The sequence below is a fragment of the Pelobates fuscus genome, chromosome 4 (genome assembly GCF_036172605.1).
Source record: "Pelobates fuscus isolate aPelFus1 chromosome 4, aPelFus1.pri, whole genome shotgun sequence".
In the NCBI taxonomy this organism is placed as follows: Eukaryota; Metazoa; Chordata; class Amphibia; order Anura; family Pelobatidae; genus Pelobates; species Pelobates fuscus.
The window spans coordinates 34,313,929-34,458,107 of NC_086320.1; positions in this window are offsets into that span (position 1 = coordinate 34,313,929).

Below are 144,179 nucleotides of genomic sequence, written 5' to 3' on the forward strand. Positions count from 1 at the left end.
CTAGATAACCCCCTTGACCCTACTAACACCTACTCTAACCGCAATCCCTGAACATTCTAAGTGGTCGGCTGGGTGGCCACCATTCGTATGGACGAACACGAGGTGGTGGCCATCTTGCTTTGATGAACGCTTCCAGCGGGGTTTGGTCGTCAAGTGCATGGAGCTATTATCGGACACTCGATGGCCCGAACACCGCCGAGACTTCCATCCCCACTTATGTTCGTTCCTATTCATCAGACGAAAGCGGCGAGGGATACACAACTACCCTGCTCACGAACGGTCCCTTTCGGTATTTCGTTATGTTTGGAGTTCCCAAACAAGACCGACCGCACAGCCTGAATCTCTGGAACTATTTTGGGCAGGAGCCTCATGTGCAGATCGGTCAGAAACAAGACTTCCATAAAACGTTTAAACCCCTGAACTGATCTGGGTGATATTTAAATATGTTGTTCCCCCAGATCAAGGCTATCAGGGGATATAGCTTGTGTGGGGGTTATGTGAGTTTTTTGGGTACTTTCGGGTTACCTGAAAATGTTGTTCTTTTTCACCTAGAGTTAATTGAGTTAGTACAGTATCTGGCTCAATTATCTCTCAGGCAGAAGGGAGGGATTGCATGATTGTAATGGGAGTGTCATGCATTTAAACATCGTTGTCATTGGTCTATGACTTTATCTTATAAGTTCCCCCACAAGGTCCATGTGGTAGTACCCCTTGCATGGGGAATTGCAGAAAAGGCCAGTGTGGCTACTAATAAATCATTCCTTGCTTACCCTCATCATCACAGAGTCTCATCTCATGATTGCAGGGACCAGCTATACATGTTATAATCACCCAGCTCTTGTAAGAGCTACACTATCCTGGGAAATAGCAAAGCATCACTCTGAACAGGGGGAAAAGAACGGTTCAGGTGGCGAAATCCCTCATCCTCTCGGGGTATCCGACACATAAAGGTCCACTGCACCAAGACAGCTTCATTAAAATGTTCTGGGTGCCTTTAACCCCTTAAGGACACATGACATGTGTGACATGTCATGATTCCCTTTTATTCCAGAAGTTTGGTCCTTAAGGGGTTAAAGGTCCTTTAATCTTAGTGCAGCACTGGGACATGCATGTCTTCTTCAAACTATACCTGGGGAGACAGAATTGCCCTGTTTCTCTCCCCTCATCACTTTCTCTGCCCTAGTAATACGTTAGTAAATCAGTCAGTAACATGTAAATACAATACTGTAAGGGCTTGTGTGAATTCACACTGATAATACACACAGGGTTAATTCAAATGAAATGCAATGTGAATTTCACATTTAATTCCAAAATTGCTGAATTGTAAGCATTCTCTAAGTTCTATTCTGTAAGTCATTTGTGCTTCTAGTTCAGTTACTTTGGCATAAGTTGAAATGAATTCTGAATTAAATAACTGTGTCGGTATTACCAGTAGTACTTTTAAAATGTTTATATCTTTTCTTACTAAAATGTAAGTATTATTAAATTACATTATGTGCATTTGTGTTCATACTTTTTTACAGTTACAACAAATTTAAAATATATTTTTTTCTGTCATTCATTATTATAATGTTTGCATTTTGTCGCCACTTTGACATACTTCCCATACGTCTACATTTGAAATGGTTCACAGAGTTTTCACATGCTTTATTCAGTAAAACTGCGGAGTTAAATGTATCTGCTTTTCTATTGAGTTTTCTAGGGACTTAGGATAGCAGCAAGTCCCAATCATTGGCAGCATACATTCATAATTAGGATAGTAGCACACTTTTTTGACAGGTGCTCTTCTGTTTAATTCTGCTGCCCCACTCTCGTATAGCATTAACAAAACACAATCCTATCTTTGTATTCACATTTCTGTGCATATCCGAACACAGCTGTTGAGGGTAACTTCCCCCATGGAAGTGCAACATTTTTTTCTGGCAGAATTAAACCTTTTTATCATTACGGCTATTGTTCTCCTGTCAAAATACTAAAGCCCTTATCCCTTTTCTTAATTCTTAACTAGGCCTACAGGGTTCAGTGCTACACATAGTCCACATACAAGTCTATTTGGAAGCTGAATCATGCTTGCATTAGGTAATGAATTTTTTTTGGGCGCCTTAAACCTGTTTCATCCTTCTGCAATATTTACTATGTTTAATATTACTTGCCCTGAAGCTGCTCTATTATTACAGATTACAGATCAAGATCGGACAAGAAAACAACTCCCACCCTATCCAATAAAAATGTGAAACAGATTTTCAGAAATCTCTGGTGTATTTAATACATTTGCATGATGCAAAGGTATATTAAAGGGTGGATCTCAGCTTGCTAGTGTTAACTTGTATCGATCCAGCAGAAAAAAAAAAAATTAAAAGCAGTTAAAAGAATGCTGTGGTTGTATAGTACATATTGACATTAATGACTAGTATACAGAATTCTAAATGAAAAAAATCCCAGGTACTCACTATGATTTCTTCCAGGCAGTTTATTGCAACGTTTCAACCTGAAACCAGGTCTTGATCAAGCTTGATAAAGACCTGGTTTCAGGTAGAAACAATGCAATAAACTGCGTGGAAGAAATCACAGTGAGTGCCTGAGATTTTTTTCATTTATACAGATTGTATGGTGTTTGCTGACCCATGCTCAGTGCACCCTGTGTTAAACTCTGTGATTGAGTGCAACCCTCCTTTTCCTCTTATAGAATAAAGAATTAGACCAATTAACACACAAGAAGTAGGTTTTTGCTAACTAGAATGATGGGGCACTTGCCCACGTTTGCGGTTTTTACAGCAGTGATTTTAGAAATCCTCTGATGTGAAGTTAACGGTTTCACAGACATCAATGCTTCAACAGCTCTCACGTTTCTGCAATAATGCTTGTGGTCTCATTGGGTGGTTTTACTGCTTCATCTATTGTTGGACTACCATGCCCACAATCGTTTACAAGCCTGAGATTGACTAAAGGTGGAGCTCCACCATTGACCTTTGTCCAACCCCAACAGCTCTTGGATTCAGGCATAGTCTTGTCTCGCGGGATCCTCCATAGACCTACGTGTTGAACTCACATGTGCAAGAGTACAGCACTGACTTGGCTTCTGGTAGGTGAAAAGGGAGTATGAAGATTGCATTGGAGGCAACAGGATGCTTTAGGTTAGTGAACCTACGTTTTACCGCACTTCACGGACACCGGACCTCACCTAACCAGAAATGTCACAAAACCGGGAAAATGTTCTACTCAAATTCTATTCACCACCCTCATTTTACTGTCATTATTTATGTGCATTGATGCCTCTAGGTACTCATTCAATTGTTGTGCCATTACTATTGTTGCGTTGTGTTATATACATATAAAGTTGGAAATTATTTCTATATTTATTGGGATTTAAGCACATAAACACCTTATCACAAAATAATTATACATAATGTAAAAAATAACTAATAGTTTAATTTTGTGTGGCTTAAAAACACAGCAAAATAAAAACGCAATAAACAATGTAAAACACAGTGAAGTTTATTCAACAAGATAATCAATTACTGTCATCTTTACAGGCAGAGGCCCAGTTAGAAGAATGGGCTCCCTATTCTACTGCTCTAGGCTTACCGTGCCTCAATGGTGTGCGCACTCTGGCAGTATTCATTGTTAGTGGCATTCTTCATTGGTATATTTCATTGTGTCACTTGTTGTTTGATGGAATATTTGCTCTGGTTCAGCCTCGTCTCGTATTACTGTATGAACCCAGATAAAAACATGTTGAACCCAATAGACATTTTATAATGACCTGCTTCCATGGGATATAAAAGAAAAGAGCAAGGTAACAAGGAGATTCGTCGGTATCATTCATCATCACGTTTAGATACAGAGAACAATCGGACAGTGCAAGCAGAGGGCCATTAATCTTGCTGACGACCGTATATTCCTCAAAGTGCCAATCTTCCACTTTCCTTTGCAGTTTTATTGGAGGTGCAAGTGGGTTATATAGCAAAGTACAATAAAAAATCCCAAAGTTTCTCTTTGAATGCTGGGTCATTGGCTACTACAGTATTAGACATCTTAGTAGACGATTTACAAGTAGAATATTTTTTTTTTTCTGCAACATCAGAAAAAATACGCCAGCCTTCAAAAGCAAATGGCAGGATTTTATAATTCCAAGCACAGCGCTGTCAGAGAGACAGGACTTTATTTCTGACTTCTGTTAAAGAGATAGTCATGCCCGGTTTTATGGATGCAGGATATGAAACCTTTGATTATGGTACGTTTTTGGTGTGCTCTGGGATATGTTGGGAAAAAGTCCTCAAATAATACACGATTTCATGGCTGATGTGATTTGATACCATACACTCTCTAAGCTAGCAGTTCCAGAAAATGATGACCGTGTTTTGCACATGTATCCAGCTAACTTGCATGCATGCATGCGCATGTCAGATTTTTCTATGGTGCCAGATTCATTAAACGAAGCACCGATGTCGAGGGAGCATTGAGAGTACAGTACAGAGAAGTTAACAGTTGCAAGTATTCCAAATAAGTTTGCTAATAGTAAGTTACACAGAAGTACGTTGGGGCTCTGCCAGGATTGCAAGTGTTAGCAGACTGTGAGGTTTACAGTGTGTTTAATGGTATTACGTGCAAATGAGAATATACATTGACGGTTTCTTCACAACCTGCTCAATTCTGTTGCTTTCATACACCTTTTTCCATCATCCACAATAATATTGCACAACTCCTTTTCATTCAGTGGCTTCCTGGCTAATACCCTAATAATTAATATTAACCAATGGCAGATTAACAATTTAATATGAATGCAACTTGTTGTGCTTGCTGCCAAAGTGCATATCTTGATACCGCTTCTATGTGAAAATTTCACATAGGAAAAATGTCGGAGTCACTGGACATGACAAACTGTGATTTGCCCAGTATATCTTAGGGCATGTAACATGTGTTTTGCAATTTAGAAATTACAAGAAAACACAACAGCACTTGCAGGTGAGACAGCCCTGATTGACTCCAGAAATCATCTTTCAGTCAGATAAACAGCTCTTCACGGTTTCAAGTACAAGATCTATAAATACATTATAATGATAAGAATCCATGTGCGAGAATTTGCAGGATTTTTCTTTTCTAACTCTACGGCGTTATCTTTGAAACGCCTGCCAGACTTTTATTTATAGTCAAATATTTAACACTTTGAGCGTGAAAGGCTTGAAATATCCATTTAAATTTCTTCATAGATTGCACATTACCTTACCCTATCAAAGAGAACCTTCTGAAGGAAGACTAAACCAGTAATACACAGAATGAATGATGCAATATTTGGGATGTTCGGGGTTTGAAAACAGATTCTCCCCATCAAGTGCATAGGCAGCCCCACAAACCTGTATCAAGATCCACTGCACTCTACATGCTAAGACCCCAGTGTGTCCTGACAGCGGGTGAGAAGATGGTTTAGAAAGTAGGGAAGTTGTAATGTCTTCTTCTGTGGCAAAACAGTCATCTGTGTGGGGAATTTTAGACACGTCACTTCTCATTTCCAGTATCAGAGTATTACAATAACGGCTTATAAATGTTATAAAAGCAACTGCTTAATTTTAAAATCTTAGTTATTAATCTGTTTAAAAATTTGATACCATTGCATTAAACATTAAGAATAACCTATCATTTTTGGTTCATGTGAGGCCCCATTGTCTTTTAAATTTATATTGAAGAGTTAGCAGTTGTCATCATAATGCACTTGAATCCTGGCACAACCAAGGCATATATTGCATGTCCACCACCACATACTTCGCTCAAACGCAGAAAAAGATAGAAGAGAGATAGAGAGAGATGGAGGCACACAGTTCCATGGAAGAAGTAAGTACATCAGTGTTGGTTTTTCCATTTAATTCTATTCTCAGACCTTACAAACGCATATGTGTGAAATAAAGGGGATACATAAGTATAATATAAAAAATTCTAATGGTTCCATCATTAAGAAATTATGGTCATCCTTTAACATCCCGTATGGCTTCCATCTTTTTGTGATGACCTTAAATCTTTTTGAATTCCTTTGTTGCTGGGCTCTAGCTTTATCAAAATAATTATGTAGAATAAAGGCTTTTTAGCGTTCTTTTTTCAGACAGGAAGGCAAGGTAAAATCCCTGTTTGTGTTCATCAACATTGCCCACCACTAGTTGGACACCTGTGGTCAGTACGTTTAAACTGGATCTTAACATTCAGAACCACACATGTCCTACAGTGTATAGACAATAAAATGTTAGTGGATTTATTGCTTGGTTCCTTAGCACTACAGCATATTGAAAGAACTTCAATTTATTTTAAATGGAATGCATTCAGTGTTCTAGAGAACAGTTGTACTTTTTGTCCTAAAGGTTAGTTGGTAGAATAGGCAATGATAGGGTTCTCAAGAGTTTTTGTTTGTTTTCCACCCAGTTTGTATAACTGTTGGTGTCCTTTTCATTGCGTCATGAATTTTATATCCTATTTCCTCTGTGTCGAGCTGCATAGTAGTTTACTTTATGCTGTGATTTGTTTCTTTAGTTGTTGAGAACAGTGTTGACTGTGACCCGTGGTATAATTTTTTTGGACCAGTTCCATATATCTTTTCAGCTGATCTGCAAGCTCAACACAGCCACTGATTCGGAAATAAGTGAATGTAATCTCAGCCAATATCAAAGCTCCATATTGGATTACAATAAACTTCATGGGAGAATGGATTTCTAAAAATTAAACTACAGTACAAACAGGCACACATTTACTATAATCCCCTGAATGGATGGTTAGAAAGCCAATACTTTTGGGTTCAGACAAACGCAAAAAGACTCTCTTGCCTTAGTGTAGTTCCATGATTGTTATTTGTTAATTGCCGTAGTATTGTTAGGACTTAATTAGTATTAGTTATTATTATTGGTTTTATCATGCCGAGAAATTGTGTAGTTCATAAATTACATCAAAGAGGACATAAATTACATCAAATAAATGACAAACCAATTTTTGAATAGGGTCCTGCAGGCAAAGAGTTCCCAATCTAGAGGTGCCCGAGGGGAAGAGAGATCACCAAGTAGGACACAGGTATCTAATTAGACTTATGTAAGAAATGTGTGCAGGAAAGGTGTAAAGTTGAAGGTTAGAGAGTGACTATAGATCTACAAGGATAGTGCACAGACTTTTAAACAGAGGATAGACCTACAAGGATGAAACATTTTCATAAAAAATGCATTTTGATGGATTTCATAATCCCTGATAATGTCTGATAGGTTGCGGTAGAACATCTCATAAGAATGATGCTGCTAATGAGAAATAGTGCACGTAAGAATCGGTGTTGTGGTTGCTGACAGAGAACAGCTAAAGGTCGCTGTCGGAGCAGTGTATACCTGTGAATTAGAGATTAAAGTTAATAATGGGTGGAGGTGCTTGAAGCTTTGTAGGTTAGTGTTAAAAAAAAATATTGGCGAGACGGGAGAGCAATGACCGGTAGAGATGATAATCGTGGCGCCAGCATTTATTATGGATTGTTGGACAATATCCTAGAAGACTGATAAGAGGTGAATTGCTCTAATAATAATAACAACAACAATAATAATAATATTAACGGCAATGATCAAAAGGTTCCCTTTTTCCATTTAAAATGCTTACAGTGCGTTATGGGCTGGTTAATGAGTGGGTTATTTTCCTGCAGGAGAAAAATTAGCAAACAGTCAACTTTTAGGTGACATCAAAAGGCGTATGTTTTTAAAGTTCTTTTCAATTTTTTTTGTATTTTGATAATCACTGGTTAATAATTAATCATTTTTTAAATTTTTTATTCTTTAAGTGCCATAAGCATGAGCTATAGTCTTAAACCCCTAGCACCTACACATCTGAAAGTCCTCAGGTAGAATGACTCATAGGGAAAAGTTTCTAGGTACAGATATTAAACTATCACACGTTACTGCGTAAAGCTTAGTTCAGTCTCCATATCAACGGGATTATTTATGATTTAAATGTCATACATTCTTTCTTAAACATTCTCTCATAATTGCTGTCATTACACTCGATTTCCGAAAGCCATTGAACTTCATTCCTGCTATAGCAGTGCATTGCTTGATTAGTGTGCATGAAGTACCAGTGATTACATTTCAAAGGCTGACACCTCTGGGTCTTTTCATTGACCCCTTTCAAGCTGGTGAGAAGACAGGCTGATGGAGTGGTGACAGGTGTCAATGTTTAAAGTGTTATATTTTCATTTGTTATCCTAAGGCAATGTGTCAAATAGGGAAAGAATACAAGCCTATTGAAACAATCCGTGTGAATTTCTCTGTCTCGTGTACGATCAGTTCTCTGTAGTATTGGCTTTTTAACTTTTTTTAAACCGATTTTCACCAATCTATTGATTTGCTAGTGAGTGTAATAACAAATTGCAAAGCATTCAGGTTTTTTTTTTTTTAGTTTCTAAAAAAAACAACCTAATATTGAAATGTATAAAATACTATTATTTCGAAGACTATTAACAAAATTATTGATCATATTTTCATTATGAAGGATTCTGGAGACAATATAATAAACCTTGAGAATGAATTGGTTATTAATGTCCCATAATACAACCTTCAAAACATTGTTTTTTAATTGGGACTAGTTCTATGGTTAGGACTAAGTATAGTTTTAAAGGGTTATTCCAAGCATCATGACCACTTTTAGTGATTTGAAGTGGTTATGGTGCCTGAAATGCATCGCAATAGAGAGATTAACCCTTAGCTGTGGGCCCAGAACAAAGTTCCAGTTAGCTAATATCATGACAGGTGTATAGTCGCCATTTGGGCAGTCGGAATCCAGGACAAACCACCCCCATAACCTAACCCAATAACACACGGACACTAAGTATTATGGGGAAATTTGTCCACAGCTTTATTAACCAATAATTATAATAATAATGATAATAATAATAATAATAATAACAACAATAATAAATTAACATATTAAACATGGGTCATTGCCCCCCATACTCCGCCCCCTCGCATCCTGTTCCTTCGGCTACCATACAAAAGGCAATGACCCCCATATAATAACACCTATACATATTTATAACATATTTATAACATACACCAACATTCCAAAGTGCCAACCAACCATTAACCACGGCAGGGGTATACCCGGATACCCCTGCCCCACCAGGTTCTGAGTCACCTCCAGGACTCGAAACCTCTCAACCACCGATGACCACAATCTGTTATTCCACCTCACGTTCATCCAGGGGAGCCTATTTCCTCTCCTTCGGCTCCCCGTCCCGCCGCTGTGAAAGAAACGGGTTAAACAAACACATAACAAAATAAAGGGAGGGTGGGTGGGACAAACTCAACCGGGTAGAAAGTTAGAATGACTCACCTAAAATGGCTGCTCATTTAAATAGCCAATCCTACTTACCCATAATCCAACCCTTGCTTACTTCCTCCTAAGCCCGCCTCCTAACCCCTGTCAAGGCCTTTTTCCGCTTAGCTGCGCTCTAGCTACATGGGGCTACATGACAGGTGTATAGTCGCCATTTGGGCAGTCGGAATCCAGGACAAACCACCCCCATAACCTAACCCAATAACACACGGACACTAAGTATTATGGGGAAATTTGTCCACAGCTTTATTAACCAATAATTATAATAATAATGATAATAATAATAATAATAATAACAATAATAAATTAACATATTAAACATGGGTCATTGCCCCCCATACTCCGCCCCCTCGCATCCTGTTCCTTCGGCTACCATACAAAAGGCAATGACCCCCATATAATAACACCTATACATATTTATAACATATTTATAACATACACCAACATTCCAAAGTGCCAACCAACCATTAACCACGGCAGGGGTATACCCGGATACCCCTGCCCCACCAGGTTCTGAGTCACCTCCAGGACTCGAAACCTCTCAACCACCGATGACCACAATCTGTTATTCCACCTCACGTTCATCCAGGGGAGCCTATTTCCTCTCCTTCGGCTCCCCGTCCCGCCACAAGCTCAGACCTTGACCCCTTAAGCTGTCTGAGCTCCGCCACCCCGAAGAAACAGAGCCATCCGGATACCATCCTGCCAACCCAAGTTGAGCAGGTCCAAACCCACCTCCGAGAGGTGAACACCATCCGAGCGGTAGTATCCTGGCAACCCTTCCTCCAGCTCAAGGTGCCTTACTACCACACCCCCAACCTTCCGCACAAAGCTTGCCATCAAGCTATTTACCTTCTTCCTGCACCTATCCATAGCTACCGGATCCCGAGCGTGCCGCCACCGGCGCCTCGGGACAATCTCCGACCACACCAACATGACCCCCGGAAGCAGGCCCCTCAACTTATTGATGTCCTGCTTCATCCACTTCACCAGCCGTCGTTGCGGCGTAAGGCCCAGGTCATTACCCCCAATATGCAGGACCAGTAAGTCCGGCGTGTATCCCGCCGCCAGCATCCCAAACAGTTTACCACAAACATCCCCCCAGCAGAAACCCCGATACCCAAACCAGCGAACTGCCAACTGGCCCCTCGGAAAACCCAGCTGCTGGCCTTGCGCTCGAGCTGCGGCCCTCCTCTCGGCCCAGAAGACAAACGAATGGCCCACGATCCATGCCTCACGCCCTGGGGGGAAAAACAAATGATGAGGGAAGTCCGACAGAGACCCCCACCCCAGCCCAAATAACACAGAGAACCGTTACAGTACAGACAGTTACAAGTCGCTCATCCCCAGCATATATCCAGTTTTTTTTTTTTTTTTGCCTAAAACGGTCCCCAAACTCATTATTCCAACAGACCCAATCGGACATAGGAACGGAATCTTACTGATTCCCACCTCCCGATCCGTTTCACCACCTCGTCCCCCAATCCCAACCGAGCCTCCTCCGTGGCAGCCCCAATACGGAACGAGTGTGTTCCAAATCGTTCAGCATGAAGCCCTAACTTGCCCAAGCCCAACCGAAAAACTTTCGTGAACTGAAACCGAGAGAGGGAGGATCCGTCGGCATGCACCAACAAGGAACCCCCCATCACTGGCCTCCGTGCCAGGTACTCTGCCGTAGCAGCCAACGGGCACAAAGCCGAGCCCGGCAAGGCCCCCAGTGCCACGTCCCGACCCACGCTGCGGACATCCGTTTTGGAGCTGCCAAGGTGCACCACCACCTTCCCATCCAAGACACGAACCCCCGAAAATTGCAAGCCCCCTTGCACCATCTTATTAGCGCTCCCCAATTCCCCAATTCGGAATGCCCCAAAAAACGCCAAAATAAACGCCACCTTGAACAGAGAAGCCTCGAACCCATCGAAACAGATTTCAGGCAACAAACCCACCAAATCCCCCAGTAGTCGAACCGACACCGGGCGCCTGGTATCCGGCGACCTGCGTCCCTTGAGATAGCCCTTCAGGGCCTGCCTGATAATGAAGGTCTTAGTAAAGTCCTCCTTCCCATGCCATCTGAACCAAAACGCCATCGCCGCCATGGACCTGTCCACCATGGCAGGCGACGCCCTTTTTGCCAGCAACTGACAAGTGTACCACAGGAAAGCATCCCGCAGGGCCTCCCCGCTGTCCATGGCCAGCCCGTCCAGCGACCGCTCCCACAGGCCCCAAACCTTACTGTACGAGGCCCAAGTGGCCGGTGCCAGAGAAGCCTTCACAAGTCCTCCAAGCAGGATGTTCCCAGCTGCCAAATCTCGTCCGGGCAAGCCTGCCCATCCTTCGAAGCCCCCGGCGCCACCAGCCAGAATCGGGACCACTGAAAACGAGACAGAGCATCAGCCACCTCATTCAAATAACCGGGAACATGCCGCGCGCGAAAAACAACGTTCCGAGACATACCGAGAAAAACATACGTTCTGAGATCAGGGTGGTGCAGTAGACATTGCTTACCTCGATTTCAGTAAGGCTTTTGACACTGTTGCACATAGAAGGCTTATCAACAAACTACAATCTTTGAGTTTGGATTCCAATATTGTTGAATGGGTAAGGCAGTGGTTGAGTGACAGGCAACAGAGGGTTGTAGTCAATGGAGTATATTCGAAGCTTGGGCTTGTCACCAGTGGGGTACCTCAGGGATCTGTACTTGGACCCATTCTCTTTAATATTTTTATTAGTGATATTGCAGAAGGTCTTGATGGTAAGGTGTGTCTTTTTGCGGATGATACTAAGATATGTAACAGGGTTGATGTTCCAGGAGGGATAAGCCAAATGGAAAAGGATTTAGGTAAACTAGAAAAATGGTCAGAGTTGTGGCAACTGACATTTAATGTGGATAAGTGCAAGATAATGCATCTTGGACGTAAAAACCCAAGGGCAGAGTACAGAATATTTGATAGAGTCCTAACCTCAACATCTGAGGAAAGGGATTTAGGGGTGATTATTTCTGATGACTTAAAGGTAGGCAGACAATGTAATAGAGCAGCAGGAAATGCTAGCAGAATGCTTGGTTGTATAGGGAGAGGTATTAGCAGTAGAAAGAGGGAAGTGCTCATGCCATTGTACAGAACACTGGTGAGACCTCACTTGGAGTACTGTACACAGTACTGGAGACCCTATCTTCAGAAGGATATTGATACCTTAGAGAGAGTTCAAAGAAGGGCTACTAAACTGGTTCATGGATTGCAGGATAAAACTTACCAGGAAAGGTTAAAGGATCTTAACATGTATAGCATGGAGGAAAGACGAGACAGGGGGGATATGATAGAAACATTTAAATACATAAAGGGAATCAACACAGTAAAGGAGGAGACTATATTTAAAAGAAGAAAAACTACCACAACAAGAGGACATAGTCTTAAATTAGAGGGACAAAGGTTTAAAAATAATATCAGGAAGTATTACTTTACTGAGAGGGTAGTGGATGCATGGAATAGCCTTCCAGCTGAAGTGGTAGAGGTTAACACAGTAAAGGAGTTTAAGCATGCGTGGGATAGGCATAAGGCTATCCTAACTATAAGATAAGGCCAGGGACTAATGAAAGTATTTAGAAAACTGGGCAGACTAGATGGGCCGAATGGTTCTTATCTGCCGTCACATTCTATGTTTCTATGTTTCTATGTTTCTATACACAGCAATACCAATCGCCTAAGCAGCCTAACCACCGGCCTTGAGGCCGCAGACTGACGATTCACCGCGTGAACCACCGCCATGTTACCGAGAAAAAGACCACTTTCCGATTACGCAGCCTGTCGCCCCATAGTGCCATCGCAACCACTAACGGGAATAACTCAAGGAAAGCCAAGTTGCGCATAAGAGGGCTCGAACCCCAAGAGTCCGGCCACCTCTCCGCACACCAACAGCCACCAAAGTAGGCCCCAAAACCCACACTGCCCGAAGCATCCGTGAAAAGCTCAAGCTCGGCCGATGACTGGCCCTCCTGCCTGAACAACACTGTCCCATTAAAATCCCGCAAGAAGGCATCCCAAATGCCCAAGTCCTCCTTCATGGCCGCCGACACCCGGATGAAATGGTGCGGAGACCGAACCCCCGCAGTAGCAGCCGATAGGCTGCGACTGAAAACCCTTCCCATCGGAATGACCCGACACGCAAAATTGAGCAGCCCAATCAAAGACTGGAGCTGCCGCAGAGTAACCTTGCTCGCCCCCGCCACAGCGGCCACCGCCCCTCGAAGCCTGTCCAGCTTATCCCGAGGCAGCCTGCATTCACCCAACCCAGAGTCAATCTCCAGACCCAGGAAACTCAGACACGTGGTCGGGCCTTCAGTTTTGTCCGCCGCCAGCGGAACCCCGAAGTGGCCCGCCACCCACTCAACCGTCCGCAGCAGGCGCAGGCATTCCAAGGAATCAGCCGGCCCCACGCACAGAAAATCATCTAAATAATGTACAATAAAACGATTCCCTGCTTCCACCCGTACCACCCATTCGAGAAAAGTGCTAAATTTCTCAAAATAGGAGCACGAGATGGAACAACCCATGGGCAGGCACAAGTCCACGAAGTAGTCCCCTTCGAAGAAACACCCCAGCAGGTGATGACAGTCCCGGTGGACCGGCAGCAGCCGAAACGCGGCCTCAATATCCACCTTCGCCATCAGAGCCCCACGCCCGGCCCGCCGGACCAAATCGACCGCCCGGTCGAAAGACGCATAAGACACCGAGCACAAGTCCTTATGAATACCGTCATTCACCGACTCTCCCTTCGGGTACGAGAGATGATGAATGAGCCTAAATTTACCCGGCTCCTTTTTGGGAACCACCCCGAGTGGGGAAATCCGCAGGCCGTCCAGCGGAGGCACTGTGAATGGGCCCGCCATGCGGCCTAGCCCGACTTCCTTGCCCAGCTTCTCCCTAACCACGTCCGGGAAGTCAGCCACAGACTTCAGGTTGCGCAGCCTTCCCGATCCCCCCTCCCGCTCCTGAAACGGAATGAAAAACCCCTTCTCAAAACCCGCCCGGAGCACAGCGGCATCCGCCCTGTTATCGTAGCGGCTTAGCCATGGCTCCATCGCGCTTAGCCTCACTGGGCTCCCCCTCCACCGGCCGCGGCCGCAGCACCGGCGCCACCGGACTTCCCTTTCTTGAAGCAGCGGTTGAGCCCATGAGCGCCTCCGCAGCCGGAGCACTCGTGCTTGAAGCGACAGGTGGTCCCCCATTTGCATTGGCCCTCATTATAGAGCCAACATAAGCCCTTTGGTAAGGCGGCCGACGAGGCGGACTGCCCCCTAGCGCCGGCCGAGTTCTGAAAGGGCTGCGCCTTTTGCGCCATCATTAACTTCATCCAGAGCGGCAGGTCCATTTGGTCCCACCGCATACCCGGGTTAGCCGCCAGCCGCTGCCTAAACTGCTCATCGTACCGCCACCACGCCAACTCTCCGTAAGTCCGATACGCTTCCCAAATGCCATCCAAATAACAAAACAGCGAGGAGCATAACCCCGGCGATTTCTCGCCGAGCACGCTCGCCAGCACGCAAAAGGCCCTCAGCCAATTCCCGAAGGATTTCGGAATCTTGCGATACCGCTTCCTCTTCTCCTCCTCCTCCTTCTTCTCGTCCTTCTTATCCTCCTCCTTGAGGTCTATAAAGTCCTCCAAGGGGAGGAGGGAGAAGATCTCACAAAACTCCCCCTTCCATATCTTATCCTTCACTTCCTGCTTCAAATGGACCCCCAACGGGCCCGCAAACGACACATACGCGTGCTGTCTAGCCGCGTCGGGAATGCCCCCTGTCAACTCAGCCCTCTCGCTCCCAATCTCCCCTACGTCCTGCGGCAACACCATATCCCCGCCCGAACTAGGCCCTGTGGAGTTCCCAACCCGAGAGCCCGTAGCCCCAACGCCCGGAGCCCACACCTGACCAATGCCGCTAGTGTCACCCCCCGCCCCCAATGAGTGGAGTAGTGCCTGAAGTGTGGTAATTAAAGCGTTAGAGTGTAGTGACCCACTGGACTCACCGGCCAAGCCCCCCGAAACCGGGACGGCGGGGGCTGCAGTGCGGATCGCCCGACATCCAGGAAGAGGAACTTCCGCTGCTGGCTCGCCGACCGGGGAGCCCACCCGGTGACCAGCCTGCGAGGAGGCGGAACGGCTCCGAGACCTAGGACAAGGAGAAGAAGTCCTGGGTAGGGTGTAACGGACATCAATACCCCTCCCGTCACGACCCCGGGAGCGCCTGCTCTGTACCGAAGCCTCCCGCTGACCTCTACCACCACGTGGCACCCTGGAACCCCTGGGGCTACGACTCCTCCCATCTCTACTAGTAGGCCGCCCCTGCCGACCATACCTAGGGGCTGCCGCACATTCCCCTGCCGAGCTGTCCGAGGGGGAGCAGTGCCGACCCGACCTCCCCCGCGCCTCCCGGGACCCCTGCGACCTAACGGGTGATGGACTATCGCTACCACTCTCAGAATCCGGGCCCCCCCGCCGCCCGACCACTACCGAGGATCCCGGTCCCCGACCTCCTGCATTCTTCCGACTGACCGCTTCCGTAACCCCTTTTCCTGCGCCTATCCCCACCGCCCCTTTACCCTTACCCCCCTTCTGACTAGACCCCGACAGCCCGGACCCACCCACCACCCCTACGGGGGACCCGCTTTCCGACCTGGCCACCTCATGAGACCTCCCCCGCCCCTGGAACTCACCCCTTTCGATCTACGTTTACGCTTAGGGGCCCCGGGACCCTCCCCCCTTAGGACTAAGGCCTGGGCACCCCCCACTGGCCTACTCCCGCCTCTCTCCGTGGCAGAGCTCCCCTTAACAACCTTCCCGCCAAGAGGGCCCCGGCCGGAGCCCCCTGCACTTGCCTGCTGCCTCCCAGGCCGGCCATGCGGTCTCCCGGATCCGGCCTCGTCATCCTCGGTACTCTCCGATGGGGGGGAAGCCCGCCCAGACCTCCCCTCCGTGGGTCTTGCAACGCCAGGGGGCCGCCCGGCCACTTCCGACCCGACAGCAGCAGCGCCCCCGTCCACGACATCCTTCTGCCTCCGAGTGCTCGTCCGAGGCTCCGTCCGCACGCGGGGAGGCAAGGCCTCGACCACGCGGCTCCCGGGCCTGCTGCCGGTCGCAACCGGAACCCCACTGCTTCCGGGGACAACTTCACCGGGCCCCGTGCCCGGGCTCAGCCTCCTCGGGGGCCTCCGGGCCCTGATCGGTCTCCCGCCATCGCCGTCCCGATCCGCCGCCTCCGCCAGGGCAGGGCCGAGCTGTGCCCGTAGCCAGTCCACACCCTGATGCCGTGCTGCCGACCTGATCCCCTCCAGCAATCGCTCCACGTCGTCCATTGGTCCTGCAGAGGAGACAAAGAAAATCCAACCGAGCAAAGTCCGCGCACACCGAGGTGAACACAAACTCAACCGGGTAGAAAGTTAGAATGACTCACCTAAAATGGCTGCTCATTTAAATAGCCAATCCTACTTACCCATAATCCAACCCTTGCTTACTTCCTCCTAAGCCCGCCTCCTAACCCCTGTCAAGGCCTTTTTCCGCTTAGCTGCGCTCTAGCTACATGGGGCTACAATTCTGTGCTAAATTGGCATCTGATGCCAGCAGGCACAGCATGCTGGTTCTAGACAACCAATGGTGGTACAGTCCACCCCTCAGTGATGTCCCTGTTCTCCTCTCAGTATACCCTCCCTCTGGTGAGGGGGAAATTATGTCAGATTAGGAAGATCGGGCTGAGGAAGAACTTGGCCTTGGCAATTTGTACCATAATATGAAGTGAAGGCACTCAAAGGGTCAGCGATGATTGAGCACTTCCTGATCGAGAGTGGTTGGAGTTACACTTCTGGGAAACAGCAATTACAAGGCAGCTGTCCTTCATCCAAACTCTTCGTTTTATCAACATGGCAGGAGAGGAGAATTGTACTGTCTATATCTCTGCTCCTCTACAATAAACACCCTATCATCAGCATCTATAGCCATTTCAAAAATAGAATTTTTCTCAACACACATTTATTACACTTATAGTCCATACAGCAACAATGTATTTATTTAATTTTGCAACAAAAACTAAGGGGGATTCTGCCCTACTTGCCCATATGGACCCGCTACTGCTGCATATCAGCAGGGGAAAAAGAGTTGAATTAATAGTCACAGAGGTGCACTTCATATTCATTTTGGGCAGGTCATAATATAGGTCCTCGCACTGCACAGAGGTCATTGGATACTGTGATATGGATGTTTTTGTACAGTGTGCATTTATTAAAGGTTTGACGGCTTGATATGTATATTCATGGTGATGTAGATAGATAGATAGATAGATAGACGGACAGACATAGAGACAGATAGAGAGAGAGAGAGAGAGAGAGAGAGGTAGACAGATAGATAGATACATAGATAGATGATAGATAGATAGACAGACAGAGAGACAGATAGAGAGGGAGAGACAGATAGATCAATAGATAGATAGATAGATTGATAGATAGATAGATAGATGATAGATACAGATAGATAGATACATAAATAAAAGAGAGAGAGAGAGAGAGAGTGCGAGAGAAGGAGATAGATACATGGATACATAGAGACACAAGGCTTGGTTTTATATTTATTTATTTTTAAATTATTATTTTATATTATATTATTTTATTTATATTTTTGAAGATATTCTTATGAATGTTATCGCATGTAGAAAACTCTGCTTCCTTATCTTTCGTTTCTTTGTGCATTGAACTTTGTGGTTTAAGGTGATTAAATGTAGTCCTGTTTTATTTATTGTAAACTGAATTTGGCAGAGGTTCAATAATCAGTCAGCGCTGCTAGTTTTTTTTTTCTGTGTCCTAAAATGCTCTGTCACCTTGCTTCTCAAAGCGTTCATTAACAGGGCCCTGCGAATCTCACTGTAAAACAGAGGTGGGAATACATGTGTCTGTTGATAAAATTGTTAAAAACTAATACAAGATACAAATGTAAAACAAACAAAAAAAAGCATGAATGTGACGTTGGGTCATCTTCGTGTAACTGCAGAGATGGGATGGATTTTTATAAATTATTCTATTAGTGCATACAAAGGTATTTTCAATAAACAGTGAATTGCGGTGAATTGAAAGTCACCTTTGAAATATCTGAATATAAGAATATAATAAGTTACAAAGTAAGTAAATCAATCAATAAATAAATAATAAGTAAGACAAAGCCAAGTGCAAATATCATTCTTTTGAAGCCAGAAAGGGTTATAACAAATATAAAGGAGGTGATTTATCAAGGCAAAATATGTGCTATTTTGGGTGCAAAATGTAGAGAAACATTATATTGGTTTCCATGGCGATTGCTCGTTTTGAGGACTTTGCTTTAAAATAGCACTTGTTTAAAATAGCGCCTGTTTAAATCTCCTCTCCCCCCTAGCCGTGCCATTTTGAGGTCAAGGCTTTACTAGACTAAAACTCTCATAAAAAAGATATAAAAAGATAAAGATAAAAAATGGAAATAAAACTCTCATAAACCCAGAGAAACACTAAAATATATGGCATCCACTGTATCTACGCAGCTGTCAGTTGAAAAACATGTTGGCGATACCTACAAAGCGATAATGACTACAGTTTGTTTTCCTCCAGTGTGCTTTATTAAATGATGGTACAGCCCAGTCATGGACCTCATCTCCACCAATTTCATTCAGTTTAAACAGCACTCCATTCTGAGCTCATATCAAAGGTCCATCTGTCCTTTCAATGTTAACATGAATGAATGCTGGTAGTTCCTTGAATTGTGTGTCTACATGTATCCTGTGTGCTAGCACAGACCATGATCCTATGCTGTAACTTTCCCTTTCAGCATGCTGTGCAGTGCTGTCTAGAATGAGGAACCGCCCAAGACTACATCGGGATTTATGTCACCAAGACCAGGAAGTGACACTCATGATTCTACTCATTTAGAGGATTGAAAGGTTGGATATACATAGCATAGCTATCACTGTCATCACATTCATCTTCATCGTGGAAGTGAGCAGCACGTTAGGGTGTGAAAAATACCATCTAAACGTTACTTAAAAATTACCAATATAAAACAATTACATAAAGAATACAAATTTTGCATTAGTGATCAGATATATACAGAGATAGCCATGATTGTTCATCCGACCTTCAAAAACATAGCAAGCTAACTTGGACTCAGACAAGAGAAACCTGAACAAAGAGAGGAGGACAATTTGGTCCTGCTCTATATTTCCCCGCACACATCAGGCACATCCCTTGCCTTCACCAATCTTCATCATGATTTTCTCTTCTCTTTCTGTCTATTTATTGATGTTGCTGAACAACCATCAGATTAATCAGTGGTTCTGGAGCCCATTGTCTACCCTACCTACAAACACACTTGGCTCCATGTATAAGGACTTCATAGGTAAATCCCAGATGAATACTCAATTTATTCTTATGCTCCTCAACATGAGATCATGATCATGATATTAAACATTGTGTCCAACTATAAAAATAGTGTATGTATCTTTTACCTAGTATATATCATTGCCAAGCAGGCTCGTGGCTTCCTCTTACTAATTAGCTGCTACTTTGTATTTAAAAAAAAAAAAAAGTTTAACAAGTGTACAGACCCAGCATGTGTTTTCTGAACACCAGCCCCTGACAGCAAATCCTTATAGCAGATCCCAGTATTTATCACAGTCAAAAAAGAAAGGCTCTCATTGGGTGACAATGATAAATAAAATGTAATGTGTCTTTAAAAACATGAAGTTCTTCCCAAACCTAGTTCATTTTTAAAATCCAACTATTTCTATAACTATGCCCTTCTCTGCATTTTTTATGTTTACTTGCGCCCTATAGTAGACATATTTGTGTTTATGCGGTCTAAAAAAATACAAAAAAATTAAATGGAGAAATTCACACAATTGCATTAATCTCTATTCTGGAACTGAATGCATCGATCTTGATACTTTTTAAACCATCGTTACAGGCTATGCCTTTTATATGATACAAAGATGAGCCTTCACACCTGTCAATAATCAATGGTCAGTGTGCGTTGGCTGTTCCAAAACTGAACTGGATTATGATGTCAGGTATAAAATAAAATGGGCCATCATATGGGAGAAATGTTGGTATAAGTTATAGGTGATTTTCAGTGGAACAGATAACTGGTGGCGACCCTTTAAAGAAGCAAAAGTTTAAAATCACTTTACTGCCACTTTGCAGAAAAACAAAACAAAACAAAACATGTACTGTACAGTTTAGTTGGTATTTGTAAAAATATCCCATTGATCGGATTAGAAAAAAAATTCAATTGCTTAGGGCTGAATTTAAACTAGTTAAGTTAATTTTCTCTTGAATTCTAAAATAATCAATTAACCAACTATTACTGTCTAGATCTTAAGCCTATATAATCCGTAACATCTATTAGGAAAGATGACTTCATATGGTTGCCAGTTCTTGAAAACACTCATTGTAACACACAATATGTTTAAAACACTCCCAGGGGGAACAATAATTACTGGATGTACCAAGGTGCAATTTACAAGCACAACAATAACTAATCCAGGGACCAGTCCATTGTGCTTTTCAGTAAAACTCATTGTAGAGTGTATTTACCAAACACAAATTAATTTAAAGCCATATTGCAAAATTCAGTCTATAATAACCGAGCAATTGACTTTTCCAAACCGGACTTCATAGTAAATAAACTCTGCTACCTTCTAGGTTTTTTTTTTTAAAGTTACCCTCCAAGAATCTCACTATGGCATGCTATAGTAATTAAGGTGCTAGGATGACTAGTAGATTTTTTGTAAATGGTTTGGCTACTTATTAAAAATTGTAATACAGGTGAAAAACATATATAACATAGTTGAGCACTTTAGAACCATACAAATAAAATAATCTTACAATTGTGTCCTATTAAAGACCACGCAAAGCTATAGTTGGTGCAGTCTACGCCAGTCTATTCACCAGTATGACATAAACAATACAAGCAGAGAAAAATTGATAGTGCAGATGGTATTTGTAGGACTGATGTCTATGAAGTGATATTGAAAAAACAGTCGGAGTCTGAAATTACGTCTCAATTAGTTGCATGGTTGTGCTCTTCAGGTAGAACCACACCTTAAATCTAAGGGATTCAGATCTCAAACAGATAAAGAGATAAAAACACCAATCATGTAATATGTACAAATGTATCACATTTAATTGGCTTATATCATTAAGCTCACCTTGGACAGCACCATTTAAATATCCGGTTCTCTGAGGTTGAGAGGCTTAGTGTTAATTTATGGGATGTCACCTCCCCTTAGGCAGGTTCCAGGAACTTGAAATCAATGTGGAGACCAAAACTGCTAGATGAACAATTATTTAACATTGTATAGTTGTAAAACAATAACTGATTAAAAGATATTGCACTAAGCAAGCTGTCCCAATTGGTAATATATGCCAAGATGTGTTTGGCTGTTTGTAGCTTCCTCAATCGGCAGTAGTTATACTAATTAAATTGGAAGGATGCCATGACACTCAGGGTAATGTAACCACTACAGCCCTGTGTATCTAGGCTACCAGGCTATCTATCTATCTATCTCTATCTGCCTATTTTTTTTCTGGACCATGAATCATGATTCATTTATGTTACTCCATGTAAGACATATGGGATAAAGATAATGGGAATTGAAGACCAACAACAGCGCTGAGTCACTGGATGTAAAGGAAATTCTACCACTAAAAACTGCATAATTGTGAGCGGTCTGTGCCCTTCTAAAGACCCGCAGTACTGAAATTTAATATTACAACCTGAACCTCATATAATCATACACATAAATAAGGAAATGAGGAACGCCTGTTGCCTGTAAATGAATCCATTGAATTGGTTACCAAAATCGAAGTTATTTTTCCCTATGGAATTTGAGAAAGCCCCTGGCTATTAATGCTTGCTTTGATCTGCCCTGGAGGTGCGTGTTTTCAGTGGGATTATTGGCAGTCATATACTCTTTGTGGACCCCTTATGTTTCGCGTAAAGGCAATGATACTGTGTTAGCCAGTAGAATTGGCGACAGTTGGTTAATAATATAGAAACTAACATCTAAGAAGCTAGTAAAAGTATTAATCGATAACACTAATGTCCAAGCTTCATATATGCAAGAGAATGGCGATTGGGATCTCTAAACTTCACATGATATCTCCTTGGTGCAGCTCTATGGCAGTCTATGCGTATTAGTCTCTCTAAGTAAATGAACAACATGAATTATTATAAAATTGAAAAGAACATACGTAGGAGGCACATGTCTTGAGGAATTTTGCTTTCTATATGACTGTTTTTTGATATTTTGTTGCTATTACCATGCTAAAGAAGAGCAAGATTTAAAGTAAGGATTCAAAAAAGAGATAAGTAATTTGTGGAGGTAGGTTGGCCATCTTGTTTATACAAACAAGTAGAGTTTACTGATCAATGTTTACAGAAGGAAGTAAGGCATTATTTGAGAGGTATTCCTTAACAGAAAGAGATAACGAGATCTGAGCTTACAAACAATGTTCAACATTCAAAAATCTATTTTATCACACCTTAATGTATATTTAATGATCATCATAATCACTAGAATAAAGCAACCAACTCCCAGGACACAGCCATCAGGTAGACCTGAGTCTTTCCTTCTCCCAACTCCCTTTCAAGCACCTTCATCACTCTCACCCAACATGGAAGGCAAGGCCCAGTTCCAGATACCAAGGTGCAAAGTTCTACTTTCCTTGCAGGTTATATGGGGTTCCAAGGTTACTGATGGCTGTTTCCTGTATACAGAAGCCCCATCTGGCATAACACAAGATAGTGGCCACAGTTCGAGAGAAGGCCATCTCTATGTCTTCTATAGGATACAGCTTTCCAAATATGATGAAATGATCTATCAATCTATCTATCTTTCCATCAGTCTGTCTGTTTGTCATTTTTCTACCAACCTGCGTGTCTCTATGTATATGTATCTAATCTGTCCATCTCACTAGACTTTAGAAATGGTTCCAGCTCTGCTAGGCGGCCAAACATTAGTCTTTACGATGAAGGAACATTAAACAGAAATAATGTCTGCTAATAAAGAACCTTTTAAAGAGTGTTGCTCAGACCTGAACCCTAACAAAATTAGCATTCCTAATATATTACTAAAAAATGAAGACTGTGGTTTAATAAAAATGCAGTGGAGAACGATTCCGGGTACTGAATGTGAGTCATTAGGAGAACTGAGACGACAGCTGGCCATTAAAAGCAGTAGTAACTTTAAAGGCTTCTTCAGTTTGCTGGAATGTATTTTAATGATTATGTGCTAAAAGATTACAGTCGCAAAATTGGATTGAAAGGAAACGGCATTGTTTGCATGGTTCAGTATTTTCTATATTGGACATTTACACACACAGATGTGACATGCTCGAGACAACTGGATCCTATTATTTGAACAGAAAATTTCCAATATTAACAGTCAATGGTAAAACAATAGAGATAAACATTTAACATATTATTTTATTGATTCCTAACCTTTATAACATGTTTTATTGTAGCCTACAATCCATGTAGACCAGTTAAATCCCATTCAAAAGGTTTAATAGTATAAATATTTATAAAAAGCCTGTATCATAAAATATATCTATAATCTTTAAACTGGTCCGAAAACATGATCTATCTATCTATCTATCTATATGTCTATCTGTCTATCTATTCATCCATGCAGAATAGATAATGTATGAAATTGAATCATCCAAAAAAAAAAAAATTAAATATATTATGATGATGGTTCCCTAGTCAGTGTATAGAAAGCCTGATGGATTTATGGTAGGGTGTAAATATAATGGATTTAGTACAATTATACAGTTTTATTTAATTTGTTAAGCAGTATAAATAATCATAATACATGAAAAACATCAATGTTTAAGGTCTTTGACTGAAAAGAGTCGGAGTCATGGACTGAAACAATGTAATTTGTTATGTAAGACCACTAAACACGCTTCTTCAGATATTCTATGTGTATGTGTGTGTATGTGTATGTGTGTGTATGTGTATGTATGTTTTTTATAATTTTATTTATTTATTAATTTTTTTAGGTGCAGCAGGGGGGAGCTAGCACACAGGGATGTGAGCTGTAGTCTTATAACACCACCATTCGTCTACTGATTTAACGGGAGCTATGTAGCTATGTTATGTAGCTATATTGTTGTCAATATGCTGAAGGAGTGAGGTAGCTCACAGAAATAGCGCATTGTGGGGCTTTGTCCTCTATACTGGATTAGTTCCTGGATGTCTGCAGTAGCAGAGGCCTCCAGTTAGCCTGCCAGACTAAGAGTAGTAGGTGTGGTGTTCCTGGGGTGTTTGCGAGTGACAGTAGGGTGAGACTGAGAACATTCAAGGTTTCATCAGACATGCAAGTTGTTACGGTGGCAATGGAGTCATGAAAAACAATATCGTTATCTCTTAAATGGACACTGTCATAATTTTATTTCATATCTTAGTGTGATCTTTAGGTTATGGTCATATAATATAACAACTGATTAATTTTTTTCAGCTTGCAGTATTTTCTGTAAGGCGATTTAAAAAAGACATTGCAAAATAGTGAGCACAGGGGCCATATAACTTTCAATCTGTCCGAAGGTGTATAACGAAAGAGGCAGTGGGAAATGGAGGAAAGTGATTTCTTCAACATATGCAAATTTTAGAATACAATAATGAGAAGGTATAACATAAATATTTTAAATCAATGATGGTGTGTAGCCCAGACCAATAGAAATTGAGATATATGAAATCTCTTCTCGCAGTGGCATACACACAACCCATGGTGCCCCGGTGCGAAAACTGATCGTGCCCCCCCCCCACGCACTTACTCTGCACGGGCCGGGGGCCGCAACACATGGCGGCGGGCACCTGGTCGCAGAGGTCGCAGGGCTGCAACCCCTGCGACTGCGGTATGTACGCCAGTGCATGCAGATACACATACACTTAAAGGACCACTAAAGACACCCAGATCACATCAGCTCAATGAAGTGGTAATGGTACCTGGTCCCTCTAGTTTTAACCCTCTAGCTGAAATGATGTTTCACTGAGGGTTAATCCAGCCTCTAGTGGCTGTCTCATTGACAGCTGCTAGAGGAGCTTCCGCTATTCTCACTGTGAAAATCACAGAGAGAAGGCGCTGAACGTCCATAGGAAATGCTTTCCTATGGGCGGTTTGAATGCCCGCGCGGCTCTTGCCGCGCATGCGCATTTGGAGCTGAGAGGCGGATCGGGGCGGAGGGATCCCCAGCGCCAAGGAAGTCCGGCGCTGGAGAAAGGTAAGTGCTGAAGACACACACACACTCACACGAACAGAGGCATACACACTAGCTAACAGACAGACACACACACTCATGAACAGACGCATACACACTAGCTAACAGACACACACATTTACGGACAGACATACACTCAGTGACAGACATACATACACACTCACTGACAGACAGACACATACACACTCACTTACAAAACACACACTCACTAACAGACACCAAACAGACTCACTAGCAGACGCACACAAACTAACACACTCAGTAACACACACACACAGTAACACACTCACTGACACACACAAACTAACAAACACACTGACACAAAAACTAACACACACACAGACACAAAAATCAACATCAACACACACACTCCAACACTAACACACACTGACACAAAAACTAACACTAACACACACACTCTAACACACACGTTTTTTTAAAAAAAAATTAATCCCCCCCAGCCTCCTTACCTTTGGGAGTGCTGAGGGGATTCCCTGGGGTCCGTTGTTGTCACCCGGTGGACGCTGGTGGGCGCGCGAGGGCGCACTCTCCCCTGAGAGTGACATTATCTTCCGGCTCCGATATCAGTGCAGCGCGCGAGGGACCTGAAGAGGGAGCACACATGGACAGTGCTCCATCGCGTGCCCATCAGCCCGTATGCCGGGTGACACCAGGGCCAGCCGGGTGACATACCAGGTCGCAGGGCGGCCGGGCCACCTCATGGGCCGGGGCCTGTCGCAGCCCCGACCCCGGTATGTACGCCACTGTCTTCTCGCTAATCTAGGAGTGTCCGTTTGACAGACCCAGATATTGCTTAGACAATGTGACCTTTGTATGTAAAAATGCACATTTGTCTCTTCTCCCCCTAAGCCAAATATGGCCAGGCCTTCCCTGATGATAAGTTGTTCAATGTTGTACAATTCTTACCCTCCTTCTCCTATTCCTCATGTTTGGGGATGAAGGAGTCCTGATTGGACGACATAATCATTACTCAAGTGCTTAAAATATATATATTTATTTCAATTACAGCACAGCTAGCACGTCTTCGTATTCACAGCCACAAAATGATTTACATTGGCTATTTTAACAGAATTCTGAAGGAACAATACACACACATAAACATATTCAGCTTGCTGTGTGTAAAGTGTGTGCCCTCTTTTTTATTTTACAAATAATGATGATTTAAATAGAAATTGCCACTTCTATAAATTAACCTTGTTACACCCCCTTTGCTTTCAATCAGATAACTAGTCCTGTTACTTCCTGGTTTGATTAGTTCAGTGAAACTAACTCAAGAGCAGGCAATTGCCCCGAAAAACTACCTTGCAAAGACTTCTCTTTGAGCTGCATTGGGACATCTGTGATTGGACAGCCACAGAACGGCTAGGCGGGGTTAGAAGGGGAGGGCTTGCAAAGACAAGAGATCTACAGCTTTTGCAAATTTGTTTATAGATATACCCCCAGTGAGAAAAAATGCATAGTTAAATTAATTCTCTTTAATTGTTTCATTCATTTAAAAATACTTTATTTTAAGGTAAATTATTATTATTATTATTATTATTACTATTATTATTATTATTATAAGATGATGCAATATCCTCTGCTTGCAAGGTTCAGTATAATTTGTGCAGAAGGAAAGCTATCATTTAGGAGCATAATACAGATGTGACACTATAAGTGTAAACATTTTTGCTTATACACCTTGTTATATTTTTGTAATATTTGTAAGTATTCTGTTCCTATTTTTGAAAATGTAGATTTCCAAAATGTCAGAACAATATGTAATGTGTCTGCGTATCACAATAATGCCACATACAGCAAATACCATCATTCTGTAAACAAATCTGTATTACATCACATTATGGGCTGTCCACTGTTCCGTATGCTCACACACAAATAGATTCCAGGGCTGGCAGATATGGAAAATTAATTAATTTGGTGAATATTGCTGCAAAATACATATTTCAAATTAAAATTAAACACGTACACAAGTATTAAGAGGCCTCCTAAATTGAGATAATACATTTATGTCAAGCATATTATGGTATAAACATAATTTCCTTATTTACTAGGATTTGCCACCAGCTGACCGCTCAGTCATACTGAATGAAGGTTAATAAATAGAGTAATAGGTCCCCCAGTTCAGGAGTAGATAGGATGGATGGCATGAACAAGTAGCTGTGGCTAAGGGATGGAAAAGGAGTGGGGACAATAAAAAAAGCGGCATGAGATTGAACAATGGTGATCCTGGTGATCCTGGTGATCCTGGTACAGTTAACCGGACACTATAGTCACCAAAACATCTTTAGCTTAATTAAGCAGTTTTGGTATATCGCTCATGACCCTGCAGTCTTACTGCTTAATTTACTGCCATTTAGGAGTTAAATCACTTTTAAGCAGCCCTGGACATGCCTTCCTGCATGTGACTTGCACGGCCTTCCTAAACACTTCCTGTAAATAGTCATCTAATGTTTCCACTTCTTTTTGCACACACTGTTTAATTTAGAATTTCTTATCCCCTGCTCTGTTAATAGCTTGCTAGACCTTACGATTACCTTGTGATTAAAGCAGTAGACCTTGTGATTAAAGTTCAATTTACAGAGCAGGAGATAAAAAAAAATAAGTTAACATCTGATTAAAAATTAAACCATTTTTCATGCAGGCTGTTTGAGTCAAGCCAGTGGAGGTGTGGTTATGGAGACAGAAACGACAGTTATTAAACTCCTAAATACCTACACCAAAACTGCTTCATTAAGCTAAAGTTGTTTTGGTGACTATAGTGTCCATTTAATTAGTATTCCAGAAGGGCAATACAACTGAAATAAACACTCTTTAAATTAATGTTTATGGACATCTTTGAATAAATAATTTGCAGGCTCTTTCCACTCCCCTTTTCTGACATCCATCATTATGTACATTTGGTCAGATTGTTAGTTATCTGACCCAATGCTCACTGTTTTCTTAATGTCCCTGCCTTGGTGAGCTCATGCTACCAGCAGCCTTTACTATGAGGTCATTTTCAAAAGTAACGGACAGTTGTAAAATAGTGAGCATTGGCTGAGATAAGGGACAATCCTACAGTAGGCGTATACAGATGGCTGTCAGAAAGGGGAGGGTAGAAGGTAAGCAAAAGATTTTGAAAAAATTCTAAATAAAAAAGAAGCAGAAGGATACTATTACACAAAGATAATATTGTGATTTTAAAAAGTTTGATGACAGCGGTCCTTCAACATTACCACACATAACCTCTCATGCGTTGCACCCCACACACTTAAAGGACCACTATAGTGCCAGGAAAACAAACTCGTTTTCCTGGCACTATAGTGCCCTGAGGGTGCCCCCACCCTCAGGGTCCCACTCCCGCCGGGCTGAATGGAGAGTAAGGGGGTTAAAAACTCACCTTTCTCTAGTGCTGGGCTCCCTCGGTGCTGGGGACTTTCCTCCTCTTTTGTCCGTCATCGGCTGAATGCACATGCGCGGCAAGAGCCGCGCGCGCATTCAGCCAGTCCATAGGAAAGCATGCTTTCCTATGGACGCTCCCGTCTTTACTGTGAAAATCACAGTGAGAAGCGCGGAAGTGCCTCTAGCGGCTGTCAATGAGACAGCCACTAGAGGCTGGATTAACCCATTTGTAAACATAGCAGTTTCTCTGAAACTGCTATGTTTACAGCAGGCAGGGTTAATCCAAGAGGGACCTGGCACCCTGACCACTTCATTAAGCTGAAGTGGTCTGGGTGCCTATAGTGGTCCTTTAATAACAACATTTCCCATGATGCTCGGCAAACTTTTAGATTAGATATTGGGGATTAGGAAAGTTTACAATCTAGAAAGAAAACTCAGCATTTCATATAAATCCTACCAATGACTTCTACATTGGAATGGGATGGAAATGGTTGATAGGAACCTTAGTGCTTTGGAACACTGATATCACAGAAAGGAACTTTCAAGCGTTATTACATAATGTTTTGTTAAAAAAATATAAAAATGACACTTGCAGTTGGTGCCACCCGTCAAACACAAGAACAATCCGTGGCTATTTCTAAGAAATGGATCTCCACTTTGAAGCTTTGTGTGGGATACAGAAATCTCAGTGTCTAAAGCTGACAGATATGACATATTTCACATGGTTAGCCCCGAAGGGAATATTATATTTCAAGACTCGTCACAGATAAACTTAAAAAACCTTCGCCATCATAAACTCACAAACCCTCAATTAAATCGCTGTTATTTATTGCCCTTCAGAAATATTCAGCATTGCCCAAAATTTTACACGTTGACTTTTTTAGCACAAGGGGAAAAAAAAAAATATATGATCACTGCTAGAATAACTATATTTATAGCAATTATAGATCATTAAAATTATTTAAAAAAAATCTAGTTTGGATTGCAATCTTTGTCACTTTTTTATTTCTGCATTAAATAATTGCATTCTTTCTATCTCTCCTTGTTCCCTATATATTTATCATAGATAGATATTTATTAACTAAAAGGCGACTTTACACTCAGATCCAACAGTAGTCCCACTCACTCTGAGATTGTGAATGGCTGAATTTAATAAGAAAAACAGCTGTGTGTGCAAATAAATATCAAAAACCTTAATAAGGGACATGTTATCCATAAAAAAACAATGAAGTTGCGGCCTTAGGTGACCTTAATCATTTATACAAAACAAGGGAATACATTTAAATACCTTAGGTGTCTCACGTTTGCTCCCCTTACGTCGTGTTTTATAGGAAACATAAATAAGGTTAAGGTTTGCTATAAATGATCAGTTAGCCAGGATCAATCAGTATTTACATTGCGAAATCTGCTTATAAAATAATCGTGTTGGATTTTTTTTCTGGTGGTTTAAATGTGTAACTGCACCTCTAAACTCAAAAGCAGATTAGCAAAGGTTGGTCTGTTTCTCACAACTTGTGCCAGGTTTAATGAAACAATATAAGAGAAAAAAAAAAAGTCAAGAATCCCAAAGAAAGATTTCAAATAGCATATATAATTTTAAATAAATGAATGAATAAAATTAACTCACCCAAATGTACAAATAAATAATTACAACAGGTCTTGATCTACCCCTTCAGGTACAACATAGAACATCCAACAAATTGTCTTTATTGTCATCAAAGTTCTGCTGTCCGCTAAGCGTATACCACTAGCTTTATTTAAAACATGTTGCAATATCTTAAATGTCACGCCAAAGTTGTGTACGATTCGTTTTAGATTCTATTTTATCTACAGCACAGATTATTTTCAATTTCTTCCTTGTACCTTCCTTGTATTGATCAACCAAGATACAAACTACTTACAAAAATAAAAACCTTATTGCAGTTTTTTCATTAGTGAAGAGCTTAAATAAATTGTGTAAATCCCACACACACTATCTTCTAGCTCAGAGCTGCACAGCTGTAACATTTCTCAGCTGTGTTTTTTTTTTGTCACAATTTACAATCCAAAGCAAATTTATGTTCATTCTTACTGTCTTTGCAAATTACACTGCGCAGCATTTTATTTGCTAAAATCCTTCCATCGCAACCTTAATTGTGCCGTAATACTTACTGCGTTTACAAATTACACTAGGCAGCATTTTATTTGACCTCTTTGTTTGCAAGAGAATGCCTACCATATACTATTGCGGCGTGTGTCATTACTTACTGTTAACATTAAAATGTTCCCTCTTAATGCCTGTAAAAATGGCACTAGGTAGCATTGGATCTGACTAAGTTTGCCGAAACCAAGACATATATTAAAGCTGGCAAAGTCAAGCACATTGAGAGCAAAACTGCTCAAAGCCAAAATACACAGATTGTTTATTGTGAAGATATAGGTACAGCCAGATAATTGCATTGAGCAAGAAAAACAGTGGAGTCAATTAAATAAAAAAAAACTTAATTTATGTGCTAATCTGAGTAGCATGTAAAGTCTGCTATAGAGTCGCACGCAACTCAAAAGCAGGGAAAATGCAATTTAGACATTTTCAGAGCTCAGTCAGCTCTAGGTTGGGCTGAATGTTTGTCACTTGTGAGTTTACATCATATAACACAACATAAAAAAAGTGCTTGCACAGCACACCTGCTCATTGGAACTGCTGAAATATTCAGGATTTGTGTACATGCGCTTCAGTGAATGTGCTGCTGTACCTCTCTGCAGAGACCGAGTAATACATTGTCATAACTTTATAACGATAACCAATTTAGCCAACTAGCTAAATAAAATTATTATTAAAGAATTTCTGTTAGTCTAACAAAAGAAAGATATTAAAAGACAATGCCATATTTCACTATTTTGCTTTTAAATAAAGAATTGAGAACTGAATGAATAGTGTGTTTATGTTGCATGGTAGCGCAATTATTTATCTGGAACATTTTCTTAACCCATACATTACCAGGGCTGTGTAAATCCTGGCCTTTTGTGGATATTATGACGTGTAATTGGTCCTGAAGTGATTTATAAGTCATCCTCAGTTATGGTTCTAATGACACCAGGCACAGATATACTGTTACCAATAACCATGTGCTGAATGTCACAGAGAGTTTGTGTGTTGATTTATCTACGGGCTTAATTCAATGAGCAGAGATACAGAGGGATTCAAATATTTCTATTTTATTGTGTGTCACATTATTTGTAGTCCAGGTAAAATGTAATCTATTATTTGATGTCTTGCTACAAGTGAAGACATAAGACATATGGTAAAATCACATCAGTTTAACATCCAGCAAAGTCATTTGTTAAAGGGAAACTATAGTGCTAGGAAAACAAAAAAACAAACTTGTTTTCCTGGCACTATAACTTCCCCCTTCGTCAAGTCCCCCTGCCCCATGGTGCAGAAGGGGTTAAAAAAACCTTATGTCACTTACCTGGGTCCAGCTCTGATAACCCTCAGCACCGGCTCAAATCCGCGTTCACTCCTCACCCGCCAAGTCAACTGGCAGGGGAGACCTAATGTACATGCACAGCAATGGCCATGCTTGCATTATGATTTCCTCAATGGAAAAGCATTATTCACTGCTTTCCTTTGTGGATTCCGGTGACACTGGAAGATTTCATGCATAGCGTGAGGACATCCAGCGTCATTTAGGCGACCAAAAGTCTGGTAGACAGCCACTAGAGCCTCCTAGCTAGTTACCTTAGCAGGTAATTATTGCAGTTTATTTAAAATCCAGAACACTTCAATGAGCTAAAGTGGTCTGGTTGCCTATACTGTCCCTTTAAACATGTAAAGGATGGGGCTTGCAAGTGAAATCTGAAAAAAACTTGAGGATTACTTTATAGGGAGATCCTGGGCATCAACACAGCATTACTGCATATGATAGATATTATTGGCCTCAGTTCATGCTGTATTGTATGGAAGCAAGCCTTCATCATTCTGAGAGGGAACTTATATAAACTAGGAAAGCTGATAACTGTTCATACTTCCTCAACCACACTTCCTCTTACTTCCTCAACCCTGTTTAAGAACGAGGGGTTCAGTATAAAGTTCCACATTTTAGTTTCTATGGAAATGGAAAGTAAATGGAGATTAGCAGTTGGCTGGAGAGTAGCACTGCCAAACGCCATTATTAACAAAGCACAACTGTAGATGTGCATACAAATTAGTTTCATTGTCAGAAATGTTCATCAGAATTATATTGTGATATGCTGGAGATGGGTTCTAAGGACAATCAGGGTGCAGGGATGAATGTTATATCTTGCAGACTAAAACATAATGATACCTAATGATATCTATTTTTTTTAAAGATGGGTATTGATTTTTGTTTTTGAAAATTTAACTTTTTTAACTTGGTTGAGCAGCCGTGTTGGATGAGACGCTACTGTTTTGTGACCAACTGCTGCTCAACGTAAATTGTCTACTGCTGCAATTTCACACAGAGCAATCGGGAAACCTATCAGTTCGCACATTAAATGACCTCATCCAATACAATCTTTCTCCCATCTACTGAGCTCCATCTTTCCAGTCAACCGATCCTCAGATATATTTAAATGATGTACCTTCTCGTGCCTTACTCTTTGGCACACATACTCATGAGCCATGAGCAGTGAATCACGGGACATGATTTTTTTTTTTTTTTTAAGATGGCACCATCTCCTTGTTTAACCCCTTAAGGACGCGTGACATGTGTGACATGTCATGATTTCCTTTTATTTCAGAAGTTTGGTCCTTAAGGGGTTAAAGGGACACTATAGCATTAGGAACACAAATGTGTTTTCCTAATGCTATAGTGTCCTGCAGCCACTTAGTTTACCTCTCCGTCCCAAGTTCATGAAGAGGTAATTAACCTACCCTTTCTCCTATGCTGCTTTACTCTCTCCGCCACAGTTCCCACTTCGGGATTGATGGTTTTAAGCAGTGGGAGGCCGGTGCTCATGTTTAGCAAATGATGGTCTTTATTATACTTACAGCGCCTCTAATCACTGTCAGATTAACACCCACTAAAAGCATTTGCATTTGCAGGGTTAAAACTACAGGGACATGGCACTTAAACCACTTCATTGAGATAAAGTGATTTGAATGCCTATAGAGTCCTTTTAATATTTTTGTTATTTTTGTTATCGACGCAAGGCTATTGTTTTTGATGTATATAAAGCAAAATAGCTCTTGTAACTTATTGGGTACACCTATGGTAAAAAAAATACTTTGCCGGTTATCTCATGGGAAATGATCATTTAATTGTCTTTCATGTGTTTTTATTCATAACTGTTGTGCTCTGTAAATGTGAAAAGTAATTTTTCAGACATCAATATCCTCTTTGTCTTGCAAGTTGCGTTGTTGCGCAATAAAGATCAGTGTTCTGTCAAAAACTACAGAGAACACTCAACCCATATGTCATGCAGGGGTTTTGGCACATTTTCACAATTCACAAAGTGTACAATCAAGTTACAACAAGAAATCATATTTTGTACCTCTCCACAGTCCTAATCCGAGCTTGAATTGTCAAACGTCACAGAAGAAGAAGAAGGAAATTCTGATTTGGCTGTCTTGGCAACATTAATGCAAAGAGTAATCACTTTATTGTTTACTGTCTAAGTCTATATTTTCTCAGGCATATTATGTTTTAATATTTATTTCATATATTTAAGGTTAGGTTTTGTTTCATTTCTTCCTGGGTTTATGGAAGAGAGAAATGAATAAAAGAAAGAAAAATATTTGAAGTTATTATAGCCAAGGAGGACATTTGTTGTTTATGTAATTTATAAAATATTTCTACAGTCATAAATTGACTCTAAATATGTGTCTGTACAAGTTATCATGAAAAATTGTGTAACTGATTAAAGGGAAAAATCCTTTGTGATACCAGTAACTATCCAAATCTTCATTACTTCTTCAATAAATCAAGTAGAATTGGGCTTACAAAGGGCAGTAAAATCTTTATCCCCTATGCGTTTCGTTCGCTGTACAACTTACACATCGAAAGACATGAGGTGAGATATCATTCATTCACATTCCTCTGTAACCAAAATAAATGGCTCAATTCTATAACCTGTTACTGTATTTGCTGTGAATTGACAAATTTAGAACAAACTGGAAGAGTTGAAATAGAGCTTTTTTTTTCCAATTTAGTTTTTTTACCTCTAAATTATGCAAGTTGGTTCTCCAGACACTAGCTGGCTATCAAGTGAAAAAATCCCTAAAGATTTCAATAGGTTTTTGTTTTATCAAAGTGAAGGAATGTCGCTGTGGCCAAAATGTTGTCATGGCACATTGCGGGTAGATACTGCACTTTTTTTTTTTTTTAAATGGACACTACACTCACCAAAACATATTTAGCCTAATGAAGCAGTTTTGGTATACAGATCATGTCTCTGCAGTCTCACTCTGGTATCCTGACTCGGCTTGTTTTCTTGTTTATCTGTTTTTTTGGTTCCCTGACTTGGCTATTCCTTATCGTTATCCTGATCTCTGGTTTTCCTTGACTTTGGCTATTCTTTGACTATTCTACCTACGTTAAACCCAGCCATTCTAAGGTCCGGTAATACGTTTTCTATTTGGGTTATATTCTGCATGCTTGGGTCACTTGTCGTGACAGAATCCATTTTGTTTTCATGCAGACTGTGTAAGTCACAGCCAGGGGAGGTGTGGCTAGAGCTGCATAAACAGAATCAAAAGTGATTTACCTCCTGAATGACAGAGAATTGAGCTGTGAAACTTCAGATGCATGATCTATACACAAAACCGCTTAATTGAGCTAAAGTTGTTTTGGTGACTATAGTGCTCCTTTAAATAGCTACTCTTAAATTGGGCAAGCTGAATACTCCTTGGGCATAAAATAGTCTAGGAATACACATGTAGTTGAATAGGTGGAATGTACTAACCTCTGGATACACTAATGAGGATCAGAAAGGTTGAAATAATTGTCTGGGTTGTTGTATCTGTTCTAAAGACTGGACCAGAGTATTTCACATATGCATTGCCCTTTTAAGTAGGAATCCTCCCTGTATACAAATTGTATATGTTTGTTCGGGATTGAAATAAGTAAGATAAAACTTGCTTAGACCTGAATGGGAAGGCAAAAACCAACAAATTATTAATAAAGAAAAAAAAAATGGCTGTTCAGTATACTAAGAACGTAAGTGATTATTTTTTCCCTGTTTGGAAGACGTTTGGAAGACGTTTAGGCCAAAATGGGCCAAATTAAATTAAACTACTGAAAAAAAAAAAAAAACAATTAGCAAAAAAAAAAAAATACATGAACAAAAACAAAAAACAATGCAACAAAAATAATCCAAGTTTTGCCCTGTGAAGGCTCCACAAGGAACGATGCTTCAAAGTGGCTTTTCAATGCATTGAAGTCTCATTAGAGCACTCTGATTAGATGGCTTGAATATGCACAGGTAATTCTTGAGAGAAGTTAGTCTTGCCTGTCAGAACACTCTTGTATTACAAAGAGGGCTTCATTATTGCAAAGTTCTAAGTTTTCAAAATTTGTATTGCTGGTACTGTTAATGTTAGTGTAGTCATGGAACTCAAAAACCATACACAAAAGTTTATATTTTTAAGAAGCAGATTCCAAGGCTAGCCTAAACCTAACAGGCAAACTTAGGTAAAGGACAGAGGACAGAAATCTACAATATCTGGAATGCTAAAGATTGCCTACCCCCGCACCCCCTCCTTATTAATGAACAGAAACCATGTATGGTAGGGGGGGAAGGGATGTACCTGGCATTAACAAATACACAAGCCTGTGTGTTGTACATATACCCATACATTAACATTATGGTTGTAGTGCAAAAAAGTATATACCAGCTTGATGAAAACAATCAAAGTAATTATATAAAATATCTGTAGTGTGCCAAGAAGCCCCAATCTACATTAAGTCAATTATCTTCAGTGTTGAAGAAAATGATCAATATGGACTCGATTGCTTTCCAGTCCTTTGAAAAGTTAGCTCATTTAACCTGATGTCTGTGAACATAGTTGGATAGAATTTGAACCTTTCTGCACCAGGTTGGAGTAATTATATATATAGAAAATTGTTCCATACTTACCGTGATTTTCTTTTCCTGGATATATCCAGGAAAGATTGGACCAGTCAGAGAAAATAGACCAAACCTAATAGTAGGACTTATTAGTGTAGGATCGTCTTGATTGCAGAAGAGTAGCTACAACAGCTGAAGAAAACCCTTGGCCTTCTAACACTTCCCACTCTGTCTCCATACAAAGAGATGATGGGTTTCTTTGTAATAGTGCAGGATTGGACTCTGAACCAGAAGATCCCGAATAGATGATAACCTCCATGGGGGAAAAATCGATAGTCTGTACATGAAACCATGGACTTCTGGGCCAAAAATAAATTATGGCTATTCTGCCTTTCTAGTGATTATCTTTTTAGGACTTGCCAAATCATGGAAATTGGAAGAAAAACTTAACTCAGGTTGAATATATATAGTTTGGAGGAAAGACGAGACACGGGGGATATGATAGAAACATTTAAATACATAAGTGGAATCAACACCGTAAAGGAGGAGACTATATTTAAAAGAAGAAAAACTACTACAACAAGAGGACATAGTCTTAAATTAGAGGAGCAAAGGTTTAAAAATAATATCAGGAAGTATTACTTTACTGAGAGGGTAGTGGATGCATGGAATAGCCTTTCAGCTAAAGTGGTAGAGGTTAACACAGTGATGGAGTTTAATCAAGCGTGGGATAGGCATTAGGCTATCCTAGACTTAGGATAAGGCCAGGGACTTATGAAAGTATTTAGAAAATTGGGCAGACTAGATTGGCCGAATGGTTCTTATCTGCCATCACATTCTATGTTTCTATGTTTCTATGAATCTCCACTTGCGAGAGAGTGCATTTGTGCCCACTGCTAGAGGGTAATATAGATGAGAGAGGAATGCTGAAACTTGGTGATTTAAAGCTGAGATCATCAGGTCCACATCCGTTCTCCACCACATTTTCACGATTCTCCTAAAAATGATGGGATTCAGCTGCCACTCAAATTTGTCCAGGTGATGGCAACTGAGAAAGTCTGCCCTGATCTTGTCTGGACCTCGACCATAGAGTGCAGAGAGACCCAAAAAATGTTTTTAAACCCACTCCATCATTGGAAAAAGCTCTTGAAACAGACACTGACGTCTGAGGTGAGCCTGATTGTTGACATACGAGACAGCTGTTTTGTTGTCCATCTTCAGTTTCACCCAATGTCCTGAAAATTGAAAATGGAAAAAAGCCAGGTATGCTGCTCTCAGTTCCAGAATATTCACTGGAGTTAAAGAAAAAGGTTTCTTCCAAGACCCTTGAACATTTCAATGTTCCAGATGTGCTCCCCAACCTCATTTGCTGGCATCTATGGTAACTATCAACCAAGTCACCTCTTCCAGAGGAAAACATTGTGATAGGTTCTGTTCTTCTGACCACCAGAGGAGGGCTTGTATCATCCTGAATGTGATGAGAATCTGTTTTTCCCCAATAATCAGTACCTGGCTGGAACTGGGACAGAAAGGCGCTGAGGCATTCTCATATGCCACTGGGCCAATTTCATCAGGCCAATGCTTGAGGACATTGATCCCAGCATACTGGCAAATTATCTTGCTGTAATGGAAACAGCTTCTTTGATGAATCTTTAGTAAGACTTTCCTTTCTTTCTCTTGACAAAAACACCATGCCCCTAACTATATTGAAATGGGCCGCTCGACAATTCATGCTCTGTGAGAGATGAGTTGACCAAAGGTTTGCAATGTTACAAAAACGGAGCTTATCTGGGTCTGAAGAGGAAGGATCAATTAGAAATATTTGTCCAGATAGTGGTGAACGCAGGTCTGCGATCAATGTAATCAGAACCTTTGTGAACGTACAGGTGGATGTGCTCAGACCAAAAGGCATTGCCCTGAACTGGAAATGGTCTTACAAGACAACAAAACAAATGACCTTCTGATGAAATGGTATTGTGGAGATAGGCATCCTGAAGATCTATTGATGGAAACGTACACGATTAAAGTCATTAATACCATGCCAAATTTTGAAACAAACTAATTTTTGTTCAGAGAATGCAGGTTTAAATTGGTCTCCAGTCTCCTGATGGGTTTGGAACCAGGAACAGAAAAATCTTTCTTGTGTAGGGACTAGCATCTGCTGTCAGAAGCTTGTTGATGTCCCTTAACAATGCCTCTTTTATTGATGCTGTTTTGGGTGTTTTTGATTTTACAAAGTGACTTTGAAGATTTTGAAATTCAAGTCTGTATCCCTCTTCTAAAATGGAGATAACCCAGCCATCTGATTTTATCTTTGCCCAGGTCCTCTAGAATTTGTGGAACCATCCACCTATTTTTTGGAACTTTTTGGAATCTTCAGAATGCATTACTTGAACAATTGAAGGCTCCTGATGAATTTTGCCTTCCTCCTCTGGAATATTTATCTTCCTTCTAATTGCTAGACCTTTTGTATTTTCTTCCTGATCTATATCCCCTAGAGTCCCAAAAGGAACCTCTATCTGGAAAGGAATGCTGTTCATTCCATGATTGAGAACCTTTACTTTCCCTTCATTCTTGTGGATGAAAGGCTTTCTTTTTAATGGTATCATCCAAGGCCTTTCCAGAAAGGAGATCATCTAGAAAGGACAGACCGCATCAATTGATTTTAGAGAATAAATTTGCTCCCCAGGACTTAAGCCAAAGGGCTCTGCAGGCAGTCACTGACTGGACCATGTTCCTGTTCAAAATTCTTACAAGGTCCAAAGAAGCCCCAGAAACAAAGTTTATAACCCACGTAACTTTAATAAGGGCGTACAAAACGGAGAACATGTCCATACAGCCAAAGGACAGGACAAAGACTGAGGATGTGCTGAACAAGTGGGCGTATTTAAAGCTTTTACTTCTTGTCCATAAAGGGACAATATAGAGACCCAGACTAAAGCTCATTGAAGTGGTCTGGGTGCAGTGTCCCAAGCCCCATTACCCTGCATTTGTAAATTTAGCAGTTTTTGATAAACTTCAATAATTGCCTTGGAGGGTTAACTCCACCTCTAGTGGCTGACTACTGAACAGCCTCTAGAGGGACTTCCAGATTGTTATTCCACTTTTGGTCACTTAACTGATGCTGGATGTCTTCAAGTGATTTGCATGATACAATGCTTTCCTATGGGTGAAGTCCTAATGTAAGCGCGGTGCTTTCCATGCATGCGCATCAGGTCCCCCCTGCCGTCAGACGTCAGCATAGGAGAAGAGGATGTGGAGCCTTGGCGTCGATGGGCATCAGTGCCAAAATCAGGTAAGTGATGAAGGTTTTTTTTTACCCCTTCAGCACCATGAGGAGGGTAGGGGGAGTACAAGGGTGGCAGGCACTATAGGTAGTAATAGTGCTAGGAAAACAATTTGTTTTCCTAGCACTATAGTTTCCCTTTAACAGCCAAATTGGCGGAGCTCAACCAATTGTAATGCTGCCTTATATTGTCCAGAAATAAAGGATGAGACGAACTTTGCTCTAGAAATATGAAACATTTTTCTTTCTTCTATTTTTTTTATTTTTTAATAATAATTGCTAGTGCTGTATTTTTGATGCTGAAATGTTAGTGTAATAGGTTTGCAGCTGAAAAGAGTTTTGATCATATTTGAATATAATGTTCAAGATGTTGAAGAGGCAGGGGATACGTTAGGGTTACGGAATTCTTTGTTTAATATTTTTTGTAAAAGCATATTTAACTTTGCGCTGATAATATCGCAATATTTTGGGTCAATATTTTATTTCTTTCCAACCTAGTAAACAAAGGATAATAATCTATCAAACTATCCAAGTACTTTGTACCAGCACCATTTCAATTATCTAACTTTTCTAAATATAACTACTGTTCAAAAACCCTTTTTCCAAAAATAATGCAAAAATATATAAAAACTAAACAGCGCACTTAAATTAATTAGAAATGGCCTATTTTTTGCATGTTTTGTACATTTTTGTACTTTTTTTATTTGCAATCAAGTATTTTAGCATTTCCTACTAGAACACCCTCACCTGTATTGATAATCGTATGACCTTTACATTTGTGCAATTTGATATATGAATTTAGCCCTTAAATAAATTCATTACTTTTGATCCATTTCACTAAAAAGTTGTTTAACCCCTTAAGGACCAAACTTCTGGAATAAAAGGGAATCATGACATGTCAGACATGTCATGTGTCCTTAAGGGGTTAAACTTTTCATTTTCTTTTTTTTTCTTTTTTCTTTCTTTTTTTATTTATTTTTACTTCTTGTGAATTTAATTTGTTAGCACATGGTGATAGTAACTTTCTACATTTTATGAACTTTTCTTAGAAGAATGACTTTTCAGAGTGTTTTTATCTGCCGTTTTAGGTGTGTGTGTGTTTTTTTTTTATCTGTGAGAGTGTGGGAGAGGGCAATGCACTGGATTGCAGAAAATGTTATTTTAATTTACATTTCCTAACTGTGAAGACAGTCACACGCGAAGCACTCTTTCAGATCATTCTTACTGATCCAGTAATCCCCGCAGACTTGCCTAATTAACGTAGCCTCCACCAGGCTCTCCCCCCCTTCCCAAATTGCAAATGTTCTTACAAATCATTCTTATTCAGAGATATTGCTTAACACTCTATGTACAGCTGTTCGCTAAGATGACATCACCATCAATATATCAAGGAGCTGTCCCTTTCCTAATGCCAAAATGAGAACAATGATTTTGTAGATCCACTCTTTAGTGCTAAAATATCACTGATGGACAGTAACTGCTGTAATGTTGATTGGCATGAGCAATGCTTCAATACAAAAATAATAACTATATGATTTAATACCCAATGTCCTTGGGCCTCAACTGGAAAGAATAGGGGCTGTTATGCTGATTAGTTGGCATTTGCATTCATGCAACAATAACTAGTTGATTGTTTTAAAGTAAGATGAAACTGTAATTCTCTAAAAATACATAAAAAAATACCCACACTGAGTGCAATGTATAATTTATAAAATAACAAAAATAATTGGAGATAAATACAATTTTGTATAACAAAATTTCCAGTGTGCTTTGCAAATTGTCAATTCATTCATGCAAAAAAATTCAAAAATTTATATTTTTCAAATTTCAAAAAAATCAGATTTGGAAAAAGTCAGAATACTTTGGAATACTACTGTGAAAATTCTTGTGATCAATGCCGTCATCGAGGGATACAGCCAGTAATCAACAATGGGTCCTGACTGAGCTTTGGGGAACACATGGGGGTGAATACACAGTCCACTAGTCATTGGACTCCTTGTGAGCCACCCTCCGGCTTCACAAAGGTAAGGATAAGGTGCTGCACTGGCAAAGTGTCAGAACAATCTCCCGCAAGCTGGAAGGGCCCATCGGGTGGCCAATGCATTTAGAGCCATCCTTATTCAGAGGCATGGTCAGCCACTGTGACCTTTCACAGCGTGACCAGGCCCCCTGGTCGGTGTGAAGTTGCAGGTTTGGGAGGAAGTGAGTATAGTATATATATATATAGTTATATCCTTTAGTGATAATGCTAAATATCCCTTTAAAAATATGGCTACGTCTTGCTACCCCAGATTGAGTAATTCTAATTCATAAACATGTATTTTATATATATACACAAAATAGTATCCTGGAGTTTATGTTTTAATTCTTGCAAAAATAAAGAAGATTATTTTAAACTGAAGACCGTGAGTGCTACCATTACTACTTCTTGTTATATATATATACAATACACAAGATCCAGCGCACTCACCTATCCAATAAACAGCAACTTCAATGCTGACAGATTGTATTAGGTTTTTTTTCAAAGATTAAAAAAAACGAAAAAAAAAAAACCTAATCTAGGCAAAAATAACACGGGTTTAGTTTAAAAAACAAAACAAATAAAATCTGTCAACATTGAAGTTGCTGTTTAGTGGATAGGTGAGTGTGCTGGATCTTGTGTATTGTATAATTTGGCCCCCAGCAGCACCCCATTTATGCATGTTCAGGTGAGTGCAGCCAGCTCCCTGTTTTTTTTTTTTTATATATATATATATATATAATAATAATAATAATTATTATTATTATTATTGTTTATATAGTGCCAACAAATTCTGCATACATCACATCTCCCACATCACATCTCCCATTTATAATCACATCTCCCATTCCTTGTTGTGGTTTCTTGGTAGCCCAATAGCGCGTTCCATTTGTTTAGTTGTTTGGCTCTTGACTGGCTCTTGTCTCTCGTTTATCCTGCTCTCTCTAATCCATTGACCTTGACTTGTTTCATCGTTATTCCTTACCTCTGTAATCCTTTGACCTCGGCTTGTATACTCACTCTGCTTATTTGTATAATCCGGACATTCTAAGGACCTGTATTACAAAAATTCTTGTTTGTGATTCTGTCTGTGTGTTCAGGTTCCAGGAATCCTGACAGTGGAGACAGGGGAGGACAATTAAGAGGAGGGAGACAGGTCCAGAGGAAGGATAGTCCTGGACCAGACTCCCATTAGAACCAGCCAGATGCCATTGGACCCCAGGGAGCCCCCCCCCCACGCACCAAAAAGGTATGAAAGCAGGATGTGACTAAAAATATGTAAATTGTGATCTTTGTGTGTATATGTCTCTGTGTGTGTGTATATATGTGTATGCGTTTTCTGTGTGTGTATATCTGATATTTGTGTGTATATATCTGTGGTATATGTGTGTATATATTGATATTTGTGTGTATATGTGTTGTCTGTGTCTGTATCGGATGTGTTGTGTTATCTATGTGTGTATGTGTCTATGTTTGTATGTGTAATTTATACACATGAATTATCTGTGTGTGTCTGTGTGTATCTGTGTGTGTGTGTGTGTGTGTGCATGTGTTGTGTGTGTGTGTGAATGAGTCAGTGTGCATCTTTGTGAGTCAGGTGTGTTTGTATCTGTGTGTATGAGTCAGTGTGTAGCTGTGTGTATCTATGTGTGTATGTATCTATGTGTGTATGTGTCGGTGTGTATATGTGTGTGTATTTCTGTGTGTATGTGTCAGTCTGTGTATCTGTGTGTGTTTTAGTGTGTATGTGTGGGACAGTATATGTGCATACATCCAAACAATCAAACACCAACTCTACATACAAACACATTACAACACAAACTCTAGACACAAGTATACCACTGCTTTCAAATAGTACCAGTACATACAAACATACAACTGCATTCAAATGCCAACACAACACACAAACACATACATTCAAACACACAAAACATGCTTAAATTTGCCACCAGTTATTTTTTCCATTGTAATAAGTGTTTATTCATTAAAAAAAAATGAATGCTCTTTATTAACACATACTATAGTCTTTACATGTATTGAATTAGCGTTACGACCAGAGGGACAGGGTGAATGGTGGATGGGTGGTGGTACATGGGAGGGGCGCAAAAAAAGGTTTCTTCCCAGGGCGACCATAACTCTGGTTATGCCACTGTATGTAAGTGTGTGCTTGTGAGTGTGTGTTTGATGGTATGTGTTTGTTTTATAAAATTATTTTTAAGCTCTCCACATTTATTTTATTTATGAGTTATTAATGTAAACAGACAAACCTTCAAGCTTAGTGTTTGAATGAAGAAGTAAAATAAGAAATAAAATAAGACAACATGTAGAGTATAATAAAGATAAAATTAAATACAACTAAAAACAGAAGATAAACCGGTCTAAATAATATTTTGTAGGAATATTAAAGTGTGCGGCTTTTTAAAATTATTTACAGAAAAAATAAATTGCAATATACAATGTATTATAAGGTCAGCTCAGAATGCATTCTTGAAGTGGATCCATTTCCTTTATGATGACTATAGGAAAATAATTCATGATTGAAGCTGACTTAGAAAAAAAAAGCAACGTAGAAAAAAGCACCCTGATGTCATTGTTGATGCTGATCAAATGATGTCAGGGAAAAATTCCTAGTGGCAGGATGTCATGGCCCATAAATAAGTTCACTGACAAAGAAGTGACCAGTCATTTGGAGCTAATAGTGTCCCTACCAACCCACAACATGCAATGCCAGAGAGATACCCCACAACCGTGTCAAATTATTATTATTAGGTCACCAACATTTTCCACAGCTTATGGGATTTTCCCCTAAAATTTCAAGAAACACACATATAACATGCATGTCATACACAGCATAATCAAATACTCTTCTGCAACTGTCACTAGTCTAATACTATCCTTACCCTTTGTGTCATTTTACCCCACTCCCTCTAGCATGTAAGCTCATTGAGCAGGGCCCTCAACCCCTCTGTTCCTGTACGTCCAACTTGTCTGGTTACAACTACATGTCTGTTCGTCCACCCATTGAAAAGCGCTGCGGAATTTGACGGCGCTCTATAAATATCATAATAATAATAATAATACCAATTTATCAAAAACTTTCTGTTGCTTGTAGTCTTTATGTGTTTTTTTTTGTGGTTAGGCTGTGTGTCATATGTGGGCGTTAACTGTGTGTATGAGGGTGACTGCCTTCTGAGGGTGAGTGTGACAGGGTGAAGGTGGTGAGTGGGGCAGGGGAAGCCGAGGTGACTGTGGGAGAGTGTGGGGCTCATGGCTATATATATGGGAAATATGTGTAGGGTGTGTTTCTGTTTCCATCCACCGCAAACACTGTAATGTCCTTTTATTAAAAAATAAAAAAAATATTTTACATTTGCTCCCTGCGAAGGGAGGGGGGTAATACTTTATTCTTTAATGATCCAGTTTATTCCCTGTTGGTCCAGTGGGCTGTAAGGTAGGTCTGTACGTTTGCTGGGTGCAGCGAGGTCTGTGTTTGGGAGGGATCATTGGCAGAAACCTAGTCCCCATCGGAGGAGCAGTCCTGCAAAAAGAGCAGCTCAAAGCTGACCTCAAATTGAAAATTAAATTTGATTGCTTAACACAAATTTCTCTTGCATTGTTAAAAATCATGTATACACGAGTACACAAGTGAAGGGGATAAATAAAACTGCAATTATGTAATAGAAACTTGTTTCGTATTTCGTAAGATTCAGCATAGTCATTGATAACCATCTGTGTTCATATTTTCAAAAATTAGACATCCATAAAAATACATACATACATTACCTGTTGTAAGCTTCGATCTGTGATCTAGCCCGTACGACTTTCTTGATTGCAATCCTGGGCTGTGAGTGGTGGTTGAGTGAAGTAGAAGGTGCTACAATATAACCTATTTCCCAGCATTCCATATTATGAAAGAGAGACTCTTGCATTCTGGGAGGTATTCGTGGGGAGCAGGGCTATTCTGTGATATTTGTTTTTTTTCCTGACCTATTGGTAGCCATTTATGTATATTAAAATGTACATGACTTTTATTGTAGTTTACAGGCCCGTTGCCGTGAGTTATAATGCTGTGAAGACATTTTGTGAAGTTCCAACAGGCCAAAATTATGGAGATCCTAGAAAAGAGGGGCAGAGGGATTTGGGACCAAAATCAGCACTGTCAGCCTAAAGAATGGCAGGTGGGTGGTTTGATGCAATGTTTAGTCCTGTTCTACTCAATTTATGGTGCCAAATTGTGGAGGACGTTTGACTGTGCTGTACATGGTCCTTATCATATCTTTCCCAGCAGTATATCAGAAGAGAGTGGGGACCTTCGGTCATTGGAAAGGTATAACAACAGGAAGTTCAAGTTGAAGACCTGACTGTAGGGTCATCTAAACACATATGGTGTATCGAACTCACATTTTTATTGTATTACAGAAAACAAATGTTCTAGCAGAAACATAAATGGCATTGGTCATCCATGATTAATCATGTATTGTTTTTAACTGCTACTGTATTTGCACAATGGTCACTACAAATAAAAAAACCTATATTCTGTAAATATAGTACAATACAGATTAAAGTACTTTGCTCTATAGTTTGAGATAACAGTTTAGAATGTTGAACAAATTATATTCCAGTTTCACAACCAACCCCCTCAACAAACCACCAAATCAAAGTTATTCCTCTGCTGATGAACACATTTAGGTGTATAATATGTCCCTGTAAGCTGATAAATTGCTCATTTATATTTCTCCTTATAATACATTGAGTTGCTTTGAGCAGTTGGAAACATCCTACGACAGCACTTGCTTTAGGCTCTATGAGACGCATTAGCCATTTACGTTCAAGGTATTTCCATATCTTAGCATTCATACAGTGCTCCGTTGTATCCCAATTTTCACCGGCTCATTTAAACTCCCTCTAGTCACAGCTGGTAGCTAACGGCTGTTGCCTCTCCGCATGCTGTCACAGGACACATTCCAACCGAACCCAATACCATCCTTTGTTTTGCCTCTCAGTGCCTGCTAAGTCACAGTGTGTTTCCCACTGGGCTAGTTAGTCCCCAAGGGTACATCTGTTGCAAAGATCAGTTCACTTGCCCAAAGCAAACAGATGAACAGCAAAATGAACGCCTGCTGATTCTCTGTCTGTAGAACTGAGCAACTCCGTCCAGCAGTAAGAATCACAGAAGGTCTGTGTGAGGTGTGAATTATACCCAACCCTTATGTCTCAGGATGTTAGCCAGTTCTCAACATAATAAAAAAAATAACTCATCTTGATATATGTGCTAAGGATGTCTATGTGAGAGGAAGAGATGAAATGATAATATCCAACGCATGACTTATTTATGTAATGCCTGTTCTTTATTTAGAGAAGTAAGGAATGTTCGAATGTTCTAAATTCTGCATTCTCTTCCATGTGAAAATTCACAGTTATCTCCTATTCTGTTATATGTAAGTGGAGAGAATCCCATAGGAAACATAACCAGCATTTTAAATAAAAGAGAAAGTTATAGTATTCGTTTTTCTATATGTCTTTCGGTTAGTTGTAGAAATGTATGAACTATGTGGGAAAAAGAAGAACTATTGATACCCCAAATGTCAGCTCTCGTTATAACTAGGATGTGTTTCAATATCATATAGAGCTGGCAAAAGTCAATAATCCTTAAGAAATCACTAAATGATTGTGTATTTAACCTTCTACATTGTCTTAGTGACAATTATTTAAACAAGAAGAAACTATATCCTCTATGATTAAAGTGATAGATTGGGTGTATGTAGTACTTTCTAGAATATAGATCACAATAAGTATGCTATGAAATATTTTAGTATATTTTAACAAAGTTTATTGCAAGAGCCTGTTCAATATACTTTAGTGAATGTGACTTCTCACATCTGACAAGTTGAAAAGGTTTAAACGACCGATATACTTCCATCCATCCATCCATCCATTCATTTATTTATCCATTTATCATTGCATATGTAAGAATCGAACTGTGGTTCTCTATTTCAATACTTTTTCACACTAGACAACCAAATGTTATTTAAATAACTCCATTTCACTTTCTTCTTTTTAACCCCTTAAGGGCCAAACTTCTGGAATAAAAGGGAATCATGACATGTCACACATGTCATGTGTCCTTAAGGTGTTAAACTGTTACTTATGATTAACAAGAACATGCAAGCAGATGCCAGTCTATGTTGAATTATTCAAATACACCCTAATTTGGGCACGTCACACACTTCACTCTGAACCTCTCAGTGTTCATCCACAACTAACATATATGCGGTCCAGATATTTAATAGAACCTCTAAGTTCTTTTTCAGGGCTGCACCATGGATGTATTCAGTTGGACACAATAGCAGCAAAATTGTCTCTTGGATGCAATGCTGAACTTGCCACCGCAGTGGCAAGCTGATGATCTAGCTGGCATGAGGACTTGGAGGTGTGATGATAATAATAATAAAAAATAATTTAACCAGGAAAGGTACATTCAGATTACTCTGGTTTTCATGTACGTCCTTGGGATGTTACCTTAGCCCAACATCCAACAGTTGTTACTATTACCCAATTTAATGGTACTGATGAGGTGGTGACTCATCCAATGCATTTTCCATTTGAACATACCACCAATTTCCTTCAATCAACAGACAAATCACAAATGATCTGACATATATATCAAGCCCCCCCCCCCCCCCCCAAAATAAAACAATGATAAACTATTTGTTCTAAGTGATGAACCAAAACAGGATTGATCCAATGCGTAGAGGATGCAGGAACCGAAAAAAACGGATTGATCCAGTGAATAGAGGATGCAGGAACAGAAGGCACAATAACACAAATGGAAGAAGAATTAATTGTACACAGATCACAGGTGAATGTGGAGGAACTTGTTAAGTGGAATTAGGTGGATTGTGCAGAGAAATTGTGTAAATCTGAAGTGTGTCGACATAAGGTTACACCATTTTCCATACCTAACCAATTACAAATATTCTTTTTTATTCAGTAAAGGAAATTACACTCGTATTCGAATTGTGCAAGTGTTTAATTCCAATAACAATTAGTGAGTGTGATGTTCTGCAAACATGGGTTCTAATTTCTAAATTAAAACTATGAGAGTCCATGGATTGGTTGGGGGATCTCAAACAATTCCTGGTTTCATTGTGACAGGGGAAGGGTGGCCACGAAAAATGTACAGAAGAGGGACATTTGGAGTTAACCTTTTTTTATTTTGTATATTGCTAAATTTATTCTTCATATAACATGTAAAAATGTAGCAGCAGCAGCAGTCTGTTTAATTCTCTTTGGTCTTATGTAATCGAATTGAAACAACTTCTACAACTGATACTACGTTCGGTTTCTTGTCAGGACAGCCCAAAAACTCCTGTTTTATGATAAGCAGCTGAGATTTGGGAGGCTCTATGCTAACATATTTACATGGATTTCCTTCCAAGGTGTACATTCCAGGGAAACATTATTATTATATCAGAATTCTGGTTTGGTTGGTTAAGTTATACACTCATGGTGCTTGCCAAACGGCTAGGAAACGTATATATTGGATCACGTGCGTTATTTAAATATTTAATTAACTTATCTTGTGGCAATTCCTGTCGCATGTCGTATGAGAGAGTGTGATGGGGGAGGGAGTTATGAACTGAACTTAGAATTGCCAAAAACTGTACAGATTTTTTTTTAACTTTAGAGAAATTATACAAAACTTCTCGTTTTAATATGTACTCATTTAATAGTCATTCAAATATTTAGCAATTCGGCTGCCAAAGAATTCATCTAGCACGTTTTATTTAAGGCAGTAAACAAAATAAATGACATTGCAGTGGGAGGTAGGCCAGATTAGATATTTAGATTAATATATAATAAGATCCGGATAGTGATCAAATTATTGCAGAAACACACAAAGTGACTAAAACAACAGTGTGGATGATTAGCACCTTAAAGGATCACTATAGGGTCAGGAACACAAACAGAATTCCTGACCCTATAGTGCTAAACCCATCATTTTAGGTGACTTGCCCCCCCCCCCTTAACCCACCCTATAAAAGTTTAAAACTCACCTTATTTGCAGCACCGCGCGGGTCCGCCGGGCTGGCTCCGCCCCCTTTGTGACATCATCAAAATGACGGATTTTTTTTTGCTAATCCAATGCTTTCCCACAGGGAAGCTGTAGTTGTTCTGGTGACTATAGTGTCGCTTTAATCACCACATATACATAACCAATATGTAGAGTGTATTTATGTAGCTTATTAAACAATTGTTATGTTTCCCCTACATCCAGGGTGATTAACAGCCATGTAATAATTAATAATTATAGTTTATTATTATAGTTTAATTATAGTACATTAGGATTAGACAATTATAAATGGTGAAATACAGTGAATGACATTCAAAGAACAACAAAGGTTACATATTACACATTCTAGAATAAGAATAAGAATTCCATTGAACAAAATTATATTTTCTATGTGTACTTGTAGAACCATAGGGTTACAGCTAGGTAAGGTGGTGATCAGGATAATAAACTTGCTCCCTCCATTGCTGTAAAATGAATGTCTTACCTACATAAAGCATTACAAATGGGGTAAAACCCTGCATACTGTCCATCTTTAATACTTCCAAGAATATAGTAAATATTATATGTAAATATAAAGATTTTTTTTTCACTTCCACACATCGGAAGAAGAAGAGGGGCTGTTTGGTTTGTCCATGACCCCATTTACTTTTTTGTGAAGTACTATTTGTCAAATACTCAGATTTTGGGACCTCCTTGTTTCATTATTCAGTGGGTTCCCATTGTAGTTCCCTTGGTGTAATACCAAGGTCTAACAAATAACCAATAATAACGACTAATAATTCATGATGGTTTGAATAATTATCAAGTTTAGTGGCACTGAATTGAGACATATTCTTTTTGGTGTTTTGATAATTTTTATCAACTGACGTTTCTCTAGTGGCATGCTTTGAGCAGAATGTTCCCTTTTATCTTTAGATTGTAAGCTCATGGGCTGTCTTACTAAGCACTTTGTATAAAAGAGCTTCAGTGGCTAGATCTCAGCTTATGGCAAGGGCTCTCTTTACCTTTTGTATTGGTCTGTGTTTATTGTACATTCTCCCCTAATTATACAGCGCTGCACAATAGGTTGTCGCTTTATAAATGCCATTTCAAATAATCTTACATAGGATTTTATGGAATAAAAAGGCAGTGGATACTGGAAACTTTATACGCATTTTAAGACACTCTAATGGGTGTAACGGAATATGGAATCAAGGGCAGATAGGACATTTTAACTTTATAGCAGTTTGAATAATAAAGGCCTCTGCTAGAAGGCTAGCCTATGAATCCACTATCGTTGGTTTAGAGCAGGCAGTGCACTGTCTATCTCTATTATCTATCACCAGACTTAATGTATTATCTTTGACAAGAGAGCTTTTTTTCCACTGCTGAAATGTGCTAAATTTGTTCACAAACAAAGGAAGTCCAACACTGAAAATTTGGGAAAGATTTCCTCTAGCACTTATGAAAAGTTGACAGAAAGCTTCATTCTCAAGTAGGAAGTGTCGATAAAAAGGAAGAAAAAAACTATTAAAATAAGAACAAATGTCAAAAAAGTAATAGATGCATAGCTCCACAGGCCCATTCCATCTTGCCATTATTCTATTTATAGAGCTTATGATTATATTTCCATCCAGATAGAACTCTCCGTATTTTTACAGACATTTATTTCCAATCTGGACGGAAATAAGGAGCTGATAATTAATTAATTTTAATAACCCTTTGTAGCGGAGAGCAATGGTAGCAGGGCTTATTCTCCGCTGGTCACTCCAACAGCTACTCAGGAACATGCAGGTTACTTCAGGACAGCAGGCAGAAATACAAGAGGTTATACGAATATCCCATCACCCTTCCCAATAACTGGACAACACTCAGTATTAGGAGCAGAACTGATCCTTTAATGGCCAGGCTGGCCTTTTATGCAAGTTTTGCCCCAAAGGTTACCACCCAGGTGGACCTTGTGGGGCACCGATAAAAATATGCAACAACCAGTAAAAACATAGTTCAGTTACAAGAAACTCCCATATACTGTATACAATCCCTCCCCTCTGCTTAGGGGATAATTGAGTTAATTACTGTATCAACTCAATTATCCCAAACCAGAAAAATCATACTTTTCTGAAAACACCACAAAAATATATCATACAGTCATAATAACCTCCCCTGATAGCCCTGATCTGGGGGAGCAACATACTGAAAAATCACCCAGATCGGTTCAGGTGTTCAAAAGTTTTATGCAGGTTTTAGTTTTACCGACCGCACACGAGATGTAAGCCGAGGATAGTTCCATGCGTTTTGGCCGTGCGGTCGGTCTCCATTCGTGAGGTTGAAATGCACGAAAATGTAAACCATAATGGGTTGTGTCTTTGTTCGTATGATTCCCCTCATTAAGACTCTTTTCACAGAACGCCGCTCTGTTCCCTTGATTTCCCATGAACTTGTGTGAGGATGGAAGTCTCTGTGGTGTTTGTGCTGTTGAGTATCCGATTTGGGTTCCAGACACTTGACAACCAAACACCGCTGGTGCATTCGTATGTAAAGATGGCCACCGCCACGTTTTGGTATGTTGAACGTCAGCCACCCAGGGAATACCCAGTTAGTTTGTGCGGTTGGCAATTAAGTCAGCGTGAATAACGAAAGGAAGGTCAATTAGTGCCACGCTCCTCTCCTGGGTGGCCTGGTTGTTCGGTAGTTTGTTCGTTTGTCGAACAATATGGTTTAATATAGTGGGAATAGGATTCTTACTGAACAACCAGACGAATGATATAAAAGGACAGCTTGTTACTTGTTCCTATAAGTAATGAACAGTTGCAAATAATATAAAATAAAGCAACAAAAAAGCAAAACTCATTCCGCTACACCCTTTGAGAAGCTGAACTATAGTTTTTATGTAGGGGGGCTTCCCAATGCCCAACTCTTTTACAACGTCCTGCAGTGGAGTGTTTGTTTTGTCTCTAGTGTCCCCATAAGTGGGATACCAGAGAACACAATGGGACAGGACTGGGATGTGTTACCTTAAATGTTACCTAAAAAATTAGAAAATATTTTAGAGAATATGTTTTAAATTATATCATTTGATCTGCAAATGATGAGTGAAATATAGAATTACCTGCATCAAGGTAACACACATTAAGCAAATCTCGTTCCAAGTTCAATCAACAATGTTCTGTTTAATACCTTGTCCCTTCTGGATATTTAGATTGAAAATAGCATGACATCATTGAATAGGATTAACCATTTTCAGGAATGCAAATGGGTCTTAAAACGATTAAGTCTTCCTTTTCCTCTAATACTGTGTAGTTATTGTGATTACATAAGAACTGTGTGATTTAATTTCCTTCTTTGAAATAAATAGGAAAAAAAAAAATATATATATATTTTTTTTTATTTTTTTTAAAACCGGTATATAGGGTTTTATCAAAGTTTACAGAACTTATCTTTTTGTCCCAATGCCAAAAGACCACAGCAGACAGGATAACTTACCCGCAGTTCCGCTGATTTTTACTGGCTGAGTCACAGGACCTGATTTGCACTCTCTTCCTTTAACTCAATAGACGTTGAGAGAGAAGGAAATTAAAAGACTAAATATGGAACCTGTAGTTCATACATTTAAGCTTTCTAAGGACACAATAGGATATCATTTCCGTTTATAGAAGGTACTCGTGGATACATGTTTAAGATAATATTTGGAACCTCTGTTTAGGGCATGCTTATTTGTCTAGGGTTAGGAATAATTGAAAGGGAAAATAATATGGCTATATGTACCATATCATAAAATGGCATTTAATTTGGTATATATTCAAAAGTAGATCGTATATAACAATTGACCTTCAGGACTTCCTGGACTGTTAGACACAGCCAGGTACATGAAGTTTGAAGGCAGATGCATCTTATAGTGCATTTTCTTTAGAATTTTGTGAATTCATTGATGATATAATCACCTATTCTGCCAGAATGTAGCTTTGAGAATATAAACTGGTGCTAATGAGTAATTTACATGACCTCACTAGAAATGAACACAAAACAAAACATATACAAAAATTACATGTTATAAATAACTAAAAAAAATAAAAGACAATTTAATTAGTAATACTAATGATTATCACATATAAATGATTATCACATATATAGGTGTTTATGGTCATTTTAGTTCATTTTTATTTTACAGATTTACAGAAAAAAATAAAGAAAATAAAAATGTGGTCTAATACACAGATGTTCCTGTCTGTTTGACTCTCACTATGTCACTATGCTCTCAGCCTGACCTCAACTTCTACACCAGTACTGGTGCCATGCTGATGAGACCCACAAGAGGACAACTGAAATCCATGGTGGATTCTGGTCACTGATCCTTTTGGATCATAGCCCGTGCTTTGGTTTCAAAAATGCTGTGTATAGAACAGTGTCCATTGCTAACCTGCAGGAAGGCATTATGAAGTCTGAAACATGATGTCTGTCTGTGCTCATTTGCTTGTCAAGCTGAGAATTCTGGGATAGTTGTGAATACATGATTTTTCAGATGTACATGCCCCAAAAGGACTTCTCTGAGTAGCAATGCATAACAATATTTTTTGTATTTGTCCAATTTCCTGAAGTGTGGATATATGCTGGCAATTATAATAATAACAAGTAGGGATTCCCCAGTAGCTTGGACAAAACTTATTTGCACCCTAATAATGGGCCGATAGGGTTTTCCAAGAACCTAGACCGAAAATGACTTAGACCTAAAATATTACGACCAGATTTTATCCAATGCTTAGGATGGAACTTGTTCCTCTATCCAATGTAAAGATAAAAAGGATTACCTTGAACAAAGTATAGAAAATAGAAATTGTCCCTTTTTCTATGTTGGCCTCTATTTACAAAAACATAACAAAACACTAATATTTCCTCCTACCCACCTATTGTCTCTCTTATAATTACTACTATGAGGGCAGTAAGGCCTTCCACAATGTTTAAGAAATATAATACATCCTCTAAAATATTAGAGTAGGACACAGTAATCCTGATTACCCACTGAAGAAAACAATGTCAACAAGTCTTCATCTTAAGGTTTTCACGAGTTTGAAAGGTCATTGTCATTATTAGTTTTGTTTTGTTTTTTATTTTATTTTCATAGATAAAATATTAGAGTAGGACACAGTAATCCTGATTACCCACTGAAGAAAACAATGTCAACAAGTCTTCATCTTAAGGTTTTCACGATTTTGAAAGGTCATTGTCATTATTAGTTTTGTTTTTTTTTATTTTATTTTCATAGTCATTTTAGTACTTGTGCACTGATTTCTTGCCTTCGTTTCTGTTCGTTTCAGAATAGAGAGAGGGAAATGTGCGTTCAAATTACAGTATAGGGTGCATTAACACCCTATCTATTTGTGTCTCTTTTTTTATTTTTTTTATGATTTAACGATGCTTTTCGTAAACAGTTTTAGGCAATATGCAATATAAGTCGCTTAACATAAACTTGTCGTAACAGGTTAAGTGAGGGAGCTGTATGGCGTGTGCGACCCTTCCAGTATATGTGATTATGTAGTGGCTCGCCGGCGAAGCATTACAGGCCAGGGCTGGTATGTGAAGACCGGACCCAATCAACTCAAGCAGGCCTACCAGTAATATGTCTAGTGCTAGTAATGGTTTTATGGCAAAAATGCAGTAAATTCTTTATGGTTTGAGCAATCTGGCTTTCTGTCTCATAGTGTTACGGTTTGTATAATCTGCACTATAGTGTCTGAGGCACGGTATGTTATAAGGTCGCATTTATACAGCGCAGCGCGTGGATATGCTGTGCATTCAGGTTACCAGATAAGCTTGCACAAACAAAATTATAAACATATATCTATAAACATCAGAGGTTTTTCAGTATGACTCATTACACTAAGAAACATGGTACTTGCGGTGCAGGATATTAGGCATGCATAGTGTTTAGCTTAGTGTCCACTGGTTTGTCCAGTCACTCATTGAGTCCCGCAGCCTCTTTGTTATGGCTTGTAGGGGCTAGCATTAGGACTGTGTCCCATTGTGGTGAGTTCACTAGGCCTCCAGCAGGGTCTCCTTCACCCGACGCCCTTTTTGTTTAAGCGGTGTGTGTCCGGCACTGGATTTCTGCTTCCCGCTGCTGTGCGAGTGTCCGTGGGGGTGTCCCTCCATCCCCAGGCTGGCTTAGTGGCCTGCATCTTCTTTCCACAAACTCGGCTACCGCTAGGGTCTGGGTTTCCTCCACGTGTGGGAGTGATGGGGGAGCTGGTCTTTTCCTGTCACTTATGTGGCTTGTTCCCCCGCCAGTGTGGTCGATGCTAGCGGGCTCTCTGCCCTTTGGCCTACCGCCCGGGTGGGCTAGGTTGCGTGTGGGTGAGTAGTTGAGGCGACATTGTGTCCGAGGGTATTCCCACCACTTCCCGCCATCCGCGGGTCCGCTCTCCCAGTGTCGGTGGTGCAGGTGTCATGGTTCGGGCTGCTTGTTGCCGCTTCTTGAGTGTGTCCCAGAAGCGGTTCAGTATCGCCTCTAGACTCTGTAGGTGTGCTTTCCTCTGCGTTTGTGTCAACTGCGTGTTCGCCATGTGTGTTGCGTTACCGGCCGCCATTTTAGGTGCTCTCTGTAAGGGTCTGCAGCCTTGCAGTTCAGGGTCAGGCTTGTACTGCTTGCTATATGAGTCAAGTGAGGACCGGGATAACCCCCACCGGTCCAAAGGGGGGGGGAGGGGGAAGGAGGCGAGTGTGCAGAGGGGTCCATACTCGGCTTTACCATCCAAGAGAGCGGCCGCCCATCCCTGGCTCGGTTGCACATAGGCCCCATGTGCTTTGGTGGGGTTCCCAAGCAGTGTAAATCTCGCTTGTGGGTTCATTCAATGCCCCTTGGGTCCCCTGACTAGTCGTGTGCCCACCGGCTCAGAATCGTGTCTGTTTTCAGGGTATTTATCCCCAATATTGTCGCTTTGTGCAGGAGCTGATTCACAGCACGTCTGGCCTGCTTGGCAGTTAGGCTCCGCCCCCCCACAGAAGTAGTTTTTATACAATTTCATCATAGCAATCATAGCATCTTTCCACAGCAAGCCAACTTCATCCTTGGCTCTAAATTCAGATTCAGAGGGTCACTAAATCCTGAATTATAACTGTCAACATTTAAATGGGAAAATGTACACCGAAATAGTTAATACAGAAACATTCTCCAAGTGAATTCAGGTCTTGGTCTGGCTATTTTTAGCCTCAAATTTAAAATAAAACAATTTTTCAGAGCACCTTGCTGTAATAGCTAACGTCACACGCCATCTGAAAAAAACCAGACACGCGGTAGAATTATGGTATGAATGCATTATGATATTTTCACTAAGAATATTAATACGACTCGTGCACACGTTGATACACTAAGAATAGGGTTAAAGGTAACATTTGGGATTAATTTTTTGTTTGTTTCTTTTGGAAATCCTTATTGAGTGGCAGATGGATGATGCAATGCCTTCAAAGGGTTAAACCGCCAAGAAGAGGCATGGCAGAATGGCTTAAACTGGTCTGCTTGTTGATGACAGATGTAAATCTTGGCTTCTGCTTGGAATAAAGACGCATTAAAGAGCTTTTTCATTATATTTTTTGGCATATTAGGTGTAAGTGAAATTGGATCAAGCCAATGAACTATAGACTTTATCTAATTTACAAAGAAAATTATCTTTAGTCTTCATCAAAATATCACCTTACCTAACACTTGGCTTCAAACGTAAAAATCTTTCAAATAAAGGTTTATTTATTAGGACCATACAGAAAAAAACTATACCTCATTCGTTTTAAAAGTGAAGAATACTTTTTTTTTTTCTTATTTACTTTTGAATCTTATTGAAAATAAACGAGTACAGTAAATCCAGGTCATACATTTTAGGATTTGACATAATTGATTTGTTTCATGCCAACTGCCCCTTAAAAGCATATAAGATGCTATTCCCTTCTGGTTTAAATTTCACAGTCAGCTGGCAGACCTCTCATTACCATATGTCTTTGTCCTAGAGAACCGGTACTTTGTAAAACAATAGAGGTACTCCTGGGGTGATACAAATCTATTACAATCCTGCTGTGATAATTGACTGAAAAATCAGTTGGCTTGTTAACAGGGTAGTGATTAAATGAGATGCTGAGTTCTTGAATCTATTGATAGTTTGACTTTTTTTTTTCATTGTGACATACGAGAAAAAGCCCAAAAATAGGATTTTGAATTAGAGAAGTTGGAAAAAGAAGCTGACTTAAATAGATAATAATGTTTAAGCATATAATAGTCCATGTGGAGATATCAAACATGAATTTAATAGTTTCGTAACGTTGCCATTTTCTCCCCCCCCCCCACGTATCAATTATTTATTGAAGAATAAAGAAGAATGTATAAAGTACAAATAAACACAGTACAGCAAAGTCACTCTTTACTGTGTACTTATCGGAACTGTATGCATACAGTAGTTATTTAGTACAGGTGAGATGTGGGGGTGCCTAAGTATATGTTTCCTGGTGGTGAGTTAGGTGAATGGGCCTTTGTGAGGAGATGTGGAGGGTGGTAGTAGTAACCCATGCTTGCTATAGATGGGCGTGGGTTACCTGGAACCTCTAACACTACTTTCACCCTCCACATTTAGTTTGTTTTTTGTTATGAATTATGTGTCTTGACATGTTATTACTCACTTTATCTGAAATACAACGCATCTTTCTAATAAAGGAACATGGTCTAAGTATCCCAAAAAAAAGTCTTCATGTAAATCGTTGTATTCCTCTCCTTTTCAGGTAATTAACCTTATTCCATATTCCGTCTTTTCAACGGAAAAATTAAACCCGAGTGTCCACTGATGTACTACCACCCAGTCCTGAATCATAGGAGGACTATTGTAGCCACAGCAACGGCCATCTCTGCAGTTCAGTTTAACTTAGACAGGGGAGGTTGGTACTGTTTGAATATCCATATCCTTTTTAGTTTCATATCCTGGTAAAATAGTGACCCAAAGACTTGGTAGGCTGAAAGACATGGCAAGCCAGAGTGGACACAAACTGCTTGCTTCGTGAAGTACTGAGGGATGATTTATTTATTTATAAAATATTTTACCAGGAAAGCTACATTGAGATTTCTCTTGTTTTAAATTCTTTTATGAAAACTCGAGTATTCAGGAAAAAAATAATAGATTCAGACACGTGGTGCTGTATAGAAGTATATTACGTTGCGTTTATTTTTGGTTACAGATCTACTTTAATGTCATGCAATAAATATGTTACCAAACATATTGCCACCTACAATTCCATTAATAACAGTACAGGGATCACAAAACCTCTAAGCTAATGATCTGGGAAACATACAGAGAAACACGAGAGTAGGCTGGTGAAGCTGTGACACATGTTCTCTGCTTTTTGCCTTATCATGCTTACATGCTTTTGCGTTGGTAAGACCACGTACACCACCATGTGTTCTTTTTCTCACTCCTCACTCTGTTGTCCTTTTGTATGTAAATATGATATCCAAGAAGGTTTTTCTTTTTTTTTTCTTTCATTGTTTGTAACAATTGATTATGTTATTATTTATTCAGGGAAATGTAACTATTCTCAAGGTATGCAGGGTTTGGCCGCATTGGCGATCAATAAGGATACATCCACAGCGGCTCGGTTTTGGGTATTTTGAGTGAATTATTTGTGAATTTTTGCCTCAAATTACCCTGGATAGATTTCACAGAATTTGCTTCTACTCATTTGCAGTTTAGTGAAGCGTGATAGATACCGGGCCATAGGTAGAGGCTTTTGAGGTATTCTAAAATGGCGGGCCATTGTATCACTCATGTTGCTTTTTTTAGCATTAAAAAAACAAGGGTTCACTGTCCTTCCATTACAGGGGTTAAAGGTTAACTCATTTACATTGGTTGTAGGAAGTGCCTAGTGGGCATTATTGACCCTTGTAGCATCAATTAAGCCGTTGACACAATAAGAAACTAGTGTATGAGAAGGAAATTGGACACATGGTGATGGATTACACAAGGGGTAGGCAACCTTCAGCACTTACGCACATACACAACTTCCACCATGAATAAACAGACATTCAGATAAGGATAGACGTGTAACTGCATGGGAGATAGCTTCATGTGCAAGCAATCACCCTTCCTGACTACAGTCAATCTCCTTCCCTTACTGGGGTTTTAGACCTGACCCCAGTGGACAACGGTGACACAAACACAACTTATTTACAAAATGCAGAGTGCAACAAATAACCAATGGGTGAAACAATGAATCAACGTATGTCTGCTGGTTCTCATAACAAGCAGTTGATGCAGGTCTTCTAAAATATGGATCTATGTTTTAATCCATTCAATCTTTAATAGCATACAAATGCAACAAATAAATCCCATACACCCATCATGATGGAGAGCAAGATTTTACTAGAACCTATCAAGGTGTATATTGAAGATGGACACGGAAATCAATATCGATGTGCAATTCGGCATTTATCCAAAACAGAACATTATGTTTTACTTTTTCAGGCTGTGTTTAAAAGAAAATACATTTAATAAAATACTTTGAAGACGCATTAATTTTTAAATTAAAATAATTACAATTTGGCTTTGCTGTATAGTAGAGATCCTGGAAATTTTTCCAGACAGCTGAAATTACCCCCTGCTGTACTGATCCAGGGTAGATTTGGATATGTTGTTAGAAGCATGTTATGAGAAGGGGTCATTTCTAATAGTGGCTGCGGCTAGTAATCCGCACTGTTAGAAAGACTGGCTGCTGTCTGTAGAATATAATAGCAAATATATTAGCTTGCAAAATTGCAAATATATAATATATTAATAAGTGCAACATATTATCAAAAATGTTCATTTATGGTGATTTAGGCAAGTGTCTAACATGTTTTATGGGGAAAAAACAATTGTGGCTAAAACCACATTATAACTTTTTTTAATAACCATTTTATAACTGTTTTCTAATTTGTTAGTTAATGGTTTTCTATGACAATCTGAATTGTAACCGATAGTAAATCGAGGACTATATTATAATTTGTGCCACTGACAACTACAGGGAAATTGCAATTCAATTACCAGATGTATGCTTGTGTATTATGATCGCCTAAATATCATGGAAATTGAAGAACAAAATCTATCTCTTCAAACTTGCTACAGCTAAATCTGTACTGAATCTTCATGATAACTTAATACATATTGAATTGTTTTTTTTCCAACAGACAAAACATGTCTTATTGCTGAATTCCAAGCAGATGTACAATTTAATATAAAATACATTCTATGATTATTTTTTTATTTTTTATTCTTTTGGTGAATATATTTATTTGTATTTTTGCTAGAGTTTAATGGAGTTTCTTTCTCTCCATATTGTCCATTTAGATGACACTGTTCCTTTAAGTGAAAGTACCGGGACAATAATAAGTGCACACAGTCAAATAACAATAACAAACACACTTTTGTAAAGCAGGATACACCCTTTAAAATGTTTTATATTGACTGTCATTTTCTCCTATTCTTCGTTCCTTCCTTTTTTCTATCTCCCCTCATTGTTTCCTTATTCTTCCTTATTCTGTATCTTCAGTGTTACAGAAGCTAAATGATTTCCTTAGTTTTGTCCTCCTGCTTTCTTGTCACAGTGGTGTGATGAATGCTGAATTTGACATTAGCCTAAACATCACTCCGCCGGATCCAATGACAAATTTAAGAGCTCCAGTGCTAATATAATCTGGAAGAGCACCTGTCACTCTTAAAAACAGCAGTTAAAAACCAACTGATCCACCTTGTATAGACATCCCCTCGTTGTGTCTCTTTAACAGACATTGGAACATTGGCACAGTGCATTTTATCCTTACCACCTCTGCTGGGATGTTTAACATATATATACTACACTTTTTCACGTTACTATTGTTGTCCTTAAATCTATTTTAAATAAAATGTAAAACAAGATCGTACTGTTGCATCTAATGTTTGAAATATTTTACGTTCATGCACCATTTAAGGTTGTTGATCCAGTGGACTCTTCATCGTGTTATCAAGACACATCAGAATCATAAATGTAATCATTTGTGTAGACAATACGGGCAATGATCTAAATATATTTACATAAAAACGGTACTTAAAATTCTTCCCTATATATTTAATGATGCAAGATTATCCTTAATTTTAGTGGAATTTTTTTTTGAGATTTCTCCAATTTAACTTTGTTCTTGAGTGACATTTGAGCAGTGTCTAGATCAAAGGTGCTTGGGGACCCAGACAAATGCAAACCATTTGAAAATCGTCTGACTATTTGGAGGGTACTAGGGTATTCTCGGTCTCCTAACAAGCATGGCATGCTCTTGTGCTTATGGTTCTTGGAGTGAGTATAGGAGAACTTCGGTAAGCTGCATCTTTGATGTATGGAGACGTCAACGGGACAATCTTTCATCCCGTGACTAATAGCAATGGAAAAAGTATTTTCGGTGTATGTTTTGTGAATTCACTTGTAATCATTTCTATTGCCAAACCACGTAGAGTGACTTTGGGAAGCTTTTTATCCTGGCCACATTCAGGATTAGGACTGAGTGTTCGGTTCATCCTAACCTGACCTCCAGGAGTTCACAATATTTGGTTTTGGAGTTAATAAAAAAAATGAAGTTAGGTGGAAAGAGAAAATGAAAGGTTGAAAATAGGAAAAGAGAGATCCCTTAGGTAAGAAAGAGGGTGGTGAACAAAACTGGCAAGAAATGGCAATAACTTATAGAGACTTTTATATTGTATAAAGTATTGTGCATACAGTGTTCTGTTTTACTTTTGCGCAAGGCTGTTCTTTACTTTGTTTTTAATCTGTCCATGACCATATGCCGATTTAATACTCTACTCAATAGGTTCCCATTAAAAACAATACTTTTACATTGTCTGCTTTTATTTATATTTATTTTATCCTAATGTGACTCAATAAATAGAACACTTTATACTGAAAAGTTTTATTAAATTGTTTTATATAAAATAATGTATTTGAAAGTGTCCGTTTGCATTCTCCTCGTTGTACAGTGCTATGAAGTAATACAATATATTGATGCTTAGTGGTGTATTGTCACAGAAGTTCCTGGCTAAGCCCTAGCTTATTGGTGTTACTTTAGCTCCATCTTCTGCTGACTCTGAGTTTGAAAACCTTCCATCCCGACAAAGATGCCTGTGACTCTCTTGAACATCTGTTGAGGACATGCTTGGAAATACACATTAGTTGTTCTGGATACATTGTGCAGAATACAAGTAAAATAGTATAGAAATAGTACAGACTATCACTGGATCCTGAAAGCTAAAAACACGTAAGTCTTTATTTAAAAAAAAATCTATTTTCTTGAGATTGAACTTTTGGAGAAAGTATATAATCTTCTGAAAACATAAGGGACCAGGGGGCATGGTGTGACTGCTGTGCTCGGTAGCTGCTTAAAGCTGAATCTATTTAACAACTACAGACAGTGGGTATATCAATGAAAACCATAATGTTCCCTGAAGGTAAAATCCAAAAGACCTCATCTCTATCTCAATATTTGGTGACCCCAGTGTCTCCCTGACAATTTGTGATTTCCCATGACTCAGAGTTCTCTGGACCTGTTTAACCATGTTCACACTGTATCTCAGAGACTGCATCAGATTTGACTCTGGACAGCATTTATTCGGCAATCTTAATCAAAGCACTGATTGTGAAAGACAAATTAAGGGGTGCAAACAATGAGTTTTAGAATACATCACAGCAGAACTATACCTTATGAGGTCAGAGATACAAAGACTTGTCACAAAGGTGACACACTTAAAAGTACCAACAAGATTGAACAGCAAAGGAAAGAATTTCTTCCCAGCCTGCCTTTCTCTTTCTCAACCACACGTAAATCATGCCTTTCCTATCCTTCAGACTTACCCCCCAGCTACTGAACAAGAGGTGGCTGCGCTTCTTCTTCCTCTCGCCCCACCACTTGCCCGCTTGATCCTGTCCCATCTCACCTTATCAGATTTCTCTCCTCTTGTCTTGTGCCTTCCTTAACACACATCTTCAACTGCTCTCACTCTCTTCTGGCATTGTCCCTGCTGTCCTTAAACATGCCACTGTAGTACCTATCCTGAAAAAAACTCTCAGCCTGTCCTCCCCCTCTAACTATCGTCCCATATCCCTGCTCCCTTTTTCCTCAAAGCTTCTGGAAAGACTTGTCTTTACCTGTATGTCTCACTTTCTCAATTCCAACTCTCTCATTGACCCACTTCAATCTGGCTTCTGCCCTCTACACTCCATTGAGACTGCTCTTATCAAAGTTACTAACGACCTAATCACAGCTAAATCCAAAGGCCACTACTCCATACTAATTCTTCTTGACCTCTCTGCTGCCTTTGACACCGTTGATCATGCTCTCCTTCTTTAAACTCTTCAATCACTCGGTGTCTCTGGGATTCTGTCTTCTTGTGGTTTTCCTCTTATCTCTCTCAATGCTCATTCAGTGTCTCCTTTTCTAATGATACCTCCTCCTCTTGTCCTGTCTCGGTTGGAGTCCCCCAAGGCTCTGTCCTTGGTCCCCTTCTATTTTCTCTTTATACTGCCTCTCTTGGCAAACATATTACCTATTTTCGATTCCACTACCACCTGCTTCGCTGATGACACCCAGATATATCTCTCCTCCCTGGACCTCTCCCCTGCCATCCTGCAATGTGTCACTGCTTGCCTTTATTCCATCTCTGATTGGATGTCCAACCGCTTTCTGAAACTAAATCTCTCTAAAACTGAGCTCCTTGTCTTTCATCCTCCTAATACTGATCCTCCTCTTTCACTCTCCCTTCAAGTTAGTGGTATCCACATCAGTCCATCCTTGCAAGCACGCTGTCTGGGTGTCATACTTGATTTGAGCCTCACATCCAGCATGTTACCAAGTCCTGTAGATTCCATCTTAAAAACATAGCCCGCATCCGCCCCTTTCTTATGCCAGATACAACTAAGGAGCTTGTCCATGCTCTAGTAATTTCCCACATGGATTATTGTAACCCTCTCCTGATTGGTCTTCCCAAAAAACATATTGCCCCGCTACAGTCTGTAATGAATGCTGCCTCCAGACTGATTTTCCTCTCTAGTCAGTCCTCTCACACCTCACCCCTCTGCCAGTCCTTACATTGGCTCCCTGTATCCTATAGGAGTCAATTCAAAGGGCTAACCCATACATTTAAAGCACTGAACAATTCTAGCCCCTCTTATATCTCTTCACAGATCCATAGGTATGCCCTTTCTCGGTCTCTCTGCTCTGCCTGTGACGTACGGCCGTACGGCCAGCTCACGCTTGCAGGACTTCTCGCGGGCGGCTCCCTTCCTATGGAATAGCCTGCCTACCATCATCAGACTCTCCCCTAGTCTTCAATCATTTAAGAAGTGCCTTAAAACCCATCTCTTTAGGAAAGCTTATGGCCTCCTAGAGTAACCTCTACCTCACATACCTGTCTCTTGCTCTCTCCTAAAGGGCAGCACTCTACTCTCTCCTCCAGCTCTGCTTCACTACCACCTTACTTGATTGCTATTTTCTGTCCTCTTCAACCTATCGTTCCTGTAAGTTTTCTTGTAATTGTCCTATTTATAGTTTCATCCCCCCTCTCATAATAATGTAAAGCACTACAGAATCTTTTGGCGCTCTATAAATGGCAATAATAATAATAATAAGTGGGCTATGATAAACTGCTCCTGGCTCAGACTGCTATTATTCTATATAGAAACACCAGACCTTGCAATGAAGTGCTTGTCATTGCAAATAGACAATTCAGACCACTGTAGACATCATGGTTATATACATACATGGCCTTCGCTAGAAGAATCTCAAATGCAGCTTTGGAATATACTTACTCAACTGTTAAATTCTACCCTTAACAGAGTTGTACATGAGCCCATAATGTTTGTTAGTACATACTGTGCGATCTGCTCAAAAGCCTCCTGATAGCCCCCCTGATGATGCTATTCTTTGATCTAGTTGTTGATGTCACTTGTTGACCTTAAAGAGGGGAAACTGCGTGAAGTCTACTACACTACAAATCACTACAAAATGCTGCTCCCACCTATCTATCCTCGAATCCTCTAACTAATACACAAGTATGTCCCGTCTAGGCCCTTACGCTCTGCTGAAGACTTACGTCTATCTTCTGTCCGTACTCTGATGCTCACCTTCAAGACTTCTGCAGGGCTGCACCATTCCTGTGGAACTCACTTCCCTCCTCCGTTAGATGCTCACCCAGTCTCCAGTCCTTTAAAAAAAATCATTAAAAACCCATTAAATTGTTAACAGCTCCTGACTGATTCCTCTCTTGCAACTGTCATTAGTCTAATACTATCCTTACCTTTTGTGTCACTTTACCCCACTCCCTCTAGCATGTAAGCTCATTAAGCAGGGCCCTCAACCCCTCTGTTCCTGTGTGTCCAACTTGTCTGATTACAACTACATGTCTGTTCATCCACCCACTGTAAAGCGCTACGGAATTTGTTGGCGCTATATAAATAATAACATAATAATAATAATAATAATCTGATAGGTCACAGAGCCTTGTCCCACCAACCTTGGGTAGACGAGGACACGGTTCTGTTTCAAGAAATATTATACTTAGCCCAAATGCTTACCCTAGCTCTTACTGAAACTCTACTTTTAAAACATATTGCAATTTGAAAGATGCATAATACTGAATCATGTATTATAGGATAATAATTCCAGTAGGGTTTCTGAAAACACCATAATAAATCATGATATTAAAAGTCTAGATCGATAAATAGATTGGGCCAATTTTAATTCTTCTAGCAGCCAAGGAACATGGGGTAAAAGTATCAATGCAAAACACTATAATGGGGAAAAGTACCAACAAGATGCAGTTACTATGGAAACTAAGAGAATGCATCCAAACATTTAGCACTTTGCTCAGAATAGCATCAGCTATTCCCCATGTATGGTACTACTTAATGCTCCTGGGCTACTAACCTATCTCCTCAAAGTTTGCTCTAGCCTGTCAGCCATGGCTTTAGATGCACAGACTTGACAGAAAAGAAAATGAAGAGTTTGATTATGTTGCCACATAGTGTTGCACTAAATATTCTTTTAACTAAAGGGTATACTTGTATACCTTATTTCAGTGTACCAACAGTCTGTACCATAGAAGGAGCGCCTAGCAATTAAGTAAATAGATTCATATTAATTTATCACTTTATTTATTACTTTTAAAATGTTATTACTCCTCTGTGTTGTATATATCACACATGCTATCAGATTTCACAAGAGAAAGTTAATGGTCTTTTGTCATGGCCACGAAATTAAATCAAACAAAACAAAAAATATCTTGTGGCATCTTTAATAGGTTTGAGAATGCATGACATGTCTTGTAAGATCTTAATACTGTGGGTGTATCCAAGGCTAAAACAATTAATCTGGATTAAAGAGTACGATACCTGTCAATTAAAGGGAATTGTATACATCCTGCGGTATTTAATTACACTAAATATTCACAAGATTTCTGTCATAGAGTTTATTTACTAAATAGGAACTGAAATGAAATGGTGAATTTTTGGCTAAAAAAATAAAGCTTTTTTTTTTTTTAAATGTGGCTATTTTGGCCCAAAAATGTTTATTAACTAAAGAGAGAATTTAAAGTGAATCAAAACTGAATTTAAAATTTACAGCCAAATTAGCCTAACTAGAGGCGTAACTAGAGGCGTAACTAGAAACCATGGGGCCCCGGTGCAAAAATTGCCCTCAGGTCCCCCCATACATCTACCTCTCACCCATACGAATCCATCCCCCCACACATCCCCGCCCCCACACATGCAGACAAACAGATACACATGCAGACACACATATAGACACACACACAGAGACATACATGTAGACACACACATACGTACAGACACACACACATACATACAGAGACCCATACATACAGACACACATAGATACACACACACATACAGACATACAGACACACAGACATACACACACACATACATACATACAGACACACACATGCACTAACAGACACACATATTCACTCATATACACACTCATAAACACATCTGACTTACAAAAACTTCTCGTTGAGCTGCATTGGGAAGTCTGTGATTGGACCGCCACAGAAAGTCTGGGCAAGGTTAGAAGGAGTGGGGTTTGCAAAGGCAGTAGACAAGAGAAATGCAGGTTTTAAAAAATGTCTTTAGATTTACCTCCAATTATTTATTTATTTTCATTTGAGATATACTAAACAGTAATTTTATTTATTTTGTATTTGGGCAGTGGAGTGTTCTTTTAAATTTGAAATAAATTTTGGAATTCTCCCTTAGTGAATTACAGTGATGACTAGTGCACTGTGAAAATGTTCAGTTCTTCAAAATTGATAAAGTTCTATTTTTTTAAAATGTTAAAATTTAGATCGAATTTTTTTCAGTTTCATTAAAACTTTCAGTTTGGAATATAGTTAGTTACATAGTTACATACTTACATAGTTACATAGCTGAAAAGATATGTTCGTCCATCAAGTTCAGCCTTCCTCACATATGTTTTTGCTGTTGATCCAAAAGAAGGTAAAACAAACCTAGTCTGAAGCACTTCCAATTTTGCAACAAACTAGGAAAAAATTCCTTCTTGGCCCAAAATAGCAGTCAGATATCTCCTTGGATCAAGCAGCTATTACCCCACTAATTAGAAATTATATCCCTGTATGTTATGTTTTTGCAAGTATTTATCCAATTGCAGTTTAAACATCTGTATTGACTCTGATAAAACCACCTCTTCAGGCAGAGCATTCCATATCCTTATTGCTCTTACTGTAAAAAAAACCTTTTCTTTGCCTTAGATGAAATCTCCTTTCTTCCAGCCTAAATGTGTGGCCTTGTGTCCTATGTATAGCCCTGTTTATGAATAGATTTCCAGATAAAGGTTTGTACTGGCCCCGAATATATTTGTATAATGTTATCATATCCCCTCTGAGGCGCCGTTTTTGCAAACTAAAGAGATTTACATTTTTTAACCTTTTTTTCTAAACTAAAATGCTCCATTCCTTTTATGAATTTTGTAGCTCGACTCGACTGTGCATTTTGTCTAGTGCCATGATATCCTTCATTAGAACAGGTGCACAAAATTGCACAGCATATTCAAGGTGTGGTCTTACCAGCGATTTATAAAGTGGCAAAATTATATTTTCATCCCGAGAATTTATGCTGCTATTTATGACAAAACCTTACTGGCCTTAGCAACTGCAGATTCACAGTTGTGAGTTGTGTCACCTTTAAAGGTAATCATGAAATGTATTTTCAGTTATCAGCAAACAATCCCTGGATAAAACACTACAAGATATAATTATTTAGGGTGTGGGAACTTCTCCACAATCCACAGTATTAAAAAATTCCATCACAAGCTCTTTTACATACCAAGAAAGCATATCTGCCTTAAGCTCTGCTGATCACACTGCAGCAAGAATAGGAAAATCAGGTTAAATATCGGAACTGCATTTTACAAGATTCCATTTGGAGACCGCTCAGAGTATCAGATGCAATGTCAGAACCACATTCTTCCATTTTTGCGTTATATTCTTTTTTTTTTTTAACTCCAATCTATGATTTCTAAAGTAGTGTAACTTCTCTATATCCTCATTCCCACACCCACTGCATTAAATCTCTCTTACACTAATCTTACTCCTGTATCCAAACTTCTTGCCTAATCTTGTAAAATCTTACTTGTTCATGCTGGCAGCTTTTTCAGTATTTAGCACATTCTTCTGTCTTTTATCCACTCTCGCCTTGGTTACGCAGCTTATATAATTATCTGATTTATCGCTGTAAATGCTATATGCATTAAGAAGTGTTTGTTAATGTATCTTAAAATATTATCCCTATTCACACCCCTGAAATGAATTACTTTGTAAAGGTTAAATTCTGTCCTTCTGTATCTAATTTTTTTCAGTCATCTACTACCATATATATATATATATATATATATATATATATATTTGGTGTTGGGAACAAAGGCAGAAGGGTTTCAACAAGGTATTGTGCTATACCAGTAAGAGTAAGTCAGTTGTGGTGTGCCAAAACCGACGACCTGCTAAGTCTAAAAAAAAGAGGGTCTACCTACTGAAACAATATGATCGGGGGAGGTTGGTGGGGTTCTAATCATCGATAGAACATCAGGACATCAGGACATCAGGAGCTAGCTGGCAGGGGATAGACATAGGTGAGGCAAAACCCCTCCCACAACTCCAGGCCTACTGTCTTTACATTTGTGATAGGGGACAAAGGGAAAACATATCAATACCATCTAATCTCAGAACATAATAATTAACAAAGCCACTACTATTATTAGGCATGGCTTGTACCTTCATTGATTCAGCAACTTTTACATACCGCTGAAATCTTCCCAGGTTGCTAGGAAGATAAGCATGAAGGACTTAATAACATAATTAATAATATATATATATATATATATGTATATATTAATAATAGAATTAGTAACATTGGGAAAAATAAAGATCAGTAATCCAAATGTAGTGAAACAAAATGAAAATGTAGCGCTGCTGAACGAAGGCCGAATGTATTGAACCAAAATGAAAATGTAGGGCTGACGAACGTAGGTCGAATGCACTGAACCAAACAGGAAATGTAGGGCTGACGAACGTAGGTCGAATGCACAAAACTAAAGAGAAAATGTAGGGCTGACGAACATAGGCCAAATGCACTGAACCAAAGTGAAAATATAGCATGGCCGAACGTAGGTCGAATATACTGACCCAAAGTAAATATGTAGCGTGGTCGAAAGTAGGCCGAATGTACTGAACCAAAGTAAATATGTAGCGCAGCCGCACATAGGCTGAATGTCCATACCAAATTAAATTTGTAGCATGGCCAAATGTTGGCTGAATGTACTGAAACCAAAGTGAATATTTAGCGAGGCCAAATGTAACGAACCACAGTGAGCTGGATAGCTACATATAGGCTTGCAAAGCCCTTCCCACAACTCTAGGGCCATGCTGTCTTTACATACATATATATAAAAAAAATATATATATATATATATATTTATATATATATAATGTAAGAACTGAAACTACATTCAAAGAGAATTTAAAATTCCAGTCCCAAAAAGCTGAACATGATGCATAGTTGATTTAGAGATTTTTTTTCCAACTAAGCTAATTTGGTGTTAGTTAGATTTGAAATTCACTTTGAATTAACTTTGATTGCTCACTTTACGAAATAAGCCTATTTATTTTACACAGTAAAATAAGTCCACCATCTTAGTCCTATGACATCAATGGCATGCCTCATTTTAAAGATCATGGCAAGCCTAACTGAAGGAGCAAGGTACTGCAAAAAAAAAAAGAGATCAAGCAACATGTGAGATATACTGAGTCATGGATGCCATATCTTGGGAGGAATTTGGTGTCAAGTTCCACAGCTGTGAGTTTATTCATCTATATAGATTAGTGAATTTTGGGGAAAATGATGGGAATAGTAGAAATCTGTGCTTATTACCACTGAAATTCAGCCATATCTTCGTTGGCTTATAATTAATAAAAATTAGAGAAAGGTCTAGAGGGAATTGTTTATCAATGGTATTATCTCTGCTTTGAGTACTCCCACAGGGCACTGATGGAACTTCCAACTCAATCCATCAGCTCAAGTTCCTAATACAAAATAGAAGAAAAAGTAAAGAAGAGCATAGTGTGATTATTTGTACTCTCCTAATAAGGATTGTAACCATGCAATTTCAAGAGGTAAGTATTTTCAGTGTGATTTGCGTAGCCATAATGGAGAAAGCAAAACTCTTTAAATATATTTATCTACAGTAATCGTGAGTTGTGAATGGATATAAGTGTGGTATATCCTGAAAAGAAATCAGAGAGGAGATTTTGTAGGGTTGTAAAAATGGGAGAGATATCTCTATCTTCTAAATTAGAAAAAAACTGCTGGATCTAAGCCTGCCAGAATAACAGTAACCCTTCATGCAGAAAAACAGTAGGCCGTGTATTACCCATCCTTAGAAAGGCCTGGCTGATGCAGAGATAAATTGTAAAGATAGAACAAGGCATGGTCAGGATAACAGAAGTACGAAAAATCGCGTAAATTGGCCATGTCAGGATTACAGAGGTACACACAGTCGAAATACAAGCCATGGTCAATGCCAGAAAACCACAAAACAGAGAAATTAACGTGCTGATTGACACACTCACATCATTATTGAGTATCGGCAGCATCATAAATAGGCGTAGAGGGTAGCATTCCATGTCAGTATTGATGCAAGCAAGTTGAAAATGAAGTAGCTGTTCATGACAAAATATGTGGATTCAGCACAGAGACGGAAACCAGTGCCGAAAAATTACTCCGAATGATATACCATGACAAAGCCCTGGAGAAAATCTACATTAATGAACAGGACACACACAAAAATACAGCTTTTAATGTTACAAGGCTACTGAAAATACCCTATCTTAGCAAACAAATCTGGGGATTCAGTTCGACCATTTCGTGGTAAACCCACCACTACACCATATCACAGTACCACAGTACCAAAGGGGTGGTGGCCAGGGGGGAGGACATTAGGCCCCCCCCTTATTAGTATTTAGGGCCCCCACCCACCGCTCAGGGGTGGGGGTCAGGGGGGAGGACAATAGGTCCTGTCTCCCCATTATTTTACATTAGGGCCCCCACCCACCGTTCAGGGGCATCATTTACTAATACTAAGTAATCTTTACTTAGTATTAGTAAATTTGGCTGAAAGACCAATTTAGGTCTTTCAGCCTTTTAGTAGATAGCTCCCTAATACCGTGGCAATTAGGGAGTTATCTACTTATTCATTCCTGTCATTACTTTGGCTGGCCAAGTAACTTACATTTTATATGAATGTATGTTACTTGATTTTTGTAGTGTTGCAAATGCTTACATCTGAATCCTGGCTATGTTTGTATACTTTTTATTTAAAATTGTATACAATGTAACATTCTTCTTCTTTCACTGGGTAAGTATATTAGTACTTAGGCAATACTGTGCTTCGGAACTTCGGCACTTAGGCACTTTGACACTTCGGAACTTCGGCAACTTCGGAACTTCGGCACTTCAGCACTTCGACACTTTGGAAATTCGGTAATGTCAAAACTTCGGTACCTTGGCAATTCGGCACTTCGGCAATTCTGACATTCGGAAGTACCCGAATTTCTGGATTGCCCGAAATTCGTCCGAATACATATTGGGACCGAAACGAATTGCACATGTCTACTCCAAACCAGCAATTTGTGAAACATGTACAAGATTATTGCAAAACGTATGCCAGTGCCCCTAGAATCTGAGAAAATGTCTCCTTTGGAGATTGAATTAACCTGCTTAACACTATAAAAAAAACTAGAGACTATAAATATTGGCAGCTATAGAGGGCATTGTGTATACTTTAGGAATGCTAATCTGTATAGTGAAGATTACTGGTTTTAGACAGGCAACTGTACTTAGTGTGTTTAGGCATTATGTATTATTAGCCCAATAATTATACTATTTTATAAATTCCCATCATTTTTTGGGAATCTGCATTCCTAAAAATGACATCAGGTTCTTCACAAATATCTAAAATAACAGATAATAAACAATGATCACTGTCATGTTTATTTGTTTGAATCACAGTTGCTGGAAATTAATAATATTTTGTCTAAAATATTGTAATGTAAGATGAGGGATACTAAATAATCCCCGAAACCTTGTATCCTCCAATTGCTCTTTTTGTAAAGGATAAAAAAATTTATGAAAAAAAAGTGTGTACAAATTAAAATAGTTATATTTTTAGACATCCCTGATCAGTGTTCTATATAGCAGATGGTGTTTTGTTCTAAATCATGTGCTACCTATTCATCCTAGATTTCCAATAAATGTTACACCCGATTTCAATAATCAGTAGTGCTTAGTTAATTTTTATTTGTTCGTATTTTATATAATTGATACTCCTTTTTCTGAAGAGGCTATACATAATAACACGAGTTCACCCATGTAGACTGGAAGAAATGAGATTTTGTCTAAAGCAAAGGACAGTTTTTTTTTTTACAGTAAGAATAATAATGATGTGGAATTCTTTACATGAAAAGGGGGTATTATCAGAGTCTGTACAGATTTTTAAACAGTGACTGGGTGAATACTTGCAAAATCATAGTATTTTAGGATATACATTTTAATATGTGTGGTGACAGCTCATTGATCCAAGGAGAGATCTGCCATTCTGGTGTGGAGAATGATTTTTTGTCATAGTCTGTTGCAAAATTGTATGTTGCAAAATTGGAAAGCATGTCAAATAGTTTTTCTTTTGCCTACTTTTGTATCAACAGGAAAAAACAGATGTGAGAAAGGCTGAACTTGAAGGATGCATGTCTCTTTTCAGCCTATGTAACTATATAAAGTGTATCAGCTTTCGTTCAAGGAGCTGTATAAATAAACAGAGAGAGTAAAATAATGCTAATCAGGTGAAAGATCAATGCTGATAGGTAGGTGATCTTCAAAAAAAATGTAATTCAATGCAGTTTAAAAAAAATATAAAATATATATTTATCAGTTGCTATATTTGGAGAAAAAAAAATATGTATATGACATGCCTGTTTCCACAACACGCTATGTCAAATTGTTACCATGTCAAAGAATGTTCCCATCATTAAATGAAATGTGAGATCATGTTGGCTTCCTGTTCTCTAGCGATGGATTATGAGACAAGGAGCAGTAAGAAAGCATGCAATGGGTTCATCAGAGAATTTGATATATACAAGGAAATAAAAGTAAAAAAAAATATGACAAAGGAAACAAAAGTGAATTAGAAGATCTATCATCATTCACAGTCCGCCTAACATGCGCTAACTGCCAAAATTCTTCTTTTTTCGTCTTTTTTGACAGCTTCTTTCACCTGTGAAGAAGTAAGCACACTGTTCGATTATGGAAGACCTTTGGTTTTGAAAAGCTTTTGAAAAATATACACTCACCTACTGTATATTGAGCTAAATATTGACCTCACATATTCTTTGCAGCTGCTATCTAAATAGTATTAATATATATATATTTTCTTGAACTTTTCTCCCCAAGGCTGCTAATAAATAGAAGCTACTATTAATAATATACTAGGTTGATCCTGCCAGGTATAAAATCTACACCCTGAGATTTGATCGGGAATATAGTATTAATCAGCAGAGCTATTTATAAGGAAAACATGCCGTGTATACTGAGGAGGAGTTGAGATTTTAACTGACTGATTAGAGAGTTCCCCCAAGCAGCATGACCACTTCATGAAGCTGAAGTGCCTGTAATCTGTACATACAGCATTTCGGTTTAAAACATATAATGAGTTTAACCTCTCTGCTGCCGGAGGCTGTAACTCCACCCCCAGCAGTGTCATAGGGGTCGTTTCAAGAGTTCCGGGCAGGCTAAAGTTAAGTCTGTGCAAAATTGGTGTTTGACGGCAGCATACACCGCATGCTGGTGTCAGACAGCAAATTGTGTTATGGGCCCTCCCTCCTGTTCTCCCCTTAGTCCACCCTCCCTGATGTCAGCAGCAGGTGATTGAGCTGGGGAAGAACGCTGTAACCAAGGTACGTTGTATTTGTTTTTAGGTGGGGGATGGCGGAAAACTTCGCTAACTGGGCTTAATTCAACCAAATTCAGAGTTTTCTTAAACACTGGTTTTAGGTTGTAGTAAGCCTTTAATGTAGGTAGGTGACTATATCGCTTCCTTTATCTAGTATTACAATTGGATAAGAATAGATGTGTATGATGTCATATATTTGTTTTCATCATATGTATGAATAGGCAACACGAAACCCAAGGCACATCCTGATTGCTGTAGACATTAAATAATGCAGATATTGCCTCCTAACATTAGTTTAAAGTGCATCAAGTGTTATGATAATAATTAAATAAAATAAAATGTAGGCAGTCTATGAGCCAGTTACAGCAGCATTATGACATCACAGGACATGGCCCATTCGTGTGTGATGTCACTGAGTATTAAGCAGTATTAAGCCAATTCAAAATACAAAAAAAAACTTAGCCAGCCTATGAGCCAGTTACAGAAGCCATGCTGACATCACAGGACATGGCCCATGTGCGTGTGATGTCACTGAGTATTTAGCCAATTAAATAAAATAAAACTTAGCCAGTCTATGAACTAGCACAATGCCATTACAGGACATGGCCCATATTTGGGTGATGTCACTGAATATTTAGCCAATTACATAAAATAAAATGTAGCAAGTCTATGAGCCAGTTACAGCAGCACAATGACATCACAGGACATGGCCCATATACATGTGATGTCACTGAATATTTAGACGATTAAATAAAATAAAACTTAGCCAGTCTATGAACCAGTGACATCAGCACAATGACATCACAGGACATTGTCCATATGTGTGTGATGTCACTGAGTATTTAGCCAATTACATAAAATAAAACATAGCAAGTCTATGAGCCAGTTACAGCAGCACACTGACATCACAGGACAAGGTCCATATGTGTGTGATGTCACTGAGTATTTAGCCAATTAAATAAAATAAAAAAAAACATGTCTATGAACCAGTTACAGCAGCACAATGACATCACAGGACATACAAAACATATCACTGTGATTTGGCTTGTTGTGGAGCTGTGGTTCTCACACACATATATGCACATGCTACAAATTATTGTGAGTTTTCTTGTCATGGAACTGAACAATTATTGCATGAATGATGCAGTGATACAGACTGCATGCTAGTTTTATTCAGATCTGTGTGGGGCTATAGGACACACATGTCGAATATTCTGAATGCCTAGGGAAGAGAGACAAAGAGATTTCTGCTAAAACGATACATAGATGGTATGATGCAGAATTGTTAAAGTGTCACTGTGGGCTGGGACTCACTTAGTAACAAGGCTCTACCAGTAGAACAAACGTTTCTGCAAGTTGTAATTCAGCTATCAACATTTTACTTCTAGAAATTCTTAGCTGAAGTTCAATTCCCAGAAATCTTTGCTCGGCATCCTGTTAAGATGTAAACCTGTTTTAGTGGAGAAACACTGCAGGTTGGTAGGGACAGAACGGCGCCGTGACATCACACATGCAGGTATCTGAAATAGCTTATCTAAAAATATTAATTCATAGTTACATAGTAATCTTGACTAAAGGCCATAAAGTTCTACCTTGACATCCATTCTTTGATCAAAAAGAAGGCAAAAACTCAATTTGTAGCTATTTCCAATTATGTCTCAAAACAAGAAAAAAATCCGTCCTGATGCCATAATGGCAATGAGATATACAACCTTTTCTCATACACATCTATATCAAGGCTGACGCAGCCTGTAATAGCCTATTGATGCTGATCCCAGCATGCACTGCTGCACCTGGGCATTTAGCTATCAGTTGCTTTTCATGATCGACCACATTGTACAAGTTATATGTGTCCTGCAAAACACAAGTCTTTCTTCTATAAACCACAAGTTGCGATGAATTTGACATTGAATCGCAAGACAAGATTGCTGAGTGGGCAGAATTTTTGAAAAGTAGCTGTTAATGATCTAGAGAGAAATAACAGCAGATACCTTATGCCTCATAGGATAGACGTGTGTACTATACCGACTTGAACTTTTCTATATTACTTCCTTTAACTTTTCTTGTAAGATTCTTGCATGTTAATCTTATCTTTATTAACTATGCTATGCATAGTTCGCTAATTTATTTTTTTTAGTTCGAAGAGCCTTATCTAGAACAGATGATAAAACGATTGAAAGTAGATTGCAAGAGAACAGAACAAACAACTTTACATAGGTTATAGTGTATTACAAAACACAGCACAGTTAGGCAAATAACAGTATTTTTAGACTAATTATCATTAGTTTTTGTATGTGAAAGGCGAAAATATTAAAAAAATGTATTGAGTGCTAAATTAAAGGGACACTATAGTCACCTGAACAACTACAGCTTAATGTAGTTGTTCAGGTATGATCTATAGCTCCCTGCAGGCAATCTAATGTAAACACTGTATTTTCAGAGAAAATACAGTGTTTACATTGATTGATAGGAATACCTCCAATCAATACCTCCAATTGATAGGAATACCTCCAGTGGCCGTCACCTCCAGTGGCCGTCATAGGACTTCCTATCATGCAGGGCCCTAAAAAGGCCCTGTGCACGTCAGACGTATTAAAATACGTCTGACGTGTGCAGGAGAGAGAAGGCACTGTGTGCGAGCCTTCTCTCTCCAGCCTGTCAGCAGAGGAGGGTGTGGGCAAAGACTGCGAGCTGAGCTGTCAGTCAGCTCAGCTCGGGGTCGCACACACCGCGCGCATGCGCGGTAGTGCGCTCAGGACTTCAGAGGGTGGCATGAATGCCGCCCTCTGAAGTATGTGCGCATGTGTGGCGAAGCCGCGCATGCGCACAAGGGAGCAATGACGTTTCCAAATGGAAGCGTCTGATTGCTCCCTCCTCGCGCCCGCCTATTTCGTCATTTTGGCTAAATAGGGGGCGCGGCTTCACGAGGCTCCTGGAGCTGGAACCAGGTGAGTAAATTCAGCTGCCTGGAGAGTCCCTTTAAATGCATGTATTTGTTTTTTTGTTTTTATTATTTTTTGTGTATTATAAATGGAACCAAAAACAGACATATTCTCGATAATAAGTATTCATTGATTTATCACATGTGCTAATTAAATGCCCAGAGTGTGAATCTTCATTTTAAAACTGAAGATGTATATTTTCATTTAGCAATTAGAATGTGCAATTTCTGTTCGAGATCCTGATTGGTTTTCCAAGTTTAGGAACACTAATTATTAGCCAACCATCAACCAGAGAGCTGGTAAAATTGACTGAAAGGGACACTATAGTCACCTAAACAACTTTAGCTTAATAAAGCACTTTTGGTGTAGAGAACATGCCCCTGCAGCCTCACTGCTCAATCCTCTGCCATTTAGGAGTTAAATCCCTTTGTTTATGAACCCTAGTCACTCCTCCCTGCATGTGACTTGCACAGCCTTCCATAAACACTTCCTGTAAAGAGAGCCCTATTTAGGCTTTCTTTATTGCAAGTTCTGTTTAATTAAGATTTTCTTATCCCCTGCTATATTAATAGCTTGCTAGACCCTGCAAGAGCCTCCTGTATGTGATTAAAGTGCAATTTAGAGATTGAGATACAATTATTTAAGGTAAATTACATCTGTTTGAAAGTGAAACCAGTTTTTTTTTTCATGCAGGCTCTGTCAATCATAGCCAGGGGAGGTGTGGCTAGGGCTGCATAAACAGAAACAAAGTGATTTAACTCCTAAATGACAGTGAATAGAGCAGTGAAATTGCAGGGGAATGATCTATACACTAAAACTGCTTTATTTAGCTAAAGTAATTTAGGTGACTATAGTGTTCCTTGAAGGTTTGTCATTTTAAGATAACTCAAGGCGGTAAAATGGTGAAGTAAAAGTGGAATTACAGAATGCCAATGTTTAAACTGATAACGAGTAAAGTTAAGCTTAAAACCAGGGCCGGACTGTGACAAAACTTTGGACTGGTAAGAGCATCCCAATATGATTGTGCCATCATTTTGATCCACACAACCCAAAATGGGCGTGTCAGCTCGATCTTGTGTTTGGTTTTCCCTAAGTGAGAAACCAGAGGACAAAAGAGGAACACAGTTAAAAAAAGATAGCGTGTGGTTAGTGTGCATGTGGGGAGATATTGCACATGGTAGTATATGCATTTGGAGGTTGCTTGTGTTATGTATGGTGGGTACTGTACTGGGCTGTGCTGTGTATGTGGGTGGTGTGGGATAGGGGGGGCCATACCGTAGGGCTGAGTACAATACATTTTTCAATGTAGTTTATTACCCCCTCCCTTAGGTTTACCATGGGCCAGGAAGGAGGGAATCCAGATTCCTGGTGGTCTTGTGTGCTAGGGCCCTGCTCGGCACCTCCAGCTGTGCAAACTGCTCCCTCCTGCAGTCTCTTGTGAAAGTAACAGAGCATTGTCATGGTAACCCTTGGAAACTATCTGATATACTTCTGGGCGCAGTTTACAGAAAGCCTGTTATTATAGAAGGCTGGCCATCTCTGATCTCCTGACCATAAAGCTCGCTTTTTCCTTATACCTTATCAATCATCTCTTTTTTTGGTGCCAATGGCAGAATCCAGAATCACAACTCTGGATCACTGGATTGGGACAAATTTGGACAAATTGCAGATCTCCAAGTCCAGTCACCCACCATTTCTGTTTCAGAGGGGCCAAACTGGTTGAAATAAGTGCGCTATATTTGTCAGGATTTGAACAACTGTTCAGGCATCCTTAATGTAATGGAGACAGGTTATGGTATGTAGCAGAGTTACAATCCGGATCTGACCGAACTGTAGTTAGCTTTCCAACTGAACTAAAACAAGATGCATTGCAATGTCCAGTTAAAGGCTCATTTAAGATTCCTAAGGCACTTTAGCTTGCTGACGTGCTTTATGTGGAGCAGTGTGACCTCTTTTTTTCATTTTACAAAAATTGCAGTTTTTAAAAGAAATTTACACTTTTATAAATTAACGTGGTTACACCCCCTGGCTGTCAATCAGACAACCTGTTACTTCCTGCTTTTTTAGCTCAGTGGAGCTAAACTCAACAGGAAGCAATTGCCCAGAGCACCTGCCTTGCAAAGACTTCTCATTGAGCTGCATTGGGAAGGGTGTGATTGGATAGCCACAGAAAGTCTGGGCGGGGTTAGAAGGGGAGGGCTTGCAAAGGCAGCAGATAAGATATTTGCAGCTTTTAAAAACAGTTTTTAGGTATATCTCATTAAAAAAAGCACAATTAGGTGCATGCATGTTTTCATTGGGGGAATACCTAGTAAGCAACAGTTTAATTACATTTTTTTTGTATTTTGGGCTGTGGAGTGCCTCTTTACAGGAACACTATAGTGTGAGGAATAGAACTGTATCCTTAACACTATAGAGTCCCTCTGCCCTCAAGGCCCCAGGCTTGCAAATAAAGCATTTTTTTTCTCTTACCTGATTCCAGTACCGACATCGCTCAGTGCTGGATCAGATACTTACTCTAAATATCTCCTTTCCATAAGGGATGCAGAATATGTTTGCACTATAGAAATAATAAAGGTGTGAGGAGGTCCGGATGCTGGCTTACCTCAAACCATTAACAAACTGTAAACACCAAAGTCTTCAAGCCAGCACCTGATTGCAGGGGCGTATTTGCCGCGAGGCAAACAAGGCATTTGCCTTGGGCGGCATTTTCCAGGGGGCGGCAAAAAAAGCCGCCCCCAAACGCCCAGGGCAAATGCCTTGTTAGCCTTGCGGCTAACAGACATCCTGGGCTGGTGGCTGCTGGGCTGGTTGCTGGGCGGGCGGGCGGCTGGCGAGGGAGCACTTCCTCTGAGCTGTCTGCTCAGCTCCCTCGCGCGCCGCAGAGTGAGGCTGGGAGCCGGAATATGACGTCATATTCCGGCTCCGCCTCCCAGCCTCACTCTGCGGCGCGCGAGGGAGCTGAGCAGACAGCTCAGAGGAAGTGCTCCCTCGCCAGCCGCCCGCCAGCAACCAGCCCAGCAGCCCGACCGGCAGCCCCACTAGACCCCAGGGAGAGGGAGAACCCCCCCAGCATTCCCAAAGGTAAGGAGGCTGGGGGGGTAAATTAAAAAAAAATGAGTTAATGTGAGTGAGTGTGTCTGTTAGTGTGTGTCTGTTAGTGAGTGTGTCTGTTAGTGTGTGTCTGTTAGTGAGTGTGTCTGTTAGTGTGTGTGTGTGTGTGTGTCTGTTAGTGTGTGTGAGTGTGTCTGACTGTGTGTGTCTGTTAGTGTGTGTGAGTGTGTCTGACTGTGTGTGTGAGTGTGTCTGTTAGTGTGTGTCTGTTAGTGAGTGTGAGTGTGTCTGTTTGTCTGTTAGAGTGTGTGTGTGTGAGAGTGTGTCTGTTAGAGTGTGTGTGTGTGTCTGACTGTGTGTGTCTGTTAGTGTGTGTATGTCAGTGTGTGTGAGTGTGTCTGTTAGTGAGTGTGTGAGTGTGTCTGTTAGCAGCTAACAGACACACTCACACACTCACTAACAGACACTCACACACACTGACATACACACACTAACAGACACACACACTAACAGACACACACACTAACAGACACACTCACTAACAGACACACTCACTAACAGACACACTCACACACAGACACACTCATACACTCACACACACACACACTGACAGATACGCATCCATTAGCTAACAGTTAGCTAATGGATGCGTATCTGGCAGTGTGTGTGTATTTAGAAGGCGGGGGAAGGGTTGGGTGGGGGTGGCGGGGGGGGGGGGGTGGGGGTGAGGGGGGCGTCTGAGTTTTGTCCTGCCTAGGGCAGCACAAAACCAGGATACACCCCTGCCTGATTGCTCAGCTCCATGTCCAAGTCTTCAGCCTGTCAGTAGCTCCTCATAGATAGTGCAAAACATATGTATCTTTTAGATTGAAGCATCAGACATGGACATAGGAATGGGGACATATGAATGGGGTCAGGACCTCCTTACCTCAACAACTTCATTCCCAGGTTAGTTTCTGTTTATATAGTTATTGCACTATTTAAGTATTGTATTGTAAATTCTGTATTTGTTTGGGTGTTTGACAAATATCTAATGAACATGACCATATTGATATGGATGAGCTGTCAGGTGTTGCACCCCGAAATAAAAAACCCCAAAGAAACAGCTGTGTAAGTAAATAGGTAGGAGCACAGCTGGGTACTTTACTAACCTGAGAATTCAAAGCGAATTTAAAGTAAATTTCAAATTTAAGACCAGAAAACTGAAAGTATAGCTGACCTAGAGAGTTCTAACTAATAAAACATCTCAATACTGCAGATTCTGTAGAGAACACACACTACAGTACTTCTGCAAGGTTAAACATCACTAGATACACTTCAATCTAACAAAGGATTTTCCTGAATGATCTATTCAATAGACACCATAATGATTTTTCTTTATTATTTTATTATTTTACAACTTAATGATATGTTGATCAAAAGAAAACCGTGAATTACATAGGGTATATCTCTAACTGACTTGTGAGATTATTTTTAGAACATCGATAAGCTATATGTGTAGATAATATTAATATTTACATGCAGAGTGATAGGTTAACACATAATAGCAAATATACTTTATAAAATAAAAAGTAATTGTGGTGGACCGCCATACACTGAGCACCATGCCCACTGCTTATTAGTGTGTTTTCTCTTTGTATTCTGTGTTTTCCCTTGTATATGTATGTATTTCGTATGTTTTGACTGTTCCCTGCTCGTGAGAGCTCATACGAACGGAACCTGTTCGTCTGCCGAATGGGAACCACCCTGATTTCCCATTTAGAACGCTCATTAGAACGTTCTGAAACCACAAGGGAAATCATTAACGAATGCCCCCCTGGGTGATTGCCGGTTCATATAGCCGAACGCCAACCAGGGGAAGCATTTGTATCCTGATCTGGCATGCCTGCTCATTTTCAGGTCCCAGTGTCGGGGTTCACCCTACCTGCTCCTAACGGAGCTATAATCACTGTCCTCCCTACCCAGGAGCTACGATGCCAGGCTCGTAGCTGCCCAGAGAGGGCTCTACCCGGGGCTACCTAAGTGGAGGAAGTCACCGGAGAGAGGCGCGAGTCCCAGCGGGATCCCTGGGGCTGTGAGTTGGCTTCACGGCCACAGAGATCCCGCTGGCCACCTGGAAGTCCGTGCCAACCAATAGGAGAAGGAGTTCCCATTCAAACTGGGTTCACACCATTCTCTTGATAGGTCGGAACAAGTGAGCACTGATTGGTTGCTGCAAGGCGCAGGCGCCAATCAGAGAAGTGCCCATTTGAACGGAGTTTCGCGCCCTTTCTCCTGATTGGGCAGTGAAACTCCCTCTCCTCTCTGAGCGCTGATTGGCGCAAATTAGTTTCACGCCTTTCAGCTGATTGGTTGTTGCTTGGTTTAGGCGCAAAGTTTGAATTCCCTGGACTAAACCAAGCTACGTTGTGAAACTGATTTCGGGGATGTACAGAGCCTCAAGCCCCAGACTTTATATGATGTTTTCTCGGACTCTGTACATCTGATAGCCCCGCTATTTGTAGGGATCCTAGCTGGCACCAGGGATGTATATGTGCACCCCATTCCCTTCCCGGGGCGTGGAGCCCGTAAGTGTTTCCCCATATATGCAATGTGTTTTACTGTTTGTAATATGTTTTAATATACGTAACTGTGTCCGGTTGGTATCTCCGAGAGCGGAAGATGGTTATCTGTAACTCATCCCTCTTCTCCTGTCTGGGACAAAGGAAAGTATATTGAAAGATTGGAGACCCCCTGTTGGGGTCTGTGCATAAAATCTGTGTGTACTAATAAAGGCTTGTCAGTGTGTTTACCTCCAGAACTGTGTGGCGTCCAGTTACTGGGGGAAAATGGATGCCTGCTTGTTGTAAGGGTTCCTGAACGGCTGAAGGAAGGGAATTAGCAGAGGTAACCGGTCTGGTTACCAGGGATCCGCTACAGTAATGACTTTGAATGTTCGTTGGTTCAGATGTGAGAAAATGATCTGGTTAATTATGCAGATAGATTTAAAGTAACCATAATGCAAAACATTTAAACCTTTGATTTCATCTAAAAAAAAAGACCATAACAGCATTAAAGGGACACTGTAGGCACCCAGATCACTTCATCTCAATGTAGTTCTAGAATAATGCTTAAGACTGCCTCTAGTGGTAGTTTCCCAGCATCACTAGATATACAGCCACTAGAAGCTCTTCCCTAAACAATGCTGGACGACCTCACACTTTGCATGAAGACATCCAATGTAATGAAAAACCAAATAGGAAAACATTGATTCAACATTTTTCTATGGGAAGGCCTGTGGGGAAGGCCGCACATGATGCTCATTCCATATCACTGATGCAGCCATGAGATAAAGAAGGCCCTGCTCAAATAAGCTTACAATCTGCGAGGTTCAGATATTGTCAGGTTTCTTAAGGTGGCCTGATTGGTATTCTCCAACATTCACAGTTATTCACAAAAGTTTGAATTGTCATTTTCCTTTAACTAGGAGACACCTGGTGTTCTGTTCTCCTGTTTTCACTCACACTATAAATGGTGGCATCAGAGCTAATTGTGAAGTGGGAGAGGAGTGCAAAATATCAGTTCATATTCAAGCTGTCCTTTGAAAAGGGAATTGTCTCTTCCCAGAACTTGTAATATTATGCCTACTAATCCATGTATTAAATACATCTGAATCTGTGCGGTGTGAAAAAAATGATGCTTATTCACATCCCTTTATCTTGTAACTTGGTGCCTCCTGGCAGTTAGGATAGAGAAAGCATATAGAGATGTAATACTGTTTCTATTCGTCCTCTTCATTCACAACATTTTCCCTGGTTTTGCCTTGTCTGAACAGAATTCACACAGTTATTCACAAAAGTGTAAGTTGTCAGAAATTGTAAGTGAAATATAAATGTATCTTTAATTTAAGCTGCAATTATTTTTCAATAATAATAATTATTATTGTGTATTTATTCATGATACATTTTACTATATTTAGGCTGCATCTAAAATTTTAAATGTACAACAATCAATTAAATTTTTCTGTAAAAATATTATAGACATTAGATAAATATAGACATTAAATAGTGAGTTGCAGTGAATTTAAAATGGAATTGCAAAATTCAGGCTAAAACATCCAAGCTGTGCTTTTTCTAAGTCTTTACTTTATCCAACATTTTTCAAAATCAATTTTAAATTTGCTGAAATTCACTGTTTAGGGAATAAACCATTCTGTTTTTTTTCAGCAAGTTTACTGGAATATGTGATACATCCACAAGGCGAGGTTAGTACAATGTTATAGTATACATTCAAGAATTTACTCCCACCTTCTCTGTGATGCACGCACATGTTTAAGTGATTACTAAATAGAAAGTGAAAATGCTCACAATAAACGCCTAATGCCCTTTCCTAAAGAAATGCACTCATCCCTCATAAATAAAATAAAACATACTGCCGGTCATTAAATAAATAATGTATTACATGCTTTGGAATTTCCACGTACATGATCCCTCAGGTCCAGCTACAGTAAGGTTTTACATTGAGCAAAGCTTGCAAGGTATTGATTGATTGGCCTTTCCATTTCCTTGGCCAAAAAATGGATCTGCCATTGGGTTTATTTTACACCCTCTACTGATACCTCTTGACGCCTGCTGAAATATTAGAGAAACAAGACATAATAGAGAGCAATGTCATTGTCATTCAAGGAATGAGAACATCATTGACACGTATACATGATCTGATATCATTACTGGAAAATACAAATCTAACCAAAGTTTGCCTTCATCCATTGAGTCTATAACGCATTAAGATTAAAGGACAATTGCCGGCACTAACAAAACTGTTATGCAATTTATATTTTTCAACTGTATCTTTACATTTACCAATTATGTAAAAAAAACATTTTATTTGCAACAATCATCATCTTAAACCTTCCTCCTCGGTTCCACATTTCTAATTCTTTTATTTTTTTTTTTTGCATTCTGTATTTTTGGAGTGCAGTTCCAAACACAAGCATTGACAATGACAAATAATAGGAGCTATGATACATGACATAAGTAGGAATAGTCAAGATATGCTGCACTGTTTTTTGTTTTGTAAAGGACAAAGCTAGATAAAACAGGATCATCCTCCCCCCATAGGCAAAAAGTGACATGTCATGATTCCCTTATATTCCAGCACTTTGGTCCTTAAGGGGTTAAAGATAAAGATAAAGTATAATAGCCTCTCCCCATTGGTTACATCGGGCTATTACCAACAGCTCTTACTCAGAGCCCTGGTCAGCCAATGCCCACCGAGGGCAGATCACAGTCCCGCAATAGGGAGGTAGACTGTAGGTCCAGGAGCAAAGATAAATGCTTGTGGGTCTAATCTCTTGGCATAATTGGGATTCCTCACAGTACCTCTGACATCTTTTGTGACCCAGCACTGATCTGCATGTGTCTACGCTTCTGTGCTGCCTTGAGCCTTGGTGAGGTACATAGCATGCTCCGCCATCATAATATGGCCTTCGCTGCCGGCAAAGCTGGGAGCAATGAATGGAGACTTGAAATGAGTAATTGCCCGATTTCAGCTGGGAAAATTGGAGCCCAATGGCGGATCCAGAGAGGTGGGCAATGTGGCAATTGCCCCCTCTCCCCCCCTTCGAAAATAGTAATGCGCTGAGGCTCTCCCTTGCTCTCCCCGCTATCCAAATGTGTGCCCTGCTGTATGCCTTTATGGTCTGGAAGGAAGATCAGAGAACTCTAACCTTAGGAGCTGCTGGCTAGAGTTCACTCTCACTGGGGCCACTAGGGAAGTAATATCCCACATCCTTGGGCAAAGGTAATGAGAGAGGTTGGATACAAAGTATATTTATTTTAATTAAAAAAACAAACTATATATTTGCTTTATTATACACACACACAAACACACACACACTAATCTAAAACTCAGAGATAGAAGATTAGGATTCGATTACAAAACAATTCTTAATCTACCTAGCATGGATTATAATCTGTGAGATAATGTATTACTAGATATAGGAAACATTCCATCAGCCCATGCCTATCTACACATTTCATCAGCCCATGTCTATCTACACATTCCACAAACTCATGCCTATCTACACACTTCCACCAGTCTGGCCTATCTGCACTTTCCATCAGCCAATGCTTATCAACACAGTCCATCAGCCGATACCTATCAACACATTCCATCAAACCATGCCTTCATACACTTCCACCAATCATGTCTATCCTCGCTTTACATCAAACTATGCCTACATATACTTCCACCAACTCATGCCTATCTGCAAATTCCATCAACCCATGCCTACATACACTCCCACCTATCATGTCTATTCTCACTTTCCATCAAACCATGCCTACATAAACTTCCACCAACTCATGCCTATTCACACAGTCTATCAAACCATGCCTACATACACTTCCACCAATCATGTCTATCCTCACATTCCATCAAACCATGCCTACATACACTTCCACCAACTTATGCCTATCTGCACATTTCATCAACCCATGCATATCTACAAATTCCATCAACCCAATCTGTGACACATTCCACCAACTAATGCGAAACGGAATCCCCCCACCCCCATTGTTTTAGGCACAATTTTGACATTATTGTCAAAACCCTAGGAATAAATTATCAAACCAATCATATATGCAATAGAAAAGTACCCAACTCACACACATACTGCTAAAAGATACTGTCTGCTTGGTCAGCTTATACATTACCCCAAAGGTTTGTTTGAACATTGGCAGCATTTCAAAAATGCCCATGAATGTTTTGTACCCCTGCTGTAAAAAACGAATAATGTTGAAAGAAGCTAAGGTCGAATATTTAAATAACAGCTTTCACAAAGAACATATTACGAAATTACAATATCTGACTTCCTTTCACTGAGATCTAAAGATAAAGGTTCCTTTCACGACTGCATGAGGATTTAGAATCTTAATCTGATTATTTAAATACACATTAACTTGAAAGCATGAGTAATTATATATTGGGCATATTTACTAAATACGGAATTCTAGTAAATTAAGAAGAAAAAGTGCAAAATCCAGGATACACACACAATGGCCGTGCGCACGCATTAGACCTCCCCATAGGAAAGCATTATTCAATGCTTTCCTATGGGGATTCAGGCGACGATGGAGGTCCTCCTGCATGACGTGAGGATGTCCAGCGTTGTTTAACCCCTTAAGGACACATGACGTGTGTGACACGTCATGATTCCCTTTTATTCCAGAAGTTTGGTCCTTAAGGGGTTAAAACACTTTTCGGGCTTCCTCTAGTGGCTGTCTAATAGAGGAGGACTTAACCCTGCAAGGTAATTATTGCAGTTTATAAAAACTACAATAATTACACCTGCAGGGTTAAGGGTGATGGGAGTTGGCACCCAGACCACTTCAATGGGCTGAAGTCGTCTGGGTGCCTGGTGTGTCCCTTTAAACACCAAAGCCTATCTATGCACATGGTCTATAAAGTGTTTAATGAATACCTATGAAATATTGCATTTCAGGTGTGAAAACAATAAGAGATTATTTACTAAACAGGGAATTTTAGTGAACTGAGAACCAAATTGAAACATTTAGGCTATAACAGTGAAGCTGTAACTATAACTAGTTTGAGAATCATGACAACGCAGCACATTTAGCCTAAATTTTGCAATTTGGTTTTCAATTTAGGTACGAACTTTTAAGGGTAATGTACTGAGTGAACCATTTATAGTTTCCTTGTGTTGCTATGCCAATTATTGGAAAAAAACATATTATTGTTCAGTTAGCAAAATGGAAAATGCCAAGTGGTGGTTGGTATTAGAAAAAATTAAGTCTGTATGAACCGTAGTCATCTGAGATTTTTTTTTTTTTGTTCAGACAGATCGAATTTCATCCACGTGGCGTTTTGGGTTCAGACAAATTTCATACATAAGATGTATTATGTAGACCAAACGCCAATCACTTTCAACCACTCTTTTTTTGCTGGGTGTAATGTGACTAAGAGTCCACAAGATGGTGAGTAGACTTGTGAACAAAGAAAATTGGCTTCGGCTGCATTGGTTTGTCAGAAAACAAAATTTAGCTTGATTATCCGAAATTCATTCATAGGACATTTAAATTCCGACTCATCCTTGGAAACTATTCAGAAAAAAATATTTGATGAAGTGAAAATGTGATTATCAGGGTAATGCAAAATGTTTCCATTTAGACAGATTTGTGAACAATATTGGAGAAAAATAGGCGTTTGTGTACATAAAAAAGTCTTAGGTCTTTGAGTTCAGCTTATGAAAAATGGGGGCAAAAACCAAAGTGTTGCGTTTATAATTTTGTTCAGTGTAATTTCAAAGTGAATTTCCAATTCAAGGCTAAAGTATCTAAACTGGAAGATCAGCTGACTTTGAATGCACTTTGAATTTTCACTTTAGTAAATAACACTATACGAGTTCAAACTTTTAAGCATCAACTGAGTAACACTGCAATGACTCTTTATTCATAAAACAGCAGCATCATTGCAGTGACATTTATAAAAACATGTGCAGCATTATTTGAGTGATAATTTGTAAACATGTGGTCATGTGACCTTTTGTAATAACTAGTTAAACACCACCTGGTTGATTATGATGTCATGCATGATTAAGGCAGTAAGACTGTGTTTGTATTCCTTATGTGTCGTAATAAAGTCATTTTGAAGATAAGATGATGAGCCTCCTCCAATTTGGTTTTGTTGAATTACAGTGGGCTAGGTTTAAACCCAGTCATTGTAGGCACCCTCCCAGGAATTGTAGGCACCCACCCAGAAGTTGTAGGCACAAACTCAAGAGTTGTAGGCACCCACCCAGAAGTTGTAGGCAACCACCTAGAAGTTGTAGGCACCCACCCAGGAGTTGTAGGCACCCACCCAGGAGTTGTAGGCACCCACCCAGGAGTTGTAGGCACAAACCCAGGAGTTGTAGGCACAAACACAGGAGATGTAGGCACAAACCCAGGAGTTGTAGGCACAAACCCAGGAGTTGTAGGCACAGCGATTTTAGAATTTGGTATGTTTGTCTTGTAAGCTTAATAGTCATAAAAGAAAACAAAATTGCCACACAAAAGTATATATTTATATAAAGTAGACACCACAGGCTATTTACCTATGGTTGTTTTGACACTTTTTACAAAAAAAGTAAAATGACACCCCCATTGTATGTCTATGGCACTATTTTGTGAAGCTACAGTGCCATACAGGAGACCTGTCCTTTTCAGTATTCACAGTAGAATTTTGAGAGACGGATTTAATGAGCCTATGCTTCCATTTGGGGTATTATAACAGTTTGACTGTTCAAAAAAACCCACAAAGGCCTACCATTTGTAAAAGTAGACACTCCAGGGTATATCATAAGGTGCATATTGTGCCTTAGCATGCCCCCATTTTTTCACCAATTTATGCCAAAGTATGTGGTAAAAAATAATTTGGGGCATTTTTTTACATACGGATTGCATTTTTGCTGGGCATTTTGTATATTTCATATGTGCCACTAAGTTCAAACCCCCCAAATTATGCTCAGCTAAGTCTTCTGAGTAAAAAGACATCCCCAATGAATGTCTTTGGCACTATTTTGTGAAGCTGCAGTGCCATATAGGAGACCAAGCCATATCAGTTTTTACCGAACTTTGAATTTTGACGCTGGGCCTATGTGCAATTTCCAAGCATCTTCGCAGGTTTTAAATTCAAACTACCCCACAAAGCCCTACCATTTCTTAAAGTAGACACCCCAGGGTATTTCAAAAGGCATATTTTGAACCTTAGCGTGGGATAATTTTTCCGCTAGCTTGTACCAGGTGTAGTGGTAATAAGCGTTTTTTTCTGCCTTTTTGACACACAAAGTGAGTTTGCACAGTATATTTTGCAAACCTTATGTGTACTACCACTGTATAATACTTCATATGTTGCTCAGCTATGTCTGCTGAGTACAAAAATACCCCCGTATGTACCTTTGCCAGGTATATGTGGACATCGGAGGGGCACATTTGGGACACAGCCATTCCATTTTTTTCAAACTTTAAATTTTTACGCTGTGCCCATGTCCCATTTTAGAGTATTTTACCAGGCTATATAATCCAAATACCCCATAAAGCCATACCATTTCTTAAAGAAGACATCCCAGGGTATTTCAAAAGGCATATTTTAAACCTTAGCGTGGGATCATTTTTCCGCTAGCTTGTACCAGGTGTAGTGGTAATAAGCGTTTTTTCTGCCTTTTTGACAGACAAAGTGAGTTTGCACAGTATATTTTGCAAACCTTATGTGTACTACCACTGTATAATACATCATATGTTGCTCAGCCATGTCTGTTGAGTACAAAAATACCCCCGTATGTACCTTTGCCAGGTATATGTGGACATCGGACGGGCACATTTGGGACACAGCCATTCCATTTTTTTTCAAACTTTAAATTTTTACACTGTGCCCATGTCCCATTTTAAAGTATTTTACCAGGCTATATAATCCAAATACCCCATAAAGCCATACCATTTCTTAAAGAAGACATCCCAGGGTATTTCAAAAGGCATATTTTGAACCTTAGTGTGGGATCATTTTTCCGCTAGCTTGTACCAGGTGTAGTGGTAATGAGCGTTATTAAATGTCTTTTTTTAACTTTTTAAAACTTTTTTTACTTTTTAAAACTTTTTTTAAACTTTTGTTTTGCTTATTAATTTTTTTAAAGTTTCCTAAACTTTCATAAAAACTTTTTTTTACAGATTTAACATTTTTCTAAGCTTTTTTTTTTACCGTTAACCCCTAACTAGCAGTAAGCAGCACTAACAGTAAATTCCCCATTTTCCCATAACTCCCACCCACCCCAGCGAGCAAAATATTTAATTATACAATATTTAAATTAGTTAATTAAATGCATTTAACCCCTGAGGGTTAAAAAATAAATAAAAGATCATCGTCAGGGGTTAAAAAAAATTAGATCACAGTATCATACTGTGATCTGTATTTTGATCACTGTAGGCAGTGATCGACTGGCAGGGAAGGGGTTAATTTTTATTTGGACTGGGTAAAGGGTTTATTTTTTAATTTTTTACTTAAACGTTATTAAAACTCTTTTTAACTTAATTTTGTAACTTTTTAAAGCTTATTTTAAAACTTTTTTAACGTTAACCCCTAGTTAGCCTAACACTAAATCCCCCAATTCCCCACTAACTTCCACCCTCCCCAGCTAGCTAAATTTATAATTTTAAAATATTTAAATTAATTAATAAAATAAATGTAACCCCTGAGGGTTTAAAAAAAAAAGAATTAACCCTCAGGGGTTAAAAAAAAAAAATCAGATCATAGTAAAATGTAATCCCTGCCAATTGATCACTGTAGTCAGTGATCAATTGGCAGGGAAGGGGTTTATTTTTTATTAAAATGGGTAAAGAGGGGTGGGATTTAAATTTTACTTTTTTTTTTAACACCAGGGGGCAGGATCAGCACTGATCCGTCTCCCTGCACTTCACACTGAACCCGGAAGTGCAGGGAGGCGGAGGTGAGTATACAGAGCACATGTGCTCGCTCTGACATGCTGTCAGAGCGGGCACATGTGCTGGGGCAGCCGGATCCGGTGCTCCCAGTCTGCCTCTAATACAGAGGCAGACCAGAGCACCATTAACCCCACGATCGCGGCGATTGGGGTTAATTTTAGCGCATGACGGACGAGGTCCGTCACTCGTCATTAAAGCAATCCCTTGAGTGACGGACCTCGTCCGTCACTCGTCCTTAAGGGGTTAAAGTAATATCTGATTGCCCCCTAGCGTCAAGAATGACTTTACCTTTCCCAATGGAACTAAACAAGAGCAAGTTTTATTATACATTTTTTTTGTTTGTTTATTTTCTTCCCAATCAACAAATATTGAGACTTGGAGAGGGTGAACTGTGAACGCGATAAATTAGCTACTTGTTTTTCATTATTAATCTCATTAACCGTAGTGATCAACTACCTATTTCACATTTTGTATTAGTTTATGTGTGATGGTACATATTGTGACAACACCGTGTAAGCAAGTCTCAACAAGGCTGTCAGCTGCTTTGCCTACACAGCCCGGTGGGGATCGAGTGTATGTGTATGTACATGTCCACCACATGTTAATACTTCTTTTTGCACTCCTAATTGAATGGTTGGAGCAAATTATGAGTTTTATTCTAGTATTCAAACACTTATGTAGGGTACAAAAACATTATAGATGCATGCTAGAAAAAAAATGATCCCTTTAAAAGGAAATTATTATATGTAAGATGGATCGTTATACTTTGTATGTATACTTGTGACTATGTGTCAGAAATAAAAAAATAAAAATAAAAAGGAAAACTATAATAAAAAAAAATACTTTTGATAATTTGCAGTTTATTTATTCATTGACAAAGTTGCAGAATCTTTAAAGAAGATATTAAGAATTATTACTGTTTGTAGGACACATGTAATCAAATTTTCATTTATATACCACATATAGGTGAAAAGATCACACAGAATAACCAGCAGTGTACGACTATTATAAAGAATACGTTTTCTACACCTTAGTAAATTTATGACCTTGGTATAAACCACCCTTATCTGACATACTACTATAAACTTTCCAAAGAAGGCTCTAATGATTTAACCTATTAAAGAAGTAATATATTCTCTGCCCACCTTTCCTATTTTAGACAGTTGATCCTACACCCGTATGCTTGCATGATGTTTGTTTATGTTTTTTATGTTAGAGACCTATGTAAGTCTATTATACAACTACTTGGAACCAATCTTTACGACCAGGAGTATACCTTAGTAGTGATGTCCCGAACTATTCGCTGGCGAATAGTTCCCGGCGGACCTACTGTCCTCCCCACGCCTCCACCCGTGAGCGTTGGGTGGGGGCCATAAAAATAATGAGGGGTGTTACCTACTGTCCTACCCCCTCTCCCCCACCCCTGCGCGGTGGGTGGGGGCCATAAAAATAATGAGGGGGGACCTTCTGTCCCCCCCTCCGGTCCCCACCCCTGCGCGGTGGGTGGGGGCCATAAATCACAATGGGGGACCTACTGTCCCCCCCCCCCCGGCCCCCACCCCTGCGCGGTGCGTGGGGGCCATAAATCACAATCGGGGGGACCTACTGTCCCCCCCTGACCCCATCCCTGAGCGGTGGGTGGGGACCCTAAAAAAAACAATAAGGGGGGACCTACTGTCCCCCCCCGGCCCCCACCCCTGAGCAATGGGTGGGGGCCATAAATGGGTGGGGGCCATAAATCACAATGGGGGGACCTACTGTCCCCCCCCAGGTCCCCACCCGTGAGCGGTGGGTAGGGGCCCTAAATAAAACAATAAGGGGCGGGACCTACTGTCCCCCCCCCCGGCCCCCACCCCTGAGCGGTGGGTTGGGGCCCTAAAAAAACAATAAGGGGGGACCTACTGTCCCCCTCTGGCCCCCACCCCTGAACGGTGTGTGGGGGCCCTAAATAAAACAATAAGGGGGGACCTACTGTCCTCCCCCCGGCCCCCACCCCTGCAGGGTGGGTGGGGGCCATAAATCACAATGGGGGGACCTACTGTCACCCCCCGGCCCCCACCCCTGCGCGGTGGGTGGGGGCCATAAATCACAATGGGGGGACCTATGTTCTCCCCGCCCCCAACCCCTGAGCGGTGGGTGAGGGCCCTAAAAAAAACAATAAGAGGCGGGACCTACTGTCCCCCCCCGGCCCCCACCCCTGAGCGGTGGGTTGGGGCCCTAAAAAAACAATAAGGGGGGACCTACTGTCCCCCTCCGGCCCCCACCCCTGAACGGTGTGTGGGGGCCCTAAATAAAACAATAAGGGGGGACCTACTGTCCCCTCCGGCCCACACCCCTGAGCAGTGGGTGGGGGTTTAAATACTAATAAGGGGGGGACCTAATGTCCTCCCCCCTGGCCCCCACCCCTGAGCGGCAGGTGGGGGTCCGAAATACAAATGGGGGGACCCTAGTCACCCCCAGCCCCCCCCAAAAAAATTATCCCCCTACCTACCCCCTCACCCTAAAATAAAAAAAAAAACGTACCAAAAAAAACCAACTTACCATTCGATGTTTTCTTTCTTCTAAAATCTTTTTTTATTCAGCCCCAAAAAAGGCAAAATAAAAAACCATAATAACCGACGCAATAAAAAAAAAAAACGAGCGCAAAAAAATAATAATCCATCTTCACAGACTGAGCTCTGCAGGGCGGGGGAAGGCTTATAAAGCCTTGCCCCGCCCTGCAATCAGGCTAAGAACACTCTGATTGGCTGGTTTAAGCCAATCACAGTGCTCTGTGTCATTTTACACAGCGTGAGAAAGTTCTTTGGAATTTTCCCACGCTGTGTAAAATGACAAAGAGCACTCTGATTGGCTTAAACCAGCCAATCAGAGTGTTCTTAGCCTAATTGCAGGGCGTGGCAAGGCTTTATAAGCCTTCCCCTGCCCTGCAGAGCTCAGTCTGCGCGGAGACCTCCATGGGTGAAGATGGATTCTTTTTTTTTGCGCTCGTATTTTTTTTTTTTATTGCGTCGGTTATTTGGGTTTTTTATTTGGCCTTTTTTGGGGCTGAAAAAAAGAAGATTTTAGAAGAAAGAAAACATCAAATGGTAAGTTGTTTTTTTTTGGCAGGTTCTTAGTTAAAGGTCCCCCCTCATTATTTTTAGGGTGAGGGGGGTAGGTAGGGGGATAATTTTTTTGGGGGGGGTGGGGGGAGGGGGTGACTAGGGTCCCCCCATTTGTATTTAGGGCCCCCACCCGCCGCTCAGGGGTGGGGCCAGGGGGAGGACATTAGGTCCCCCCCTTATTAGTATTTAGGGCCCCCACCCACCGCTCAGGGGTGGGGGCCAGAGGGGGACAGTAGGTCCCCCCCTAATTGTTTTTTTAGGGCCCCCACTCACCGCTCAGGGGTGGGGGCCGGGGGGGACAGTAGGTCCCCCCTTATTGTTATTTTTAGGGCCCCCACCCACCGCTCAGGGGTGGGGGCCGGGGGGGACAGTAGGTCCCCCCCATTGTGATTTATGGCCCCCATCCACCATGCCGGGGTGGGGGTCGGGGGGGACAGTAGGTCCCCCCCCTTATTGTTTTTTTAGGGCCCCCACCCACTGCTCAGGGTTGGGGGCCGGAGGGGGACAGTAGGTCCCCCCTTGTTGTTTTTTTAGGGCCTCCACCCACCGTGCAGGGGTGGGGGCCAGGGGGGGACAGTAGGTCCCCCCTATTGTGATTTATGCCCCCACCCACCGCGCAGGGGTGGGGGTCGGGGGGGACAGTAGGTCCCCCCTTATTGTTTTTTTTAGGGCCCCGACCCACCACTCAGGGGTGGGGGCCGGGGGGGGCAGTAGGTCCCCCCCATTGTGATTTATGGCCCCCACCTACCGCTCAGGGGTGGGGGCCGGGGGGGACAGTAGGTCCCCCCTTATTGTTTTTTTTAGGGCCCCCACCCGCCGCACAGGGGTTGGGGCCGGTGAGGGGGGGGACAGTAGGTCCCCCCCTCATTATCTTTATGGCCCCTTACTGCCGCCCAGGGGTGGGGGCCGGGGGGGAGGACAGTAGGTCCCCCCCTCATTATCATTATGGCCCCCACCCGCCGCCCAGGGGTGGGGGCCAGAGAGGGGGAGGACAGTAAGTCCCCCCTCATTATCTTTATGGCCCCCATCCGCCGCCCAGGGGTGGGGGCCGGGGGGGAGGACAGTAGGTCCCCCCCCCTTATTATCATTATGGCCCCCACCCGCCGCACAGGGGTGGGGGCCGGGGGGGAGGACAGTAGGTTCCCCCCCTCATTATCTTTATGGCCCCCACCCGCCGCACAGGGCTGGGGGCCCTGGGGGAGGACAGTCGGTCCCCCCCCTCATTATCTTTATGGCCCCCACCCGCCGCCCAGGGGTGGGGGCCGGGAGGGGGAAGGAGAGTAGGTCTCCCCCCCCCCCCTTAAATCACTATTGTGGCCAGAAAGAGTCCCTGTTGGTTTTAAAATTCGCCTGCCTATAGTATGAAGTCTATAGCGGTTCGCCCGGTTCGCCCGGTTTGCGAACATTTGCGGAATTTTGCGTTCGCGGTCCGCGAACCAAAAATTTTATGTTCGTGACATCACTATACCTTAGGCCTATATTTATATAGATTAAAGCTAAAGGATACATATTAGAATTTTAGGCCGTAAACTTTATATGATATTGTGGTTTATAATATACTAGATTGTGAACTGATGATGAATTTCCGAGTATTGTTTACCTGTAAAATGTTTGTCAAATTTGAAAAATGACAATAAAAACTAATAATAAAAAAAAAGAATAACCAGCAATGTTACCTTTAATTCCAAAAACATGAGGACCTACAATAAATCATATGCATCTTATGGAGTATTCTTTAAGATATAAATATATATATATATATAGGTGCATGATTTGTACTCACATACTGCTGAGCCACTTGTAGCAGGCTCTGTCTTTAAGTGTTCCAAATAAAAATAAATAAAATAAAAGATATAGCAGGAAATCTCCAATTTACTCTCAATGACTAGAGTATCCCCCAGGATCCAAGGGGATGCAGGTCCGAAGACATTTTAAAAATTATATTTTTGAGCAAAAAATGGTTAAAAGGGAACACTTACAGAAAGCACAAATGTTTTGATGATGATCGGTCTTCTTTAAGGTGTATAATTTAAGTGCAGATCTTCCATCTTTATAAAGCACTAGCCCATCCTTTTCAGTACGTTCATCTAAAGTGGACTTCCTCAATGTTTCATCCACGCAAGCATGCCTTCTTAGTTTCCTCCAATATCACTTCATAGTCACGTCTGACCTATTTTCCGGAATGCATTTCGATGCCATCTTTGTTATTCCGTATGTCTTATAAGTCCTTTATAGAATTGGGCAAAAATGGTTAGAAAAAGGAGGAAGTCACTTCAGAATCCAAATTGAATCCTTTAGGCTTCGCTGTATCTAAAGGATTAAATGTGAATTTTGAAGCGGCTTTTTGGTTCTGCAGCCGAGACATATATATTGATACCACTATAATCATTATTCTGCTTCTTAATGTTGATGGGAGTCACATTTACATCACCAATCTCATTAATCACCAACCCCATTAATCACCCACCTAAATTTAATCTTAATGGAGTTTGCTGGTTAATTCCACTGTCCATTTCTACATTCGAGCAGACAAAAGGGGCTTTGTAACCCCTAGGCACAGACTCCTCATCTACCTGCTCTCTGTTTTTGCAAGGCTTGAAAGGTAAGACTGTGTGTTTGTTGAGAAGCGTGGTGTGTGTGTGTGTGCGTACATGTTCACAACAAATGGAATGTTAGAGTAAAAGCTGCCTCAGATTTTGAGATTTCAAAACAACAAATAAAACACATTTTCTGATACGCAGCACAATTTTTTTTTTTTTTAAAAAGTAATGAAAATGGAGAACCCTTTTTAAGGGAGTACAATTCTGTCTTGGGGTTCTGAAGATGCTCAGAAATGACTACATCTTAATATACTTTTACATATAAATTTCTCATTCTGCTCTATTTTTGATTCGCTCTGTTTAAAATGGAAGAATTGCTCTTTCCTTAAACATCAGAGCTCTCAGATTGCTATTGCTGGACAGCATATGTTAAAATAGTTTGGATATTTTCGGAATTCATAGGGAAACAGCCACGTTTACTCACTTGCATCTTCCCTGAAACAAAGTTGCCTCCTATTAAAGGAAAACTATAGAATTAGGAATACAAAAATGTACTCATAAAGCTATAGTGTCCCTCTGCCTCTGCGCCCTCCCAGTGATGAAAGGGTTCAAACCCCTTTTTTCACTTACCTCCCAGGACAGTAAGGGCAGACTTCCCATAGAGTCTAAAAGCTAGCTGAGCACCATGGGAAATGTAGTCCAGAATCAATTTATGGTGTCAAGGTTAGCCATCACTGTGCTAGAGCAACATGTCTTCCTCTAGCGATGTCAGGCTCATGGGGTGACATATTGAGCATGTGCGGCAAGCGCCACACGTGCATTAGAGCTTCCCCTTAGGACAGCATTGAGTAAAACTCTGTAAAAACACATAAAGCACCTTTCGTGGCTGTCTTAACCCTGCAATGTAAACAGTGTCGTTTCTCTAACATGTTTGACATCGAAGGGCTAAGAGGGTCATGGCCACTGCACACAGACCTCTTCAATAAGATGAAGTGGTTTAGGTTACTATAATGTCAATATAGAAACTATAAACTGAAGAAACGTGTAATATTGTAATAATTTCCCTTTAGAGACCTACATTAAACCCCGCTGTTCATTGCAGTAACGAATGCCACAATATTATTTGATTAATAGATTTTGCAATGCATTTACAGTAATTTAATTGCCAGAAAAGTGAAAGTTTTTTTTTTTTTAAATCATTTTTAATCAATAAATATTACTCATATCAAGTCATTAAAACAATGTGGCCATAGAAACATTGAGTTAATTATTACATTTTTGATAAATTACGTGAGATATAATTGAATCAATCTTCTGCCCTGTTTCCTTATTTTAATAATTGGTTAGAAATTACATTTGGGGGAGGTCCAGCTGGATCTTGCTCACTGAGATTATTGCAGCCGCCTTTGTATTGTCCACAAGTTGCTCACTAATAAATAACATGTCCATACAAATTACTCCACACTAGATCACATTCACGTAAAGCCTATAAACCTCTCATCTCATATTGAACAAATGTATTATGGACAGGTGTGTCTCCATTGAACATGCATCAAGTTATATCCACTAGGTATTAACAAAAGAAGGCACACGTCTAGGGACCATTCAACTGCCCCATCCCAGAGCAGACTCCACTCATGAATCCAATAAAGTAATGGACTGGGAACAAAATTGGAGAAGATCGAAGGTAGATTTATTGAATAAAACCAAAATGCATTTTGGCTCAAAAAAGAGCGTTTCTCAAGCAATTGCTGACTTCGGATGTTATGAATACCTATATCATATAGACTAGGACTCCCTTACGCAGTGCTGGCTACCTAAGTGTATTCCCGGTTACTCTGAATGGTTTATAGGTTGCCATTTTATCTGATATTGAGTGTCCATCCATCTTGTTGCTCTCTGGTACCCAGATCATAACTATGTTTTTCTACTTTGACAAGCCTGTTCACGTTTCCTTATCTTCTTTATATCAGGTGTTCTTCAGACAGTTTAAGGACCAGTTTGCACCTTTGTGTTCCTATTCTGCTTTTCGATCCTTTCCTTTTATGTTTTGTTCTATACTCGGTGTTCAGATATCCAAGTTTATATTGTTTGTCAGTTTCCCCAATACACTTGTTTTATTGTTTACATTGTGACTAATTTCCTTCCATATGTTTTATTGTAGAGCTATATAGCCTGCTTTGCTATTGAGCAAACATGGTTCAATACACCAGCTGTTTATATTTCTTGATTGTTCTGTGGTGATCAGAATGGACTTAGACATAAATGTTTTGATAGTGCCATTGGCGGATCAAGCTTAAACCAGACAATGAAAACAATTCCTAGATTTTACTATTAACATGACGTAAAGTCATGATTTTATTAAAGACACGGAGGCGAGTATTATGCTTCTCTTTCTTTAATTCTCCCTCAGCAGCGAAGAGAGATATATGCAAAAGAGATAAAAAAGAACAAATAACATAAGCATATTGACAGTGCTATCATGGGTATCCACCCCCTTAGTATATAAGGTGTAGCACTTCCTGTTTCTTCCTCTTTCTTCTGCGATCCGAAGACCAGATCCATAACTGAACGATAACTTGGCCCGAACAGGAACAGTGGGCGGTAGTCAAAATTCCATTCTTTGATGATGGACTGTAGAACTTAGTAACGGTAATTCAACACCATGACAGTATAATTCAGGCTAAAATGAAAGGAGAAAATATGGTAATATTCGGTTGATGACTGGTTGTATCATATACCCCCACAACAGTTATAACTAATGTGTACAGCATTATAGTCATGTCGTCAAACATAAGATATCTATCAGATTATGTCCACAGTAGCACGTAGAGCCACTTACCTGAAGGATGTAGGAAAACCTGCAAAAGGCAGTTTGAACTTACGGTTACATCCGCTTGAGGTCGATATCCTTGCTAAATCCAATCCCTCCACCCAGGGAGGGCGGGAAGGGAATAATACTCGCCTCCGTGTCTTTAATAAAATCATGACTTTACGTCATGTTAATAGTAAAATCTAGGAATTTTATTAAAGACACGGAGGCTCCTATTATGCTCTTTCAAAGCTGAGCAATAACTCTTTCCGAAAAATGTTGGATTGGTTTAAAGTAGAAATTCCGGAATGTGGATTCCGTAGACCAGTCTGCGGCCTTCAGGATATCCTCTAATCGACATCCTATCGTCGATGCTTTAGAAGCCATAGCGCCTCTCACCGAGTGGGCCGAGAAAACTGTTACGTCTATCCCTGCTGAAGCTAATAACCACTTGGCCCAACGGGCAAGCGTAGGTGTAGATACCGGGAGGTGCGGTTTCTTCAGAGAAATAAACAATGGGCCTTCGTTTGGTGGTCGGAGGGAAGAAGTACGGGATTCGTATTCTTTCAAGCACAGTACTGGGCACAGCTTCTGTTGGTTCGGGAGGCGTGGATAGAAAACATGCTTAGTCGCTGATTTAGTTCTTCGTGAAATATCAAATGACACCCCCTCCGGAGTGAATGTGCGGGCTTGCCAGTCTAAGGCTCGTACATCTGATACTCGTTTACAGGATAGTAAGCATAAAATCATGAGCAATTTAGCAGACAAATGTTTAAGTGATAGTGCCGAGTTGTCGGGCCACTCTTCTAAGAATTTGAACACAATGTTGACATCCCAAAAGGACCCGTATCTGGATTTTGGAGGCCGTGCAAAACGTATGCCTTTGAGCAGGCGACAGATCAGGGGGTTCTGTCCGAGAGGACTTCCGTCTACATTATCGTGACCAGCCGAGATAGCCGATCTGTAGATGTTGACTGTACGGAACGCCTTGCCCGATTCGAATAAATGAGTGAGAAAGTCTAGTACTGTCTTCACAGGAGCTGATATGGGATCCACTGATTTTTCCAGGCACCAATCGGACCAAACTCTCCATGCCGCAGCATATGTGCGCCGAGTTCCTGGTGCCCATGCGTTCGCCAAGAGTTGGGTAGTTGTTCTCGAAACTTCCGTGATTTCCCAGGGTCCCCTGAAAGGAGCCATGCCATGAGACGGAGTATTCCCCGTTCTATCAGGTCGTGGTTCTCCCCATCCGGATTGGTTAACAGGGACGTGTGATCCGGCAGTAGATGTGGGAAATCGATTGCCATTTCCAGAAGGTGAGGGAACCAGGGTTGAGATCTCCAGCATGGTGTTATCAAAACTACTGTTGCTTTGAACCGTCGAATGTACGCCAGAGTCCGAGCAATCAGGTTGAACGGGGGAAAGGCGTATGCTCGTCCCACGGTCCAGTCTTGAAGAAAGGCATCTGTTGCCAAGGCTTCCGGATCCGGTCGCCAGCTGAAAAATTGAGGAAGTTGTGTGTTCAGTCTGGATGCAAAGAGATCCACACTCAATGGACCCCATAGCCGTGCGATCTTGGAAAAGACCTTCGGTTGCAGTCTCCAATCCCCCAGATCCCTCAGGTATCTGGAGTTCCAGTCCGCGGCGTAATTGTCTAGGCCTGGTATGTGCTCCGCGGTCACCGACACATTGTTTTGTAAGCAGTAATGCCAGAAGTCTCGAGCTAAAACCGCCAGGATGCGTGATTTGGTACCTCCCAGATGGTTTATGTACCTGACCGCCGAGATATTGTCCAACTTGAGGAGGATTGAGCAAGAGACGCTCCTGGGGGTGAGGCTGCGTATGGCAAATGAGGCTGCCAGTAGTTCCAGTGAGTTTATGTGGAGGAACGATTCGTCTACTGACCATCTGCCTCCTGTGGAGATGGAGCCGCAGCGCGCGCCCCAGCCATGTAAGCTCGCATCCGACTCTATTATTATATCCGGAGTGGAACCGAAGATCGCTCGTCCGTTCCATGCTTCCATGTGGGTCAACCACCAGTCCAACTCCTCCTTGGATTCCTCGTCTAGAGTGATGTTGGACTCGTACGACTGCCCGTTCCGTAAGCAAGAAGCTTTCAGGCGTTGCAACGCCCGATAGTGGAGTGGTCCCGGGAAGATCGCCTGTATGGAGGCCGCTAGTAATCGAATTACTTGGGCTAGTTGTCTCAGGGAGATATTTGGACGGTGTCTTATCTTCCTGATCTCCTTCTTGATGCTGGACATCTTGTCCGCAGGGAGACATAGAATTTGTTGTACCGAATCGACTCGGAATCCCAGGAATTCCATCTGCTGAGATGGTTGTAGTACCGATTTCTCCCAATTCACTAGGAAGCCTAGGTTCTGTAGGAGGTGCAGAGTCTACGACAGATGTGATAGTAGAAGGGATCTCATTTCTGACAGTATGAGGATATCGTCTAGGTAGATGATGAGACGAATTCCGTGTAATCTGAGGAATGTAACCACTGGTTTCAATACTTTCGTAAAGCACCAGGGGGCAGAGGATAGACCAAAGGGAAGGCAGCGGAAGCGCCACTTCCTTGTGTCCCATTGGAATTGTAATAGGTTCCTGTGTGTAGGAGTTATCGGGATCGTGAGATACGCATCTTGCAGATCGAGTTTCACCATCCAGTCTCCTGGGAGAAGGAGGTCTCGGAGGCAGTGTATGCCCTCCATTTTGAAATGATGGTATCGGATAAAGGCATTGAGGGGTCTTAGGTTGATAACCGGGCGGACACCCCCGCCTTTCTTTGGTACCAAAAACAGGTTGCTTACAAAACCTAGAGGGATTTCCTCTATGGCATTTTTGTTGTGAAGGACCTCTATCTCTGCGGAGATGAGGTCGCGGTGTGACTGTGGCATGTGTGGTACCCGTGGAGGGGAGTCCTGAAAGGGAAGACCCGTCAGTTCTAGGTGGTAACCCTCTACAGTCTGTAACACCCAGCTGTCGGATGTGATTGTGGCCCAAGTCTGTGTGAACAAAGCCAACCTGCCCCCCACAGTTATATGGGAAAGGTGGGGAAAAATCGTACTCACCATAAGGGCATTTTCCTGGGGTTGTACCTCTGCCGCCGCGGGCATTCCAAGCTCTTCCTCGAGAGGGGAAGAATGGTGTATAGGAACGTTCCTGGCTTTGCCTCTGTGTGTTGAAGGAGCCTCTGCCCGGTCTGGAGAAACCTCGGGGGTTGCGGCCGGGTAGACAGCTCCTACCTCTCCCGGCCCCACCGAAAACCTTTTGGTGGAAAACCCTCTTTATAGATGACTGGGCTTTGTCAAGGGCTGTGAAGGTTTTTACATAGGAGCCCAGATCTTTGACGAAGGAGTCGCCAAATAGCAGACCCTTAGCTGCGGCCCCTGGTTCAGAGGAGGCCATGCTAGCCAGTTTAGGCTCAATTTTTAGCAGGATAGCCTTCCTGCGCTCCATAGACATGGCGGTATTGGCGTTGCCGATCATGCAGACCAGGCGTTGGAGCCAGCCAAATGCCACCTCAAAGTCTAATGATGCCTCACCCAACTGAGCTGCCTCCAGCATCTCAAAGTTTCGTAACGGGACCCAGGGTGTCGAGGAACTTGTCCTGACAGTTACGGAGGGAATAGTCCAGTCCCCTCTTAGGTTTCCAGCCTGTCTTGGCCAGAAACTGGGCTATCTGGGGGTCCACTTCTGGGGTTTTTGCCACAGCATCAGGAATTATGGGTCGGGGGCATTCTGCTCTCAATTTATTACGGCCCTCTTGAGAGAGGGACTTACGCACCCTGAGGGCCAGATATCGGGCGATATGTTCGGAGGGTTCCCACTCAGCAGAGCGTGGGTGTCTCAGGTTGTCTGGGTCGAAAAGCGGAACCTCTTTAGGGTCGTGTTCAGTATCTGCCCCGGTCGTCCCTGAATGTGCCGAGGCACGTGTTGGCGCTAAAGGGAATTGTTTTCCTTGGAGGCTTTCACCCTCTGAGAGCTCGTCCTCGTACGGGTCTGAGTACGGGACGTCAGACCCCTCATCCCCCTCCTCGTCTGAGTCAGACATTATATCTTGGGCTCTTGCCCGTTTCCAGTCTCTGGTAGCCGTAGCTCTCCCAGAAGCTCTACTGCGCGGTTGTTGCGCGCCATCTTGGACAGCCTGAGGCATGTCAATCAGAGCAGGTTCAACCTGCGTGGGGGGGGGGGTCCTGTGAGTGTTTGCGTTTGCCCAATGACTTGCGCCCCGGTAGTGTCCCTACAGGGGGGGCCTGGGCCAAGGCCGGGGCAGCTTGAGGCTGTACTTGCCTGAGTGCGAGTGCAATGGAGTCTGATATGGTAGAGGACATAGCGCCCATGGCCGATGATATGGCCTTTGAGATAGAGTTGGACATGGTGGTGTCCAGAAGGCATTGGAATTCCTCTGAGCCCATCAGTCCAGGGTCAACTTGGGGGTCAGGATTAGTATTGGCCATAGGTGGGCTAAGTTTGCCAGGGAACTTATCACCAGATTGCATGGTGGAAATGAGTGCAAGTAAGAAAAAAAATAAACGAAATATGAGTGACAGGCAGTATCAGGATTGATTAACCCAGATACAGGATAGTGAGATGGAGGGTAATTTTAAGGTAGAGAGGGTAGGAAAAGACTATACCCGTCTGGGGATGAGAGCAACGAAACCAGCGTGTGAGAGGAGCAAAATCCGTGAAACACGCTACAGAAAATGGCCGTCGCCTTAATCGGCGACGGAAACCGAAAAAATGGCCGCCGCGAGCAAACTGCGCATGCGCGCCACTCGCGAGCGGCGGGAAATGAAACCGCCGCGCGGATAAAGTAGATCCGGCCGGCGGCAAAGCAAATAGTGCCGGGAAGCGCCGCGGTGGTGTTAGACGACCCCCGCCGGCGAAACCCGGTAGTGTGTGACCGGGGGGAGAGCCCCACCCGGAGGGGGGGCGAGGGGAAAGAAAAAACGGCAGAGCCCAGAGGGCGAACTGAGGGCAGCCCGGTCACACAGTGAAAGGTAGCAACAAAGTAAAATATCTAAGTAAATAATAATAAATGAAATAAACAAGAAATTATGTAAAGGTGGGATAAAGGGATAACGTGAAGAGAATATCCCAACAGTATATTAAATCAATACAAGATGTCACAAGCTAAAAACCCACCAGAGCACACCATAAATAAAAATAGAGTGTACTTATCTGAGGGAGCAGCGAAGAAAGAGGAAGAAACAGGAAGTGCTACACCTTATATACTAAGGGGGTGGATACCCATGATAGCACTGTCAATATGCTTATGTTATTTGTTCTTTTTTATCTCTTTTGCATATATCTCTCTTCGCTGCTGAGGGAGAATTAAAGAAAGAGAAGCATAATAGGAGCCTCCGTGTCTTTAATAAAATCCTTGATATATTGCTTCTGCACCTTGCTGCTAGACAAATCACTGAATCAACAAAAAAAACCAAGTGATAGAATTTCTCTTACAACCCAAAGTTTCTCCGTTTAATAGTTAATGTTCCCCTGCTTCCATTAAGCCTCAACAAACAGACGATTGCTCAACTGCCCCAGCTGCTCCTGTTAAAACAACCCTCCAGGTAGTTTAGTGCAACCCTTATCTGTCACAATGTAGTAACCAGTAATAAACCACTTCACACCTATCAACTTTGTAACAGTTTACTTTCCACTCACTGCGTCTAATTTCTTACTTATTAAACACAGTTTTAAAGGGATTCTTGCATATTTTCTCATAATAAGAATGCACCTGCTATTAATTAGTGCTCAAAATGCGTTAGGTAAGGAGGCCTGTTGTTCTGCTATTAGACACAATGTATATTTGTGTGCTGTTCACGTGCTTTAAAGACACGAACAATACAAAAAACAATATATTTGGGTGTTATTTACAAAGAGGAAATATGGGGCAAATGTTTTTTAAAAAAACAAGCCAAGTAATATAAACATAACAAAACATGCACGTTCTTTATAGTATCCCAGTGTAGGAAAAAATGAGAATATTAACACGTTTTAAAAAAACGCTCATTTTTAAACTTAATTTTTCCAACCGGTATGCTTGAACTATAGAAAACCATTTACAGTATTTGACACAATGTTTTTACTTGTGTTCTGGGTTTCCGATTATGAAATGTTGATCAAATTCCTTTGTGTGGGGGCGAGTAAATTATAGGAACAGGGCTTGTGCAATGCTATTGGGAGGGACTGCTTTCCATAGTACTGAGATTAACAAATGCTACATTGACAATCATTTTTCATTATCTCTAAATGATTGTATAAGGTTATCTTGTTTAATGTGAGACTTATTCATTTATATCATTATGATTGGTGCAAAATACATAGCTGGGTCAAGGGAAGGAGATAGCATTTTTGTTTAAAATATAATTTGTGGGTTAATGATAAGTTTAAGAATTGATGATAGTTAACGAGAATATTGGATCATTTCATGAAACTAGTGGTGAAAAAAAGATTGACCTTTTCTGAGGCATTTTTAACAGCCAAACCATGTGCAGAAGTAAGAAGTTTCTGAGGAATTTCTCATAAATTGTTTAACTCTTGGAATCTCAAATGAAGTCATAATTTTCTGTATTGAAATTGTTCAATTAAAGGTTTACTCCAGCCAAAACACTGTGTTTTCATAAGAAAATGGTTTTGGTTAGATTAACCCTTTCTGTGGTAGTCTGCCTCCTCAGCCCCCACCTAAACTAAAAAAAGAAATCTGAAAAAAATCTTAAAATGATCTCTTTCTCTTCTCCCCTCAGGCTGATTCTGCTTTCCTGATGTCACTCACCCTTGCTGGAGGGGGAGGTATCTGGGGTAAGGCAGTCTGAGTGGAGGACATGAGCAGCATTCTGTGCATGCTGGGTTCAGATGCCAATTTTGCAAACAATTATCATGTTGTTGATATACCTTGGTCAGTTCACCTTTCCATGTTAATGCTCCATAGCTATAGTATAGAAAATAATATCTATTTTTAAGGAAAATTTATGGTGCTCCAGGCACCATAACTGCCTAGGTTCCATGCGAGGTTTGGTGGTAGGATTTCCATGTCATACATTTCCCATTTTCCTCTCTTTTATTAACTTAATGACTTGCTGATGGTCCACATTTTTTAACAGGTATCACACAAGAAACTATGCTTCCTTTTCTGTTTGAATTTCATATAGCAAAACGTTCCAAGTTTCAAGTTTACAATCATAGGCATAAATTAATAGTTCTAACTTTCCTATTAATACTCATTGTCACTACTAGAATGTCCGAGTGACCAGCCAATTCCTGAATTTTCAAAAAGTGTCGCATTCAGCATTATCGCAATGTTGCATGATTGCAGAGGTGACTATGGATGGGTTCCCTGAGCATATGGTCAACTCTGAGAGTCCTCTAAAAGATGTCAATCAAGCAGCCAAAAAAACACTCCATTCTGGGATTTCTGTATGAACCATGTCCGATTTGTGGGCACGACGTAAACAGTGACCAGGCCTATAAACTGATAGATGAAGATGTAGATGCAGGCAGACCAACTAAACAGTGCTAAACTGATCTTTAAATAGATGCTTCTTTAACTTTTCAGTTTATTATATTTGTGCATTATTTTTATTTTTAAATTTTCATTTTTTACACTTTTGTTTCTCACATCACATAAGAGATAAATCACGATAATGCCACACTTTCTCAGTGACATCATATATGTCCGGGTGTTAGATTTCTGAAAAGTAAAACAGGAAGTAATGTATCACATTTGCCTGTGTAGCACAAATAGTAAAATGTGAATTACTTAAAAAAAAAAATGGGGGATGACATAAAACAGATAGGGAGACTCTTAAAAGATATGCATAGTGTCAAACAAATAAGCACTAAGCACTGAACTCGAGCCTATGGGGGAGGTCTGTAGGTTATGGAGAAAAGGCAATTTCAGCCAATCCCCAGGCTAGGTATTAATATCAAAGGATAAAGAAATACACAGCAGTGCAGTCCAGGAGCCTGGAAGTAAATCAAACCACCTATAGTGAAGCTCCTAAGATGAGGGCATAACCCTCTAATAACGTGAATGTAAAAAATACAGCGTCCAACTAAGAGAGACTAAAAGGAGGAGCTCCATTAGCATAAGGGAGAGAGGGAAGGAAAAGGGGAACCTACTGTAACGGATCGACGGGCACCCAGACTGGGTACCTCCGTTGAAGGATGCTCCTAGCGCTTCCTGATGGCTCCAAGCACTGCAGCAGACACCACAACCACTGAACCGGAGAAGCCTATGAATGCTCTCAAGTATATGAATGCTATAAACAGCTGAACAGGAAAAGCATACAATCAGCTTACACTCCTGGCAATTAGCATACAATCCAATTCCCCCAATAACGAGACGACACTTCATTTTGAGGTCAAGCAGAACTGACTGGACTGGCACATACAGCCTCTTTTATTCACAATCCACAAACATAGTACTGCCCACAGGGTTTTGAAATACAACCAATCAATCCGTACAATACACACAGACATTCCCACACAAAATCCTCCACTCTATGATTACTGAACACAATGGGTAATATAATTATCACAGGCAGAGAAACACAGTTTTATAAAACATATCACAGGGACCCCAAAACATGCAATAACCCTATAAAATCTGGGGATCTTGGTGAACCACATATCCAAAATTCACCCAGATCCGTTCAGTAGTTTGGAAGATACGGTTTAATGCAGATTCCGCAGAACATATACAGGCTATATGAAAAATAATTACTGTATAATGTGTTCCCTGTTGTATAGTTTAAAACTACTGCACGATGTCTTTGTGCACCAAATACCGGCGAGATGGCACCGTGTAGAAAAGTCCAAACAGTATCTGTGAGTTAAAATGGCCGCCATCCATTGTTCTCACCATGTGCTTCATCCATTGTTCTCACCATGTGCCTCTGATACATGAAATGGTGGCCACCCAGTAAATCCACAGTATGTCCCCAGATGGTTCTTAAAGGGCCAGCAGCAGCATAATAAAATACAATATGCCCAAATCTGTTATTCCAAAGGCCAAACCTCCCAGGGACCATAATCACATGGCAAGAGGCCATATATTAATATCATTCTTTTGCAGTATTCATTCAAAATGGCATTGCAACAAAATCCAGAAGGAACCCAGCCCCGGGCCTTCAACAGAGCTGGCACTTTGTTTCTACAGACGTGATAACTCTTGGAAGAAACCCAAGCTCTTCCCACCAGGGAAACTGTGCACATAGAGCAAGCATGGATTTGTAAGTTGTCATTGATTTTGCTGAATGGCCCTCTACATATGTGGATTGTGTGCAGGGGATAACCCCTTAGGGGCTGTTGGCTAGGGTAGGCATATTAGTAGAGAAACTTTGCCCAAAATTGCTCACAAATAAAATAACATTTAATCAGGAAGGTACTGGGATGAAGAACATGCTTACCCAAGACCCGAGGCCATCTTGCTTCATGCTTCACAGGCTTCTCGATTCCTCCAAACTCCACGCCAGCACACAATTTCCTCAGTGGGTAACGGAATCACCCCCAGTGGTCCTAAGGGGGGAGCAGGGTTCCAAAGACCATCCTCATTGGTAACCTTTTCATGTTGGGAGTCAATCGCCTCCTGCACTTAACTTAGAACTAAGCCGTAGTTGGTGGAGCTGCAGTCACTGTCTCATGGACTCAATTTCAGGGTTTATCTGATGATCAATAGCACCTACCTCTCTGGCAACAGAAGATCATCAGAGACAATACATTATTAACTTTTCTAGATATCCAAGGAGCGGTAGCCTGATGAGTCTGCCATGGCGGTCAGGGCAGCCCTGTAACCATATTTCTGCTTTTCTTAAAAAAACTATTTATTGATATTGTGCATTAAAACAAAGTGGGTGACTTTTACCCTGTAGCTCGCCCTAAATACACCCCTGGATTTTCGCAACCAAGTATCTAGTATATAAAACCTCTGACGCACAGGAACAAGTGAAAGAAAAGCTTGGGTATTGCTCTTTTCACAATACATTGGAAGAAACACCTAACCCTGTACATGATGCCTAGTAATAAGTAAAATGATAGAATCTGATAGTGGGTTATTGTGGATTTGATACTACACTTCTTCATATTTGCCCAAGACGTATACCCACTTACTTCCCACCCTTATATATTAGGTATTACGCCAAACTACTCACCTTTCAGTGATAGAATTGCCCTAATCTTTTTTTACCCGCTTCCATGATACTTTGTTGCTCATACATTCCTTGTTGCTCATACATTCCTATATGTAAGATGTAAAAATGTTTAAGCTATGTCAAGTTATCGTAAACCTTACTAAATGTATCTTCACAGTTCTTTCTCCCCCAACAGTTACTGTTTAGAAGTCACCATTTAACCCCTTAAGGACCAAACTTCTGGAATAAAAGGGAATCATTACATGTCATACATGTCATGTGTCCTTAAGGGGTTAAAGGAACAAATTTTCTCCTGTGCGTATATGAGTTACATATATAGCCTTTTAGTAATGCACAAGGCAGCCAACAGAAAAGAGAATCTCCAAAGGAAGTGGAAGCTTGGATTATGGGGACGACGTAGCATGAGTTAGCAGACAAGTCGGATTGGGAAAATGCACTAATTCTGAACAGTGAAACAAACTGAAACTTTATAGCCTAGTCTCCAGTCCTTCAAGAAATCACTGAAAACACATCTCTTCAGGAAAGCTTACCGTCTCTCACATTTAACTGCCCTCATTAGTTCCGTCACCTCCATAGTCCAGCTCACTCTCTATCCTGCTACAATCTGGGCTTTCCACATGCCACTTTTACTGGCTTATTTTGACACAGGCCTTATATCTATCAATCCCTACTCCCTCTGATGTGATGTCATTTATCCTTTGTGTCTTTACCGCTTCCTCACAGATGGTGAGCTTGTTTGAGCAAGACTTTCTTCACCTGTCTCTGGTATATTTCGTACGTTATTTACTTATTGTCCAATATGCCCATTTTATAATTGTAAAGTGCTGCAGAAAAGGTTGGCACTATATAAATGATAATAATAATAATATGGAGTGGACCGATATGGAAACAGAAATCGCAGAATAAAATAAATGAGGTAAAGCGTGAGATATAAAGAATGGGAAAAGGTTAGTGACAGAGTGTGAGGGACGTCTACAGATGTTAAAAAACACGAATGAACAGAACTGTCCGTTACCATATGATAAGGGTTGGTCTGATATGGAAATAGGATTTAATTTGATTAGGACAGAGTTAAAGTAATGGAATTGGATAAAAACTAAAAAACTTATTGGATAAATTTGGTTAAAACTTATCATGTTATGTAGTAAAAGTGTCATGGTACGGAGGGGTTGAGAAAAGCAGATGTAGAATTTTAAATTGGTGATAAAAGAAATGTATATGAATGGAGGACAGAGATGCGGAAAGGAAATGAAAATAAATCATAAATGGTTAGAATTTCTGTAGTTTTAGTTCCGGCATCATCATTTTTGGGGAAGACTTGGCACTAGGCTCAAACATGTTTGTCATAGCTTCTATAGAACATTCACACTCATCGCTATATATAGTGTACGTATGAAGGTTGAAGTACAAACGTTTTTGTTTAGCGATTGCTATTTTATTTTATGGGCCTTTATAATGGATATTTGGTCTTTGGCGCCACAGTTTACTTTAACAAGTTTTAAAATATAAAAAAGTTAACAATTATTTCTTATCTTTTGATTTTTATGTATGATAGTGTATTCATAAAATGTACTCAAAAATGTACAAACTGTAATAAAATGCAAGAATTTTACTAGTTTTGAATTTCTGCCAAATGTTGTGTGGGAATCAATATTTCCTTGTGTTTTTAATTTTAAAATGCTAATAATATACACGCAGTATTGCAATTTATGTGTTAAAATGTTTATTTTTGTAATCTTAGAAATCGCTCACTCTCTTAACGTGACTTATCTATATATCCAATAAATATTGTTATTTTCTTGCAATATTTAATGCCTTCAACTGACATGCTGAGCACATGAGAATGTCTCTCTGCATTCATACTTATTGACACTGATCAGCCACAATAGTAAATCTACTTGCCTAATATTGTGTAGATCCTACTTCTGCTGCCAAATCCACAAGATCTCTGAACGTGTCCTTTTGTATCTGGCCCAAAAACATTAGCAGCAGATCCTTTAAGTACTGCAAGCTGCGAAGTGCCACAGATTGGATTGAGATGTCGAAATTTGGAGGTCAAGGTGTACTCTTTGTCACGTTCCTCAAACCATTCCTGAACAATTTTGCAGAATGACTGGGTGCATTAACCTGCTGAAAAAGACCACAGCCATCAGATAACACCTTTGCCATGAATGGGTCTGCAATAATCTTTTCAAATTAACATCTGCGTGAATTCCCAGCAGAACGTTGCCCAGAGCCTAACACTGTCTCCACTAGCGTGCCTTATTCCGATAATGCATCCTGCTGCCATAGCTTCCCCAGGTAATCGACACACACGATCATCCACCTGATTTAAAAGAAAATTTTAAGGAAACTTTCTTCAATTGCTCCATAGTCCAGTTTTGATGCTCACATCCTCATTAAAGGCACTTTCAGCAGTGGACAGGGGTCATCATGGGCATGCTAATAGGTCTGCAGCTACCCCACCGCATATACAGTGTGTTCTGACACCTTTCTATCATGGCCCGCATTAAGTTTTTAATTAATATGAGTTACAGTAGCTACTCTGTGTGATTAGGTGCCCATGACTGTGCCGCTGGTTCACCAGTTGACCTTCCTTGAACCAGTTTTGGTAGGTACTAACCACCAATCCTTGCCATTTCGGAGATGTTTTGACCAGTCGTCTAGCCATCACTATTTGGCAGTTGTCAAAATCACTCAGATTTCCTGTTTCCAACACACATATTCAGGAACTGGCTGTTCACTTGCAGCCCAATATATCCTACCCTTTGACAGATGCCATTGTAACAATATAATCAATGTCATTCATTTTACCTGTCAGTAGCTTTAATGTTGTGGCTCATCAGTGTATATAATACATTAAAAAGTGGGTAAACCTTTTTTTAGAATGTCTATTTAAACAGGTCTTGTTTTGTATGCAATACACCGTGATTTAATGAAAGATTTTTTGTGGAATTCGTGTGTAGTGGCGCTTAAAAAGTGTACAGTAGTATAGAGCTGCTACCACCTAAAGTGCCGTCCTCTCACAGCTTGGCACTCACAGATACAATATGGAGAAATTACTGAGTATTTATACACGATAAAACCCAGTGTAAGGTGGAGCGCTATAAAATAAATAAACTTACCCCCCCTGGGGTTTTTCAGTATAGCCTAAGAGGGGAAAAAGGTACAATAGTGCAGACTATTAAGTGCAATTTGAGTGAAAAAACCAAACAGTGGTTCACTCACATGGGTCTGAGCCTAAATAGGACAGGCTCAGATCTCTCGAGCAGACGTGTCCTTAAGGAGACACGAACCCTTCAGATGCTGATTTTCCAAACTTTCTTTCTGTGGGGTATAATAAAAAACCGAGATCTGGTGCAGTATGTTTCAGGTACCAGTGTGTGCAGATAGATAAAATATAACTGCTCACCTTTCATAGAGCCTCAGACTTGGCTCTAAGTGTTTCAGCAAATGTGTCTATAAGGGGACACATACCCTTCTTTTGTTGGAGCGGGAACTGCAGAGTATAGACTAAATCAGAAGCTCAGGTGGACATATAATGAGTAATAACAATATATTTATTGGTAAAAGTACTTGTGTGAATAACACTATAAAAACAATAAAAAATATAAGTATATATAAAAGAATATAATGTCCAAACTTCTGAGGTGGTCCGAGACGCGTTTCGCCTGGTCGGCTTTCTCAATCGGTGTCTTGTTCTCTTGGTTCCCTGTCTTCTTTTAAATGTTGTTTTCGAGTCCCATTGGTTGATGGTTTCGCGCCCTCCGGTTCCGGTTCAGCTGTGGTCTTGATTGTTTTACTTTCGTTCCGGTTTCGTCGACCGGAAATGACGTTGCACTGGTTTTCGTCGACCGGAAGTGACGTATCGCTCATGTAAAGTCCCATTTCCTGATAAGTCCATTGTCGCCATTTTGATTACTGGCAGCGATCTAGTAGGCCAGTAATACTCCCATAGGGATATAGTGCAGGAGAGATAAGGGCAAAATAGAAACTAGTTAAGTCCAGGTCTCACACAGGTTAAGTATATCCAAGTGCTTCAAAAAAAAGTCTTAGAGATGAAATTTGTTCTTAGGCATACAGATGCATATATGTTTATACATATCCTTTAAATTATGATAGTTCTTCTGTATATATAAAGTGCATAAGGTATTCTGAATTCTATATATTGCAACAATATTTCAAATAAAACCGTAGTGGGTGAGTCATAAAAATTAAAAATATGTATAAAAATCTGACACCTTCATGCTTTTAGTGCAAATGGAGATTAAAAATACATATGAAGAAAGAAATCTCTACCATATGTAGAGGCAGTGATAAAAGTGCATAAAAAGCTTATAGGAAGTGGCAAAGTTCAAAGTCATTATTAAGACCCTGAGGTGTCAGTGTGTTCAGATTAAAAATCCACCTCATTTCTAATTGCCCCAAACGTTTTATGAGGTCCTCCCCTCTCCAATTTGGTACCAGTTTATGTATACCCATAAATTTCATGTTATTTGGGTTTTTATCATGTCTTTCCAGGAAGTGTGCTGATAAACTGTGTTTTGCAAATCCATTTTTAATATTTCTAATGTGTTCTTGGATCCGTACGTTAAGATTGCGAATCGTACGTCCCACATAGAATAGGCCGCACGGACATATAATAACATATATGACTTTTTTTGAGTAGCATGTAATTAATTCTTTTATTTTAAAACTTTGTTTAGGGTTTTTGGGGTGATTAAAAGTCTGGATGTGTCTTTTTGTATTTTGTGTGTTCTTGCATGCACCGCAAGTGCCACATCCAAAAAAACCTTTTGATTTATTTAAAAAGTGATCATGCTCCTTAGTTCTTATATGGTTATGCACTAAAGTACGATTTAGGCTAGGTACTCCTCTATATACTATAGTAGGTTTTTCGGGGAGGATAGAGTTTAGTGTATCATCGTTTTTTAGGATGGGCCAGTGTTTGTTCAGGATTCTCTTAAATTGTTTGCTTTTGCAATTGAAGTCACAGACAAAAACTGGTTCATTTTTAGCTTCCTTTTTCTCTTTATATCTTATTAGGGAGGATCTTTCTTCTACTTTAACTTTGTCATAGGCTGTATTCAGCAAGTCTTCTTGATATCCCTTTTCTTTAAAATTCTCTAAAATGATCTGTGCCTGTTCATGGAATATTGTGTCCTCCGTGCAGTTACGTCTTACTCTAAGTAACTGAGCTTTGGGGGCATTGACTAGCCACGGAGAGTAGTGGCAGCTGGTGTCCTTTATGTAGCTGTTGACGTCTACGGTCTTGAAGAAAGTCTTAGTCTTAATAGTTTGGTTCTCTACATAGATGCTAAGGTCTAAAAAGTTTACACATGATTTACTATAATTTGAGGTTAGTTTTATTCCCCACTCGTTGGAGTTAAGGTGTGTGAGGAAGATTTGTAGAGACTTTTCGTCTCCCCTCCATATAAAGAACAGATCATCTATGTACCTGCGATAGGTCACGAGGCTCGACTCCCATCTAGTGTCCCCATAAATGAACTCCTGTTCCCAATGGGACATAAAAAGGTTCGCATAGCTGGGAGCGAACCTCGTGCCCATCGTAGTCCCACATGTTTGGAGATAAAAGTTGTTACCATACCAAAAGTAGTTATTGTTGAGGATCCATTTGATCCCCTCAACTATAAAGTCTACCTGGTCAGGGTGAAAGCTGCGGGATTGTTCTAGAAATGTCCTGGTTGCCAAGCATCCTCTATCGTGTGGAATGATCGTGTACAATGAGGTTACATCTGATGTAACCAAATAAAAATTGTCTTCCCATATTGTGTTTTCAAGTATCTGTAGTATGCTGATTGTGTCTTTGAGATAACTCGGGCATTCTCGTACTATCCGTTGGAGATGTTTGTCTATGTAAAGTGATAGTCTGCTAGAGATTGATCCAATTCCCGATATTATTGGTCTGCCTGGGGGATTGGTGGCATCTTTGTGTATTTTCGGGAGGAAGTAAAATACGGGCACTTTAGGGTGTGAGATATTCAAAAACTCGTTTTCCTTTTTGTTGAGTATATTTCTAGACTTCCCCTTTTCTATTAGTTGGTGGTAGCTATCTTTAATCTCATTTGTCGGGTCCTTCTTCAATATTTTATATGTGTGTGGGTCTTCTAAAATTCTCTCTGCTTCTTTATTGTAGTTAGTCTGTTCCAATAGGACTATGCCCCCCCCCTTATCCGCTGGTTTTATCACGAGGGTATGGTCATTCTTAAAAGATTTCAATGCTGCCCTTTCTTGTATTGTCAGGTTATGTTCAAATTTATTAAGATTTTTAATTTTATAGGTGTCTTTCATCACCATCTTTTCGAAAGTCACCATCTCTTCTGAGATGCATGACTTCGGAAAGAACTTGGATTGTTCTTTTAGTTCTGTATGTGTGAATTCTGACTGTTCTCTTTCCTGTGTATTTGTTTCACTTGGGTATTTATTAAAGAATTTTTTCAGACATAGTTTCCTCTTAAATTTGTTTAGGTCAATGTATATATTGAATTTGTCAATGTCTCTAGATGGGGCGAACTTAAGGCCTTTTTCTAGCAATGTCCTTTGGGGTACTGTTAGGGCTCTTTGTGTTAAGTTAAAAATACCATTCTTTTTGGGTATTAGTGTCTTATTTTTCTTTCTTTTCTGTATAAGGACTCCTCCTCTATTTCCCCGTCTTCTGGACTCCTCTGTCTCTTTCCTGGGGATTTTTGTGGGGGTCTGTTCTCTTTGTGTTTGTCTCTTATATGTGATATGAGAAAATCCTCTCCCTGTGTTGACCTTTTTGGGTGGTAGTGTCTGTTGTGTAGATGGTCCTCTCTAGGGGTTAGTGTATGATCTATATGTCTGACCTTGTTACCTGGGTTGTCTTGACGTGTGTTAATGTTTCTCCTTTGTGTAGGAGTATATGTCCTGTTGGTCCTGGTCGGTGTGGTGTGTTTTTTCACCATCTGTGCATATGAGGGTCGGTAGCCTTCAGGTGTGTTATGGGGTCTGTGGACGGGCATTCTTGTTTTCTCAGTTTCTCTTTGGGGTCTAGATGTGTAGGGTCTTGGTTCATAATATTTTGTTTCTCTTATTTTCTTCTGAGGTGTATATTTGGCACTGGCATTTCTATATACTCGTTTGGGGGTGTGGTCTGTTCTAGCACCTCTTCGGTTAGTCCCTCTGTCTCTATGATGTTCATTTTCCTATTGGAACAGACTAACTACAATAAAGAAGCAGAGAGAATTTTAGAAGACCCACACACATATAAAATATTGAAGAAGGACCCGACAAATGAGATTAAAGATAGCTACCACCAACTAATAGAAAAGGGGAAGTCTAGAAATATACTCAACAAAAAGGAAAACGAGTTTTTGAATATCTCACACCCTAAAGTGCCCGTATTTTACTTCCTCCCGAAAATACACAAAGATGCCACCAATCCCCCAGGCAGACCAATAATATCGGGAATTGGATCAATCTCTAGCAGACTATCACTTTACATAGACAAACATCTCCAACGGATAGTACGAGAATGCCCGAGTTATCTCAAAGACACAATCAGCATACTACAGATACTTGAAAACACAATATGGGAAGACAATTTTTATTTGGTTACATCAGATGTAACCTCATTGTACACGATCATTCCACACGATAGAGGATGCTTGGCAACCAGGACATTTCTAGAACAATCCCGCAGCTTTCACCCTGACCAGGTAGACTTTATAGTTGAGGGGATCAAATGGATCCTCAACAATAACTACTTTTGGTATGGTAACAACTTTTATCTCCAAACATGTGGGACTGCGATGGGCACGAGGTTCGCTCCCAGCTATGCGAACCTTTTTATGTCCCATTGGGAACAGGAGTTCATTTATGGGGACACTAGATGGGAGTCGAGCCTCGTGACCTATCGCAGGTACATAGATGATCTGTTCTTTATATGGAGGGGAGACGAAAAGTCTCTACAAATCTTCCTCACACACCTTAACTCCAACGAGTGGGGAATAAAACTAACCTCAAATTATAGTAAATCATGTGTAAACTTTTTAGACCTTAGCATCTATGTAGAGAACCAAACTATTAAGACTAAGACTTTCTTCAAGACCGTAGACGTCAACAGCTACATAAAGGACACCAGCTGCCACTACTCTCCGTGGCTAGTCAATGCCCCCAAAGCTCAGTTACTTAGAGTAAGACGTAACTGCATGGAGGACACAATATTCCATGAACAGGCACAGATCATTTTAGAGAATTTTAAAGAAAAGGGATATCAAGAAGACTTGCTGAATACAGCCTATGACAAAGTTAAAGTAGAAGAAAGATCCTCCCTAATCAGATATAAAGAGAAAAAGGAAGCTAAAAATGAACCAGTTTTTGTCTGTGACTTCAATTGCAAAAGCAAACAATTTAAGAGAATCCTGAACAAACACTGGCCCATCCTAAAAAACGATGATACACTAAACTCTATCCTCCCCGAAAAACCTACTATAGTATATAGAGGAGTACCTAGCCTAAATCGTACTTTAGTGCATAACCATATAAGAACTAAGGAGCATGATCACTTTTTAAATAAATCAAAAGGTTTTTTTGGATGTGGCACTTGCGGTGCATGCAAGAACACACAAAATACAAAAAGACACATCCAGACTTTTAATCACCCCAAAAACCCTAAACAAAGTTTTAAAATAAAAGAATTAATTACATGCTACTCAAAAAAAGTCATATATGTTATTATATGTCCGTGCGGCCTATTCTATGTGGGACGTACGATTCGCAATCTTAACGTACGGATCCAAGAACACATTAGAAATATTAAAAATGGATTTGCAAAACACAGTTTATCAGCACACTTCCTGGAAAGACATGATAAAAACCCAAATAACATGAAATTTATGGGTATACATAAACTGGTACCAAATTGGAGAGGGGAGGACCTCATAAAACGTTTGGGGCAATTAGAAATGAGGTGGATTTTTAATCTGAACACACTGACACCTCAGGGTCTTAATAATGACTTTGAACTTTGCCACTTCCTATAAGCTTTTTATGCACTTTTATCACTGCCTCTACATATGGTAGAGATTTCTTTCTTCATATGTATTTTTAATCTCCATTTGCACTAAAAGCATGAAGGTGTCAGATTTTTATACATATTTTTAATTTTTATGACTCACCCACTACGGTTTTATTTGAAATATTGTTGCAATATATAGAATTCAGAATACCTTATGCACTTTATATATACAGAAGAACTATCATAATTTAAAGGATATGTATAAACATATATGCATCTGTATGCCTAAGAACAAATTTCATCTCTAAGACTTTTTTTTGAAGCACTTGGATATACTTAACCTGTGTGAGACCTGGACTTAACTAGTTTCTATTTTGCCCTTATCTCTCCTGCACTATATCCCTATGGGAGTATTACTGGCCTACTAGATCGCTGCCAGTAATCAAAATGGCGACAATGGACTTATCAGGAAATGGGACTTTACATGAGCGATACGTCACTTCCGGTCGACGAAAACCAGCGCAACGTCATTTCCGGTCGACGAAACCGGAACGAAAGTAAAACAATCAAGACCACAGCTGAACCGGAACCGGAGGGCGCGAAACCATCAACCAATGGGACTCGAAAACAACATTTAAAAGAAGACAGGGAACCAAGAGAACAAGACACCGATTGAGAAAGCCGACCAGGCGAAACGCGTCTCGGACCACCTCAGAAGTTTGGACATTATATTCTTTTATATATACTTATATTTTTTATTGTTTTTATAGTGTTATTCACACAAGTACTTTTACCAATAAATATATTGTTATTACTCATTATATGTCCACCTGAGCTTCTGATTTAGTCTATACTCTGCAGTTCCCGCTCCAACAAAAGAAGGGTATGTGTCCCCTTATAGACACATTTGCTGAAACACTTAGAGCCAAGTCTGAGGCTCTATGAAAGGTGAGCAGTTATATTTTATCTATCTGCACACACTGGTACCTGAAACATACTGCACCAGATCTCGGTTTTTTATTATACCCCACAGAAAGAAAGTTTGGAAAATCAGCATCTGAAGGGTTCGTGTCTCCTTAAGGACACGTCTGCTCGAGAGATCTGAGCCTGTCCTATTTAGGCTCAGACCCATGTGAGTGAACCACTGTTTGGTTTTTTCACTCAAATTGCACTTAATAGTCTGCACTATTGTACCTTTCTCCCTCCTTAGGCTATACTGAAAAACCCCAGGGGGGGTAAGTTTATTTATTTTATAGCGCTCCACCTTACACTGGGTTTTATCGTGTATAAATACTCAGTAATTTCTCCACCGTGATTTAATAATTGCTTATATCTTGTGATAATAGTTTTTTATTTTGTAAATCAGAATTCTGTTATTTAAAAGGATTCCATAGTATTAACAGTGTAGAGCCATCTGGACCCTCTCTCCCTCGCACCCACCCCAGAAGCTAAAGGGTTAAAATAAACATTTAGTCACTTACTCGATTCTAACGTCGATGTTCCTCTGCGCTGGGTCGGTGCTCCACCTCCTCTGTCACCCAACAAGGGTAGCTAATGTATGGCGTGCACTTTGAGAACATTAGGCCCTCCCCTTAGGAAAGCATTGTCTCAATGCTTTCCTAGGGGGATTTAACTGATGCTGGATGTCCACATGCAGAGCACACGGATGTCTAGCATCAGTTAGGGGACCAAAAGTCTGTTAGCAACATGAAGTGTCTGTCTGATTGATTTACATTGCTGGACTAAGTGGACTGGGACACTGCACCCAGGCCACTGTAATGAGATGAAGTGGTCTGGGTGCCTATAGGGTCCCTTTAAATTCAGTAAAAAAAAATACTTTGGGCTTCCTGTGAACAAGCTGGGCTATTAAGATTCCAAAATGGTTCAAAAACTATATTCAATTTCCATGAATAGTGAAATTAAAGGGACACTGTAGTACTCTAATAACTTCAATCTTATTGAAGTGGTTATAGTATCTGGAGTCCGCTTGCATTGTTCTTCCATTCAGTAATAGACCATTTTTACTGGTTTAATTCTAAAGAAGAGTCCCCTGCAGCCTGTCCTGTCTAATGAGAAAGCATTAGTCTGAGCAGCGATGGGTGGTGTGATTGGTTCAGAGTGTCAGCTGACTGCCCTTAGCCTGTCTGTTGCCTATTGCTGGTATAGAGTGGTATGACTATGGGAGATTGAAATCTCTGCCTTAGCTATACCTGCAGTGGGGGCGGGGCTGTGAGACACTCATTTAGTGTTAAGCTGCTTGGAAAACGTTTCACACTGAATGGAGGGATAGTGCCAGGGGGTTCCAAGTACTATAACCAATTCAATGAGATGAAATAGTCATAGTGCATACAGTGTCCGTTTAACCCCTTAAGGACACATGACATGTGTGACATATCATGATTCCCTTTTATTCCAGAAGCTTGGTCCTTAAGGGGTTAAAGGAGTTCCGCTCATCTGATGGAATGCTTTCATCAAATGCTTTCCACATCATTTTTTTCAATTATTGTTTTTTTTTTTTTGCTTTAAAACAATTGCAAGATCAGCAACTCTACTGAAAAACAGTCTCACCATCAAAAAGGAAACAAATAAAAAAATACAGCTCATGTCTTCACAAATCTCAATAAGGGGAGATATGTATTAACCAGATGCAACGTATAGAAACATTGTACAAAGTTATAAATTAACTGTGTGAAAAAAGTCTTAATAATAATCGTTTTGTTCTTTTTTATATATTATTTATGACTTAACTGCCCAAAAAAAATCAAATAGTACATATCGTTTTTTTTTTTTATGTCAAATGGACAAGAAAGATGCCCTCGAGACAAATCACTTGCAAGACAGAGGGTGTTAACACTTAACAGTAGGCAATATACTTATTTTGTAAAGTGACAACTCCCTATTTGAATCATAAATCACTTATAGGTCTAGACGCAAAAAAAATGGTAATTATTTGTCAACACCTAGGTTTTTTTAAACTTTTGTTTCATCTGTGTGAATCCTACATTGATATGTTGTAATGCTGCCATATCTTGATTTTAGAATAATAATTAAAAAAAAAAACTCCCACCCCAAGTTTTCTTGAATGAGTAAAAACTCCGTAAAAAGCAATGCAGACTTTCTTAAAGTAGTTTCCTTTTGTATAAGAATTTGGATTTATTGAAAATCTACTATTTCTTTTTGTAGAAAGTGGATATTTTCTAATGCCTCTATAGATATCTGAAACTCACTTTTGTAAAGTTTTTGTGCTTTTTAAAAACTAACATTTAAAACAATGAATACGATTGTGTGTGATCAACATTGGAAGAACAATTTTGAAATATTAACATGGATTGTTGCTTGGAACTACTACTTGGGTATTCTCAAGCTCTATAACAACTTAAGATTATTTGTCAGAAGTTGTTATGGCGGCACGAGTTTCCAGGCACCATCTTACCTTCAATGGTTAAATCATTTTGCAAATGTTTAACCGTGAAGTTGGGGCTCTGGCTTTGGACACCACTGCCACCTGGTTTACTATGTCTCTGCCCTACAGTGTGAAGAAGGTTTATATGGTCTGCTGTTCATAGGCTGAGAGCTCCAAGATTGAGACATAAATCAAGCTTTTATGTCACAGGTTTCATATATACCAAAATGCTAATATAACAAAAAAAGAGCTACCAGAGTGCCGAATATAGTGTGTCGAAAACTTGGAAATAATTCTTATAATAACACAATACCGGGGAAAAATTATTGTCTTTGGCTTCGTCTACTAACCGCCAATTATGGACTATATATTAACAAAGTGAGAAGCGGGTTATATACCGTATATACTCGAGTATAAGCCGACCCGAATATAAGCAGAGGCCCCTAATTTTACCCCCCCAAAAATGGGAAAACATATGGACTCGAGTATAAGCCTAGGGTGGGAAATGCAGCAGCTACTGGTAAATTTCTAAATAAAATTAGATCCAATAAAATTACATTAACTGAATATTTATTTACAGTGTGTGTGTATAATGAATGCAGTGTATGTGTGTGTGTGTAGTGTGTGTATATAATGAATGCAGTGTATGTGTGTGTGTGTGTGTAGTGTGTGTATATAATGAATGCAGTGTATGTGTGTGTGTGTGTGTAGTGTGTGTATATAATGAATGCAGTGTGTGTGTGTGTATATCATGAATGCAGTGTGTGTGTGTGTTTGTGTGAATGCAGTGTGTTTGTATATAATGAATGCAGTGTGTGTATATAATACAGAGTGTGTTTGTATGAATGCAGTGTGTGTGTGTACATAATGCAGTGTGTGTGTGTGTGTTTATATAATGCAGAGTGTGTGTATATGGTGCAGAGTGTGTATATAATGCAGTGTGTGTTTTGTATGAATGTAGTGTGTGTGTATATGATGCAGAGTGTGTGTATATGATGCAGAGTGTGTATATAATGCAGTGTGTGTTTGTATGAATGTAGTGTGTGTATATGATGCAGAGTGTGTCTATTTGATGCAGTGTGTGTATATGATGCAGAGTGTGTATATAATGCAGTGTGTGTTTGTATGAATGTAGTGTGTGTGTATATGATGCAGAGTGTGTGTATATGATGCAGTGTGTGTATATGATGCAGAGTGTGTATATAATGCAGTGTGTGTTTGTATGGATGTAATGTGTTTGTGTAGTGTGTGTAAACTGGGTGGGGGGAGGGCATGTTTATTTTAATATGGTTATTATTTTATTTTATTAGTTATTTTTGTATTGTTAATATTTTATATTATTATTTTAGTATTGTTAATATTTTATTGTATAATCTTTTGACCTATCCCAACATTAAAGTCAATGATGCGTAAACTTGGAGACATTACAAGTAGCTCTGCAGATATATTGACTGAGCTTTTTCACCTTAATAAAATGTGAGCAAGGCTGGACAGAAATTCAAATGTCAAATTACATGAAAAGTTTTCAACCCGCAACATGTACTCCATGCAGTCTTTGTTCCTGGACTCAATGTGGACAATAGGAGTGGTGAAACCGTGCAATGCGAGAGGTGAGTTTGAGTTATAGCAAAAAAAGCCAAGTTAGTAAGTAGCCCAGTGGTACTGGTTTATTGGGAACCTACGATTGCACTTTTGGAAACTTACGGAGATTGACATTGAGAGAATATGGATAAACGTGTTGACAAGATAAACTTATAGAATATACTTAACAATTTGCCCACAGGCTATGTCTACATTAAATCTGCTGGAAATCAATGTATAGCTTTGTGTCAGCTGAGAAGAAGAGAAAAATCTTAATCTCTTTTGCAATAAAAATTGCTTGTAAGGTTTAAGACACCTAATAAGCCTGTTCATGCATGACAAAATGTGAAAATCTATATGAGTTTCATGTAGGGTGTGACGTATACATTTCTTTAAAAGCTATTATTCTTATTATTTTTTTTTCATGCATGAGGACAGGGTTGTAACTACTCAGTTACAAAGTAACCTACAAAGTAATTGCAAAATGTAAGATATACTGTAATAGCCAAGCCACGTATGTCTTACAGGCGCCATAACCACTACAACCTATTAAAGTGACCTTGAATGGCAATAATAGGCAGAGAGTGATGGACTAACCAGTGATTGCCATTCAAGGTTGGACATATTGCCACTGGATAATGTGGAAGTGTAATTTTTACATAATCAGTGCTGCTGCAGTAGAGGCTAGCTATGTGGTCCAAGGAGATCCCAATTTTTTTGCAAAACTAGTCAAGACTGGTTTAACAGAAATAATGAGAATTATACACATATAATTAAAGCTGAGTGATATTTTGCAAAGACCCCCAAAAATAACATCCTCACATGGAGTGCAATGGTTGGAGGGGACACTCTCCAAGGCAGACTCTCCTTTGCAGACTCCACAATCTTCCTACCGATAAATTTATTCAGTTCCTGGCACTTTATCTACCAGGAGGTTGTGTCAATATTGTACTCTTGTGCAAGAGACCAAGGGATCCTCCATGAAACTACTCAAAAGATCCTTAGGGGAAGTCTTTTTCCTCACCTGTTGGTAGAGACAACTTTTTGCCATTGACAAAAGTCAGCAACAGACGGTCCACCTTTTGTCAACTTCTGCTTTGCAGTAAGACTAAATATTCTCTATGGATATCAGCAGCATTTTTTTTTAACTCAGAAATTAAAGAGGTGGTTTAACTCTTATTACACTGTTATTTTCCCAATTTGATAATAGCCAAAATGTAACAATGCCATTGGAATTATCTTGAAACATCCTGTCAATTGGTCAAAATTGTTTAATGAATAAACACCAAATTAGTTTTTAAATGGGTCCCGAAAACCTCCCCACAACCATCATACCCTTATATAATTTTGGTGTACAACTCTAAGAAATGTCTATTAAGTGAGGACATTTTACTGACATCTGTGCTGTGTACGTACACCATAAATTAAAGTGAAACCAAAGATTTAGACTTCCTCAATATATGTGTGTTTTTAATTTCAAGCACTTTAATGGGTAATATAAAACTTACTTAGATTAATGTGGGAGAGACGAGTGTGATACAACTGGACAAGTGGGTCTGATGGTGAGGAGAAATTAAAGTGTGGTCAACAGAGGAGAGACATGTGGATCGAGATAAGGCAGAAATACAAGTGGAGACAATGGAAGACAAACAAGGGGTGAAATCGGAAGACACAAAAGGGGGTGACTGGGAGAGATTCAGGCAGGGACAAGATGGATATATACATGGAATACAGATGAACAGTAACTCAAAAGCAAATGATAAACACTTGCACCAAACCACTACAGCCCTTCGTTAACACACATGACACTTCATTCACACACTGACACTGAATAAAAACATTCCAACATTCACACACACTGACAGACATCTATCATACTCACTACTATCACTTTATGAAACCATGAATACATACAAGTAAATAAGTTACCAAAAATATCTACATTTATATGTAACAATTGACATGTCTATACACTTTCATGTGGCCTAGGGCTTAATTTTGTACAGGGATCGAGAAGGCAGTCAGTCCATCTCTAGTCATGCCACTTCACTCTGAGGTCTAGTTAAATGCTTCTCATAGGTAACATTTGTTGGATGGACCGTTCTTGCAGGCTCATAGTGCATGTGTGTAATCTGACCTGGGGAAAGGAGGGTGGGAGTGGAGCTGGAGAAAGGGAAAGCTTTAAAGGACCACTATAGGCACCCAGACACTTCAGCTCAATGAAGTGGTCTGGGTGCCAGGTCCCTTTAGTTTTAACCCTGCAGCTGAAAACATAGCAGTTTCAAAGAAACTGCTATGTGCACACTGAGGGTTAATCCAGCCTCTAGTGGCTGTCTCCCTGACAGCCACTAGAGGCCGTTTCTGCGATTCTCACTGTGAAAATCACAGTGAGAAGACGCTGGATGTCCATAGGAAAGCATTGAGTAATGATTTCCTATGGGCGGTTTGAATGTGTGCAGCTCTTACCACGCATGCGCATTCGGCGCTGACGTCGGCAGGAGGAGGAGAGTTCCCCAGCGCCGTGGGAGCCCGGTGCTAGAGAAAGGTAAGTGGCTGAAGGGGTTTTAAACCCTTCAGCCCAGCAGAAGGGGGGGCTATGAGGGTGGGGGGGGGGGCACTATAGTGGTCCTTTAAGTAAACATTAAAACATTGACCAAATGCTAAAAATGCAGGGAGGGCTGGGAGAAAGTTCACAAAGTAGCGAGGGGATATTCAAGTTTCCCCTTGCAGGTACGCTCCCAGTGCCCCCTGAAGGGGAAGACCCTCATTTAATCTGTTGCCAGCACACAGTGCATGCTGATGACAGATGTCATTTTTGCACAGAATTAACATTTGGCAGTCTAAGTCATGTGTGAGAGGGAGCAACTGGCCTCCAGCAAAAAAGTACAGATATCTCTGTTTGTTCATAGCTTCAAGCAGAAACGCTGCATATATAGTTTCCTTTCTCCATGACCATCAAAAAGCAGAAGCTGTCTGAACAATTGGAGTAACGCTTTAATAAAACTTTTTTTTTTTGTTTTGTTCAGACAACATGTGTGGGAAGCAGGAGGAAATGTAAAAGGAAATGTTGTAATTAAGCTGGACAAGTTTCAATCCACTCAGGGAACTTCCTTTACTGCAGCCAACTCTGGCAGACCCTGCGCCTGATTTCCTTATCCTGACTCCACTTCCCGGGGGTCATCCACAATAATACAAACTATATATATACTTCATCTTATTAAACTGGGACGCTGGATTAATCACAATACCGTCATCTACATTTTCTAGAATATTTATTAACGTTTTATTAAAAAAGATTGAAATTCAACTTTCAATGGAAAAGTCGGTTGTAAACTGGGTCTGCTTTTAACCCACAAGTGCTGAAACAGATAAAGAATATTCTAACACATAAAACTAGGTTATGCACATGGCTACTTTGATCACTAGGGAAACCAGGAAGACTTTGGAAGAAAGTAAAACGAGCAGACCGTATTGTTAATTTGTTTCATGCCCACAGTTCAGATCAATACGATTCCAATAACCGTTCTTTGAAACTGTATATTATACTGTATGGTTATGCTTGTGGATATTTCTATGTATTTTATGTTTTTATTCCAAGAATATACTGTTACTTTGGCTTCTTTAACATATTTTAACGAAAAAAAGAATTCTCCAGGTTTTTTTTTCATTCTTATAATCCAAATGTAGAAATCATCTATAATTTTGGCGGCTCGTTTGAATGCTTGCTCTTAAAACCATTTCAACAAGTCTGTTAAAATATTCCCATGTGGAAATCAATTAAACCGCAAATTGTTCGAAAATGGTGGAAAGTGGTATGGTTATTTGAAAGCCACGTGGGGTATTAAGTGTGTGGCCAGACTCATCTCAACTCTTTGATGTCTGGTGAGTCAATTAGTGGCATAGTTGGCAAACTCTCAGATTGGGCCCCCAGCACCCAGTTTAACATTTATTTACATCATAATGTGGCCGTTAAGATTTACATTTTAGTTTTGCATCACGTTGCTATGCAAATTCAAAACACTGTATTATTTCGCTCCTGTAATTGTGCTGTTAAGGTAATCTATCGTGACTTTTCAGTTTACCGAACGTGTTATTTTCTCAGTTGAATTTTTTTTTTTTTTTTTTTTTACTAAAGAAAAAAAAAAGAATGCAAGATTAAACAAGCTCAAGTGACTCAAGTGTTTTTTTCTTATTGAAATAGTATTTGAAAATGAAATGTGATTACGACTTAGAACATTCAACAATAGATTAAACGTTGAACTATGATTTGCTAAATGTGGGCGATAGTAGTGAATGCCGTGTTTGCAAATTATTTGATTATTTAACAATCATTTTTTTATTTAATGATTTGACAATCATTTGTTCAGTTTTTTCTTCGTTTCAAATTGAAATATAATGTACACAGATCACAGCATTGTACCTATTGAGCATAAGGGGAAATTATAGTGGCCAAGACTCTCTAAGTAGGTGTAAGCCTTTTAGGCTAAAGCCACATGAATAATTCAATATAATCTGACTTTTTTATTCCAGTAAAAAATCTCACAGTGCGCTAAAGAAGTGATTCAACTCGATCTCAGCTCAAGGTAGGGATTTTTGGTTGAGGAATAATAATACAATATGGATGACTATAAATCACTTAATATGCACTTCATATTGCCACTTCCCAGTTTAAAATAGAACCAATGCTTCTTATATAGAATTGCTATTACTATTCTCTTCCACATTTTAATTAGGAAATAATCAGTGCGTTGAATTGTAATTTCATCATGTGAGTTGTTGGAAATGGGTGATTATATATTTCTTACCTGTTCTATGTTAAATCTTGTATATATTGTGTATTAATATTGTTTTTGTATTTTATTGTACCCTATTGTAGCAATGCAATGTTTTGTGGACCCAGGACATACTTGAAAAAGAGAGAAATCTCAATGTATCTCTCCTGGTAAAATATTTTATAAATAAACTACAGAGCAGTTCCGTTGTCAAAACTGTCAAAATTCACCCATAGTGAACGTTTCATCATGATATGAGATGCATGCAGCAGAGTTTAAGAGGTTCTCTAAGCACAATAACCAACATAACACCTTGAAGTTGTCATGGTGCCATTAGCATGGTTTGCGGAAAACTGTATATGCGAGGCTAAAAAAGAAAGGAGGCTGTCTTGGATTCTACATCCCAGTCCTTTTACTGCAACCTGGTTAGTGAAGAAGTGCATTTTCTAATGAACCCATTCACATTTAGGTGTTAAACAGTTACTCCACACCTCGTAACCACTACAACCTGCTATAGTGGTTATGGTGCCAAGAGTACAAACATACAGAATTAAGCCCTGCGCTCAAACTCCCACTACCCATGGGCCACAGCAGTGACTATAGTACACATCAGCCCCAATACATAAAATCAAAAGCAAAGAAAAAAGTTACCTGCGCACTACACCAAATCCCTATGCACATTTAAATAAGTGGAGGTATCACTCCAATGGCTAATCAAGTGTAAGCTACCCGACCACGTAAAGGCAAAATCTCTTAGTCCTACACTAAGCACTGTAACATGGCTGTGTGATACAAAAAAAAAAAAATACAAAAATATGAAATCAATCCCTGTGCTGGGTAAATTAATTTTCTCAGAATCGATTTGGACGAATTTCTGAGTTTTTCCGGATCGGACGATTTTCGACTGAAGAAAATTAGCTTGGTTTGAAAATACAGTTCGAAGCTCCATAAATTGTTGGAAGAGCCTTAAAAAGATGGAAAAAAGGTGCCTCTAATGTTCCTTTAAACAAAAAAAACAACTCTCACATTCTAAATTAAGGATTTAAAGTTAGTGATAAATGGCAGTTGATGCTAGCAGTAGGCTCAGCGAAACGAATTCTGAATGGATTGAACCATCATTTGGGATTCGTGTAGAGTTCAGTTTAGAATTTGGAATTTCATCCATATATACCTGATCTGCCCAAATTCAGCTGATGAAGCGAGTTCTCCCAGACCAACATAAAGGAGTTGATTAGGCATCTTAGTCACAATTAATGATCAAAAGCTATTTGCATACATGTGGAATTTTCAAAGTGCACAATCATCGTCTTCATTTGTAACAAAAGTTCCTGTTTTCAGTGACGTTCGTTCTTTGATAGCCTTACCCACAGGTCAGCCCTATTGACATTTTTGTAACATGGCCAAGATTATGATCAATGTATTTGTTTAATGACTAAGAAATGCCCTAAAGCTTATTGTTTGCCAGGGAAAGCGGATGTTTGACTGCTCTTATTATCAGACAACAGTGATAGAACTAACACTGATATTAAGCTAAGAACCAAAATAAACATGAAGACCTTGCTATAAAATTAGAAACGGATAATTATTTCAGCACGTAACCCTGGGGCAAGTATCACTGGACGCAGGGAGTAAGAAAGGGACATCCTGTGTCATTTATTTTTGCTGTCATATCTTTAATGAGTGTTAGAGTTGGAGAGTTGAAGGATACGTTTTATCATGAATGTGCTTAATTTGGCTGAAGGTGGATGGAGGAGGCTGACTCATTTCAACAGAATTTAACCAATTTCTTGGTAGGTATTTAATCTTTTGTGCAAAAGTATCTACATCACGTGAGAGCTGAACTGGTGTATTTACTCAAATTATTTGTTCAATTTTGGCCTGCATCTTGTAACTCATTTATCGTGACACCAAACCCCACTGTTATGACTATTGCTTCTTATTCTTATTCCAAGCACCATGGTGGCTTCAGTGAGTTGAAGTAGTCCTGGTGCCCGGAGTCTGTACGGGAAGCGCTTTGCTATGAAGTGCTGCACAAACTGATTTTAATCACTTTGCTGCCAGAGGTGTAACGCCACCTCTGTTAGCATCATGAGGGGGGTCATCAGTCAGCCCGAAAAAAGAGTTTTAGGCTGGCTAACATCAGTTCGGTACAAACTTTGATGCACAGACACTCCTTCATTGGCAGAGAGCAGGCTGTATTGGTTATGATGGTTGGAGTAACCCTTTAAATTCAAAATTAATTCAACGATCAAGATGCCTTTAGATTGGGCAACTATTTTTGCTTTGTTGGTGGGGATCACTGAATATGGGTGATCATGGTCATTGATCACTGGGCCCAGATACTCCTTGTCATGTGATAGTTTTGCTATGTGATCTGTATATCACCTTTTTATTTTTTGTAATATGATGTGATAATGAGTGGTTGACCCTTCCTCTTACGTCCTGGAGACCCCATATTTAAATCATTGGTTAATCTTCAAACAGACTACTTTGTGGTTGAAGCTTTGCTTTCTGTGTGACACCAATCAGTGGCATATCAGCCGACATGTTTCGCGGCCCCAGCCCACGCGGCAAGCCAGGGCCGCACGTTCAAGGGGCCCATCGAATGGCCCATGCCGTTAGGGCCTCCCGATGGGTATGGATCTCCAGGGGGCCCGGTCTGCCCCAGTCTGCCCCAGTCACTCCTCCCAGCTATCAGAGAGTCCGCGCAGGAGGAAGGAGAGGGAGCCAGAGTGGGAACTCTGACTCCCATCAACCTGAGCCACCACTGGACCCCAGGGAAAGTCCCCCTCCTGCATCCAAATGGTAGGAAACAGGAGGGTGACTTAAACATTTTGTATATGTGTGTGTGTTTATTTGTATGTTTGTGTCTTTCTGTATGTATGTGTGCCTGTCTGTTTGTATGTATGTGTCTTTGTATGTCTGTGTCTTGTGTGTGTGTATGTCTGTGTGTCTGTGTGTGTCTGTGTGTATGTGTGTGTCTTGTGTCTGTGTATATGTATGTGTGTATTCATCTGTCTGTCTGTATGTTTCTATGTGTGTGTGTCTGCATGTATGTGTGTATGTGTCTCTGTAAATAGGTGTGTGTGTGTGTGTGTGTGTGTTTGGAGAGGGTAGAGTGAGGGGGGGGAGAGGGAGGGAGGGAGGGAAGGAAGAAGAGGTGGGGCCCATGAATAAGTTTCACACCGGGGCCCCATGGATTGTGTGTACGCCAATGACACCAATATAAAGAATTCATGTTTTGAAGACATGCTTGACTATCTCAAGATAAAAGAAATGATAGGCAAATACGAGATTTTAGGATGATTAAATAACGTGGAAAAATATGAGATATAAAGTGCAGAGATGTATTCATATAAGGGGTGCATATCACATGACCGACGTGAGATGAAAAGAAGGGAGAAAGATATGAGATGCAAGGGGAGAAGTGAAAAGGAAGGAGTACTAAACAAAAAATAATAAATTAAATGATGGAATGTGTGAAAAAGAAGGGAAGAGAAAAACTGAATAGGTGTATAGGAAATACACAAAAATAGGCAATACGAGATGGTTACCTCGGGTACTGGCTTTATTTCCAGTCTAAGTAGTATATAGAACAGGGGTGGGAAACCTTGGCACTACAGATGTTGTGGGCTATGTGTGGGCCAAAATGCCACAAAGCATCAGAGGAGATGTCATCCACAACATCTAGAGTGCTAGATGAGTGCAAGATGCACCTTGTGTAGAACATCCTTGTTTAAGGTATACTAATTTTCTTTGCCCCTAACAAATCTATCAATGAGAATTCCTGATACAGTAAAAATATATCCAAGACTTTCTGATGTATTTTTTTAACTTCTAATTGTTTTCTTTTATGTAAACCAAACTTACTGCTTTCAGTGGCTTATGTGTCAACACATGGAAACAGTCACAAATGTTTTTCTAAAACATGTATCTCTTGGGTACCTAACACATACATATGGTTGTCAGGAGGTAGCTTTCTCACAATTGTGCTTTGAAGGTAGGCATTCTATTCTGAGTCCTTTACCTTCCCAGTAATGCTCATAACACTATTTTAAGGGGCATAGGATTGGCCAAAACATAGTAAAAGACACACAAAGAGACTGGGGGAAAGAGACACACAAAGAGGCTTGGGAGAGGGGACTCACAAAGAGGCTGGGGAGAGGTGACTCACAAAGAGGCTGGGGGAAGAGACACACAAAGACGCTGGGGAGAGGAGACTCACAAAGAGGATGGGGGAGAGAAAGAGACACACATAGGGACTGTGGGAAATAAGAAACACACAAAATGGCAGCGGATAAAGCAAGAGACACATAAAGAGAGGGGATCAAGAGACACACGAGGGGTATAAGATATCCAAAAGGTGGATAAAATAAACTAAAAGACGCAAAAGGGGCATACGATACACTACAAGGGTTAGACATTTAAAAGAGGAATTAAGAAACACAAGAGGGGGTAAAAAAATTAAAATGGGGATTAAGAGGTACACAGGTGAAGATACATTTTGGTGGATGGGGGAAGTGAAGGCGGTAAAATAAATCTTTGCCTGTGTAGCCTAAAATCCTTGCATTGACCCTGATTAAAAGGTATGTTATTTGGATGAGCCATCCAAAATAACTAAATAAACTTTTGCACAAGTCTAGTGAACTCCAACAACAAAAGGGTGAGTGAAAGATGTATTAGCAATTAATGGAATGTTGTAATACAGAAAGGCAGATTATAAAACAGTATAGATAGACTCAAACAATTCCATTTCCTGTGTTAAACCAATGAGAAACACGCTCTCTGTTTATTCAGCGTGGGAAGCATTGTGCGGAGCAAGCCTTACTTTAAGAGGATCTACATCGGGGGAAAAACTGCAACAGACATTATTTGTTCAAGTAAGTAGCTTTTTATGTTTCTTTATCTTGAAAGATGTAGTGTTTCAATCAGAGGCGTAAGTAGAAACTACAGGGTCCCGGTGCAAAAAATAACTTGGGGCCCACCCCGATGCATTTCCCCTGCCCCTCTATGTGTTTAATTTACACCCTCAGACCCTTCATGTGTCTTATTCACGCCCCCCATGTGGGTGAGTGACATGATTGAGGGAGTTATTGTGAGCATAGCAGTGTGAAGGGGGTGACAATGTATGTGGAGGGGTGAGAGTGTGAGTGGGAGTGACAGATACACAGATACACAGGTGCATACACTGACACACATACAGATAAACAGACAAGCACACTGACATACAGATACACATTATATAACAAATGCTGATACACAGATACACACACAGAATGACACACATACAGATAAAAAGAATGACACACATACAGATACACAGATATACACACACATGTGGATAAACATATAGACACACATGCAGACAAACAGATACACATACAAACATACATGCAGACATACAGATACACATACCAACACACGGATATACAGACATACAGATAAAGACCACACACATGCAAACTGTAAAAAAAAATGTAGTCACCCTCCTGTTTTCTACCTTGTAAGTGCAGGAGGGTGACTTCCCTGGACTACAGTGGCGCCTAGAGTGACCTGGTCGCAGTTGTCAACAGGGCGACTGGGCCTCCTAGAGTGACGGGCTCAGTCGCAACTGCGACCCCTGCGACCAAGATAGTTCCGCAACTGGTTTCAATGCATATTTTTTATGCATTTTCTCTTACATTAGAAAAAAAGATATTCATACAATTCTCTGTAGAAGAGCTTGTAAACTGTATACTGAGCTGCTGAATTTAAAAATCCAAATTGAAACACATGGGATAAAATAAGCAAGCTGTAACTAAATGTCTAAACAGCATGTCTGTGATTGACATTCCATTTCACTATTTCTTGTTGTTTTGTAAATAAATCCAGCCCGTGCCTATGAAATGTTAAAAGTGGTTTTCTGAATGCTAAGTCAGTGAGTAATGTAGGTTTGGTAAAGAACTGGACTTTTCTGTGCATCCTATGAGTCCAAAGAGAGAGATGTGGGTTTGTATCATGCGTACTACACAAATATGTGCATCCTGTTTGCGTTTCCTCCATTCTCTGTGTTTGAAGCTGATTAAGAAAATAAATGTTTTGATAATATTTGTCGGTTTAAGGTCAGTAAGAATGAGAGTTGACCCCTGTGGTACTGGAGGTGATTTACCATGGGATTTCTTACATATTGATTTCTTACCATATTGTCTACTATTTTACCGGTCATTCCAATGCACATGATTTAAGGCTTTCATCAATTTTTTTATTAATAAAAATCATTCATTTAAAAAAAAGTTAAGAAGAGGAAATCTGGGGCAAAGTTGGAAAAGTAGAGCTTTCAGCAGGAACATTCCACCCGTTTCCATGGTAATTTACTTGTCGAATTTTGCCTCCAGCTGTTAACCTCCTGTCTGAAGACATATGCTGGCTTAGAACCAATGTCAAAACACATGTTGTAGACATCACCAGGAAGTATCCTCCCGGCTTAATGCACCTTTATTAAACACATTTTGGAACACCTGAACCTGAGAGAAATGTTTAGCTTAAGAGCCTAGATGAAAGAAGACTGAGGCATAACCAGAACATGCATTTCTAAGTAATGATGCTGCCGTAAAGACCAATTTAAATACAAAATAGATTAAGGAACAGTTCACACTAAACAACAGAAATACAAACAATACAGTTTTAAGTGTTGCAAGTCTACTTAAAATCACATATCTTAGCAAACAAATATGGGGTTTTAGTTCCACCATATGGCCATACTGTGTTAAGCCCACCACTACGATATAGTACCCCAATATCGGTGGGTCCTACACTAATTTAACATGGGAGATTAACATGCTGACTACAATACTTACTGCTTAAACTGCTTACAAAAACTCTGTACTCTCATTGTACATGAGATATCATCACTGTATCTGTATTAATCTCACACCTGCGCAAGCAGTTAAAGGGAAGACGTTGACTCTTCAGTACATCTCAACTGATATGGTTGAGTTTTCCTATAGCTATCCCTTGGAGTGCTGGAGTAGAGTTGGCCTAGCCTTTGCATTCCAGCCTATGGAGTGCCCAAGTTAAACTAATTTCTCCTTTAGTGGTACTGTAGACCATCAAGTGCCACTACGCACAGTCACCCTATGACGGTTTAGCATTTGGTCAACCATTGCTCAGCTGATCACCATCATTGCCCTTGGTTAACACAGTTTTCACAATTTGCTGAGAGACAAATGGAACTGTGAAAGGTAAGGTTAGATTATGTTGTTTGTTTCTTCAGCATGAATGGAATTGGCAGAGATTCAGACGTTAGGAAATTCCATACGAGGAGTGGTTTCCTTTGATGATTTGGCCATTGTGACTTTGCAGGAAAATGTGCTTCCTTTTCGCTGATGCATTTCATTTATTTTTTATTTTTTTGTGAATGAATGAGCTGGCATTCTTTGACTTAATGTATAACACTTTCTCTTTCAGTGAATCACATGATGTTCTGACACACTGGGGTGAAATACGAGTCAAATGGAGACCACTTCGTCCTGCTCACCACCTTCTCCCGAAACAAGGATTAGATATTCCAGATGTGATCATACAAAACAGAGGAAATAGGAAGAAGGAAGGAAAGAATCATTACCTATTTTTATGCATCTGTATCCAACAATGGGTATTTTAATAAAAAAAATTCTATTGTGACTAAGTTGGACTGTTGTTTAATATTAATTTCTTTTTAATATGCTTTGATCTTTTTATAGAGTGGTCAAGGTCTGAGGCAAAAACATCACAAGAGGTGTGGGCAAATCTCCATTCTTAAAGGAAAAGAGGAGGAAACTTTTCGGCTCCGATGGGCCGAAAGTGAGTTTTGTTATTTTTTAAATTGAATTTAATGCTATTATTATTTCAATGACCAGAAAAAAAAGTCATTTATGTCATCAAATACAGTCAATCAAGTAAGAATTTACTCATTAAATTGTTTCTAGGAAAATAACCCAGAAAAAATGCAAAAAATGTCCTTCAGGAGAAAACAGGAACGTCACCTATGTCAAATAAAGATAGCATACTGTTATTACACACGTACAGTCATACCTTTCACCGAAATATTTTATGGCAGTCCATTTTTTTTTTTTTTTTATCTTTTACAACAAAGTTGTCATTTCATCACAACCCATTGTAAATGGTTAATTTTCAACATGGGCTTCCATTTGATATTTTCGGATAAACTATTTTTCAAATGATAAATGATTTAATATTTTTGGATACGCTTTTAAAATGTTTTATTTTTTCTTTCACAATATTAAAAAGTATATCAATATAAAAAAAAAATATCAAAATACTGAAATATTTAAATATTTTTCAAAATATTAAACCATTTGTAAAGCTTATCCAAATATATTAAATCTAGATCATACTAAAAAATAAAAGAAATAACTATGTTTTGGAGAGCAGACAAAAGTGGTAGACACAAAAAAATGATATAGGATCTCCTTGTCTGAGCAGGGTCCTCGTCAACCTATTGTTTCTGTAAAATGTTGCCATTGTCTCTATTGTCAAATGTATCCATTTTATAATATCCTAAAGCGCTGCTGAATAAGTTGTTAGTAATAATAATAGGATAATGTAGAAAGTTAAAAAAAATGGAATAAGCAAAACAAAAGACAACAATACGAAGAAACAATGAATGTTGATGGTAAAGGAAGGTGAGAAGATATTCTCGTAGAAGATCTTTTTGGCAGTTGCCATCACTCCTATTCTATCCCATTCGTATTTTTTCGTCAATATTATCAAATTACACATGAGTTGAAAAGGTTTTGCTTAGAGGAAGTTGTACACATAGGTGTGTATTATCTAATTCTTCATATGCAAGGTTACATATCAACGTGGTATTTCTTGGGAATGGACAGCCGTACTTAGCAGAGGCTGCCTTTACACCTCCCGAATGTGTGAAAAAGCTACTGAAATTAATGAATATAATTACAAGTCATTGCCAGCTACTGCTTCCGGAACCTTTCACCTTAGCCCTGTGCTTTGCAGACCATATCCAGAAATTGCAAGCATTTCCTGGGCATGTTTTCTAACAAACTATTTCTTGTAAATGTGAAAAGATTTTTTTGTTCATTTAGATAACTGCAGATGACATTTGGACGTGGCCAAAAAAAATCCTTTTATAGATTGCAGCAAGGGATCGACTACAAAAGGCATATAACTACATACCTTTTCTTGGGATACTCAGTGTGGACTTAGTGATAAACTGTATCAGTCTGATGTAGTGCTGGTGATTTAGACATGTATATTCACTTTTCACCACTTTCCTACATTTTTTATATTATGTGTACTTGTGCCCTGTTTTACAATAATCAAGCCCTTATTAAAGAGCACGAATAGTTTTACAACAGATAGATATCTGTGTATGTCCTGTTTGAACATATATTGAATATGAGGTCTTAATTAAATAGAAAAATGCACACCGTTGTATATAGTGTTGTCGCGAACCCGAAATTTTCGGTTCGCGAACGGCGAACGCGAACTTCCGCAAATGTTCGCGAACCGGCGAACCGCGCGAACCGCCATTGACTTCAATGGGCAGGCGAATTTTAAAAACAACAGGGACTCTTTCTGGCCACAATAGTGATGGAAAAGTTGTTTCAAGGGGACTAACACCTGGACTGTGGCATGCCAGAGGGGGATCCATGGCAAAACTCCCATGGAAAATTGCACAGTTGATGCAGAGTCTGCTTTTAATCCATAAAGGGCAGAAATCACCTAACATTGACCCCTGTCCTCAAAGCCCAGCCCTGATACACACTGACACAGAGAAGAATAGAGACTGTTCCCCCTACATAGGGTCACTTGGCAGATATGGATTGACACCTGTCCTCAAAGCCCCTGATACACACTGACACAGAGCAGAATAGAGACTGTTCCCTGTCCACAGAGACCATGATACACACTGACACAGAGCAGAATAGAGACTGTTCACCGTCCACAGAGACCATGATACACACTGACACAGAGCAGAATAGGGACTGTTCCCCCTACATAGGGTCACTTGGCATATATGGATTGACACCTGTCCTCAAAACCCCTGATACACACTGACACAGAGCAGAATAGAGACTGTTCCCTGTCCACAGAGACCATGATACACACTGACACAGAGCAGAATAGGGACTGTTACCCCTACATAGGGTCACTTGGCAGATATGGATTGACAAATCCCTGACAAACAGCTACCACATGCAAGGAAGGCAGCAGGGGCGCAAATGACCCACTCCCGACGCGGGAAGGTAGTGACGACAAATAACAATACAGGACTCTTTAGAGGCCCTGTAATTGTAATCAGTCCACTTGAAATCCTTTAACTTTGATCAATTGGAGGGAAGTCTGGTGCAGAGCCACTGACCCATGCGCAGGGCCAGCCTTAGGCCTTTGGGCGCCCTGTGCAAGAAATCTTCACCCTGTCACACCCATGTGCAAGAAATCTTCACCCTGTCACACACACACACACACACAGGCAGACAGCCATACACACGCACACACACAACTGCGACTGACTAGGTTTGTCACCTCCTCAAAAGGACGCATGAGCCTACAGGCATTGCGCATGAGCGTCCAGTAACGTGGCAAAAAAATTCCCAGCTCCCCAGAGGCTGTCCTAGCACCCCGGTCATACAAATATTCATTAACAGCTTTTTCTTGTTGGAGCAGGCGGTCGAACATTAGGAGTGTTGAATTCCAACGTGTAGGGCTGTCGCAAATCAAGCGCCTCACTGCATGTTGTTTCGCCGCTGGATATCGGCAAAGTGAGCCATGGCCGTATAGGAACGCCTGAAATGGCCACACACCTTCCTGGCCTGCTTCAGGACGTCCTGTAAGCCTGTGTACTTATGCACAAAGCGTTGTACGATCAGATTACACACATGTGCCATGCACGGCACATGTGTCAACTTGCCCAACTTCAATGTCGCTATCAAATTTTTTCCGTTGTCACACACCACTTTGCCGATATCCAGTTGCTGCGGAGTCAGCCACTTTTCCACCTGTGCGTTCAGGGCGGACAGGAGTGCTTGTCCGGTGTGACTCTCTGCTTTCAAGCAAGTCAAACCCAAGACGGCGTGACACTGCCGTATCCGGGATGTGGAATAGTACCTGGGGAGCTGGGGGGGTGCCGTTGATGTGGAGCAAGAAGCAGCGGCACAAGAGGACTCAGCCGAGGAGGTTATGGAAGAGGATGGAGTAGGAGGAGTAGAGGAGGTGGCAGCAGGACTGCCTGCAATTCGTGGCGGTGTCACCAACTCCTCTGCAATGCCACGCATTCCTTGCTTGTCAGCCGTCAGCAGGTTTACCCAATGCGCAGTGTAGGTGATATACCTGCCCTGACCATGCTTTGCAGACCAGGTATCAGTGGTCAGATGGACCCTTGCCCCAACACTGTGTGCCAGACATGCCATGACTTCCTTTTGCACAATCGAGTACAAGTTGGGGATTGCCTTTTGTGAAAAGAAATTCCGTCCGGGTACCTTCCACTGCGGTGTCCCAATAGCTACAAATTTTTTGAACGCCTCAGACTCAACCAGATTGTATGGTAAAAGCTGGCGGGCTAATAGTTCGGACAAGCCAGCTGTCAGACGCTGGGCAAGGGGGTGACTTGGTGACATTGGCTTCTTACGCTCAAACATGTCCTTGACAGACACATGACTGTGGGCAGATGAGCGGGAACTGCTCAAGGCGGGAGACGGAGTGGCGGATGGTTGAGAGGGGGCAAGAAGGACAGCAGTGGTTGACGTGGCTGAAGATGCTGGACCAGGAGGAGGATGGCGGCTTAGAGTAGGCGTGCTGCTTGTACTCATGTGTTGATCCCATAGGTGTTTGTGATGTGAGATCATGTGCCTACGCAAAGCAGTTGTACCTAGGTGGGTGTTGGACCTCCCACGACTCAGTTTCCTTTGGCACAGGTTGCAAATGGCATCGCTGTTGTCAGAGGCAGACACACAAAAAAAATGCCACACTGCTGAGCTCTGCAATGACGGCATTCTGGTGGTGGACACAGCATGCGTTGATTAGCGTGCTGTCGGGCTGACCCCGGGTGCCGATGCATGCTGTCTGACTGTGCCACTAGCTCCTTGCGACGACCCCCCCCTGCTTCCAACTCGTCTCCTCCTCCTCTCTGTCTCCCCATCTGAACTTTCACCCTGTTCTTCTTGCCGAGCGGGCACCCACGTGACATCCATGGACGCATCGTCATCATCAACCGCTTCGCTTGTATCTGACAACTCAGAAAAGGAAGCAGCAGCGGGTACAACATCATCATCATCACACCGTACCTCCATGTGTTTAATGCTGCCTGCCTGAGACATATCCCTGTTATCTACATCCTCTAGCAATAATGGTTGCGCATCACTCATTTCTTCAAACGGGTGTGTGAATAACTCCTCTGACATACCAAGTAAAGCGGCTGTGGTGCTAGTTTTGGTGGTGGCGGCAGGCGGGTGAGTGCTATCTTGAGAGGTGCCTGAAGCTAAGCTGGAGGAGGATGGTGCGTCAAGGTTCCGAGCGGAGGCTGTACAAGATTGGGTGTCCTGTGTTAGCCAGTCAACTAAGTACTCAGAACTTTTCAAGTTCAGGGTACGTGGCTTCTGAAAACTGGGCATTATTCTAGGGCAAAAGGGAATCACAGCACCACGACGGCCCCTGCGGGGTGGCCTGCCTCTGCCTGTCATTTTTTGGGGGATTAGTGGTACTATGCGTGCAAGCTACTGTGAGACCAGATATGATTGGCAATGTGCACTGGAACAGTTCTGCAGAGCACACGCTGAAGGAAGGACTGACAGAGCCGCTTGAAGACAAGTAACTGCTATTCAATCTATAACAGTGAAAAACAAATTTTGGTTTTAAAAGCACGCTATAGAGACACCAGATATGATTGGCAATGTGCACTGGAACAGTTCTGCAGAGCACACACTGTAGGCCTGAGACACCCGCTTGAAGACAAGTAACTGCTATTCAATCTATAACAGTGAAAAACAAATTTTGGTTTTAAAAGCACGCTATAGAGACACCAGATATGATTGGCAATGTGCACTGGAACAGTTCTGCAGAGCACACACTGTAGGCCTGAGACACCCGCTTGAAGACAAGTAACTGCTATTCAATCTATAACAGTGAAAAACAAATTTTGGTTTTAAAAGCACGCTATAGAGACACCAGATATGATTGGCAACTGTCAAAGCACGCTGGAGCAGGTCTACAGAGCACACGCTGAAGTAGGCCTGACACCCAGACGCTTGCAGACAACTAACTGATCTTCTATTACAGTGAAAAAAAATGATTTCTTTAAAATCTAAAGCTTAAGCTATTGTTAAAACAGATATGAGTGGTGGCACTGACTGTGCAAATGGGCAAGGCATCCAACCTGACACAGAAGCTGGCAGGCAGGC